The sequence below is a fragment of the Nomascus leucogenys genome, unplaced genomic scaffold (assembly GCF_006542625.1).
Source record: "Nomascus leucogenys isolate Asia unplaced genomic scaffold, Asia_NLE_v1 Super-Scaffold_361, whole genome shotgun sequence".
NCBI lineage: Eukaryota > Metazoa > Chordata > Mammalia > Primates > Hylobatidae > Nomascus > Nomascus leucogenys.
Window position 1 is genome coordinate 953,752 of NW_022095772.1, and position 120,470 is coordinate 1,074,221.

At 39.4% G+C, this 120,470-nt stretch overlaps 1 protein-coding gene across 1 annotated transcript; it reads left to right on the top strand.

Annotated features, from left to right (window-relative positions):
- The first annotated feature begins 31,322 nt into the window (after positions 1 to 31,322).
- On the top strand, positions 31,323 to 79,092 carry LOC100598665 (coiled-coil domain-containing protein 144A-like). The gene is made up of 9 exons (XM_030808354.1): positions 31,323 to 31,446; positions 40,741 to 40,774; positions 41,061 to 41,202; positions 47,310 to 47,525; positions 52,231 to 52,412; positions 52,973 to 53,101; positions 54,840 to 55,799; positions 77,977 to 78,270; positions 78,868 to 79,092. The coding sequence occupies exons 1-9, from the start codon at positions 31,340 to 31,342 to the stop codon at positions 79,090 to 79,092; spliced, it is 2,289 nt and encodes a 762-aa protein (XP_030664214.1). The 5' UTR covers positions 31,323 to 31,339.
- Positions 79,093 to 120,470: the final 41,378 nt, after the last annotated feature.

A 120,470-nucleotide genomic window follows, 5' to 3' on the forward strand; every position in this document is an offset into this window, starting at 1 on the left:
TCTGTCTTGCACCGGAGCAAGGGTGCCTGGTGAAACGGGCAACCTGATGCTCTCTGGGCCCTGCCCACGTTCCCCTTCCATCCACCCTCCTTTGCATCTTTCTGTGCCTGGGGCCCCCATAGGAAGCGGTCACATCCAGACTCACCAGGCCTGAGATGCTGGAGGATGGAGAAGCGCTTGCCACGGGAAAAATCCTCCAGGAACACATGAACAAAACTTCGCCTGCACCTGGGACATCCTTCTCTACGGCTGGTCTACGAGGCGAGTGTTCTGCACAGGATCCTTGGCTAGCTCCAATGCAGAGGAGCACATGAGCCCAACCTCCACGGCAGGTGCAGATCTTTGCCTCCCTTTTATAATGTCCGTATTCAAATGACGTATCCTGGAAGCCTCTTTCTGATAGGATGAGAGCAGACTCTGTACTACAACACAGATTGGATAAGTCTCCAACTCTCATTAGTTAAGATTATCCAGTCAGAGCAGGAGACTATTATCCAATAAGAGTTGTCGAAAAAAGTTCCTTCTCACCCAATCAGAACCAAGCTTCCAAGATGCAGCGGTTGAGTACAGCCATGATAAAAGGGGGGCGAAGGCCCATTCCGCCATTTTCTCTTCGTGGAGGCTGGGTTCGCGTGCTGCTCTGTGGTGTGGTCGTCATGGACCGGAAGCGTGTGCTGCGTGCCTGCCTTGAGGCCAGCATCAGGGAAGGGTGTCCCAGGTGCAGGCGAAGCTTCCTTCACGTGTCCCTGGAGGACTTTCGGCTCGCAAGCGCTTCTCCATTCTCCCGACGTCTCGGGCCTGGTGAGTCTGGATGTGAGCGCATCCCACGGGGCCCAAGGCAGAGAGAGAGAGAGAGAGAGAGAGAGAGAGAGAGAGAGAGAAACGGGGTGGAGGGAGGGAAACGTGTGCAGGGGCCAGGAGCGCCAGGCTGCTCGGGCTTCCCGGCCCCCGCAGCCCGCCCGGAGCTGTGGCCCTGTTCGGGCCAAGGCAGAGGCCCCCCCTCCTGCTGCTGGCGCTGTCACCTCCCTGTGGTCCTGCCTCATGAGTCCCTGAGGGCCTCCTGTCATCTGGAACTGGAAATAAGTTAGTGAAGTGAGGTTTTGTGAATATTTATTGGCCTTTGCGTCTTTGTCTTCATTTTCAGTGCTGGCTTTTCTGTTGGGTCATTTGTGTTCTTAGGTTGATTTGAAGAATTTAAAAAAGTATTCTATAAATTAATCCTTTATGGGGTCATTTCTAGTGTAGATAGTTGTTTCTTAGTCTGGTCATTGTACCTTAATTTTATTTCACATTTCTTTCTTGCTGGTAAATAAGAAACTAATTGATTTTATAGATTGATTTTGTATCGTGTTACCTGGCTTAATTCACACAGTCATAGTCGTCATTTTTGGATTGTGGTGGGTTTTTCATGTATTTATGTACATGTAGTTATGTACTTACGTACTTAAATATTTATGTACTTAGTGTCAGCCACGTATAATAACAGCTATATTGCTTAAATGTTGGTTCTTACACCTTTATTTTCTTCTTTTGTTGTCCCGATCACACCTCATGAACACAGCGTGTCTGGTTCTGATTCCAGGGAAAAGGTTTCAGTGATCCTGTATTCCTTATGTAGTTTGCTATAATTTCATTTTAGACAAACTTAGTCCGATTAAGGAAGCTGCCTTCTTTTACATATGCTAAGAGTTAGTTATGACTAATTGTTGAATGTGAATAAATGCTTTTTTTACATATACTGTAAATAATCATATGTTTTTCTCCTATTTTTCTGAAAATAGGATATTTTACATGAACTATTTTTGGATGTTAAGCAATCCTGCATTTTTTAGTATATCCTGCTTGGTATCCATGTGTTACATTTCCATATGTGGTTTAATTCATATGATATGATTGTTTTAGAATATTTGTATTTCTGTTAATGAAAGAGAGGGCCTATAATTTTTTTTTTCTAATGTCCTGTTCAGATTATGGTGTCAACATAATGCTGGTTCACAAAAAAACAACAACAAACAAAAAAAACCACTGAAAAATATTTCCTATATTTCTTCTCTTCTGAAGAGTCTGAGAAATTTAGGTGTTTCTTCCTTAAATATTTGGAATATTTCTTTAGGTATGGAATTTTCCACGTGGAACAGTATTTTTGTTGGCTGGTTTGACTTCTAATAATTCAAATCCTTTGGTATATGTAGGAATTTTCTTGTTTTATGTTATTTCTTTGTCCATTTTAGTACGTTTATTTTTATTTTTATTTTTTGGGGGACAGGGTCTTGCTCTGTCTCCCAGGCTAGAGTGCAGTGGTGCGATCTTGGCTCACTGCAACTTCTGCCTCCTGGATTCAAGCAATTCTCCAGCCTCAGCCTCCTGAGTAGCTGGAATTACAGGTGTGTGCCACCATGCCCGGCTAATTTTTGTATTTCTAGTAGACACAGGGTTTCACTATGTTGGCCAGGCTGGTCTCGAACTCCTGACCTCGTGATCCACCTGCCTCAGCCTCCCAAAGTGCTGGGATTACAGGTGTGAGCCACAGTGCCCGGCTGTATTTTTTAGTAGAGACGAGTTTTCGGCATGTTGGCTAGGCTGGTCTCAAACTCCTGGCCTCAGGCGATCCACCCGCCTCAACCTCCCAAAGTGCTGGGATTACAGGCGTGAGCCACCATGTCCGGCCTAGTAAGTTTATTTTTCAGTGTGATGTTATTTGAATCTCTGTTGTCAAACTTATAGTCCTAAAAGTATTTCACAGAACCCTCTTAGTGTCTTAATACACTACTCTACAGAGCAGGCTTCTGTTTTGATTCCTGATATTGTTTTTTTGTGTCTTTTCTCTTTGCCCTAGTTAGTTTCACTAGCGGTTTATTAAGTGTATTAATATTTATAAACCAACTTTTTTTTTTTTTTGAGACGGAGTCTCACTCTGTTGCCCATGCTGGAGTGCAGTGGTGCGATCTCGGCTCACTGCAAGTTCCGCCTCCCAGGTTCAGGCCATTCTCCTGCCTCACCCTCCTGAGTAGCTGGGACTACAGGCACCCGCCACCCCGCCCAGCTAATTGTTTGTATTTTTTAGTAGATTCGGGGTTTCACTGTGTTAGCCAGGATGGTCTTGATCTCCTGACCTCGTGATCCACCCGCCTCGGCCTCTCAAAGTGCTTGGATTACAGGCGTGAGCCACCAGGCCCGACCCTATAAACCAACTTTTATCCTTGATTTGTTACTGTTGCATTTTTTTTCCTGTTTCATTGATGTCTGCTCTTTATTACTTTAATTCTGCATTCTTTCATTTTGATCGTTTTTGATTCTTGAGAAGGGAGTTTATATGATTGATTGTCAATCTTTTTTTCTATTCTAACACATTCCTTTAAGGCTGTAAATTTCTCTCTAAGCAGGGATTTATCTGACAGCCCACATTTTCCATCAGGTGTTTCCATACCCTGTGTCTGCAGCCACGTTGACCTCCCAGTGTCTCCACTCTGTATTGCCTACAGCCATGCCAGGCCTTGTGTGTCTCCATCCTTGTGCCTGAAGCCTGTATCTTCTCGCCAATATCACCATCCCATAATGACTGAAGCCCACGTCTGCCCTTGTGTATTGTCACCTGCTCTGTCCTCTGCCTGCACTTTATACCCCCTGTCAGAAGTCTCCATTTCTTGCTCCTGCAGCCCGTGCCAGCCATGTGAGTCTCCGTCCTGTGTGCTTGCAGGACATTGCTTGCCTTGAATGTTGCCATCTCCTTAGCCTTCAGGCAGTAGCAGTCCTCCTGTGCCTCAATCCCCGTGTTTGCAGCCTGTTCTGATGTTTTTGTCCGTCTGTCCCCTGAGCTTCTGCCCATGACAGCTTATGTTTGCTACATTCTCTGTCCCCCTAATCCATGTCCACAGTCAGTGTTTTCATCCATGCTTTTTGGGCCATGTCTGCACTCGTGTGTCTCCTTCCCCTGTGCCTTCAGCCCATTTCTGTCCTTTTTCTGGATCATTTCTCCCAGGAGACTGTGCCCAAAACTCCTATCCCCAGTGTTTGTACCTGCAGCCAGTCTCTTTCGTTGAGTGTCTCCGTCTGTTGTTACTGCAACAGAGGCCTGTCACTGAGTGTGCCAGCTTCCCATGCTTGTCTTCCTGTGTCTCCAGCCCTTGTCCATGCAGCCCATGTTAGGACTCTTGTGACTCCACCCTTCAGCCTACAGCCACATCTACCTTCGGGTGTCTTTATCTCCGTGCCCCCTGCCCAAACCAACCTTCACCTACTCCTCTGTCCTGTACCTGTACCCATGTCTGTCCCTGGTGTGCCTCTCTGCCATGCAGCTGTAGCCAGCGAGCTCCCTTTTTGTCTGGATCCCCTGTGACTGTAGCCCAGGTCTTCTCTCCTGTGCCTGCAGCCCATGTCTGCCCTTGAATGTCCCCATCCTCTGTGATTGTCACCCATCGGCCAGGCCTAGCATGTTGCCACTCTTTGCCTGCACCTATGTCTGCCTCCAGGGTCTCCACTCATGGTGCCACAGTTTGGTTCCCGGTCCCTATCCTCCTGGGGTGGATTCTGGCATTGTGTTGGGAGGGAGAAGGTGACCCATGAAAGGGAAGCCTGGAATGATGTAATGGGCAAGGAGGCTGCCATTCAGCAGGCTGCACAGTGGCAAAGAAGACATGGCCAGTCAGAATCCTCCGTGCATCGGGGCACTCACATGGGGCTGTGCCTGGTGTGGGGAGTAAGGGGAAGCTGGAGCAGGAGGTCTGGAGCCACCTGGCCCTCTTGGGCCTGAGACCCTCCCCACTGCAGGGGCTCCATCACTTCCCCGGTGGTCCTGCCTCCTGGGATCCTGCCCTGCAGTGTTTCTGCAGGGATCCTCTCACCTGGAACTTGCAGTGGCGGGTTTGACGTGAGGTAGAGTTTAGCAAATGTTTATTGGCTTCTGTGCCTTACTTGTCTTCATATGCTTTGCTCATTTTGTGTTTGTTTTTGTAGGGTCCTTTTTTTTATATTGATTTGAAGGATTTATCTTAAATCTGTAAATTGATCCTTTATTGGCTCGTTTTGTCATAGATACTTGTTCTCTAGTTTGATCATTATTTTCTATTGGTTTCATACTAGTATATAGTAATAGGATTATAACAATAATGTATTCAGTAAGTTATTAATTGTAACAGTTTTGGGGTTTTCAGGGATTGTCTAGGCATGTAATAGTGTCATATACACATAATGACAATTTTTTTGGTTTAAAAATTAATCCTAATGCCTTTTTATTTCTTACTGTATTGTTTCTTCACTACAGTGCTGATTAAAGAGTGATAGCAGGCATCCTCATCTGGTCCTGCCCTGGGAGAAAAAGCTTCCCATAATTCTCTGTTAATTATGTTATTTGTTATTGGCTAGTATTAGACGTTATCAGATTTCATCAAATTAAGGAAGTTGCTTTTTTTTTTTTTTTTTGAGATGGAGTCTCGCTCTTGTCGCCCAGGCTGGAGTGCAATGGCTCGATCTCAGCTCACTGTAACATCTGCCTCCCGGGTTCAAGTGATTCTCCTGCCTCAGCCTCCCGAGTAGCTGGGATTACAGGCATGTGCCACAACGCTCAGCTAGTTTTGTATTTTTAGTAGAGACGGGGTTTCTCCATGTTGGTCAGGCTGGTCTCAAACTCCCGACCTCAGGTGATCCGCCCGCCTCGGCTTCCCAAGGTGCTGGGCTTACAGGTGTGAGCCACCACGCCTGGCCTGTCCTCTTTTTATATTTTACTCAAGTTTTTTTTGTGTGTGTTTGTGGTTCAATTTTAAATTTTATTAAATGCTTTAAAAAACTTTTCAGCTAAATGATCTTACTATTTTCACCTGTATTTTTCTGCTAATGGGATGACTTACATGATTTATTTTGAATGTTAAGGACCTTGCATTTTGGTGTATATTCCATTTAGTATTGATCTACTGTGTTTTCATAGGTGGCTTCATTCATACAATATTTTGCTTAGAATATTTGTAGCTCTGTTTATTTATTTATTTATTTATTTTTATTTATTTTTTTTGAGATGGACTCTCGCTCTGTTGCCCAGGCTGGAGTGCAGCGGTGTGATCTTGGCTCACTGCAAGCTCTGCCTCCCAGGTTCATGCCATTCTCCTGCCTCAGCCTCCCAAGTAGCTGGGACTATAGGCGCCCGCCACCATTCCCGGGTAATTTTTTTTTTTTTTTTGTATTTTTAGTAGAGACGAGGTTTCACGTGTTAGCCAGGATGGTCTTGATTTCCTGACCGCGTGATCCGCCCACCTCGGCCTCCCAAAATGTTGGGATTACAGGCGTGAGCCACTGCGCCCAGCCCCAGCTCTGTTTATTAAAAAGGAGATACATACTGTTTATGAAAGAGGTGACATAATTGTATTCATTTGTGTTCCATAATGCGTCCTGGTCCAATTGTGTCCTCAATGTAATGCCAGCTACACAAAAAATTTTAAAAATATTATTTTTATTTTCATTTCAGTGTTTTTCTTTGTATGGAGTATTCCATAATTACGAGCTGGGAGTTTTACTTGTGGAACCTTTTTGTTTCTTGGTTTGATTTTTTTTTTTCCAAGAATGTATTCAATTTGTTTAGTAGACTAGGAGTTTTTCTATTTCATGTTATGTTTGGGTCAGTTTGGGTAAGTTGGTTTTTAAATGTGGTGCATTTTGTTCTCTGTTGAATTTTTAGACCCACTTATTTCACAAAGTCCTCTTAAGTTCTTGTTAAGGTCCACAGGCCCAGTGAAGAATGTGTCTGTGTTGATTTCTGATATTGATGGTTTGTGTTAACTTCTCTTTTTCTTAATCACATTGACCAATGGTTTATTGATGTTATTTGTTGATTTGTTTTTGTTGTGCTTTATTTTTTACGTATTTATTGAGGTCTGCTGTTATGTTTTTTATTGCCTTTATTCGGTATACTTCCAGTTTGATTGTTCCTTAGCTTTGATCCCTGAGAAGGAGCTGAGATGATTGATTTTCAGTCTCTCTCTGTTCTGACATCCTCACTTAGGGTGTACGTTTCCACTAAGCTCTCATCTAAGCATCTCCTGTATGCACTCAGCTGTTTCCAACCCCTGTGCCTGCAGCACTGTCTGTCTCCCAATGTCTTCACCCCTGTGTCCCTGCAAACATGCCATGCTTTGTGCATCTCCATCCCAGTGCCTGAATTCTGCAGGTTCTCTCAATGTCTGCCTTTGTGTGTTGTCAGGTTTTGCCGTCCTCTCAGCCTGCAGTACAGATCTTGCCTAGATTGTCTCCTTCCCCCGCGCCTACCTCCCATGCCAGTCTTCATTTGTCTTTGGTCCCTCTGCACGTAGCCCATGTCTTCCCTCATGTGTATCCATTCCTTGTCCATATGGCCCATGTCAGGATACCTGGGTCTTCGCTCCTCACCTAGAGGTCCATATCCATCCTCACGTGTCTTCATTCCCCAGCTGCCCTGTGCCTGCAGACATATCTGTCCTCAAGTGCTGGCATACCATGTGCCTGTGGTCAGTGTCTTCCTTTTGTATCTGAAATCCTCGTGGCTGCACTGCTGCCTTCTCATGTGTCTGTCCCCATTTCCTCTGCTGCACCCTAAAGGTCTCATGTGTCTCCATCACCTGTTCCTGCCTGAGGTTACAAGCGACACAGTTTGGTTATGTGTTCACTGAAGGACGATTTGATTCCTTCCAGGTTTTCGTCATTGTGAATAAAGTTGCTGTGTGTATTTTCTTGTTGGTTTGTATGTGGATGTGTTTTCACACCAGTTGGGTAGATGTGTAGGGGCACGGTTGCTGCATACTATGTGATGCTGCAGTTTCCTTTGCAATAACATGCCATGCTATCTTGTGAAGTGGCTATGCCATTACGCCGTCTCCCGAGTAATGAAGGAGAGTTCCTGTTCTGTATCCTCACCAAGGATTGGTAGTGCTGGCTTTTGCTTGTTTGTTGTTTAGGTAACTGTCCTAATCGATGTATAGGCTATCTATCTCATTGCTGTTTTAATTTGCTTTCCTTAGTGTACAGTGCATTACTTTTTTCTCCTAATTCCCTAGTGTTCACCATGTCTTTATATGCTTATTTTCCATCAGAATATCTACTATTGAGAGATATTGCTACATATATTTGTCCATTTGTTAAATGTAGTTTATTTTCTTAGTTTTGAATTTCACAAGTTCTTGGTATATTTTGCATGCAAGTTCTTTTTCAGATACGTGTTTTGTAAATACTTTCTTTAAAGATAAGTCAGGCAAGGATGCCCTCTCTCACTACTCCTATTCAACATAGTATTGGAAGTTCTGGCCAGGGCAATCAGGCAAAAGAAAGAAAGAAAGGATATTCAAACAGGAAGAGAGGAAGTCAGATTGTCTCTGTTTGCAGATGACATGATTCTGTATTTAGAAAACCCCATCATCTCAGCCCCAAAACTCCTTAAGCTGATAAGCAACTTCAGCAAAGTCTCAGGATACAACATCAATGTGCAGCAATCACAGGCATTCCTATACACCAACAATAGACAAGCGGAGAGCCAAATCATGAATGAACTCCCATTCACAATTGCTACAAAGAGAATAAAATACCCAGGAATACAATTTACAAGGGACTTGAAGGACCTCCTCAATGAGAACTACAAACCACTGCTCGAGGAAATAAGAGAAGACACAAACAAATGGAAAAACATTCCATCCTCATAGATAGGAAGAATCAATATCGTAAAACTGGTCATACATTGGACATAAGTCCCAAGAAAAAAAACTACTTTAATTTTCATATGGAACCAAAAAAGAGCCTGTATAGCCAAGACAATCCTAAGCAAAAAGAACAAAGCTGGAGGCATCATGCTACCTGACTTCAAACTATACTACAAGGTTACAGTAGCCAAAACAGCATGATACTGGTACCAAAACAGAGATATAGACCAATGGAACAGAACAGAGACCTCAAAAATAACAAGACACATCTATAAAAATCTGATCTTCAACAAACCTGGCAAAAACAAGCAATGGGGAAAGGATTCCCTCTTTAATACATGGTGCTAGGAAAACTGGCTAGCCATATGCAGAAAACTGAAACTGCACTGCTTCCTTACACCTCATAAAAAAATTAACTCAAGATGGATTAAAGACTTAAACGTAAAACCCCAAACCACAAAAACCCTAGAAGAAAACCTAGGCAATACCATTCAGGACATAGGCATGGGCAAAGACTTCATGACTAAAACACCAAAAGCAATTTCCACAGAAGCCAAAATTGACAAATGGGATCCAATTAAACTAAAGAGCTTCTGCACAGCATAAGAAACTACCGTCAGAGTGAACAGGCAACCTACAGAACGGGAGAAAATTTTTGCAATCCATTCATCTGACAAAGGTCTAATTTCCAGACTCTACAAGAAACTTAAATTTACAAGACAAAAAAACCCCATCAAAAAGTGGGCAAAGGATATGAACAGACACTTCTCAAAAGAAGACATTTATGTGTCCAAAAAACATGAGAAAAAGCTCAACATCACTGATCATTAGAGAAATGCACATCAAAACCACAGTGAGATAACATCCCACACCAGTGAGAATGACAGTTATTAAAAAGTCAAGAAACAATAGATGCTGATGAGGCTGTGGAGAAATAGGAATGCTTTTACACTGTTGGTGGGAATGTAAATTAGTTCAACCATTGTGGAAGACAGTGTGGCGATTCCTCAAGGATCTAGAACCAGAAACACCATTTGACGCAGCAATCTCATTGCTGGGTATATACCCAAAGGAATATAAATCATTCTACTATAGAGACACATGTACACGTATGTTTATTACAGCACTATTTACAATAGGAAAGACATAGAACCAACCCAAATGCCTATCAATGATAGACTCACTGCAGCCTTGATTTCCCAGGCTCAAGTGATCCTACTGCCTCAGCCTCCTAAGTAGATGGGACTACAGGTGCATGCCATCACACAGGCTACTTTTTAGTTTTTGTAGAGGTAGGGTCTCGCCATGTTGCCCAGGCTGATCTTGAACTCCTGGGCTCTCATGATCCTCCCACCTTGGCCTCCCAAAGTGTTGGGATTGCAGGTGTGAGCCACCACGCCTGGCTGAGAAAAGTATTTTTAAGAAGAGGGAGTGATCGGCCAGGTCAAATTCTGCTGAAACACTGAATAAAATTAAGAACTGAACATTGACCATTGGATGTGGCAGTTCAGAGGTCATTTCATGGAGTGACTGGGGTGAGAGTCTGTGGGAAGGACTCAGCAGAGAACGGGAGAAGATAAATGGAGTCAGCACATAGACACAACGCTTTGAGAAGTTTTGCAGAGAATGGAAAGAAACAAATAGGATAGTAGCTAGGGGAGGAGTGAGGCTAAGTGACTTTACCACATGGGAGAAACGTCACTAAATTTATGTATTGTTGGGAGTGACCCAGTGAGGGGAGGGACTGATGGTGCAAGGGAGCAGGGGAGCTGCTGGGGCCCTGCCTGAGAAGCTGCGGGTGGTGGATCCAGAGTTCCAGGGAAGGCCTGGCTTTGGCTCAGAGCTTGGACCATCCATCCATGGTGAGAGGAGAGGACACAGAATTGGGACACAAACATAGGGAGGTGGGTGGTTTTGCCCATGTGGGGAGGCGGAGGTTCACTCTTAAATGCTTCTCCTGGTTTCTCAATGATGAGAAGTGAGGTCAGAAGCTGAGGCTAAGTATGGAGGAAGAAGTGTTGGAGGTTTGAGGAAAGAGGAGAAAGTCTGAATAGCTTTTCTGGAGAGAAAGCAAGAGAGAGAAAGAGGGAGAATGGTCAACAGCAACATAGTAGGATTTTTAGGAAGCATAAAGGGCTGCGTGATCATGAATTTTGAAGCAAGATTGTTTTTTCTGCAGACACACTAAGCTGAATGGGTGCAGGCTCCAGCTTGTAAACGTTTGCTCTTTTTATTGACCTTTTGCACAGAACCAATATTTTGCTTTAGGCCAGGTGCGATGGCGCCTGCCTGTAATCCCAGCACTTTGGGAGGCCGAGGTGGGTGGATCACCTGAGATTAGGAGTTTGAGACCAGCCTAACCAATATGATGAAACCCCGTCTCTAATAAAAATACAAAAATTAGCTGGGCCAGGTGGCGCGCACCTGTAGTACCTGCTACTCAGGAGGCTGAGGCAGGAGAATTGCTTGAACCCGGGAGGCAGAGGTTGCAGTGAGCTGAGATCGCATCACACTGCACTCCAGCCTGGGAGACAGAGCAAGACTCCATCTAAAAAAAAAAACCAACAAAAAAAATTGCCTTATTGACCAGGTCAAACATCCTCCCTTTAACTTCTGCCTTTATTAATTATTTCTTTAAAGTCTCCCAGCTTTGAGAGTTGAACATTTGGTTTCTTTATTATCAGGGGTTTCTTTTCTTTTTTTTTTTCTTTTTTTTTGAGACGGAGTCTTGCTCTGTTGCCCAGGCTGGAGTGCAGTGGTGCGATCTCGGCTCACTGCAAGCTCTGCTGCCTGGGTTCAAGCGATTCTCCTGCGTAAGCCTCCCGAGTAGCTGGGACAACAGGCGCAGGCCACCACACTCAGCTAATTTTTTGTATTTTTTTTTTTTTTTTTTGAGTTGGAGTCTCACTGTGTCACCCAGGCTGTTGCCCAGGCTGGAGTGCAGTGGTGCGATCTCGGCTCACTGCAACCTCCGCCTTGCAGGTTCAAGTGATTCTCCTGCCTCAGCCTCTGAGTAGCTGGGATTACAGGCGCCCACCACCACGCCCAGCTAATTTTTGTATTTGTAGAAGAGACGAGGTTTCACCATGTAGGCCAGGCTGGTCTTGAACCCCTGACCTCAGGTGATCCATCCGCCTGGGCCTCCCAAAGTGCTGGGATTACATGCATGAGCCACTGTGCCTAGCCAATTTTTTGTATTTTTAGTAGAGACAGGGTTTCACCATGTTAGCCAGGATGGTCTCCATCTCCTGACCTCGTGATCCACTTGCTTCGGACTCCCAAAGTGTCGGGATTACAGGTGTTAGCCACCACACCCGGCCTCTTTCTTATTTTCAAGTAAATTCACATACAGTAATACATTTTTCTTTGAGTCACTTTTTGCCAACATCTCGAAGGGTTTGAGAGATACTTTTCATGTTGAAATTTCTTTCTTTTTTTTTTTTTTAAATAGAGACAGGGTCTGTCTCTGTCACCCATGCTGGTCCCGAACTCCTGGGCCCAAGTGATCCTCCCACGCCTCAGCCTCCTGAAGTGCTGAGATTATAGGCGTGAGCCATTGTGCCCGGCCTCATGTTGAAATTTCTATCTAGGTGGGGTGCGGTGGCTCACGCCTGTAATCTGAGCACTTTGGGAGGCTGAGGCAGGTGGATCACCTGAGGTCAGGAGTTTGAGACCAGCCTGGCCAACATGGTGAAACATCATCTCTACTAAAAATATAAAAACTAGCTGGGTCTGGTGGTGGGCGCCTGTAATCCTAGCTACTTGGGAGGCTGAGGCAGGAGAATTTCTTGAATCCAGGAGACGGAGGTTGCAGTGAGCCGACACAGTCCCACTGCACTCAAGCCTTGGCGACAGAGTGAGACTCCATCTCAAAAAAAAACCACGAACTTTCTATCTAAAGAGTTTGTAATTTTTTTTTTTTTTGAAATGGAGTCTCACTTTGTCACCCAGGCTGAAGTGCAGTGGCACGATTTTGGCTCACTGCAATCTTCGTCTCCCTGGGTTCAGCGATTCTCCTGCCTCAGCCTCCCAAGTGGCTGGATTACAGGCACATGTCACCATGCCTGGCTAATTTTTGTATTTTTAGTGGAAACGGGGTTTCACCATATTGGCCAGGCTGGTCTCGAACTCCTGACCTTGTGATCCACCCGCCTTGGCCTCCCAAAGTGCTGGGATTACAGGCGTGAGCCACCACCTAGACTTTGTAATTTCGATGTTTATTTCCTCTTTGCTCTCTGACTTGAGTACTTTATTTTGTTAAGTTGTGGTTAATTTCTAATTTTATTTTATTGGGGGTCAGTGAGTATGGTCTGTGAGATTGTTGCTTTTTGGTATTTTTTGAGATTTTTTGGATTTTCTTTCTAATTTTTTGGAGATTTTTTGGTCTAATATTTGGGAATGCATATTGCACTGTAAACTTATCCTCTAAACATATAGCAACGAAATATAAAAAGAGCAAAATTGGCTGGGCACAGTGGCTCATGCCTGTAATCTCAGCACTTTGGGAGGCCGAGGCGGGCAGATCATGAGGTCAGGAGTTCGAGACCAGCCTGGCCAACATGGTGAAACCCTGTCTCTACTAAAAGATAGAAAAAATTAGCTGGGTGTGGTGGTGCCTGTCTGTAATCCCAGCTACTTGGGAGGCTGACGCAGATGAATCACTTGAACCCAGGAGGCAGAGGTTGCAGTGAGCCGAGAAAGCATCATTGCACTACAGCCTGGGTGACAGGGCAAGACTCCATCTCAAAAAAAAATAAAAAATAAAAAAAATTTAAAAAGAGCAAAATTTACTTTGTAGGTAGATTCAAAGACGTGAAATATATCTCCATGGACTGAGATACAGGGACAGAAACGCAAAGTGGGGAGTTGGCCTGAAGAGGTTAAAGCTCTGGACTCCAAGTCTGGAATCAGGTAGGAAATGCTGGGAGTTTGACTCTGGGTAATAGGAACTAAAACAGCCCACAGAAGACGGCAGTAGACCTGAGGCAGGATTCCTGGTTAGGCTTTTGGGGAGTGGGAGGGTGGGGAACTGAGCTAAGTATAGTGACTGAAGGGGTCCCAGAGACCTGGTGGAGAGAACGGTAGCATTGCTGGGCAGGGTGGATCAAGGCTGCCCAGTTGAAATAAGCCTGCAAATAGAAACTCCAAATTCAACAATCCAAAGATAAGCACACTATAAGTAGGGTGACCATATCTCCTGCTTTCCCAGAAATAATCTCAGTGCACAATGCTAGTCCCAGCATCATACTACTGTCAGCCTCTTTCATTCTTACAGTATCCTGGTTTGGATGATCAATTACATGGTCACCTAACATATGAAATTAAAATAGTAGAACAAGGCTGGGCATGGTGGCTCATGCTTATAATCCTAGTACTTTGGGAGGCTGAGGTGGGAGGATTACTTGAGGCCAGGAGTAGGAGGCCAGCCTGGGCAACATGTGGAGACCCTGTCTCTGCAAAAAAATTAAAATTAACTGGGCGTGGTGGCATGTGCCTGTAGTCCCAGCTACTCAGGAGGCTGAGGCAGGAGGATCACTTGAGCCCAGGAGTTGGAGGCTATAGTCAGCCATGATTGCACCACTGTACTCCAGCCTGGTCAACAAAGCAAGACTCTGTCTCTAAAAAAATTAAAAAGTGGCAGGTGCCTGTAATCCCAGCTACTCGGGAGGCTGAGGCAGGAGAATTGCTTGAACTCAGGAGATGGAGGTTGCAGTGACCTGAGATCACGCCACTGCACTCCAGCCTCCAGAAGTGACACAGCGAGACTCCATCTCAAACATAAAAATAAAATAAAATAAAATAAAATAAACAGCCTGAAGAAAAGAATTGAAAATGGACTTCTTGTGTAGATGTGGGGATCTTACAAATTACCCAAGAGTACCAAGAAATACAAGAAACATAAACATAAGCACTATCTTTATTAAAACTACAGATTAAAACTCCAAACCATGCCAGGCGCGGTAGCTCACGCCTGTAATCCCAGCACTTTGGGAGGCTGAGGCAGGTGGATTACCTGAGGTCAAGAGTTCGAGACCACCCTGGCCAACATGGTGAAACCTCATCTCTACTAAAAATACAAAAATTAGCCAGGTGTGGTGGCACGCGCCTGTAATCCCAGCTACTCAGTAGCTCAGTAGGTTGAGGCAGTAGGCTGAGGCAGGAGAATTGCTTGAACCTGGGAGACAGAGGTTGCAGTGAGCCGAGATCATGCCACTGCACTCCAGCCTGGGTGACAGAGCAAGACTCTGTCAAAAACAAAAAACAAAAAAACTCCAAATCATAAACCAGGTGGAGGCTGACAGAGGCACTTGAGATTAAGCAGGAGAAAACCAGAGATCTTGTGAAGAGCCAGCTGAGCTCACTAGCAAGGTGGGGGCCAACCTGGGAATAGGGTGCTTTATGCATCTTAGAAGAACACTGAAATAACATATTAGGACAAATGTTTTTAACTGAAGAAAAATTACCAGATAGAAAGAGGAATTGAGGCTGGGCATGGTGGCTCACGCCTGTAATCCCAGCACTTTGGGAGGCTGAGGCAGGTGGATCCCTTGAGGTTAGGTGTTCAACACCAGCCTGGCCAACATGGTGAAAACCCGTCTCTACTAAAAATACAAAAATTAGCCAGGCATGGTGCCACGTGCCTGTAGTCCCAGCTACTTGGGAGGCTGAGGCAGGAGAATTGCTTGAACCCAGGAGGCAGAGATTGCAGTAAGCTGAGATTGCAGTGAGACTCTCTCAAAAAAAAAAAAATGAATTAAATCTATAGAGTGAATCTATTGTGTGCCAGGAAATATTGGCCCAGAATAATAATTCCAAAATGTATAACAGCGAGATTTCTGGATTTCATAGACAAAGATAATTCTTGGAGCATCATGGCAATTACTTCACTTCTTTTTTTGTTTTGTTTTTTTTTGAGATGGAGTCTCGCTCTGTCGCCCAGGCTGGAGTGCAGTGGCGTGATTTCGGCTCACTGCTAGCTCTGCTAGCTCCTCCTCCCGGCTTCACGCCATTCTCCTGCCTCAGCCTCCCGGGTAGCTGGGACTACAGTCGTCTGCCACCAGCCCGGCTAATTTTTTGTACTTTTAGTAGAGCCGGGGTTTCACCATGTTAGCCAGGATGATCTCGATCTCCTAACCTCGTGATCCACCCGTCTCGGCCTCCCAAAGTGTTGGGATTACAGGCATGAGCCACGGTGCCCAGCTGGCAATTACTTCACTTCTAAGGAAAAATAAACCAGGCTGACTTCTGGTTTCATTACAGCAACACTCAATTCTAGAAGACAATACTTACACATTCTTCAATAAATAAAGTATAACCCAAGAGTTTATACTCAAACTTCTACAGGATAAAGGCAACAATTATTTTTAAACATGAAAAACTCAGGGAATATAATTTTCATAAGTTATTATTGTTATTTTAAAGAGATAGGGTCTCACTTTCTTGCCCAGACTGGAGTGCAGTGGCACAATCAGAGCTCACTGCAGCCTCAAACTTCTGGGCTCTAGCAATCTTCCTGCCTCAGCCTCCTGAGTAGCTGGGACTGTAGGCACACGCCACTACGTCTGGCTAAATTTTAAAATTTTTTAGAGACAAGGTCTCACTATGTTGCTCTGGGTGGTCTTGAACTGCTGACTTCAAGCGATCCTTCTACCGCTTGTCTCCCAAAGTGCTGGGATTACAAGCGTGAGCCACCACACTCTGCTCTATAAATTATTCTTAAAGAAACTAAAGCAGGATCATAACTTACCACAAAATGGGTTGGGGAAAAAACTATGGCAAAATAACTGTTAATAATACTTCTGAATCCGTTTAACTGTAGGAGTGGAACTAAAACAAATGTGGGATTATGGTTACACAGCAGAATGTATGATTTTATAAACCTACTAACGTGGAAATGGTATAATTAACATCTTTTATATCAAGGAATCCAAATATCTCATCCAAAGCTGATTTAAAAATCAAGTGATAAAGATATTTATAAATGTAGTTAATTAAAAAAGGAAATACTAAAGAAGTATAAAATCATTTACATTAGGTGAGAAGAAAAGGGGTAAAGAAAAAAGAGGGAAATTACGATGTCATTTTTATTCAGAATAGGGAGTTAACAGACAGTCTGAAGAAACTGAGGACGATGTGTATTGCAGATTATGATTATAAGGCAACTCCTTGAATAAAAATACAAACCTTCCAAATTATCAGAAGAAACACAAAACACAATAAACACAAAATATGCAATGCAAGAGTGAAAAAAGAACCAAAAGGGCTATGAAACAGCATAATATAGCAGTCACATGAATAGGGCTGAACTCATCTATGGCAAGATAAAGATTTTCAGATTTAATCACAAAGCAAAACTTAGTGCTCTAATTCAAGGGATTACCTAAAATAAAGGGTTCAGAAAAGATGAAAACAGCAAAGGTTGTTTGGGGTAACAAACAAAATTCAGCAGGGTTGTTATAATATCAGACAAAGTTAAATTCAGGGCAAAGCTTGAATACATTAAATGAGACAAGGAAGGTCATTTTATGATGAAATGGGAAAATTCCCAAGAATATAAGACAAATGAATATTTATGCACAAGTAACATGCTATTTATAAAGCAGGACTTCAGAGAAATAAGGAGAAACAAAAACACAATAGTAACAAAAGATTGTAATTTACCTTCTTCAGATTATGTTAGATCAAAATACGTCTAAGGTCACAGAAGACATAAATAATATAATTGACAAATTATATCTCATTGATACATATCAAAATCTATATGTTGAAAACAAAGAGTACATATTACTCTTGAGTGCCCATCAAACATTCACAAAAATTGACCCCATTTTATGTCGCAAAGAAAACTCAAGTATTTCAAAAGTAAAAAGTGTTACAGGCTGGGCACAGTGGCTCATGCCTGTAATGCCAGTGCTTTTGGAGGCCAAGTTGGGAGGATCACTTGAGATCAGAAGTTGAAGACCAGCCTGGGTGACATAGTGAGACTCTGTCTGTACAAAAAATGTACAAAAATAAAAAAAATTAGCCAGACATGGTGATTGACACCTGTAGTCCCAGCTGCTTGGAAGGCTGAGGCAGGAGAATCACTTGGGCCCAGGAGGTCGAGGCTGCAATGAGGTATAATTGTGCCACTGCACCTCAGCCTGGGTAACAGAGCAAGACCCTATCTCTTGGGGGGAAAAAAAAAGTGGTACAGAAAACACTGATCTCTGATCACAGTGAAATAAAACTAAAAATTAATAACCAGAAACAAAAGCCTCTACCACCTGGATATTTTAAAACTCTGGGCCGGGTGTGGTGTCTCATGCCTGTAATCCCAGCACCTTTGGAGGCCAAGATGGGCAGATAATGAGGTCAGGAGTTCGAGACAAGCCTGGCCAACATGGTGAAACCCCATTTCTACTAAGTACAAACATTAGCCGGGTGTGGTGGTGCGTGCCTGTAATCCCAGCTACTCAGGAGGCTGAGGCAGGAGTATTGCTTGAACCTGGGAGGCAGAGGTTGCAGTGAGCTGAGATTGAGCCACCACTGCACTCCAGCCTGGGTGACAAAGCAAGACTCCATCTCGGGGGAAAAAATAAAATAAATAAATAAATACGTAAAACTGTCATACTTGCACTTCAAATTTTAAAACTACATTAAGACAAATCAAAACCAAAATTTTAGAATATCTATAAAATAAAAATAGTGAACATGCTTTACGTCAGAAATTATGAGCTATATCTAAAGCAGTACATACCTAATCTACATCTAAATGCTAAGTCAGCCCGCACCTCTTGCTTTTTTTTTGAGACAGGGCCTCCCTCTGTCATCCTGGCATGATCTCGGTTCACTGCAGCCTCGATCTTCTGTACTCAAGCAATCTCACGCCTCAGTCCTGAGTGGCTGGGATTACAGGTGTGCACTGCCATGCCCAGTTAATTTTTTTATTTAGAAGTCAGCCTTAAATACTTATATTTACCAAAAAACTCAAGAAGTTAGAAAAAAAAAAAAAACCAACAAAAATACCCTGAAAGAAAGGAATACCCTGAAATACCCTGAAAAAAGGAATAAACATAAAAGCAGAAATTAATAATTAGAAATGTTAAATTAAGTTTAGCCTAAAGCTGCCTTCATAGTTATTTTAAGTTCAGCCTCTAGGTTCCTCCATACATAGTGAACTGTAACCTAACAATGTGCAAACAGACCTCATGTAACCTACTCTTCTGCCAATCACAGAGTTTCAGCCAATCACAGGCATCAACTGTTTAAAGCCTGTTCAAATAAGGCAAAAGCTGAGCTGTAACCCATCTGGCTGTTTCTGCACCTCACTTCCATTTTCTGTACGTACTTTCTATTTTCTGTCCATAAATCCTCTCTGACCACGTGACAGTGCTGGAGTCATTCTTAATCTATTCCGCCTAGGGCAGCTACCAGATTTAGGAATCAAATCATTCTATGCTCAAACTGTGTCTTAAGTTTTTCTTTTAACAGGGAACAACAACAACAAAAATAGTAGATGAGCTTCAAGTTAGGCTAAAAAGAGGAAAAAAAGAAAAAATAAAGGAGAAAAAATATTTTAAAAAGAAGAAGAAAAAAGCTCCAGTATAACCAAAAACATAAACCTAAGAGCTGGTTCTTTTAAAAAAATATATAATTTTAAAAGTTAACAAAATAAAGAAGCAAAAATACACAAAATAAGATATTTGGGAGAAGTTAAAAGATTAACAAAAGACTACTTTCCTCAACTTTATGGAAATACACTTGAAAATCTGGAAAAAAAGGATAATTTGTTTTAAGAAATACATGCGTTATCAAAATTAACTCTAGAATAATTTTTAAAATGTTATAAAATTGCCACAGAAGAAACGTTTCTAGCCTTAAAAGATTTACCCTCCCCAAAGAAAGCATCAGGCTGGGAGGGACATTTTTAACTGGGAAATGATCAAACCTCAAAGAATAGATAATTTTAATGCTCCTTAAATTGTTCAGAGTAAAAGGAAAAAGCAAACATGCCCAATTTTTTCTTTTTTTTTTTTTCTATTTTTTTTGTAGAGATGGGGGTCTCACTATGTTTCCTAGACTGGTCTCGAACTTCTGGCCTCAAGCACTCCTCCTGCCTCAGTTCCAAATTCTTTATGATGTGAGCATAACATTGATTCTGAAACCAAACAACATTAGACATTCAAAAAGAAAATTATTGCCCATCTCATTTTTGCATATCAATGCAAAGCTTATAAATAAAATATTAGCAAACAGAATCAAGCAGTATATTTTTAAAGATATGACAAGTTTATTGCACGGACAAACTGGGTTTTTATTAGGAATTTATTATAACTAGGACTCACTACTTCAATATGAGGAAATCCGCTGTCACCCGGTTTGCTCGTCCTTATGGACATCTCCCTCCTCTTCCTCTCTTCCTTTCCAGTGAAAATGTCTTCAAGTTACCTCTACCAAACCAAAACTTCACCCCTCTTTTATTCTTTCCTCCTCTCTTCTCAGAACAAAGGGGTTGTTGCTGACCAGCCCAGGGCTTCTTATTTGGGGCCAGATCATTCTTCCTTGTGGGGCAGTCCTGTCCTTCAAGTACGATGTTGAGGAGCACCCTCGTGTCTACCCACTTAGGTAACAGTAGCATCTCCCGCATCATGACAACCAAAAATGTCTCCAGACCTCCCCAAATGTCCTCAGGGCGGCGAGGAGGGGCAACACCGGCCCTGGTCGAGAGCCACTAGTCTAGGCTCGCCCCTCTACTTGGGCACCACCACTTGCCAGAGTTGGTTATTCTCCCTGGATCCTTTCCTTCCTCCTCATTTGATCTTCACGCCCTCAAATATGACCAAAGGTCCTGTCATTCCACTCCTGCAGCTTTCACTAAGGTCTTAGGCCGCTTCCATGTCAAGAAACACAGTGGCTCTTTCTGACCCCTGGCCATGAGGCACCCTGGAGGAGGAGCGGTGAGGGTAGGGAAGATGCTGAGTGGGATGTTGACCTTGCCGACTTCCAGGGGCCTCCACGGCATCCCGGAGGAGGCATTGGGCGGTGAGGGTGCAGCGGGGGTGGGGGTGGGGGTGGGGGGCGGGCCCCGCAGGATGAGGTGTCCGTGTGCGGCTAGCGCCACAGGCAAGACTGGGCCCCTTGCGGGGCGGAGGTGAGGCCGTGAGCATAGCTCTCAAACTGGCGGGCGCCTCAGAATCACTTGACGGGCTTGCAAGAATGTGGACTGCTGGGCCCCACCTTCATGGTTTTAGTGCAGGAAAAACCCAGTAGCCTCGGTGGGACGGAGAATCTGCATTTTCTCGAGTTCCCAGATGAGGCTGAAGCTGCTGGTCCGGGCACCACCCTTAGAAAACCGCCAGTCTAGAGTGCGGAAATGGGGCCCATATCTGGCTTGGGGCGCCCAAACATCGATTATCTGCGACCAGAGGATGAGCAGATAGGGAGATGAGACACTGAGAGCCGGGAGAGAGGGGGCCCCTGGCCGCCGGCTGAAGGAGGACGGCGCAGGCGGCGGTCTGGGGACTACATCTCGCAGCGAGCCCCGCGCGGCTCGCGCTCGCTCCCCTGGCGGCGCTGGCGGGAGGCGCCGGCGGAGCGCGCGTCCCTTTCCTGAGCGTCAGTGAGCGCCGGAAGCCGCGGCCGCTGCGGGCTGCGGCGGCGCTGAGCCAGCGGGGCAGGTGAGTAGGAGCCGCGCCGCCAGCGCGCCCGCCGGCCGTCTCTCTGCGCCTCAGCCGCGTGGTCTGAAGGGATGGATGGGCGAGCGCGGGGGTCCGGCAGTCCGTCGCGGGGGCGCGGGACTGCCTTTCTGGGAAGGCGTGCTGCGTCTTCGCCGCGGGGGCCCCGGTCCCCTCGGCGCGTGTCCTGTCCCCAGCTCAGGAGGGACGTCCTGCCCTGTCCTGCCCGGCCCGGAGCGGCGGGACCGGTGCCGCAGGTGGCAGCGGTAGGTGGCTGCCTCCTCCCCTCCGGGCGCGAGGGTTGTCGCAGGGACCCGGCACTGAGAGCCAGGTGGCTCCCGACAGCTGCGGTCCTGGAGGCGACCCCAGCCCTCGCCGCGGTGGGACAGGTGCGCGGGCACGCCTGGCCCCGGCTCCTGGGTCTCGGGAGCCTCCCGCACCTTCCCTGTTGTGCCTTGGGGGTGCTGCGTGGTGCAGAGGACCGAGAAGCCCTTGGCCCTCGGCGTCCGCCGCGCTCCTGCCCCTTCCTGGCCGGGGTGACAGGGGAAGGGTTAGGGCTGCGCATCCCGGGTCAGCTGGGGCGCCGCGGCGCAGTGCACCTGGAAGGCTCGGGGGAAGCGCGCGGTGCCCGTGGGTGTCCCAGTAATGCGGACCTGCGGGCGTGCGGCAGTAACGACCTCCTTCCCCAGTGCCCGTGCGAGGAAATTAGTGTTATGTGCTTGCTTTTTTTTTTTTTTTTTCTAAGAAAGTTTGACTCTGAATATCTTATTTTACTGGAGTTCCATTTGCCAGCACGTAAGTTTATGTAATAAGCGGCATACAGTTCGGAAAAAAATCTTCCTGTGAAGGTGCTTTTCCTTGCCCTCTGCAGGAAGAATTACGCCGAGCTGGTTGACAGGCTTATCCACCAGCAACTGTAGGAGCTGCAGGCAGCAGATAAAGTGTTTTTTGGGTAGGGGCACAAATCAGCCCTTCAGGACAATTTTTGTTTTTGGAAGATTCTGTTATCCAGTTCCAAACACCGTGCTATTTCAGTGTTGAAGATGGGGGAGGAGGGAGGAGCAAAGGCTTGTCAATCCTAATACCTCAACAGAAATTAGCTTTGCAGGATTAACTCTCCAAGCAAGCGAGTTGAATTTGGTAGCCCAAACTACAGCTGAAGCTGAGCCTCCATACTAAAGCCTGTCTCAGTTTTAATAGTTTTTCGGTTGATTCGTTTGCCTCTTCCAAGTAGGTGATCTTAGTGGCTGTTAAACAACAGGTGTCTCTCATGTTTGTACTTTTTTTCTTGTCTTCCATAGATTACTCTCGCTGCAGTGTTGACTATTAAGGTTAAATAGGAATCTTTGTCTTGGGCTTGGTTTTAGGGAGCATTCCCTCTGTATCTTCACCGAGTGTATTCTATCACATTAAGTACATTTCTATTTATGCCTAATTACTAAGAGTTTAAAAAGTCAAGGGTGGGTGTTGGGTTTTTTGCCCAAATGATTTTGTGTAGCATGCATTGATATGATCATGTAGATTTTCGTCTTAAAATTGTTAACATAAGTGGTCACATTGCTAGATTTTCTTTCTCTAAAACCCTGGGCTAATTTAAAATGTACTTTTGGATTGTTCACATCAATAAGCTAGCATCTTATTTAGGGTTTGGTATCTGAGATTGGCATATAGTTTACCCGATTTTTATCTGTGTTCATAATAAGGATCAGGCTGTCCTCTCTGATTAAATTGGGAAACTTTCCATCATTTTCTATGCTCTGGAATAGAAGAATTATCTGTTCCCTCAAGTTTGGCAGAACTTGACTGCAGACTGCCTAGGCTGCTGCTGGTGATTTTTTAGGAAGTTAATATCAGTATTTAATTACTTTTTCTTTTTTTTTCACGATCATTTATTTTTCTGTTTTTCTGTTTCTTCAAAGTAAATTTAGTATTTTCTATTTTCCTAGAAAATCATTAACATTATTGAAATTAATATATGCTAGCATAATGTTGTATTTAGTATTCTGTTGTAAGAAAACAGACTTTTACGTATCTGTATATATCTGTATGTTCTCTTTCTGATACAGTACTTTTTTGGGTACCTTTTCTCTTTTTTATTGATCAGACTTGCTTAATGATTATTTTATTAATCCTTTCAAAGAACCAGCTTTTATTAACCAGGATTTATTGATTAATTCTATTGATTTTTTTATTTTTCTATGACATTAATTTCTGTTTTTTATCTTTCTACTTGAGTTTATTTTGTTCAAGTTTTAACTGTTTGAATGGAAAACTTGGCTCATTTATTTAATCAATTAGTCCTGTGAACAAGGCAAGGACTTCTAATTCTTTCATTCCACTTACCTCACATTTGGCCTTAGTTGTATTTTTACTTTAACCCTTCCAACGAGACATTATTGCTATTGTTTTTGTGACTTTCTAGGTCAACATTTATTAGCTTTATCTACCTGTTTACCATTTCTTCACTTTCCATTCCTTCTTGTATCACAGATACTTTTCTTTGGAACATTTTCCTTCTCCCTCAAGTACGTTCTTTAGAAATTACTTCAGTGATGATCAATTCTCTGTTTTTGTAATATCTGAAAATGCTTTTATTCTCCCTGTATTCTAGAATTTTGGTTTCACCGTGTGTCTTCTATTGATTTCAGGGTTATTTTTATATTTTTTATATTTTTAAGAAGATGTTTTGTAGCTGGAAGGTTTTTGGGATCTCATTCTGCCACAGTGCTGAAAGAAAAACAAAGATTAAAAACAGATTAATTTGCAGTCCACAGTCAGTCACGACTGTTCCCTGAGCTCTTAGTATATTGGGTATACAGTTCTATATTAATCTCAAGTTTATTGATTATAATTCAGGTTTTCTGCATCCTTAACTTATTTTTTTTCTCTGTTTGACCTGTTGATTTGGAGAGTTGTATTGATTCTTGTAGGGGTTTTTGTCTGCAGCTTCACTCCTGAAGCCAGCGAGACCACGAACCCACCGGGAGGAACGAACAACTCCGGACGCGCCGCCTTAAGAGCCGTAACACTCACCGCGAAGGTCTGCAGCTTCACTCCTGAGCCAGCGAGACCGCAAACCCACCAGAAGGAAGAAACTCTGAACACATCCAGACATCGGAAGGAACAAACTCCGGACACACCGCCTTTAAGAACTGTAACGCTTACCGCGAGGGTCCACGGCTTCATTCTTGAAGTCAGTGAGACCAAGAACCCACCAATTCCAGACACAAAAGGTGTCCCCACCATTCCTATCCTCTTACTTCTCTCGCCTTACAAGCAGGTAACCATTGTTATTAGTTTCTTATGTACCTTCCAAAGTTTTCTTCATGCGAATACGAGCAAATATGAATCAGATTCTCCATTTCTCTTTTTTTTCACAAATAGTAGCATTATTCTCTATCTGGCCTTCACCCTGTGTTTTTATTTCACGATATATCATAAACATTGTCACATACCAACTGCTTGCTCTTCATAGATATAATGTTCCCTCAGATCTTCCCAAGAATATCTAATAATTTCTTTTACGTGCTCTAGTAATTATCTTTGCTTGGGTGTGTGTTCTCCTGTTGATTCAGTGTCCCTGTTTCATGATATTGAATAAAAACTTCGTGATTCTTTATGTGTTCACCTTCGAAGTTTGAGAATTTCTTTTTTTCCTGTCTTACTAGGCGTAGCCTGCCTCCTGTGATTGTCAAAGAGCTGTGGTGTGCTGCTGAGTGGCGTGTGTATTCCATGTGAGGGGAAGGGTCCAACAGTCTTGGCCATTCCGACTGCAGTTCCCTAGTTCATCACCTTGTCAGATTCTACCTGTGCTCCTCTGTCTGCTGTTAGAAGCCTGTTCCTGGAAAGCTGTTACCATTTCCCACTGCATAACAGCCTCCTCCCAAGCTTGTATCGGGCTATGGTTTGCTCAGGTAATCTGGTTCTGAGTACTTTTTACTTTTCAGAAATTTCCTAGACATTTTAGTTGGCCATCGGCACTCTTTCTTGTTTTCCAGGTTTCTTTTGATTTAGTGTTTTAAAAATATTTCTACCATTCCATTGAATTTTAAGACACTTGGAAGGCAGAAGTATGTGTTTTAATTTTAAGACACTTGGAAGGCAGAAGTATGTGTTTAGTTTATTATTTTGGAGACAGGGTCTTGCTGTGTCTCCCAGGTTGGAGTGCATTGGTGCAATCATAGGTAACTGTGACTTTGAACTTTTGGGCTTAACTGGTCCTCCTGCCTCGGCCTCCCAAAGCACTGAGATTCCCGGCATGGGCCACCATGCCCAGTCCTTTCTTTTATAATTTATTTCTGTGTTGGGGGCCCCCAGGACCATGCTCAGATCTGGTGGTTCACTTGGAAGACTCAGCATGTGGTATACTCATGGCTGTAATTTATTACAGTGAAAGGATACAAAGCACAATCAGCAAAGAGAAAGGTGCATGGGGCCAAGTCCAAAGAAAGCCAGGCACAAGCTTCCAAGCATCCCCTCCCAGTGCAGTCACACAGGATATGCCTAACTCCCCCAGGAAGGAGCTGTGGCAACGCATGTGAAATGCTGTCTACCAGGGAAACTCACTAGAGACCCAACACCCAGGGTTTTTATCGGGGGCTGGTCATGCAGGCCCCCTCTGCCCAGCACACACCACATTCCATGCTACCTGAAGAAAAGCAGGAGTTCAGCATAAACCACACAATAATTTAGGCACAGTGAGTCCCTCTTTCCAGCTTGGATGGTGGGAACCCTTGTGAAATCTAAGTTCCCGGGTGCCAGCCAAGGGTTAACCATGCTTTTTATGAGACTTTTTAAGAATAACAGTCTTGGGCCAGGCACAATGGCTCATGTCGATAATCCCAACACTGTGGGAGGCCAAGGTGGGAGGATCTCTTGAAGCCAGGAATTTAAGACCAGCCTGGCCAACACAGCAAGACCCTATCTTTATCTATCTATTTATTTATTTATTTATTTTAAATAAATAGTGGGTTACCTTGTTTTCAAATGTTGAACCAGCCTTGCATTTCTGGAATAAGTCCCACGTGATCATGGTGTATAATTATTTTTATATATTGCTTCCACTTGCTAATATTTTGTTAAGGAGTTTAAGGAGTTTTGTGTCTATATTCATGAAGGATATTGGTCTGCAGTTGATTTTTGTTTTTTTCTTTTCATCTTCTCCACCACCCTGCCTGGCTAATTTTTGTATTTTTAGTAGAGACAGGGTTTCACCATGTTGGCCAGGGTAGTCTCGAACTCCTGACCTCAGGTGATCCACTAACCTCAGCCTCCCAAAGTGCTGAGATTACAGGTGTGAGCCACTGCACCCGGCACAGTTTTCTTTTTTTATACTGCCCTTGTCCAGTTCTTCTTTATTTTTTCTGACTGCTCCTGCAGAGCAGAGCTACCCATAAGCAGTGTGTTGAGAGTAGCTGTCCTTATACGGTTCTAGTATCAGAGTAACACCAACTTCATAAAATGAACTGGGAGATGTTCCCTTCTCTTCAGTTTTCTCAAAGATGCTATGTAGTTAGAGTTGGTGGTAATTCTTCATTGAACATTTGGTAGAATTCTCCAGTGAATCCATCTGGGCCCAGATATTTGCTTCTTGAGAGTTAAAAACATTTTTAAAATCGTTATTCTTCAAACAAAGTTCTGTTTTTCTGAAGATATTTTTCACAGTGCATACATCTCTTTAGCTGCAAAATAATTTGTCATTGTTTTTATTTGTCAGGGAAGGGTATAATTTACCTTATCTAATATTTATAACATTTTAAGTTTAGTGTTTCTGTTTTAAGAGTTTTAAAATTACAAATTCAGTTTTCTCAGTAGTTATCAGGGTATCCCAATTATCTATTTCATATTGGGTGAGTTGTGGTAATTTGTGTTTTTTCAGTAATTAGTCCATTTCATCTACATTGTCAAATTTATAATGTGTAGAGTTGTTTGTAATTATGCTTTCATTCTAATAACTGGTAATCTGTGTCTTCTCTCTTTTTTCTTTGTTAGCCTTGCTAGAGGTTTGTCAATTTTATTAATCTTTCGAAGAATCAGTACTTTGTTTCACTGATTTTCTTTATTGTGTTTCTGTTTTCAGTTTTACTGATTTATTTTTATATTTTCTTTCTTTTGCTTGCTTTGGGTTTATTTTGCTCTTCGTCTTCTGTGTTCTTGAGTTGGGAGTGGAGACTATTGATTTGAAACTTTTTCTCTTTTCTAATGTAAACATTTAGTGTTATAAATTTCCCTCTCAGCATTGCTTTAACTATGTCCCACAAATTTTGATATTCTTTTTTTTTTTGAAGCAGTCTCTGTCTGTCGCCCAGGCTGGAGTGCAGTGGCGCAATCTCGGCCCACTGCAACCTCTGTCGCCTGTGTTCAAGCAATTCTCCTGCCTCAGCCTCCCGAGTAGCTGGGACCACAGGCTCCCACCACTGCGCCTGGCTAATTTTTGTAGTTTTTTAGTTGAGACGGGGTTTCACCATCTTGGCAAGGCTGGTCTCGAACTCCTGACCTCGTGATCCACCCGCCTCAGCCTCCCAAAGTGCTGGGATCACAGGCGTGAGCCACCACATCCGGCCATATTCATTTTTATTCAGTTTATTTCCCTAAAGAAATTTTAAAAAGTACATTAAACTGAATAAAAATGAATATCAGAAATGAGTATCTTTGACCCATGGATGATTTTAGAAATGTGTTGTCCAGTTTTCAAGTATTTGGAGACTTTTCTCGTTATCCTCCAGTTACTTCTTTCTAGTCTAATTCCAGTAGAGCACACTCTGTATGACTTCTATTCTTTCAAATGTGTTAAGTTTTTAAAGAGTGTTATTGAGATATAATCCACATACCATATGTTTCACCCACTTAAAACGTACAATTCAATGGCCTTTTATATTTGTAGAGTTGCGCAAACATCACCACAATCAATTTTGGAACATTTTCATTATCCCAAAAAGAAATCCTACACTCTTTAGCTGTCACCTTCTCCCTCCCCATTCAGCTCTTCCACTGTCCATCCAAGCCTTCGGCAATCACTGATGAGCTTTGTTTTATGGCCCAGGGAAGGGTCTAAGGATATGTTCAGTGAATACTTGAATGTTTATTTTGCTATTGTTGGGTAGAGTGTTCCGTAAATGTCTATTAGATCCTGTTGTTCAGTGGTGTTAAGTTCTTCTCAACTCCATGTTGATTTTTTTTGTCTAGTAGTTCTATCAGTTGTGAAGAGAGGGTGTTGAATCTCCAGGTAGAATGATTGATTTGCCTGTTTTTCTTTCAGGATCTTTTCTTGATCCTTTTAATTCCTCTCTCTTGAAATTTTCTTTTCTCTGAAGTCTATTTTATGTTGTTAATATAGCCACTCCTTTCTTTGATTAATGTTTTCATGATATATTTTATTCTTTTAATTTCAGCCAACATATATTGGTATATTTAAAGCAGGTTTCTTTTTTGTTTTTCAACTGAGATGGAGTCTCACTCTGTGGTTCAGGCTGGAGCGGTGCAATCTTGGCCCACTGCAACCTCTGCTGCCTGGGTTTGAGCAATTCTCGTGCCTCAGCCTCCTGGGACTACAGGCGTGTGCCACCATGCCTGGCTAATTTTTTTGTATTTTTAGTAGAGATGGGGTTTTACCATGTTGCCCAGGCTGGTCTGGAACTCCTGACCTCAGGTGATCCACCTGCCTCGGCCTCCCAAAGTGCTGGGATTACAGGCGTGAGTCACTGCGCCCGGTCTAAAGTAGGTTTCTTATAGCTATGTTTTTAAATTAACTGCTATCTCTGTCTTTTAATTGATATAATTAGAACATTTACATTTATGTAATTATTGATAGGTTAGGGCTTAAGTCTACCATTTTATTTATGTTTTTAAAAAATTTAGTTTGTCCTCCCTCTTTTTTTCTTTTCTTCTTGTCTTCCTATAGATTATTGGAATACTTTTTAGAATTCCATTTTGATTTATCTAATGGAATCTCTTTGTATAGTGTTGTTATTCTCTTTGTATAGTGTTTTGGTTATTCTCTTTGTATAGTGTTGTTAGTGGTTGCTGTATTACATTATATGTATATATATGTATACACACATACACACACATATGTTTATATATATACACATACACATACATATATTTATATATATACACATATACACACATATATTTATATATACTTATATGTGTGTATGTGTGTGTGTGTATATGTAACTTTTCACAGTGTTGTCATTTTACCACTTCAATGAAGTGTAAAAACCTATACTTTCCCCATTTATAATTCTCTACATACATTTAGAAGCACTTCAGACAGAGTTATAATTTTTGCTTCAACCATCAATATAATTTAGAAGTCTTAAGAGGAGATAGAAATTTTATTGTAATTACATGTATTTTTGCTTACTCTTATTTCTTTCTTCTTGATGTTTCTGGATTCCTTCTTTCATCATTTTTCGGTCTGTTGCATGATCTTCCTTTTGCCATTCCTTTAGGGTAGATCTGCTGGCAACACATTATCTTATTTTCCTTTATCTGAGAATGTCTTGATTTCCCATTGATTCTTGAAGGATATTTTTACTGAATCTAGAATTTTGTGTTGACACTTCTTTCAGCACTTGAAAACTGTTGTGTCATTTCCTTCTGGCTTCCTTAATTTCTGATAAGAAATCTGTTATTTGAATTGTTTTTCCCTTATACATGAAGTGTTGTTTCACTTACTGCTTTCAAGACTTTTTGTCTTTTCGTCTTTTCAGAAGTTTGACTATGATGTATTTTGGTGTGGATTTTATTGGGCTTTTTATTTGGGGTTCAGCATTTCGAATCCGTAGGTTTATGTCTCTTGCCAAATTTGGGAAGTTTTCAGCTATTATTTTTTGAATACTTTTCCAGCTGTGCCCTCTTTCTCTCTTTCCTGGACCCTGATGACAAGAGTGTTAGATCTTTTATTTTAGTCTCAGAGGTCTTTGAGACTTTCTCCCTCACTCCTTCCCTCCCTCCTTCCCTTCCTTCCTTCCTTTCTCTTTTTCCATCATTCCTCCTGCTGCTCCTCTTTTTTCTTGTTTATTTTTTGGCCAGTCTATTTTCTTTCCATTCTTCATATTGGGTAATTTCTATTGTTTTCTGTTGAAGTTCACTGATTATTTTGTCTGCTCCCTCCATTCTGTGTTAAGTCTATCCATCCAATTTGGTTACTGTATTTTTCAATTCTAAAATTTCCATTAAAATATGTGTCTTTTTTTTGAGAAGGAGTTTCGCTTTTGTTGCCCAGGCTGGAGTGCAATGTGCAGTAGCGGGATCTTGGCTCACTGCAACCTCTGCCTCTTGGGTTCAAGTGATTCTCCTGCCTCAGCCTCCCGAGTAACTGGGATTACAGGCATGTGCCACCATGCCTGGCTAATTTTGTATTTTTAGTAGAGACGGGGGTTTCTCCACATTGGTCAGGCTGGTCTCGAACTCTTGACCTCAGGTGATCTGCCTGCCTCAGCCTCCCAAAGTGCTGGGATTACAGGCCGTGAGCCACTGAACCCGGCCGAAATATATATCTTTTATTTCTTTGCCAAGATTTCTTTTTTCATTTGCTTGAAGCACATTTGTAGTTGTTTGTTGAGGCTGTTTTTTTTTTGGAGACGAAGTCTTGCTTTGTCGCCCAGGCTGGAGTGCAGTGGCGCCATCTCGGCTCACTGCAAGCTCCGCCTCCTGGGTTCACACCATTCTCCTGCCTCAGCCTCTCGAGTAGCTGGGACTACAGGCACCCACCACCACGCCTGGCTAATTTTTTTGTATTTTTAGTAGAGATGGGGTTTCACCATGTTAGCCAGGATGGTCTCCATCTCCTAACCTCATGATCCGCCCACCTCGGCCTCCCAAAGTGCTGGGATTACAGGCATGAGCCACTGCGCCCAGCCTGTTGAGGCTTATGATATGTGCTTTAAAATCCTTTCAGGTAATTCTAATATCTGTGCTCTCTTAGTGCTAGTGTCTGTCAATTGTCTTTTCTCTTTCAGTTTGGGATCTTCCTGGCTCTTGGTATAAGTGATCCTCAATGGAAACTTCAACGATTTGGATATTATGTTATCAGACTCTAGACCTTATTTAAACCTTCTGTTTTGGCAGGCTGTTTTGGACACCATTGTAGTAGAAGAAGGGGGACATCAGCTTGTTACTTCTAGATGGGGGTAAATATCCAGGCTTTCCGCTCTGCTTCCATTGACACCCAATGGAGTGGGGGACCTCTGTTGCTGCTGGGTGGTTGTGGGTATTCTGGTTCCCTACTTGGCCTCCCTGATACCTCCCTGGCTGGGAGGGGTAGGAGTGCCTTGTGACTGCTTGCCACAGTGATTTTCACTGTCACCATGGGGGAAGAGGGAGGAAAGGTGGCCTCGTTATCTCTGGGAAAAGGTTAAGTCACTGAATCTCCACTAGGTCTCCTCTGACATGACCCCAGCAGGGAGGGGAAGGAGGGCCTCATCACTCCTGGGTGGGAGTGGAAGTCCAGGTTCCCCTGACACTGCTGGGGGGGTGAGGGATGGGCTCCTTATTACTGCCATGCAGGGATAAAAGTCGCAGTCCTTACTCAGCCTTGGTGGGGGGTGTTGGGTACCTTGGTATGTCCTCACAAGACTGGAAGTCTAGGCTCCCCGCTCAGTTATTGCTGGTAAATGGGCAGTTACTGTCTAAATGTGTTCCATCTCATCAGACTGTCTCCTTCCTGGTCCTTTGGCTAGAGAGGGCAGGCTTTTCTTGGGGCTTTTCAGTCTGTGCCCCTTGGTGTTTTGAAGTTGCCTGCTTCTTCAGCTCCAAGTCTGAGATAATGAAGCAAAAAGAAGACCCAGTGAACCCATCACTGGGTTGTTCTGTGGGCCTCAAGGCACCTGGGTAGTCTGCCTCCTCTTCCCCTTCCAAAACCTTCTTATATTTGTTTTATATCTAGTGTTGAGGGTTTTTATTACCACTTAGTGGGAAGAACAGGGAAAAGTATGTCTGCTCTGTCCCTGGAGCTCAGGTCCACATCTTGCTTTTCGTTTGTTGTTTTTAAATAATTAGTTTTGTTTTTAAATGAAACTGAGTTTTCTTTGGAGAGGCCAAGCAAGTTGTCTGGTGGAGAGTCTCATGGTCAGAAGCTGTCCAGTTCTTCCCTTGTGATTAGCATCAAACAGTTTTGGCAAGAAGCTGTGTGGGTGATGCTGTGTAGCTCCCACATCACAAGGAGGCACATAGTGTCGGGGGCCCCAGCTGGGGGTCACAGGAAGCGTGATCACATCTTCCTTCCTATATCTAATAAATTATCTGTGGTGTGAAACTCTGAGATCATGTGAGCATCCTCTTCCCAAGCAGCCTTTTACTCAGTGGTTTTAGCATGTCTAGTTGAACATATTAAGGTTTACAAAATAATTTTTCTAATTCTGTCATTTCCTTTACATTTATTAGCTGGTATTCTTCCATGAAGAAGAGCTTTATCCAAAGCCACATCCTTTTATTCTCTTTTTAGTACCAATATGTATTTTAATTCATGTTTTATAATCATTACTGTCATATTTTTCTTGAAATTGTTCCACACAGGGCAAAGTGAGCTCCTTCTGGTTCACTCTTAGGTCCATTTAACATGACTCTGTTAATATTTGGGCAGTTCCTTGATTTCTGGGCAACATGAGATGTCCTAGACTCACCATGTTCATTTCATAGTCCACACCTAGAATCAGCTATTTCCCCAAGGAGCCCTGCTTCCTTTTAGTAAGGAATGGTATTTAGAAATGTAGATAAATTTCCAAGGGAGAAGAGTTTTCTAAGGGAAGATAAAGTATTGAATTATAGTAGTTACTCATAGTCACAACTGCTACTGTATTCTTGGTGACTTAGGCCCTCGTTTGAAGTTAGGGAGGTAGAGCTTCATGTGACAGTGATTTTTGTGCCTGTGTCTCTTCTACCTGGCTTTCTTGGGAGCCAGGAGAGTATCTTTTCCATTTTTATATTCGCAGTATTTAACACTGTTTCTGGAACAGAGGAGGATTTAATAACTATTTGGACTTAAATTGTGCTAAACAGACTCCTAAGCTGTGCATCATAGAATCCAAGAATTTTTCTAATGTTCTGCCTGTGTGGAGAAGAGTAAGGATCTGGAAAGAAGTCACAGTGGAAATGTTCATAGGCCGTGGGCAAATTATTCAGTGTTTCAGAACTTGTTTCTCTTGCTGAATGGGAAGCATTTTATTGGCTTCAGCATGCTAAAAAAAAAAAAAGGCTATAACAAGATCTGAGGCTGTTCTTACGAGGTAGTGGTAAAGTATGGGTACGGGATTCAGTTTGAACATTTAGGGAAGGTGACTTTCTAAGCTGTATATAGCTCACCCTAGAGGTGAACGGTACTGGATTTCAGCCTCTACTTGGGAGACGTGTGTTTCTTCTTTTGCTGACTCTGCTACTATGTAGTTCTATGACCTTTAAGTCAGTCAGTTGCTCAATTTCTTTTCCTTATTTTCATCTGGAAAAGAGTGTGATGATGTTTTGAATTAAGACATAATAAGAAAAACATATAAAACCCTTTGATATGTAGCAATAAAATGAAAGAAGATGTATTATAAGCACAGAACTTGGCCATTATAAGTAGCAACAAAGGAAGCCTGGCGTCAGGTCCTAGGGTTTGTTTTTATTTGAAGGAGCTGTATGTCACATTTTAATAAGAGTTCCAAATGAAAGGGTAGTTCCAGGCTGAGTCTAGCTTTGAGACTATAATGATAATGGGACTGTAAAGTTATATTAAAATGGGTTTAGGCAGAAGGCACATGAAGAGTACATTTATTTGTAACTGCATTTTGAGTGAAGGGATAGAACCTGAAAGGAAAGACTAAAATATTCAACATGGTATTTATCAAGTAAAGGGTGTGCTCACGCACGTGTGTGCATGTGTGCTGTGTGTGTTTATGATGAATAAGAACTCTTTTATTCCATCACCATTTGTTTAAACATGAAGTTTAAAGAAATGCTTTATTTCCTGAATTTTCTTTTTTCAAAAAGTAATTCTTGCTTGGGGTAAAAATTGCAAATAATATAGATACAGAATTCCATATTTTGACTATTACTTTGTATATTTGATGTGTATAAAATATTCTAGAGTTAGATGATTTTTATCAAGCAAGAAATACTTTTTCTGAAACTTATAGTCTTCCTTGGTCTTTATGTATAAGCAGGAGCAAAATGATAATCAGCTTATATAATCTAGAAATGTTCAAGAGGCCTTTTGGTTTTATAAGTTAATGAATTTTTTATTTAATACCTTCATCTGGCATTTCAAAAATGCCATATAGATATCATTTTAAAAACTTTTAAAGGGTAAAAGTATAGTATGTAGTTATATAAGAATTGAAAAATACAGCTAAACAAGAAGAAAATTAATCATCTACAGTCATGCCCCTAGGTATGTTGGCCTTGAAAGAATGGTTTATACTCACGGATTCAGATTTCCTGTCCATTCACTCTTGAGCTGACACCAGTAATTTTCACTCCCACCACTCTTCCAAGATTGTTGTTCTGAAGTTTACCACTGATTTGTAAGTCTAGACATTGTTTCTTAGACCTCATTTTATTTAACCTGTCAGCAATATTGGACCCAATGGAAAACTCTCTCTTCCATAACAGTGTCGTCACTTGGCTTTCAGGATCTCACTCACTCACCTGGCTTTTCTTCCTGCCTTTCTAGTCCATCCGTCATGGTCTGTTTTGCTTTCTTCCCATATCCCACCTTTTACACATTGATATGTCCCAGGACTCATATGTCCCAGGACTCAGTCCTCAATCTTCTTTCTCATGACTTTTACTACCTTGTGTGTGCTATTGATTTCCAAATGCATGTCTCCAGCCTAGATCTCTTTCCTTAATTCTAGACTTCTATACCAGTCTGCCTACTTGACATCTCTGTTTGATTGGTTACAAACTGTTGGGTATCACAAACTTACCAGGTCCAAGACTGGGGTACCGATATTCTTTCTCATACCTACCCCTCGCATAGTCTTTGCTACTTGCATTAATGGCAACTCTTGCAGTTGCTCTGCTAGAAACCAAGGTGTCGTCCTTGACTCACCTCTCTCTGACATCTCACATCTAGTCTGTCAGCAGATCTTGTCAGGAGTACCTGATGAATATATCCAGAAGCCAGTCATATCTTTCATGTCCAAGCCACCATCATCTGCTGTCTAGATGCATGTAATAGACTGTTAATTGGTTATTTCTGTTTTTTAAAAAGAATCTTCTTTTTGTCAATCCTTAACTCAGTGGCCGTATTTAAAACATAAGTCAGATGATGTCATTCCTCTGCTCAGACCCATCTGATTGCTTCCCATTTCACTCTAGTGTCAGGGTTCCTCCTCATACCTAGGAGGCAACACACAATATGCCCTGTTCTCTCTCTCACTTAAACTTCTGTTTCTTATTCCCTTTGCTCTGCTTCAGCCACGCTGAACTTCCTGCTCTTCGTTATCTATCACAGTTGCTTAAACACCCCAGGCACGCCTCTGTACTGGGCAGTTCCCTGTGTCTGGGATGCCTTTTCCTCAGATAGCTCCTGGTTTTCTCTTTCCATTCCTTCAGTTCTTTACTGAAAAGCCCCTTTCTCAGTAAGGACTTTTCTGGCCATCCTAAAATTCCCACCACCCCTCCTCTCAAACCTGTAAACATTTCATTTTCCTGCTTTAGTTTTTCTCCCCTAACACTGTATATTTTGCCTAATCTATCTACTGTTATATTTATTGTGTTTATTTCACTCCCACAAGTAGGAGTAGGGCCTAGCATGCAATAAGTAGCTACTGAATAAATATTTATTAAATGAGCAAGTGGAGTTTACCCTTCGATGTATTGTTTTAAACATTAGACTGATTCTCACGTAAAAAAAAAAGAAAAAAAAAAGGCTTGACATGGGCTCATTCTAACACTTTTGCCTAGTGATTATATGCATTTTTGGATTTTTTGGCTCTTTGTAGTAAGCTACATTCTTTATGTTAACAGTTTTCCATTTAGAGAGAAAAGCTCAGTATTGTGGTTACTCACTATTTATTCTTTTACTAATGATCATGATAGTTTTACTTCTGATAAAATGGATCAAAGGAGTTACAAACTTCACTGGTAATTTATAAAGAAAATTAAAATATAAGGGTGGTAAATTTAATGGACTTAAAAATTGTTTCCAAGTGATTATGAACCTTCAGTATTTGAAGTTAAAAGACCACGTTGGAATGTGTTGCTTTCTATAAGAGAGCTAGCTCATCAGGCAATCTGTATTCTGACAGAGCAGCTGTTGATCTTACATAGGGTTGTGGGAGCAGCAGACTTGAAGTATTGGCAGACTCTCAGCAGCATAAGAGGGTTGACATCATCTGGAGAAACATGGCTCTCTGAGTGAGGCTGCTGTGGGTTAGTTAACACTCCCAGGCTTGTGGATTGGAGTGAGTTTGTGTTCGATTGGCTGTCTTTCAGAAGCAAGTGGCCCACATTGATACTGGTTGGTGAGAGAGGCCAATGGTCACTGATTGATTGACTGTATTTAGAACTGGCTGTGGGTGGTTGCTTGTTACTACCATGGCTACAGGTCAGTTCTTTCCTAAGTTTGAGGCAACTTTAAACTGCAGTTTTCTGTTTAAAAGTTGCCTTCCATCAACTATGTTTAAAATGAAAATGGTTTCATATTCCAGAACTATTAGACTTAATTTGGAAGTGTGGGTCAAGAGGAATTGTTTAATAATTGCTCTCAGGAAGATCTCATTTTTTTGATGCTTAGTCTTAACCAGAAGAATTCTCTACATAGTTAAAAACAAACAAAAAGCAATTATTAGTTTTGTTTCAGTTTTTGTTATTTTCAGAGACTTCTGCTAAACTCCTAATATAATCTCCAGTGGGAAATGTTTGTCTCTTTGTTAATGTATGTATTTATATGATAGTGATACTCTTTTTTTATTCCTTAATCTTTTTTTTTTTGTTCACTTTCTGTTCCATGCAATGATAGTGATATAATGTGTGTTTACTTCATAAAAAAAATTTTCAATTTTCTGCTGGCAAATCCAGCTTTTTATATTAAGACTAAATACTAGACTAAACATGTAGGAAATTTACCAAATTATTTTATTTTCAAACAAACTTATATAACTAATCAGAATATTGCTATTTTTGAACTATATATAATGACTATAATGACATTTAGGAATTTTAACAGTAAGATTTTTTTCTTCCCAAGACATTTTCCTGATTTCTTTCACGTAATATGTGCCTATTTTTAAAACTTTGTTTAAACTGTTTAAACATTACTATATTTAAAAATAAACCCAAAACATAGCACAGATCTAAATATGAGTTTCGTGTGTAAGAGTCATTGCCTGTATGCAGTGGACTCCAGCTTTTTTTTTTTTTTCTTTGTGATGGAGTCTCACTCTTTCGCAGGGCTGGAGTGCAGTGAGAATCTCAGCTCACTGCAACCTCTGGCTCCTGGGTTCAAGCGATTCTCCTGCTTCAGCCTCCGGAGTAGCTGGGACTACAGGCATGCCACCAAGCCCAGCTAATTTTTGTATATTTAGTAGAGACGGGATTTCTCCATGTTGGCCAGGATGGTCTTGATCTACTGACCTCGTGATCCTCCCGTCTCAGCCTCCCAAAGTGCTGGGATTACAGGCATGAGCCACTGCGCCCTGCTGACTCTAACTTTTTAGTGTAGCATTCATCTTCCATTCTTAGTTTCCTTGTGTTTTACACTTTTCCTTTCAAGTTCCTAGGAAACACTTAGACTCCATGGGACTAATCTTTGTGCTCTCATTCCATTCTCCAAGTAGAGTAGTTTTCTCTGTTTTTCCCTGGTGAGCTCCTCTTATATTTTGCCTCTTCTGTAATGCCTTCCTTGTGCTAAAATATAACTTTTCGTATATCAACTTTTAAACTACACATTGTATCATAATTGCATATTACCTGGTTTTTGAGGCAGGAAATACATATTTCTTTTTATGTTGTTGGTAATTCATAACTGTGTTTTTTAAATTAATGAATTGAGATGGGGAAGAGTTGGAATTTTACAAAATTTTTTAAGTTCATTATCAGTAGAATTATTATAAAACATTGGCTTTTTATAGATTTTTTTAACTTCTGGTATTGCGTTACATATCAAGGAAGGAAAGAAATATGAAAATAAAAATTTGACCACAAAATAGTCTGTGATTACACCAGTGTTTGAGAAGGCTAATTTAGTAACTCATGGTCTGCTACAAGGAGATGATGACAGCAGCTTAAGTGAAATAGATGAGGATGAAAGAAGTTAAAATGTGTAAGTTCTTTATTTCTCTGAGAAAGAACATTTGCAGTGGTTACTTTTCCTGGAAATAGAATAATGTAGTCTACCAAAGCTGGAGAATACTCAACTATATCGACGCTGAAAGACTGATTACAGTGAGGGCTGGTGACTTTGACAAGGAGCAGTTTCAGTAAATAATTGCCGTGGAATCCTGACTATAGTGGATAAGCATAGACACCCCTTGAGGGAACCGTTATTGGGAAAGGCAATAGAGAAATGAGTGATAAATGAAGAAGAATGTGGGATTCAAGGGAATTTTCTTTCTTTTTTATTTTAAAATAGAAGCTTTTAGAATGTATTAGTATGCTGCTGGGAACGATACGGACAAGAAGAACATGTTTATGAGATTTAATTTTGTTCGTATGTCTAAGTGTTTGAAAGCTCGATTCATTATCTTTTATAGATTTTTAGCAAACTAATTGTCCTTAAAGTGCTTATTCATGTAGAGTTTTATGGTAAGAGTTTGTTCCTTCAGCATTGGTTCAGAAATGTAACATATTAGTGTAACTGAACATATAAATGGTGACTTGAAATTTAAACTATCATATGCAGAGTATTTAAAATTGTGAAATAATAAACATGCAAACACTTAGGCCATACTGAATATAATTTAAACATCCCTTGATGAACAGGTATGATCTGCTAAGGTACTCTAAAATGTCAGGTGTATCAACTTTATAGTTGTTTAGATTCTGGGGAGAAGGGGAGGGTTTTGTTCAAGTACTTTAGAAAAGCTAACTGTTGACAGTCTATCACAGACTATTACTTCTGGATTATAAAGTTGTTTTTGGGTTTTTTTGTTTGTTTGTTTTTTTGAGACAGAGTCTTGCTCTGTCACCCAGGCTAGAGTGCAGTGGTGCGATCTCGGCTCACTGCAACCTCCACCTTCCAGGTTCAAGCGATTCTCCTGCCTCAGTCTCCTGAGTAGCCAGGATTACAGACGCCCACCACCGCGCCCAGCTAATTTTTGTATTTTTAGTAGAGATGGAGTTTCACCGTCTTAGCCAGGCTGGTCTTGAACTCCCAACCTTGTGATCCACCCGCCTCAGCCTCCCAAGGTGCTGGGATTACAGGCTTGAGCCACTGCGCCCGGCCTATAAAGTTTTTTTTTTAAATATTTAATCAGGTTGACCCACAATGGATCATAATGTTCTAAAGTATCAAAACCATGTTTCCCTGGACCAACATTGCCATCAGCATGTATTGTGTGCTCAATGAGTATTTATTTGTTGAATGCTTGAATAAATAGGTGAATACGTGAATGAACACCTGTTGATGGATTTCATTAAAAATGATTTTTAGTTTTTTGAAAATAGGTTTCCAAACTTGCCTCTGTATAAAGTTTTTTTATTAGAAAAAAATTGCAAGATTCTGAAATTGTTATTTATAGTTGTAGTCAGAAATGGAATGACAATGTGGTTTCATCCGCTATCATCTCACTTGAAAACAAATGTTACCTTCACAGCATATCATGAAACACATGTTTCTGAGGCAGAATTCTTGGGTTTGAGTGCTGGGTCTGCTACTGGCCAACTGGGCTGAGGAAAGTCATGTGGCCCTTCTGTGCCTATGTTCTTTCTTTATAAAATACTTAATATGTTATTGACCTCACAGAATTGTTATGAGGATTACATGAGTTTGACACATGGACAGTGCTCAGAATGATGCATAATACCTGCATAGCAAGTCCAGAAAAAGCTAACTAATATCATCATTAAAAAGGGGTTTCTCTTATATAAGAATGTGAGTAATATTTTCCAAATAGGTTTTAGTGCCTGTAAAAGCTTGTTTTTATTGAAAAGGACAACAATGAGAAAACCTTGGTATATTTGTTTTTATCACATAATGCAGGTAACACATTTGTTTTCTTTTGGTTTTACTATCAGAAATCTTGACCTAAATTTAATTCTTTGTAATGATATTAGTAGTAGCAAGTTTCTTTATCCCTTAATGTTGCTGTTTCTGTTTATACTTTAATGTCCATTGTAGAAAATTACTGTATTTTACATTACCTATAAAAAAATTACCTGTACACTTGATGACTAGAAGTAATACAAATGCAGATATTTTATATGATAAAACAATAGTATTAGATATTCTTTGTATTTTACATCTTTGCTATTTTTCTAAAAGGAATTGTTTCTTTTTTCAGGCCTGCAGATAAAACATCTAATGAAAAGAACAAGGTATTGTAAAAAAGTAAATGATCTAAAATATTATTTTTAAAAAAATTCTAAAAGGTAAAATGAAAAAAACAGGATGTTTTGTTGTAAAACTGTTTGCTTAGAAAAAGTGATTAGGAAACAGTAGCCATTGATAACAGTACAGTTGAAGAACAATCTGTTGCTTTAAAGAAGTACCTGTGTTTTTGCTCATCAAAAAAAAAAAAAAGGAGAAATACCACTTCTGTACATTTAGCATATGCTATAAATCTTTCGAGGACATTTTGAAACAGTATTATTTATCTTACAGGTCAAAAACCAAATACATCCTGGGTCTGACTTTGCTGACTCAATGGGGCCATCTGAAACAGCCTCAGAGGTTTGTGAGTTGTCTCACTCTATTCATGAGAATTTTATATTGCTGATTGAACAACTTGGAATGGAGTGTAAAGGTAGGACCATTGCATAAATGCAAGGCCTTTTGATGTATCCTGCAGTAGTGTGTGTATACATTGCTGAGAACTGACATGTGATAGTGAAGCGCATCTCAGAAATATGCTCAGTGTTAAAATAGAGAACTAACTTATACTCTACACCAAAGAGCTATGATAACTCCACTGTACTTTTCTTAGTGTGAGTGGCACTCCCAGTCTTGTTGACTCTGTTTCTCTCCTATTCCTTCCCCCAATGTCAGGTTACCATTTTTTCTCCAGCTGGAATGCTGCAGAAATCTTAGGAATCTTAGAACTGTTTTCCTGAATACCCCACCTCCTAAAACCATGGTCTACTCTGCATTCATAATGATATATTTTTAAAAATTCGGATCTGATCATGTTACTCCTTTGCTTATAACTCAGCTACTACTTCTCATTGCTATAAGGTTAGAGATCTGAATCCTCTAGCTTTATCCTACATCGTTTTTACGCTTCTCTTTCTGTGTCCCACCCAGTATCTTAGATGTTTGTTTGAGCAGTTGATAGCTTCAGTGAGGTATAACTGATATATGATAGACTGCAAGTATATAAAATATACAGTCATATGCACATGTGAAACCATCACCATAATCAAGAGGGTTAACATGTTCATCATCCATAAAAGTCTCTTCCTGTCCCTTTGTATTTCTTTATTAAGAAACTGCTAAATTGTTTTCCAAAGTATTTGTATTGATTTTCCATTCCAACCAGTAGTATACGACATTTCTTGTTGTTCTGTATCATCACAAGCTCTTATTATTGCTGTTTTTTAATTTTGAAATTTTAGCCATTCTGATGGGTGTGTATTATGCATATCATTATGGTTTTAATGTGCATTACCCTAAAGATTAATAATATTGAGCATCCTGTATGTGCTTATTTGCCACCTGTGTATCTTCTTTGGTGAACTGTCTTTTCCAATCTCTGTAGCTTATGAACATTTAAAATTGAGATTCGATTCAGTAAGCTTTTTTACATACACCAAAGGTAGTCAAACCTTTTTCATTTTCAAAGTGTTATCTTACTAAACATAGTAAATATTTTAAACTTGCGACAAAATGGTCTCTGTCACAGCCATTCAACTCTGCCATTGTAGTATGAGACCAGCCATAGACAATACATATGTTAAAAAACACAGCTGCGTTCCAATAAAACTTTATCTGCAAAAATAAGAAGCTGCTCCACAGGTTGGATTTTACCTATCCCTATTATGTGATCATGATTGTGAATAAAGACAGTTTTACTTCTTCCTTTCAACTCAGGTAGCTTTTATTTTCTTTTCTTTCCTAACTGCACTGGCTTCAGTACAGTGCTGACTAAAATAGTGAAAGGAGACATTCCTGTATTGTTCCTGATCTTAGAGGGAAAGCATTCGGTTTTTCATCATGACACATGTTAGCTGAGGTTTATCAGAGATGCTCTTTATCATGCTGATGGCATTCCCTTGTATTCTTTGGTTACTGAGAAGGATTTTTCTTTTTAAATCAGGAATGAATGTTGTATTTTATCAAATGCCTCTATATACTAAGATGATCATATGGTTCTTCTCTTTTAGTTTTTTAATGTGGTGAATAACTGATATTTTAATGTCAAACCATCCCTGTATTTGGGGATAAACCCCATTTGTTTTTGATGTATTATCCTTATAATATATCATTGGATTTGATTTGCCAAGGTTTTATTTAGAAAGTTTTAAAAGGTGATTTTTTAGAGTAGTTTTAGCTTCACAGCAAAACTAAAAGTAAGGCACAGAGATTATCCCTGTACTCCCTGCCCCCACACGTGCATAGCCTCCACAATTATCAATATCCTCACCAGAGTGGTACACTTGATCTCATTGATGATCCTGAATTGATAATCATAATCACCCAAAGTCCATAGTTTATATTAGGGCTCAGTCTCGGTGTCTTACATTCTGTGAATTTGGACAAAGGTATAAGGACATGTATTTATCGTTGAAGTATTATCCAAAGCAGTTTCAGAGCTTTAAAACTCCTTTGTGCTTCATCTGTTCATCTTTCCCGCCTTCCCTCCCCAAATCCTGGCAACCGCTGACTTTTTTTTTACTGTATCTATAGTCTTGGCCTTTTCCAAAATGTCATGTAGTTGGTATCAGACAGTGTGTAGCCTTTAGACTGGCATTTTTCACTTGGTAATATGCCTTTGTGGTTCCTTCATGTCTTCTCATGACACGTTAGCTCATTATTGCATGGCTGTACCAGAGGTTGTTCACTCACCTAAAGAAGGATATCTTGGTTTCTTGAGAAATTGGTTAAATTTTTACATCCATGTTCATGAGGGAGTTTCCTGTTTTTGTAATATCATTGTCAGATTTTGGTTCAGGGTAATGCTAGAGTGACAGAATGAGTTATATTTCTCCTCTATTTTTTTGAGGGTGGGGGAAAGGTCATGTAAAATTGTTAAATTACTTCTTAAATATTTGGTAGAATTCACCAGCATAGCTATGTGGGCCTGGAGTTTTCTTTCTAGGAAGGCTTTACTTATGCTTTATTTTCTTTTATAGATATAAGACAGTTCAGGTTATTCCTTCTTGATTGAACCTTGGTAATTTTTGTTTTTCAAGGAAAGTATCCATTTTATCAAAGTTGTCATGTTTAGTCACATAAATCTCACCTTATTATATTGCTATTCTTTTAGTATCTGTAGGATCTATAAAAATGTCATATTACTATGTTTCTGAAATTGTAATTTTCATCTTCTTTTTTATGATCAACCTGGCTAGAGTTTTATCACTTTTATTGACCTCATCAAAGTGTGTGGTTTTACTGATTTTTTTTCCTATTGTTTTTCTGTTTTATTGGTTTCATCTTTGATGTTGTGGTCTGTTCGGCCTGCTATAACAAAATACTATAGACCGGGTAGCTTATAAACAACAGAAATGGATTTCTCACAAAAGTCCAAGATCTAGGTGCTGGCAGATTTGGTGTCTGGTGAGGGACCAATTCCTGGTTCATAGATCCCTTTTTCCCCCTGTGTCCTCACATGGCCAAACAGGTGAATGAGCCCTCTGGGGTCTATTATATAAGGGCACTAATCCCATTTATGAGGGCTTGGCTCCCATGAGCTAATTACTTCCACAAAGCCCCACCTTCTGATAACATCACCTCTGTGATTAAGTTTCAGCATACGAGTTCTGGGAGGATGCAAATGTCAGACTATAGCAGATGTTTATTATATCATTTCCTCTGCTTGCTTTGGGTTTAATTTGTTCTTCTTTTTTAGTTTCTTCTCTTTTTTTAGTTTCTTAAGATAGAAGTCAAGACCATTGACTTGAGAGTCTTCTAATATAGACATTAAGTGCTAAAAAATTTTAAGTACTGTTAGCTGTGTTCCACAAATCCTGATATTTTTTTTTTTTTTTTTTTTTTTTTTTTACAGTTCCTTGTCATGATAGTCATCTGTTCATTGTTCAATTCTCTCAGCTTCATACTATAGCTCATTTTTTTTTTTTTTTTTTTTTTTTTTTTTTTTTTTTTTTTTTTTTTTTCATTAAATACTCTCTAACTTCTCTTTGCATCACGTCTTTGACCTAGGGTTATTTAGATGTGTGTTACTTTGTTTTAAAATATTTGAGTATTTTGATGAGATATTTTGTTACTAATTTGTGATTCGATTGCCTTGTGGTCAGGGAACATACTTTGTATGACTTAAATCCTTCTGACTTAATTCTTTCATTAAGATTGATTGCAGAACCTAGAATGTGGTCTGTTTGGTAAGTGCTCCCTGGGTACTTGAGAAGCATGGTGTTGTTCAAGTCTACTCCATTCTTGCTGATTTGCTGTTCCATACTTGTGAATTTGTCTATTTCTTCTATTGATTTTTACCTCATGTGTTTTGAAGCTGTTATTAGGTGCACAAACATTTAAGATTATATGTTCTTGATTAACTGAACTTTTTAAAGTCATTAGGAAATGACTGTTTATAGCTGGTGATTTTTTTGTTGTTGTTGTTGTTAACTTTTAGCCTGGTATATCTTTTTCCATCCTTTTGAACAATTTATGTTTTTACATTTAAAGTACTTTTTTTATAGGAAGCATGGAATAGCTTCTTGCATTTTTATCCAGTCTGACAATCTGCCTTTTAATTGAGATTTTTAGGCCAGTTCCATTTATGATGTGCTTATTGATACAGTGAGGTTTGTCTGTCATCAAGCTGTTTGATTTCCATTGGTCCCTGCAGTTCTTTGTTCTCTTTTCTTCTTTTTCTGCTTTCTTCTCAATTAGTCCAGTAATTTTTATGATTTATTTTTTATCTCCCTTTTATGGCTTATTAGCAATAACTATTTTTTTCTATCTTAGTGGTTGCATCACAATTTATAGTATATGATTTTAACTTATCACTGTCCATCTTCAAAAAATATTATGGCATATCATATTTGGCATAAGAAAATTATGAATTAAAACCCAAACATTGTCTGTTCTCACTTGTAAGTGGGAGCTATGCTGTGAGGATGCAGGGGCATAAGAATGATACAATCTCCATTCTGGTTGAGGACTTGGGGAGAAAGAGGGAGAGGGGGAGGGATAAAAGACTATGGACTGGGTACAGTGTATGCTGCTTGGGTGATGGGTACACCAAAATCTCAGAAACCACCACTAAAGAACTTATTCGTGTAACCAAAGACCACCTGTTCCCCAAAAACCTACTGAAATTTTTTAAAAAAGAAAATTAGAATAGTATACTTTCATTTCCTCTCTCCCAGCCAGATACTTCTGGATTTGTAGGATTATAGTTTTCTTTAAATTTAGAAAGTTTTGGCCATTCTTTTTTTATTTTTCTGTCTCTGTTTTTCCCTCTTTGGGGACTTATTCCTGCTTGAAGTTTTCTCATAGTTCACTGATGTCTCAAATTTATGAATCTTCTCTTTGGTGGTGTCTAATCTGTGTTCACTTTCCATCCATCGTAGCTTTCATTCTTGACATTGTAATTTAAGTCTCTACAAGTGTAGTTTGCTTAAAAAAAAATCTTCCATGCCTCTGCCTATCTGCTTGAGCTTAATTTTAATATACAGTTGAGTTCCATATGAACAGCTTGATCTTTCTGATCTTGCTTTTATGATTTGGTCTAATTTCCTGCTCCTGAGGCAAGAGCTTTGTGATGACTCTATTCATTGCCATGCAAATTCTGAGTTTTCCCAGTGTCACTCATGGAAATGAACACTATTTGGCACATTGTGAGCACCAGACATGTTTCTTTCCAATTTTTTTGAGGTTTTTTTTTTCCCCTTGGTCTGGGGCAGTTTTCTGGCACACATGTGCTGTTTGTTACTCTGCTAGATACCCAGGAGGTATTTTTGCAGATCTTCAGTGTTCTTTCCCTGTACTCTGTCTCCTTCCTGGTGTTCTGTTTTGTGATCTCTGTCTGCCTTGGCTTTACCAGACTCTCGGCTTCATCATCTCATCTCAGGGAATCTGGTGGACTCTCTCAGTTTGTTCTCTGTGCGGTAGCCTGGAAACTCCGTGAAGGCAGGGAGCTGGAATGTTGGATGAATTTCATTTGTTTCCTGTCTTACGGGGATAATTGTCTTCATTACCTGAAGTCCACTGCCTGGTAAATCATTGCACAATATATTTTGTCTGTTTTATTTTTGGTTGTTTCAGGCAAGAAGGTAAATCAGTACTTGCTGTCCATCATGGCCAGAAGCAGATTGCAGCAGAGCTTCAGCACCTGCTGTCGACTGCCTAGGATGCTTTCCCACCCCTTTGCTTAACTGCTTCCTTCTCACTCTTCATTTCTCAGTGTAGTCATCTCTTCCTCAGGGAAATCTTCCCTGGGCCCAGTGTAGATAAAATTCTCCCATGTGATCATAGAACTGTTTTCTTACACCATCTATCTGAATTTATAATTGTCACATTTGTTGTCTTTGCTCCTCACTACTCTTAAGGCTAAATGAGAGCAGAGGTCTTGTCTGTTTTATCTGCAGAGCTTGGTAGAATGTCTGCCACATTGTAGGCACTCAGTGCATATTTGTTCAATGTGTGAAGGAGACAATGTTAAAACGCAGTCCTTTATACCTAAAAAGTACTCATATACTTTATTTCCACCTTGTTTTCTCCCTGACACAGATTCTCTTAGCCTATCAAGAATCCAAGACACATTTTGTTTATATGAACACTTACTGGAACTTAAGAATAATGACTATGAACGACTTACAGAAAAAATTAAACAAATGGAAAATATGGTCAGTGTACTACAAAAGGAGCTATCTGAAACGAAAAATACAAAATTACAGTTAGAGCTTCAAAAAATTGAATGGGAGAAAGAGGTGTACAGTTTGAGGTATGATATTCTAGTTCTAAATAAATATTTATACTAAAGATAATATATCAGAATTTTTGTAATTGCTGACTTACCTTCTGGGGATTAATGGGGGAGAAATCTTGGTCTTGTGGAATATGAAATTCTTGGAAATAATAAAACATGATTAACTGTGATGAACTCTTCTAATAAATAAATGCATATTCTTTGCAATCTTAATGGCCATGTGGAAGTCCATCATATGAAATCTTGTTATTCATTTAACAAATTGTAATTTGGGTTTTAAAATTATTTTGTATTTATAATTAATGATGTAAGGAACATCTTTTATCATTATTATTATTTGTAGACACAGGGTCTCACTCTGTGCCTGAGGCTGGAGTTCACTGGTGTGATCATACCTCCCTGCAGCCTTGAACTCCATCCTCCTGCCTCAGCGTCCTAAGTAGTTGGGACTCCAGGTGCACGTTCCCATGCTTTGCTAGCTTCGTAAGCGTTTTGTAGAGACAGGGTCTCACTGTGTTGCTCACGATCATCTCCAACTCCCGACCTCAAGCATTCCTTCTGCCTTGGCCTCCCAAATCGTTAGTATTACAGGAGTGAGCCATCATGCCCAGCCCAGAGCATTTTTTTATATAAATCTTTTTCTACATTCCTAAACTGTTTACTTTGAATAAATTCTCCAATATAGAACTATTTGGTTGAAATGTAGGAACTTTTTAAAAAGACCTTCGATCAATATTTCTTAATTTTTCACAAGAATGTTTGTGTTAATTTACAGTTCAACCAACAGAGCATGAACTGGTCACTTTTCTACACCCAAAGTAATTTTTAAAATATTTATACAGTCTTATTCTTTTTGAAAACTTTTTTTTAATTTCATAGATTTAGGCTCCCAAGTGGTTTTCGGTTAAATAGATGAATTGTATGGTGGTGAAGTCTGGGATTTTAGTGCGCCCATCACCCGAGTAGTACGCGTTGTACCTCAGTAGGTAGTTTCTCATCCCTCACCCTCCTCCCACACTCCCCGACTTCTGATTCTCCGATGTCCATTATAGCACTCTGTCGGCATTTGTGCACCCATAGCTTAACTCCCTATTATGAGTGAGAATGTGGTTTTATTTGGCTTTCCATTCCTGAGTTAGTTCACTTAGAATAATGGCCTCCAGTCCTTTCCAAGTTGCTGCAAAAGACATTATTTCATTCTTCTTATGGCTGAGTAGTACTCCATGGCATATATATACCACATATTATTTATTCCATTCATCAGTTGATGGACACTTAGGTTGATTCCATATCTCTGCAATTGTGAAATGTGCTGCAATAGACATATGTTTGCAGATGTCTTTTTGATATAATGATTTCTTTTCCTTTGGGTAGATACCCAGTAGGGGATTGTTGGATTGAATGGTAGCTCTATTTTAGTTCTTTGAGAAATCTGTCTACTGTTTTTCATAGAGGTGGTACTAATTTACATTCCCACCAGCAGTGTATAAGCATTCCCTTTTCACCACATCTGCACCAACATCTATTGTTTTTTGACTTTTTAATAATGAGCATTCTGGAGTAAGGTGATATCTCCTTGTTGTTTTAGTTTGCATTTCCCTGAATATTAGTGATGTTGAGCATTTTAAAATAATGTTTGTTGGCCATTTGTGCATCTTCTTTTGAGAAATATCTGTTCATGTCATTTGTGCACTTTTTGATGGGGTTGTTTTTATTTTTCTTGCTGATTTGTTTGTCCTTTGTCAGATGCATAGTTTGCAAATATTTTCTCCTATTTTGTACGTTGTCTGTTTACTCTGATTATTTCTTTTATTGTGCAGAAGCCTTTTCTTTTCTTTTTTTGAGACAGACTTTCACTCTTGTTGCCTAGGCTGGAGTGCAATGGTGTGATCTCAGCTCACCACAACCTCCGCCTCCTGGGTTAAAGCGATTCTCCTGCCTCAGCCTCCCAAGTAGCTGGGATTAAAGGCATGTGCCACCATGCCTGGCTAATTTTGTATTTTTAGTAGAGACAAGATTTCTCCGTGTTGGTCAGGCTGGTCTCAAACCCCCAACCTCAGATGATTCGCCCACCTCGGCCTCCCAAAGTGCTGGGATTATAGGCCTGAGCCACTGTGCCAGGCTAGCCTTTTCATTTAATTAGGTCCCATTTATTTATTTTCTTTTTTGTTGCGTTTAGTTCTGGGGTCTTCATCATAAATTCTTTGCATAGGCCAGTGCCCAGAAGAGTTTTTTTCTAGGCTTTCTTTCAGATTTTTTTGTAGTTTCAGATTATAGATTTAAGTTTTTAATCCATCTCTTTTTTAATTAAAAAAATATTTTTTGGGGCTGGGCGCAGTGGCTCACACCTGTAATCCCAGCAGTTTGGGAGGCCAAGGCAGGCAGATCACGAGGTTAGGAGTTCAAGACCAGCCTGACCAACATGACGAAACCCCATCTCTACTTAAAAATACAAAAATTAGCTGGGTGTGGTGGCGCATGCCTGTATTCCCAGCTACTCAGGAGGCTGAGGCAGGAGAATCGCTTGAACCCAGGAGGCAGAGGTTGCAGTGAGCTGAGATCATGTCACTGCACTCCAGCCTGGGCAACAGAGCGAGACTCTGTCTCAAAAAAAAAAAAAAAAATATGTGTATATAAAATGTTATATATATTATATATAATATGTTTATATATAACATTAAAATATATATAATGTTATATATAAGTATATATAACATATAAAATATATATGTTATATATAAGTATATATAATATAAAATATGTATTTATATTATATATGTTATATATATTTATAATATGTTATATATAATATAATATATATGTTTATATATAATATATAATAATATATGTTATATATATGTGTGTGTATATATATATATATTTTTTGGGGGGTAGAGATGAGGTCCCACTATGTTGCCCAGGCTGGTCTCAAACTCCTGGGCTCAAGCCATTCTCCTGCCTTGGCCTCCCAAAGCACCAGGATTACAGATGTGAACCACCATGTTAGGCCTAATCCATCTTGAGTTAATTTTTATATATGGTGAGAGATAGGGATCCAGTTTCATTCTTCTACATGCGGCTATTCAATTTCCCCAACACCATTTATTGAATAGGGTGTTTTTTGCCCAGTTTATGTCTTTGTACGCTTTGTGAAAGGTCAGTTGGTTATACATATTTGGCTTTATTTCTAGGTTCGCTGTTCTGTTCCATTGGTCTATGAATGTACTTTTATACAAGTACCATGCTGTTTTGATTACTTTAGACTTGTCGTATGGTTTGAAATCTGGTAATGTGATGCCTCTGGCTTCGTTCTTTTTGCTTGGGATTGCTTTGGCTGTTCAGGCTCTTTTTGATTCCCTGTGAGTTTTAGGAGTACTTTCTCTAATTCTGTGAAGAATGACAGTGGTATGTGGATAGGAATTGCATTGAATCTGTAGATTGCTTTGGTTAATATGGTCATTTTCACTATATTGATTCTTCTAATCTAGGAACATAGGGCATATTTCCATTTGTTTGTGTCATCTATGATTTCCTTCAGCAGTGCTTTCTAGTTCTCCTTGCAGAGATCTTTCACCTCCTTGGTTAAGTATATTCCTAGGTTTTTGTTGTTGTTGTTGTTATTGCAGCTATTGTAAAAGGGATTAGGTTCTTGATATGATTCTCACCTTGGTCATTCTTGATGTTTACTAGTGCTGCTGATTTGTGTACATTAATTTTGTAACCTGAGACTTTTACTGATTTCATTGATCAAATCTAGGAGTCTTTAGGGTTTTCTAAGCTTAAAGATTATGTCATAGGCAAACAGAGATAGTTTGACTTTCTCTTTTCCAGTTTGGATGCCCTTTATTTCTTTCTCTTACCTGATTGCTCTGGCTGGGACTTCCCAGTTTTATTCTAAATATGCATGAAATGAGAAGTAAAATGGAAAGTAATTGATGATTAGTTTATTCCATATCTCTCATACGCAGATAAAATTAATTCCAAATTTAATGTTGAAACACATATTATCCTTTACTTTTATAACGAATATTAGATCCTGTCTTGTTCCAAAAAGAGATTTTAAAATTGCTTATAAAATACATAAGAATCAAGAAGATAAGTTGAAAGTGTCATCAAAAAGACAAACATAAAAAGGATGGGGGTAACAGTTATTAGACAGCTTAGCCTAGTCTTGGATTATAGTAATTTTGGATTATAGTAATCTGCAGATACATGTTGTGTGAATGACATCTGAAGGTGTTATCTTCCACTGTAAATCATTTTTATGGCTACACATACAATATTTCATGAAGATGAAAATGCATTTCTAGTGAATTTCTAAACTGATTTGTAAACAGTAACTTCTTTTAAATTAGCTAACTCTAAATGATCTGTTCTAATTAACTAATTTTCAACTTGCATAACATGTGAAAAAGAAGTAATTTTCAACTTGTTACTTTACTGAAAAATTTCAAATATGCTTTCCCATAATATTTACCAGGGCTATTAGTAACAGAAACTTACTAGTTAATGGACTGTTTCTTTCCTCACTACCTCTCAAATATATATACCCCTTGGAAGAGATGGAAGTGAGAAATTAAAAACATGAGAACTAGAAGGGAACAAGAGCATAGGAGTTTCTATGAGGATAATAAACCCACATAGGAAGAGCCAGATCACAAAATAAACTTTTTTATTTTCTAACAAAACACATTTTAATATAATCCATATTTAACTGCACACTTGCCTTAAAACAAGAAAAAGAGGAGAAAGGAAATGCCGATACGTTGTATAATAAAGATAGTGAACGGTTAAGAATAAAAGAAGAGGAATGTGAGAAAGAGGTTGAAACAAAGCAGCGACTTAAATGGAATCTGAGAAGACTTGTTAAGGAATTGAAGACAGTAAGAAAGAACTTGGATCTGGTAAATTAATCTTTGGTGAAAAGTTCATATTTCTAACTTTATGTTTTCATCAGTATTACTTATAAATTTTTTGGCTTCATGTATATCATTTAGGTTTAAAACAAACCAAAACTGTTATCTCCTCTTAAAAATGAACTATGACATTTATAGATAAAATTATTTACTGTAAACCTTGGTATCTAATAGATGCTTAGTCTATGTTTTCAGAATGGAGGATAAATTGAGTTTAATCACTAGCATAAATGTTCATTTGCACATTGTTTATGTTAACATACAGGCTAAATAGCTTTGAAACTATAATGACACTAGTTAAATGTTTTGAAAGAAATTTTATTTCACAATGCTGTATCTTCCCGTATTTAAGAACTGTTTTTCCTCTTTGACATATTTAGCTGTCATGTATGCAATTAAGATTTGAGTGATTCTTGAGGGATAAAAGTTCTTGTGTTTTAACAAGCTACTTCCTTTTAACCGTTTGATAAGACAGGCTCTGCCCTTAATTAACCTTTTAGACTTTCTTTTTCAGTGCTGTTAGACCAAAACCTCCATGTTATCTCTAGGTTGTGCAGGAGCGAAACGATGCCCAGAAGCAACTTTCTGAAGAACAGAATGCCAGAATATCACAAGACCAGATTCTGACCAGTAAACAAAAGGAGCTAGAAATGGCTCAAAAGAAAATTAATTCTGAGGTATTTTCTTTAGTCATTTTCAAATATGTTTTTGTATGTGAATATATTTTTAAAAAGCAACTCTGTGCAACTTGGAAAGTATAGTGGATTTTTGAACCACACCCCTAAACACACACACATTTAAGGGTGGTGATAGTGGTTCTAGTATTTTTGGCCCATTGGATAAAGTCATGTTCTGAATTCAACTCCATTTGTCTGCAAGAGTCAAGTAGTGACATTCAAAGTGGCCTTATCCAAAGGAGAGACATTTGTTATTTTTCATGGGAATTATCTTCCCACAGTCTCAAAACCCTTGCTACTTAACAATAGATGTTCTAGTTTTCAGACATAATTTCATCTTCCTAACATATTAATGGAGAGGTTACATTATTATTTCCATTGGTAGTAAAGATGAAATGTAAAGCCAGTTCAGAGGCCATACTTCAGATGCCATTCTCCTTACTTTTGAGGAGAGTAACAGTTTGCTCCAAGTAGCATCTCATTTCAGTGCAAAGAGCTTTGAAAACAATGGTATGCCATAATATAAACTTAGTGATAATTTATTGATAAGTATTTTGTTCTTAGAAAAATAGTTGAGTGTATTTTCCTGTTTCATGCTTATTTCTGTTTCAAACATTATAAAGAGGAAACAGAAGTTATTGCAATGCAGATAATCTCATGATTTTCTAAGAAAAGCTCTGTAACTTCTTTTTTACCACTGGTGTTTTGAAATAAAAAGCTCTTTTATATTTATATATTTACAACACAGAAATAATTGTGATTTGGTGGAGGAGCACTAGAAGTAAAGTAAGAGGACCTAGGGAAAATCTTGCAGCTTGCATATTTTTTGACCTCTCCTTTCAGAATTGTGATATAAATGAGTTCAGTGATGTATGTACAAGTGCTTGGTACAAGACCAGGTGCAGTGGCTCATGCATGTAATCCCAGCACTTTGGGAGGCTGAGGTGGGTGGATCACTTGAGCCCAGGAGTTCCAGACCAGCCTGGGCAGCATGGCAAAACCCCATCTCTACAAAAAGTACAAATAAATTTAGCTGGGTGTGGGGGCGTGCACCTCTAGTTCAGCTACCCAGGAGGCTGAAGTGGGAGGATCACCTGAGCCAGGGAGGCCAAATCTGCAGTGAGTCTTGATTGTGCCACTGCCCTCTAACCTGACTGGAGTGGAGACCCTGTCTCGAAAAAAAAAAAAAAAAGCCTAATATAATGCTTAGATTTAGCATTTATGAATAAATGTAATTCTTATATAACTGACAATAAAAATGTTAGAAAAACAAAATGGCTATAAAATATTCTCAGGAAAAAAAAAGAACTTAAAGAAAGTTGGGAAACTTCCTCTGTCCAGATACATGCAAAGCTACAGCTTTTACTATAGGGTGGTGTATAGGTTAGATGTCAGAGTGTAAAGCCAATTTTTTAATGTAGTCAAATTTATTAATCTTTTATTTTATGCCTTTGAGTTTGTTGTAATTCAGGGAAAGTCTTTTCCAATTCTGAGATGCTTAAAAATTCTCTAGTCATTTATTTTTTACTTTCATGGATTCATTGTCTTTAAATAAATTTATGAAGTTTTGGGAATTTATGTTCTGTGAGGTTTGAAGTTTCGATCCAATATTTTTTTTCAGTTGGATATCCACTTACGGCAATCTTTTCATTGTATACATGTTCAGGTTATTCTTTAATTTCAGAGGAAATCATGCTATGTCATTTTATTGAGTGCTACTAAATGTTTCCTTTCTTATATTTCTCATAGGCATAAGAAAGAAAAGGATCTCTTGCATGAAAATTGCATGTTGCAGGAAGAAATTGCCTTGCTGAGACTGGAAATAGATACAATAAAAAATCAGAACCAGCAAAAAGAAAAGAAATATTTTGAAGACATTAAGGTTGTAAAAGAAAAGAATGGTAACTTTCAAAAAATTATAAAACTAAATGAGGAAGAGTTAACAAAAACAATGCTCCTGTACAGTGGACAGCTGAATGATCTGACAGCTGAGAACAAAATACTCAATTCTGAACTGGAGAACAAGAAACAGAACCAAGAAAGACTGGAAATAGAAATGGAATCATACCGTTGTAGACTGGCTGCTGCCCTACATGATTGTGATCTAAGTCAGACATCAAGAGACCTAAAACTACAACTTGATTTCCAGAGAACAAGACAAGAGTGGATTTGTTTACAGGACAAAATAAAGGTTGATATGTCTGACCTACAAGCTAAGAATGAGATTCTTTCTGAAAGACTTTCTAATGCTGAAAGTAAAATCAACAGCCTACAAATTCAGCTCCATAACAAAAGAGATGCTGTTGAAAGAAAGAGTTTGATTTTGGAATGTTTGCAAAGAGACCTCAGTCAAACACAGTGTGAGAAGAAAGAAATTGAACAAATGAACCAAATTGAACAAAGCAAACTGAAGAAATACATTGCAAAGCAGGAATCTGTAGAGGAGAGATTATCTCAACTACAAAGTGAAAATACGTTGCTTCAGCAGCAACTTTATGATGCTCACAAGAAAGCTAACAGTCAAGAAAAGACAGTCAGTACTATCCAAGACCAATTTCATACTTTTGCCCCAAATCTTCAAGCTGAGAGTGAAAAGCAGATTCTTTCACTACAAGAGAAGAACAAGGGGCTGATGGATGAATATAATCATTTAAAAGAAAGAATGGATCAATGTGAGAAAGAGAAAGCAGAAAGAAAAGTTAAGTATTAAGAAAGATAAAATATTTTTCAACCTTCCTGAAAGAAAATGTAAAGTAATATTTGGTTATGGCTAAATGTTGTATCTAGTTGAATATAAAAATATATAGAACATAAATGTATTTGCTATATCAGCCTAGAAATGTACGAGTGAAAAAGAAGTTAAACCTGAAACATGCTTTAATTTGCGTAAAGAAATTGTGTCACCTATGAAATTTTAAAATCAGTTACAGTGTTAATAGGTACAGACTAATATTCATAATGTAGCCTTATGCTGCTGAAATGATCTTGCAATGCCTTTATGTGGCCAGGTTTTAAGACCATGATGAAGCAGATAAACAGAAATGCTCATACCTGACATGAGTATTTTGAAATTAAGATTCAGTGAGGAGGGTTACTTTGACCATTAATTCCAGATTTCCCAGGTGAACTGAAGTAATACTGCTGTATCTCATAGTACTTTTTCTAAAGTAGTTTTGTAATATATTTAAGTTGGTATAATCTTATTTTTATTCATATCAATTTGACTTAAATCTGAGATGATTTCAGTCTCAAATTACTTTTTATGACCTCTCAATTCTTTAAAGGCATTTAGTTTTTTTTTTTTGAGATGGAGTCTTGCTCGGTAATTTTTGTATTTTTAGTAGAGACGGGGTTAGCCATGTTGGTCAGGCTGGTCTCGAACTCCTGACCTCAGGTGATCTGCCCGCCTCAGCCTCCCAAAGTGCTGGGATTACAGGCTTGAGCCCCCACACCCCGCCTAAAGGCATTTACTTTTTATTAAATCATAATTTGGGACAGATGTGAATTTCAGAAAAGCCATGTTAGATTTAATCTTACCACTGGTATTTATAATTTACTTTGAATGTTTTTACAAAGAATTTGCTCATAATTTTCATTTCAGTGCTCACTGCCTATCATTCGGATATAACTTTGACCAGTAGAAAGGTAATTGTGGCTATTTGTGATTTATTTGTTTGGCATTGAGTCCCATTTTCAAACTAATTCAGATGTGGCAGAATTCCACATATAGCAGGAATGGACTGAATAGGTGAGACAGTTGTAGGAGCTGAGGTCAGGAGGGAGGTAGAGGCCAGGTTATCCAGGGCCTCAAAGGCCATTGGAATTTTACTTGTATTCTGAGATAGGAATCTTTAGAAAAGATCTGAGCAGGCAATTGAATATCCAAGGAACTCTGAGGTTGATTTGAGCTTCTAACAGAAGAGAGGGAAAACATTTCACAGTGTGAGATTTACCACCAACAGCCCCACCCACATACCGATTTCTTTTTGAGACTTCAGTAGCTTGTTAAGCATTGCGAATGTTTCAGGGAAGAGTGAATAGTGGGCTGAATCTATTGCCTAAGTTAACAGAAAATGATTTGGCAGGAAGATAACACCTTCTGTGTCCTTAACTGAATTCAGTAATAAACATGAATGTGCACACATGAGGAAAAGAAGGTGAATCATATACGTGTTGATATTTTTCAAAGTATATATGTTAGAGTTAAATCTTAGTACCATAATTTAATAATAAGGTGATTTATAAATCAGTAACAAAAATACCTTCACAGGTAGTTATGAGACAACTCCAACAAGAATGGACCGATCCCCTAAAACAACCTATGTCAGAGGTTACGTCACGTTGCCACATTAATTTAGATGATACACTGGATTCAAAGAAGAAATCGGGTCAAATCAGAAGTGAAGTATGTATGAAACATAACATGTCAACAGTTAATCTATGGGTGGTGAAATAATGTCAGATGTTTTAGGATACTAATTGCAGTGGATAGTTTTCTTTTTTCTTTTTTTTTTTTTGAGATGGAGTCTTGCTCTGTCGCTCAGGCTGGAGTGCAGTGGGGCAATCTCAGCTCACTGCAAGCTCCACCTCCCGGATTCACGCCATTCTCCTGCCTCAGCCTTTCCGAGTAGCTGGGACTACAGGCGCCCGCCACCACGCCCGGCTAATTTTTTGTATTTTTTTTCGTAGAGACGGGGTTTCACCGTGGTCTCAATCTCCTGACCTCGTGATCCGCCCGCCTCGGCCTCCCAAAGTGCTGGAATTACAAGCGTCAGCCACCGCGCCCGGCCGCAGTGGATAGTTTTCTTTTGTATTTTTATTATAATTCATTTTATTACAGTTTTATTATCTTTATAATGCACTTGTTTCTTAACCTCTGGCTTTCATTCTGTCCTTCTCATAAGTACATACATTTTAAAAATAATCATTTCCAAAGATCCTTAGGAAAGTTGGTAATTATTCAGTATTCCTCACAGAAGCTGAGAGACTTTTTTTTTTCTGTGAAGTGGTATTTTTTAGTGATTTCTCTATTGCCATGGTGAGGCAAGCCAGATTAAATTGTAGGATAATGTTTGGTAGAACGTTCCAGAAAATTGTCTTATTTCTTATCTTTACTTTTGTGAATGGGTACAGAATCTGTGTATATTTATTTCATGAATATCAGGATAACTTGTACAGAAAGGTCATAGTACTGTTCTCCAAAATGCAAATGTTTTAATTTACAAACTACTTGAAATGTTAGGCACTTCCTTCATTTTCCTTTCATTTTAAATATATTGTGCTTTTTTACAAATCATGTATAGTATGTACATCCAAAGTAGAGAATTAAGAGATGTATCTAGATTCTACCACTGAATTTTTAAAAACAATTGTACTGAGATGTACTTCTCATATCATACAGTGTACCCATTGAACGTGTACAGTTCATGGTCTCAGTATATTCACAGAGTGCGTAACCATCACCATTATCAATTGTAGGATATTTTCATGACCCTGAAAAGAACCAGCAATCTATTTTGTTTCCATAGATTAGCCCACTCTGGACACCACATATCAATTGGATCACACAATATGTGGTGGTCTTTTGTGACAGGCTTCTTTTACTTAGCATAACATTTTTTTTTTATTATTGTCCTTTAAGTTTTAGGGTACATGTGCACAATGTGCAGGTTTGTTACATATGTAACCATGTGCCATGTTGGTGTGCTGCACCCATTAACTCGTCATTTAGCATTAGGTGTATCTCCTAATGCTATCCCTCCCCCCACCCCACAACAGGCCCCGGAGTGTGATGTTCACCTTCCTGTGTCCTTGTGTTCTCATTGTTCAATTCCCACCTATGAGTGAGAACATGTGGTGTTTGGTTTTTTGTCCTTGCAATAGTTTACTGAGAATGATGATTTCCAGTTTCATCCATGTCCCTATAAAGGACATGAACTCATCATTTTTTATGGCTGCATAGTATTCCATGGGGTATATGTGCTACATTTTCTTAATCCAGTCTATCGTTGTTGGACATTTGGGTTGGTTCCAAGTCTTTGCTATTGTGAATAGTGCCGCAATAAACATACGTGTGCATGTGTCTTTATAGCAGCATGATTTATAGTCCTTTGGGTATATACCCAGTAATGGGATGGCTGGGTCAAATGGTATTTCTAGTTCTAGATCCCTGAGGAATCGCCACACTGACTTCCACAATGGTTGAACTAGTTTACAGTCCCACCAACAGTGTAAAAGTGTTCCTATTTCTCCACATCCTCTCCAGCACCTGTTGTTTCCTGATTTTTTAATGATGGCCATTCTAACTGGTGTGAGACGGTACCTCATTATGGTTTTGATTTGCATTTCTCTGATGGCCAGTGATGATGAGCATTTTTTCATGTGTTTTTTGGCTGCATAAACGTCTTCTTTTGAGAAGTGCCTGTTCATGTCCTTCACCCACTTTTTGATGGGTTTGTTTGTTTTTTTCTTGTAAATTTCTTTGAGTTCATTGTAGATTCTGGATATTAGCCCTTTGTCAGATGAGTAGGTTGCAAAAATTTTCTCCCATTTTGTAGGCTGCCTGTTCACTCTGATGGTAGTTTCTTTTGCTGTGCAGAAGCTCTTTAGTTTAATTAGATCCCATTTGTCAATTCTGGCTTTTGTTGCCATTGCTTTTGGTGTTTTAGACATGAAGTCCTTGCCCATGCCTGTGTCCTGAATGGTAATGCCTAGGTTTTCTTCTAGGGTTTTTATGGTTTTAGGTCTAACATTTAAGTCTTTAATCCATCTTGAATTAATTTTTGTCTGAGGTGTAGGGAAGGGATCCAGTTTCAGCTTTCTACATATGGCTAGCCAGTTTTCCCAGCACCATTTATTAAAGAGGGAATCCTTTCCCCATTGCTTGTTTTTGTCAGGTTTGTCAAAGATCAGATAGTTGTAGATACGTGGCATTACTTCTGAGGGCTCTGTTATGTTCCATTGATCTATATCTCTGTTTTGGTACCAGTACCATGCTGTTTTGGTTACTGTAGCCTTGTAGTATAGTTTGAAGTCTGGTAGCATGATGCCTCCAGCTTTGTTCTTTTGGCTTAGGATTGACTTGGTGATGCGGGCTCTTTTTTGGTTCCATATGAACTTTAAATAGTTTTTTCCAATTTTGTGAAGAAAGTCATTGGTAGCTTGATGGGGATGGCATTGAATCTATAAATTACCTTGGGCAGTATGGCCATTTTCACGATATTGATTCTTCCAACCCATGAGCATGGAATGTTCTTCCATTTGTTTGTATCCTATTTTATTTCACTGAGCAGTGGTTTGTAGTTCTCCTTGAAGAGGTCCTTCACGTCCCTTGTAAGTTTGATTCCTAGGTATTTTATTCTCTTTGAAGCAATTGTGAATGGTAGTTCACTCATGATTTGGCTCTCTGTCCGTTATTGGTGTATAAGAATGCTTGTGATTTTTGTACATTGATTTTGTATCCTGAGATTTTGCTGAAGTTGCTTATCAGCTTAAGAAGATTTTGGGCTGAGACAATGGGGTTTTCTAGATATACAATCATGTCATCTGCAAACAGGGACAATTTGACTTCCTCTTTTCCTAATTGAATACCCTTTATTTCCTTCTCCTGCCTGATTGCCCTGGCCAGAACTTCCAACACTATGTTGAATAGGAGTGGTGAGAGAGGGCATCCCTGTCTTGTGCCAGTTTTCAAAGAGAATGCTTCCAGTTTTTGCCCATTCAGTATAATATTGGCTGTGGGTTTGTCATAGCTAGCTCTTATTATTTTGAGATACGTTCCATCAATACCTAATTTATTGAGAGTTTTTAGCATGAAGCGTTGTTGAATTTTGTCAAAGGCCTTTTCTGCATCTGTTGAGATAATCGTGGTTTTTATCTTTGGTTCTGTTTATATGCTGGATTACATTTATTGATTTGCATATGTTGAACCAGCCTTGCATCCCAGGGATGAAGCCCACTTGATCATGGTGGATAAGCTTTTTGATGTGCTGCTGGATTTGGTTTGGCAGTATTTTACTGAGGATTTTTGCATCAATGTTCATGAAGGATATTGGTCTAAAATTCTCTTTTTTGATTGTGTCTTTGCCCGGCTTTGGTATCAGGGTGATGCTGGCCTCATACAATGAGTTAGGGAGGATTCCATCTTTTTCTATCGATTGGAATAGTTTCAGAAGGAATGGTACCAGTTCCTCCTTGTACCTCTGGTAGAATTCAGCTGTGAATCCATCTGGTCCTGGACTCCTTTTGGTTGGTAAGCTATTGATAATTGCCACAATTTCAGAGCCTGTTATTGATCTATTCAGAGATTCAACTTCTTCCTGGTTTAGTCTTGGGAGGGTGTATGTGTCGAGGAATTTATCCATTTCTTCTAGATTTTCTAGTTTATTGCGTAGAGGTGTTTGTAGTATTCTCTGATGGTAGTTTGTATTTCTGTGGGATCAGTGGCGATATCCCCTTTATCATTTTTTATTCCATCTATTTGATTCTTCTCTCTTTTCTTCTTTATTAGTCTTGCTAGCAGTCTATCAATTTTGTTGATCTTTTCCAAAAACCAGCTCCTGGATTCATTCATTTTTTGAAGAGTTTTTTTGTGTCTCTATTTCTTTCAGTTCTGCTCTGATTTTGGTTATTTCTAGCCTTCTGCTAGCTTTTGAATGTGTTTGCTCTTGCTTTTCTAGTTCTTTTAATTGTGATGTTAGGGTGTCACTTTTGGATCTTTTCTGCTTTCTCTTGTGGGCATTTAGTGCTACAAATTTCCCTCTACACACTGCTTTGAATGTGTCCCAGAGATTCTGGTATGTTGTGTCTTTGTTCTCATTGATTTCAAAGAACATCTTTATTTCCACCTTCATTTTGTTATGTACCCAGTAGTCATTGAGGAGCAGGTTGTTCAGTTTCCATGTAGTTGAGCGGTTTTGAGTGAGTTTCTTAATCCTGAGTTCTAGTTTGATTGCACTGTGGTCTGAGAGACAGTTTGTTATAATTTATTTTCTTTTACATTTGGCGAGGAGAGCTTTACTTCCAACTATGTGGTCAATTTTGGAATAGGTGTGGTGTGGTGCTGAAAAAAATGTATATTCTGTTGATTTGGGGTGGAGAGTTCTGTAGATGTCTGTTAGGTCCACTTGGTGCAGAGCTCAATTCAATTCCTGGGTATCCTTGTTAACTTTCTGTCTTGTTGATCTGTCTAATGTTGACAGTGGGGTGTTAAAGCCTCCCATTATTATTGTGTGGGAGTCTAAGTCTCTTTGTAGGTCACTGAGGACTTGCTTTATGAATCTGGGTGCTCCTGTGTTGGGTGCATATATATTTAGGATAGTTAGCTCTTGTTGTTGAATTGATCCCTTTACCATTATGTAATGGCCTTCTTTGTCTCTTTTGATGTTTGTTGGTTTAAAGTCTGTTTTTTCAGAGACTAGGATTGTAACCCCTGCCTTTTTTGTTTTCCATTTGCTTGGTGGATCTTCCTCCATCCTTTTATTTTGAGCCTATGTGTGTCTCTGCACGTGAGATGGGTTTCCTGAATACAGCACACTGATGGGTCTTGACTCTTTATCCAGTTTGCCAGTCTGTGTCTTTTAATTGGAGCATTTAATCCATTTACATTTAAACTTAATATTTTTATGTGTGAATTTGATCCTGTCATTATGATGTTAGCTGGTTATTTTGCTCGTTAGTTGATGCAGTTTCTTCCTAGCCTTGATGGTCTTTACAATTTGGCATGATTTTGCAGTGGCTGGTACTGGTTGTTCCTTTCCATGTTTAGTGCTTCCTTCAGGAGCTCTTGTAAGGCAGGCCTGGTGGTGACAAAATCTCTCAGCATTTGCTTGCCTGTAAAGTATTTTATTTCTCCTTCACTGATGAAGCTTAGTTTGGCTGGATATGAAATTCTGGGTTGAAAATTCTTTTCTTTAAGATGTTGAATATTGGCCCCCACTCTCTTCTGGTTGTAGAGTTTCTGCCGAGAGATCCGCCGTTAGTCTGATGGGCTTCCCTTTGTGGGTAACCCGACCTTTCTCTCTGGCTGCCCTTAACATTTTTTCCTTCATTTCAACTTTGGTGAATCTGACAGTTATGTGTCTTGGAGTTGCTCTTCTCGAGGAGTATCTTTGTGGTGGTCTCTGTATTTCCTGAATCTGAATGTTGGCCTGCCTTACTAGATTGGGGAAGTTCTCCTGGATAATATCCTGCAGAGTGTTTTCCAACTTGGTTCCATTCTCCCCGTCACTTTCAGGTACACCAATCAGATGTAGATTTGGTCTTTTCACATAGTCCCATATTTCTTGGAGGCTTTGTTCATTTCTTTTTATTCTTTTTTGTCTAGACCTCCCTTCTCGCTTCATTTCGTTTCATCTTCCATCGCTGATACCCTTTCTTCTAGTTGATCACATCGGCTCCTGATGCTTCTGCATTCTTCACGTAGTTCTTGAGCCTTGGCTTTCAGCTCCATCAGCTCCTTTAAGCACTTCTCTGTACTGGTTTTTATAGTTATACATTCCTCTAATTCTTTTTCAAAGTTTTTAACTTCTTTGCCTTTGGCTTAATTTCCTCCTGTAGCTCGGAGTAGTTTGATCGTCTGAAGCCTTCTTCTCTCAACTCGTCAAGGTCATTCTCCGTCCAGCTTTGTTCCATTGCTGGTGAGGAACTGCGTTCCTTTGAAGGAGGAGAGGCGCGCTCTGCTTTTTAGAGTTTCCAGTTTTTCTGCTCTGTTTTTTCCCTATCTTTGTGGTTTTATCTACTTTTGGTCTTTGATGATGGTGATGTACAGATGGGTTTTGGGTGTGGATGTCCTTTCTGTTTGTTAGTTTTCCTTCTAACAGACAGGACCCTCAGCTGCAGGTCTGTTGGAGTTTGCTAGAGGTCCACTCCAGACCCTGTTTGCCTGGGTGTCAGCAGCAGTGGCTGCAGAACAGCGGATTTTTGTGAACCGTGAATGCTGCTGCCTGATCGTTCCTCTGGAAGTTTTGTCTCAGAGGAGTACCCGGCCATGTGAGGTGTCAGTCTGCCCCTACTGGGCAGTGCCTCCCAGTTAGGCTGCTTGGGGGTCAGGGTCCCACTTGAGGAGGCAGTCTGCCTGTTCTCAGATCTCCAGCTGTGTGCTGGGAGAACCACTACTCTCTTCAAAGCTGTCAGACAGGGACATTTAAGTCTGCAGTGGTTACTGCTGTCTTTTTGTTTGTCTGTGCCTTGCCTCCAGAGGTGGAGCCTGCAGAAGCAGACAGGCCTCCTTGAGCTGTGGTGGGCTCCACCCAGTTCGAGCTTCCCAGCTGCTTTGTTTACCTAATCAAGCCTGGGCAATGGTGGGCGCCCCTCCCCCAGCCTCGCTGCCACCTTGCAGTGTAATCTCAGACTGCTGTGCTAGCAATCAGCGAGACTCCGTGGGCGTAGGACCTTCCGAGCCAGATGTGGGATATAATCTCCTGGTGTGCTGTTTTTTAAGCTCATCAGAAAAGCACAGTATTAGGGTGGGAGTGACCCGATTTTCCAGGTGCCATCTGTCACCCCTTTCTTTGACTAGGAAAGGGAACTCCCTGACCCCTTGTGCTTTCCGAGTGAGGCAATGCCTCGCCCTGCTTCGGCTCGAGCATGGTGCGCTGCACCCTCTGTCCTGCGCCCACTGTCTGGCACTCCCTAGTGAGATGAATGCAGTACCTCAGATGGAAATGCAGAAATCACCCGTCTTCTGCATCGCTCACGCTGGGAGCTGTAGACTGGCGCTGTTCCTATTCGGCCATCTTCGCTCCACCCCCCCAACATTTTTAAGGTTCATTGTGTTGTAACATGTATCAGTATTTAATTTCATCTTATTGCTGAATAATTTTCCACTTTATGGACGTACCTCTCATTTATTTAGCCATTCATCAGATGATGGACTTTTGGATTGTTTCCATGTTTTGTCTATTATTAATCATGCTGCTGTGAACTTTTATGTACAAGTTTTTGTGTTTGCATATGTGTTCCTTTCTCTTGGGTATATACATATGAGTTGAATTTCTGGGTCATACGGTAACTTTATGCTTAACCTTTTGAGGAGCTGCCAGTCTGCTTTCCAAAGTGGTTGCACCATTTTACATTCCCATCAGCATTGTATAAGGGTCTAATTTCTCCATATCCCTGCCAACATTTTTCATATTTTTTATTGAAAAATGATTCCAACCTAGAGGTATGAAGTGGTACCTCATTCTGGTTTTGATTCACATTTCCCTAGTGATGAATGACTTTAAGTCTCTTTTTATGTGCTTATGAGCCATTTGTATATCTTCTTTGGAGAAATGTCTATTCAAATCCTTTGCCTACATTAAAACTGGGTTATCCTAATTTTCTGAATTTTAAGAGTTCTTTAAACACCCTAGGTGTAAGTCCCTTATCAGATATGTTTCCAAATATTTTCAATGGCTTTCCTTTTTATTTTTTTTATGATTTATTATGTTTTTTCTTTTTTTGAGACAGAGTCTTGCTCTGTCCCCCAGGCTGGAGTGCAGTGGTGCGATCTCGGCTCACTGCAAGCTCCGCCTCCCAGGTTCACGCAATTCTCCTGCCTCAGCCTTCCAAGTAGCTGGGACTACAGGCGCCCGCCAACACGCCCGGCTAATTTTTTGTATTTTTAGTAGAGACGGGATTTCACTGTTTTAGCCAGGATGGTCTCGATCTCCTGACCTCGTGATCCGCCCGCCTCGGCCTCCCAAAGTGCTGGGATTACAGGCTGGAGCCACCACGCCCGGCCCAATTTATTATGTTTTTAAAGCTTATATAATTTTAAATTGTAGAGAGAAGGTCTCACTATGTTGTCCAGGCTGGTTTTGAACTCCTGAGCTCAAGCAATCCTCCAACCTCGGCCACCCAAAGTGTTGGGATTACAGGTGTAAACCACCGTGCCCAGCCTCCTTTTCACTTTCTTGATGGTCTCTGTTCAAGCACAGAAGTTCCACATTTTGATAAAGTCCAGTTAATTTTTTTTTTTTTGCAGTCATAAAGATTTATGGCTATGTTTTCTTCTAGCAATTTTATAGTTTTGGTTCTTACATTTCATGCTTCTATTTTGTTACTTTTACATATGACATTTGGTGGAAGTCCACCTTTATTCTTTTGCATGTGGATATACAGTTGTCCCAGCACCATTTGTTGAAAAATCTATTCATTTCTCATTTAATTCTTTTTACACCCGTGTTGAAAATCAGTTGACCATAAAAGTGTGGGTTTGTTTTTGGATTCTCAATTCTAATATATTGAGCTATGTCTATCCTTATGCCAGTAGCAAATCACATTTTAGGAAAACTCGTATTCAGTCCTGTTGCTTATTACCAGTTGTCTTATGTAAGAATAGAAATTCAAGTAGTAGAATGTCTTTAATTTCACTTTTTGCTTCTTGAAGGAGTGTATGGCCAGCTTATGCCTTGTTGACTCCATGACATGATGAGAGTCAGGCTTACAAAGATAGATCCCATTATTTTTTTTCTCCAGTCATACCTTTTGTCTCTCACCTAGTGCCTCTGTCTTCACTCCCATTTCCATCAAATCTTGGTCACAGGATATGCTGACTCTGTCTATTTATTGCATTATGTTTTATTAACTCATTATAAGTCATAGAATCACGTGTAGATTTTAACTAACTGTGAAGGGCAAGATGAAGTCTAGGCTGTCATCTTTCCTCATTGGAAATTGAGCTAATTCGTCATTTGCAGTTCACAGTTAGATCCTCTTTTTACACAGCACCTGGTTCTCTTGTACACCCCTGGAGCTGAATCCTCTTCTTGGCACAGATCCTACATTCTCAGAAACCAGAGTTCCCTGCATTTACCTCCTTTTGCTTAAATAACGATGCATAGCTATGCTTTTATAACTCAGTACATCATTCATTGAATAAATACTTCAACCCATTCAAAGAACAACTTCCAGGAGTGCAGCAGCTGAAATCAGGTCATGTCCAGGCATTTATCAGAAACAAGTAGTCGAATTGGTTGTATGAATTTCAAAATTTCAGAGTCAATTTGTATGATATGGAGAAGCATTTTGGTACAACATAAAGATAAGATGCTCTTCACTTCTCCATACAAATGAGCTTGAAGTAAGGTAAAGGGGAAATTGCATTTAATAGCTTGACACTCAAAGGACACTACATTTGTTTTACTTCAGAGATTGTTAACATTGATTCCATAATATTTTTTTATTTCCTCATTGAGGAAATGGAAATGAAAATTGAATCCTAGATTGATTAATAAATATCCAAAGCTGCTTATCACTTGTAGAATTTCAGTTCATTGAAATCAGATACAATGTCTGATTTTTGGTTATTAATTAAATATTTCTAGTTTTTTCAACTTCTTTATACTTCAAATTATATATCTCCTTCCTTCCTCATCTTCCTTATTTCATAACTTGGGGGACAAATTCTAAAAGCCTCACTGGCTTAGTCATCAGAATTTGTAATAGAAAGGAACTTTTTCTTTTTTTTTTCTTTTATATATATATTTTTATTATACTTTAAGTTCTAGAGTACATGTGCACAATGTGCAGGTTTGTTACATATGTATACATGTACCATGTTGGTGTGCTGCACCCATTAACTCGTCATTTACATTAGGTATATCTCCTAATGCTATCCCTCCCCCTTCCCCCCACCCGACAACAGGCCCTGGTGTGTGATGGAAAGGAACTTTTTCTAAAGTTCCTCTGCAGTACTTACATCTTTCTCCTGGTTGTCTGCTGCTTCCCGTTAGAGTTGTCATTAATAAATTAACCTCAACATTTGTTAGATCTTACTTTAAAGGAGACTAATTTCTACCGGGGATGTTCTATTTCTTATTGTCTCCTTGTTTAAATTTATTTTTCTGGTTATTTTTTCCTAACAAATTATCCAAAGTTGAGTGACTTAGAACAACATTCATTTAGTTCACCAATCTGTGGTTTGGGAAAACTTTGGCCAGACAGCTTGCCTCTGCTCCCTTAAGCTTCACTTGGGATAAATCAAAGGCTGAGGGACTGGAATCATCTGAAGGTTTGTTCACTAAGATGTCTGTTGCTGATGGTGGCTGTTGGTTGGAACTTTAGTTGGGGCAGGATGCCCAAATATCTACACTGGAAATCCTAGGCTCTCTTTGTGGCCCAAGCTTCCTCACAACACGGGGACTGGGTTCCAAGGATGAGCAGTCTGTGGTAGAGAGCCTCTTCTAACGTAATGTTGGAAGCCACGTGGTTATCATTTTTAACACATTCTGTTCATTAGAAACAAGTCACTAAGTTTCACCCATAGTCTATGTATAGGATGAATGATTTTGCTTTTATTTTTATTTATGTATTTATATTTTTAGACATGGTGTCTTGCTATGTTGCCCAGGCTGGCCTTGACTTCCATGGCTGAAGAATTCTTCCTGCCTCTGCCTCCCAAGTAGCTGAGAACACAGGCACATGACTTCACACCTGGCTTCCTTTTATTTTTTTGTGGACCTGTATAATTGTACATATTTATGGTATATACAGTGATATTTTTGATATGTGTAAACAATGTATAATGGTCAAATCAGGCTAATTAATATATCCATCACCTCAAACATTTAGCATTTCTTTGTGTTGTGAACTTTCAAAATCCTCTCCTCTAGCTTTTTAAAAATATTAGTTAACCAAGCCAGGCATAGTGGCACACACCTGTAATCCCAGCTGTTTGGGAGGCTGAGGCAGGAGAATGGCTTGAACCCTGGAGGTGGAGATTGCAGTAAGCTAAGATTGCACCACTGCATGCCAGCCTGGGTGACAGAGTAGACTCCGACTAAAAAACAAAAAAAATTAGTTAACCATATTCACCCTACAATGCAGCAGAACACTAGAATTCATTCTTCCTATGTAGCTATAATTTTGTATCCATTAACCAACCTATCCCCATCTTCCACTCCCCTTTACTTTTCTCAGCCTCTAATACCAACAATTCTACTCTCTACTTCCATGAATGAAAGTGGAAATGAAAATTGAATCCTTTTTTAACTTTTTAAAAAAAAGTTTAGCTCCCACATGTGTGAGAACATACAGTAGTTATTTTTCTGCGCCTGAATTATTTCATTTAATGTCACTTAATGTCCTCATCTATGTTACTGTAAATGACATAATTTTATTCTTTTTTATGGCTGAATAGTATTCCATTGTGTACATATACCATATTTTTTTAACTCACTAACCTCATTCATCTGTTGATGAACATTTAGGTTGTTTCTATATCTTGGTTGTTGTGAATAATGCTGCAACAGACGTGGGGATACTGATGATATACTGATTTTCTTTCTTTTGGATAAATACTCAGTAGTGGGATTGGTGGATCATATGACACTTCTATTTTTAGTTTTTTAACAAACTTCCATGGCTATACTAGTTTACATTCCCTCCACGAGTGCGTAAGAGTTTTGTTTTCCTCCCCAACCTCACCAGGATTTTTTACTTTTTGGGTTTTTTGTTCGTTTTGTTGTCATTGTTTGTTTCTTTGTTTTTGATAGTAGCCATTCTGTGGTGAGACGATATCTCATTTGGGATTTTATTTCCATTTTCCTGTTAGTGATGTTCAGCACTTTTCCATATATTTGTGGCCATTTGTACATCTTCTTTTTAGAAATGTCTATTTAAATTCTTTGTCCACATTTTAGGGGGATTACTAAGTATTTTTTACTGTTGAGTTGTTTGAATTCCCAGTATAGTCTAGATATTGGACCTTTCTCAGATGAATCGATTTGTAAATATTGTCTCCCAGTCTACAGATTGTTGGTAGTTTTTTTCACTCTGTTGGTCGTTTCCTTTGCTGTGAAGAAACTTAATTTTAATATAGCCTCACTTACCTGTTTTTGTTTTTATGCCTGTGCTTTTTTTTGGCATATGCCTGTGATAACTTAGCTATAAAATCTTTGCATTGACGGATGTCCTGAAGCATTTTCCCTATATTTTCTTGTAGTAGTTTTATAATTTTGGATCTCATGTTTAAGTCTTTAATCCATTTTGAGTTTATTTTCGTATATGGTGAAAGATAGGGACCTGGTTTCATTCTTCTTTTTACAGATATCCAGTTTTCCCAGCCCCATTTGTTGAAGAGAGGGTTCCTTCCCCAGTGTATATTCTTGACACTTTTGTTGAAATTCAGATGTCATTTAGTAAATATGTGGATTTATTTCTGGGTTCTCTATTCTGTTCCATTGGTTTAATTTTCTATTTTTATACCGAGACCATGCTCTTTTGGTTACTGTAACCTTGTAATATATTTTGAAGTCAGGTAGAGTGATGCCTCCAGCTTTGTTCTTTTCCCTCAGGCTTGGCTTGTATAGTCTAGCTTTTTTGTGGTTCCATATGAATTTTAGGATTGTTTTTTCCATTTCTGTGAAGAATGTTATTGGTGTTTTTTTGTTGCAAGCTATAAAGGGCATTTTATTTTTATCTTATTTATTCTCTTAACTTTTATTTTAGATTCAGGGGGTACATGTGCAGGTTTGTTACAAAGGTATATTGCATAATGCTTAGGTTTAGGGTGCAATTGAACCTATCACCCAGGTAGTGAGCATAGTACCTGGCATGTCATTTTTCAACCATTGTCCCAACCCAATTCCCCTTATAGTCAGTCCCCAGTGTCTATTGCTTCCGTCTTTATGTCCATGTGTACCCAATGTTTAGCTCCCACTTAAAAGTGAGAACATGTAGTATTTAGTTATCTGTTTCTGCATCAGTTTGCTTAGGCTAATGCCCACCAGCTGCATCCATGTTGCTGCAAAGGACAGTATTTTGTTCTTTTTATAGCTGCATAGTCTTCCATATTGTATATGTGCTACATTTTCTTAATCCAATGCATGATTGATGAGCTTCTGGCTTGATTCTATATCTTTGCTACTGTGAATAGTGCTGCAGTGAATATATGGGTGCATGTGTCTTTTTGGTAGAATGATTTTTGGGGGCGGGGGGGGAATAGGTATTTAACCCACTAATGGGATTGCTGGGTTGAATGGCAGTTCTATTTTTAGTTCCATGAGAGAAATCTCCAAACTGCTTTCCACAGTGGCTGAATGAATTTACCATTTTCTCCAACAGTGTATTAGAATTCCCTTTATGCTGTAGCAGCTCTGCCCAAATCTGGGTTGTTGTTGCTTATTTTTTGACTTTTTAGTAATAGCCATTATGTCTGGTGTGAGATGGTATCTCACTGTGGCTTTGATTTGCTTTTCTCTGATGATTAGTGATGATGAGCATTTTTTCATATGTTTGCTCTCCACTTGTATGTCTTTTTTTTTTTTTTGAGAAGTGTCTGTTCATGTATTTTGCCTGCTTTTATATATATTTTTAAAATTCATGTTTGTTGATTTAAGTTTCTTATAGGTTCTGGATGTTAGAACTTTGTTCAATGCATAGCTTGTAAATACATTCTTTCATTATTTAGGTTGCCTATTTAGTCTCTTGAATGGTTCCTTCTCCTATGCGGAAGCTCCTTTGTTTAACTAGGTCCCAATTTTTCATTTTGACTTTTGTTGCATTTGCTTTTGAGGACTTACTCATAAATTATTTTCAGAGGCTGATTTCAAATAGTGTATTTCTTAGGTTTTCTTGTAGGATTTTTATAGTTAGAGGTCTTACTTTTAAGAATGTAATTCAGCTTTCATTAATTTTTGTATGTGGTGATAGCTAGGGGTCAAGTTTCATTCTTCTGTGTATGGATAGCCAGTCATCCCAGCACCATTTATTGAATAGGGAGTCCTTTCACTGCTGCATATTTGTGTCGGCTTTGTCAAAGACCAAATGGTTGTAGGTGTGTAGCTTTATTTCTGATTCTGTTCCATTGGTCTATATGTCTGTTTCTGTGCCAGTACTGTGCTGATTTGTTTTACTGTAGCCTTTGTTTACTGTAGTATAGTTTGAAGTTGGGTAATGTGATGCGTCAGGCTTTGTTCTCTTTGCTTAGGATGGCTCTGGGTGTTTGGGCTCTTTTCTGGTTCCATATGAAATTTTAGAATAGTTTTTTCTAATGCTGTGAAAAATGACATTGGTAGTTTGATAGGAATAGTACTGAATCTGTAGATTGCTTTGGGCTGTATGGCCATTTTAATGCTTTTGATTTTTCCAATCTATGAGCATGGAATGTTTTCCATTTTTTTTTGGTGTTATCTATTTGGTGTCATGATTTTTTTCAGCAGTGTTTTGTAGTTCTCCTTGTAGCCACATTTCATCTCCGTGGTTAGATGCATTCCTAAGTAATTTGCTTTTTTGTGTGTGGCTATTGTAAATGGGATTACATTCTTGATTTGTCTCTCAGCTTGAACTTTATTGGTGTATAGAAATGCTACTGGTATTTTTACATTGATTTTTGTGTCCTGACTGAAGTCACTTATCAGTTCCAGGATAAATTGGAAGACTCTTTAGAATTTTCTAGGTATAGAATCATATCATCTGCAAAGAGAGATTGTTTGGCATCTTTTCTTTTTGGATGCCCTTTCTTTCTTTCTTTTGCCTGATTGCTCTGACTGGGAGTTCCAGTACTATATTGAATACATGTGGTGAGACTGGGCATCCTTGTCTTGTTCCAGTTGTCAAGGGGAATGCTTCCAACTTTTTTTGTTCTTTTTTCTTTTCTTTATTATTTTATGGAGACAAGTCTCACTGCGTTGCTTAGGCTGGTCTCAGACTCCTGGCCTCAAGTGATTCTCCTGTCTTCGCCTCCCAACATGCTGGGGTTACAAGCATGAGCCCCTGCACTCAGCCCCCACTTCCAGCTTTTGCCCATTCTGTATGGTTTTACCTGTGGGTTTGTTATAGAGTGGCCCTTATTATTTTTAGGTCCATTTCTTTGATGCCTAATTTGTTGAGTATTTTTTTTCATGGAGGAATTATGGACACTATTGAAAGCTTTTGTGCATCTTTTGAGATGATCACATGGTTTTTCTTTTTCACCCTGTTTATGTGGTGAAACACATTCATTGATTTGTATACTTTGAACCAACTTGCATCACAAATATAAAGCTGACTTGATTGTGGTGAAGTAAGTATTTGATGTGTTGCTGGATTTTGTTTGCTGATATTTTGTTGAGGACGTTTGTGTCTACATTCATCAGGGATCTTGGGCTGTAGTTTTCTTTATTCGTTGTGTCTTTGCTGGCTTTTAGTATCAAGATGATGCTGGCATCATACGATGAATTAGGGAGAAGTATCTCAATATTTTGGAATAGTTTCAGTAGGTTTGTTAACAGCTCTTCTTTGTATGTCTGGTAGAAATTGGCTATGAGTCAGTCTGATCTGGATCTGTTTTTGGCTGGTAGGTTTTTTATTACTGATTCAGAACTTGTTATTTGTCTGTTCATGATTTCAATTTCCTCCTGGTTCAATCTTTGTTAAGTTGTGTTTCCAGGGATTTATCCATTTCTTCTAGATATTCTAGTTTGTGTGCATACAGTGGTGCTCACTGTAGTCTCTGAGGATCTTTTGTATTTCTGTGGGATCAGTTGTAATGTCATCTTTGTCATTTCTGATTGTGCTTATTTAGATGTTCTCTGTTTTTTTGTTTTGTTTTGTTTTTTAATTTATTTAGCTAGTGGCCTTCAGTATTGTTTATCCCTTCAAAAAGCCAACTTTTGGTTTCATTGATCCTTTGTATGGATTTTTGGGCCTCAATTTTCTCAGTTATGTTTTGATTTTAGTTATTTCTTTTCTGCTGCCAACTTTGGGGTTATTTTGTTCTTGATTTTTAGTTCCTCTCGGCACAGTGTCAGATTGTTAATTACTGATCTAACTTTTCGACATATTTGTTTTGCGCTATAAGCTTTCCTCTTAATGCTGCTTTTGCATCCCAGAAGTTTTGGTATGATGTTTCTTTTTGCTTATTACAATTTTTATTTAAATTGTTTCTTTTCCTAAAGTCATTTAGGAGCCAGTTGTTTGATTTCCATGTAATTGTGTGGTTTTCAGAGATCTTTTTGGTATTCATTTCTCTTTTTATTACACTGTGGTCCTAGAGCATGGTGTTGTGTGATTTCATTTTTAAAAAACTTTTTACGACTTGCTTCGCTAGTAGTGGTGAAAGCAGGCTGCATGGGCATTTCTCTAGCCCTCTATGAGGAACATTTGGGTGGGTACCTATGGCAGCGTGTGGAGCAGGGTTATCCACAGGTTCACTGGAGGCACGTGCAGGAGCCTTTGTCAGTGGCTGATGAGGCAGCCCTGTCTTTATGCACCTGGATGCCATGTGCGGGTGCCAGTGGGGCAGTAGGACTGCCCTTGGTGTTAGTGGTAGATGGTGCCTGGGTAAATGCACACAGACCTGGTTGGGGTGGGCTGCTCCTCAGGGCCCTGGACAGTGTATGTGAGCACTGACAACAGCAGCAGCAAGCAAAGTGGCCTTGTCTTCAGGCTCTCATATGGCTCACATGGGTGCCGCCTCTCATGAGTTTGGCAGACTTGCTCCTTCATGGTACACAAAATTGAGTGGGCCGGTTATCTGGCCTCCTGAAGGTATGCACAGGTATGCACAGCACTGCCACTGAAGGGGACAGGACTGCTGTTGGTGGCAGTGGTGTCAGTCAGGTGGCTTCCAGGCTCTGGAGAGCACACACTTAGGATCCCTTTGACCTAGAGTAGTTTCCCTGTTGGGCTATTAGGTGACCACCTATTTCCACAGGTATAGGGTGCTGTGGAGCTAGGGATTTGGGAGAATCTGTCCTGGCTTTGAGATGATCCTGGCTGGGCTGGCTACCTCAGTTCCCTTTCCTTCTGTCCTCAGAGGATCCCTGTCAATTTCCTGCTGAATTCCAGTATGGTCTCTTTGATGTTTTCCTCAAGGTCTGGTTACCTACTTGCTGTTTTGGTTTTTCTTTTTGAAAGAGGTGAGTGCTGGGTATTCCCAGTCAGCCATCTTGATGATGTCTCTGTCTATGCTGTGCATATTAAGGAATGTATAGACATGTTTTAAAACCTGCACAATTGGCCCTATAACTACAATTTTAAAAATTTCTACCACTTGAAAAACACACTCATTTCTAATTATTACCTCCCACCTCACACACAGGTTTCATTTAATATGGCAGCAGGCTCAGGCTTAAAGTGCAAGATCCTAATCTCCCACCACACACACAAGTTTCATTTAATATGGCAGCATGCTCAGGTTTGAAGTGCAAGATCCTACCATCTTTATCACGTTCAGTAGGGATTCACCGTGGGTTGTGGTTTCTGGAGTATAATCCCTTGAGTGCATTTCTTGTCAACACAAAGACTTAAGAACTAACTAAAGGGACAAGTTATCTACCACTCACCCACCCAGCATTCTCCGAAACTGCCAGAGACCCTCCTATTGAACAGAGAGAAAATGGGAGTCACAAAGGAAATACTAGACCATAGCAATTCTGAAATACAGACTGATGTGTGCTTCCACTTCTTTGATTTGGACTTTATGGGAACCATCCTCTGTGGCTCTTTGTTGTACTTTCTTGGCTCTTTGTTGTATCCTTTTCATAAGCAATGACCTGTGTTTTCAGCTAAGTAGTTTCCTCAGCCAGCTTCCTCCCTGTAGAACTTCTTAGGTCCTAAGGCCTTTTTTCATTTTTACTGTCTTGGTGTCTTTTAATCCAAGCTAGCAAGCAGTACTATCATTACTACAATTCTCTTAAATACTTAGAGTCTCTTGTGAGTTTTACTTGGGTTCTTGTCGTTGGAAAAACCTCTTGTCCAGATCTCTTTGAGATAAGCACTTCACCTGGTGCTTCCTGTGAAGGAAGCACACTGTTCTGTGTAGTAGGACAGTGCCTTAAGATGCGTATACCCTTAAGATCTTTAAGGGAATTTGAGGCACCACCTTAAATCTTTCTGAGGTCTTAAGAAAGGGTCTTACACTGACAGTCTTGGCTTCACTTTCAAACTGTATTCTCCTGGCAGCAACCTGGATTTGATCTTATCCCAGAGGCCATTTATCTCAGCAATACAGGTGCCCCTCAAGTTAGGATGGGGTTATGTCTGGATGACATTTGCATTTGTTATGTCTGATATTTGCATTTTATGGGTCATCATAAATTGCAAATATCAGAAGTTGTGGGTGGGTTTTCCATTTATGATAATTTCCATTTACAGTGACTTTATCCTGATGTAGCCACCCCTGTTGTAAGCCAAGAGGCTTTTACACATATCATTTCATTACTCAACACATATCATTTTCACACTATTATAAAAAGTCAGAAAATGGTGAGTCAAACCATGCTAAGTCAAGGACTGTGTGTTTGGGAATCTGACATGTGGAGAGGCTGTAAAAAGGAAACAGATACTTGAACCCAGAAAGTCCTGGTTCCTTCATATGTAGTAGTCTTTCTTTAGCTTATCTCTTGCATTGGTTTTACTTTCAGTGGCTGTGTAATAACAGTGCCCTTTCCTTCAGGTTCCAGTATCATTTTCTTCACTATCCTTGAAACCTTTCCTACCAGCTTCTTCCAGAACCATCAGGCTTCCACTGACAGTCTCTTTAAAACTCTTCTTGTTTTCATGCTTATTCTTCTGTAGGTCCTTTCATCTTCCACTTAGCTCCTGGTCCAATGGTAATCCTACATGTTTTAGTAGTTTTTGTTGTGTTGTTGTTGTGCAATCCATATGTAGTGTCAACATCTGTATCAGTTATTTCTTGGTATGTAACAAAATGCAGTGTCTCAAAACAACATCTATTTTGGTCACAATCTGCAGTTTTAGGCAAGGCTCAGTGGGGCCAGCTCACTTTTTCCTTACTTGGCATCAGCTGAGGTAACTTAAAGCTGGGGACTAGAATCGTCTAATTCATTCGCTTGTGTGGCATTTGAAGCTGGCTTTTGGCTGGGACATTAGGTAGGGAAGTCAGCTCAAACACCTACCTACATGAGGATTCACAGTGTGGTTTGGGCTTTCTCACAGCATGTTGGCTGCATTTTAAGGACAAGTGTTCCTAGAGAGAGAGTCAGGTAGAAGCTGTGTGACTTTTTGTAACCAACCTTAGAAGTCACACAGCAGTTCTGCCACATTATGTTCATGAGGAACCGGTTGTCAATGCCAGCTTGTATGCAGGAGAGGGAATGTCATGGGAGAAGTGGCAAGCAATTTGTAGATGTTTTAAAACCACCACTTCATTTACCTTTATAAAATAAAAAAAACATAATTATTTCCTCTAAAGGAAAGCAGTTCTTTCCAACTCAGCACCACTGAAATTTCAGTGCAATTTTTTGTTGTCATTGTTTAATGTGCTCCTTTATTTTATGTAAAGTAACAATGAATTACAAGATTGTGCTACTGAATTAAGGCATTTTTCTTCAGAAAAATGGTATGGATCATGCCATTGAGCTTTTATACTGGGAAATGTGATTGCTTCTTAACTCCAAGTATCATTACTCTTTGAAGTGTAGCTCAAATTAGCGTAAGACATTTTCAGTTCAGCAAAAGGCTTACGGTATTGGAATCCATTTTTTTTCAAGATTTATTAACTAGAGTCTTATTTTCAGAGTCTTATTATGGGAGCCATTTATTGACTCAGGCCCAAATAATTCAATATGCTCCTAAAACTTCTTTGCAAGTTATGGAGAATGATAGTGGGTTAAAGGAATAAGAGACTTTGTGCTAAGGTGGTGACTTAGGGCCATTTTAAAGAGGAAAGCCATGAAACAATCATAGAAAAACAAAAAGTCTAAGATCAAGTCCAAATGTTGTGTGGCAAAGATGATGAAAGTAAAGGATATATTTCTGAGAATTCTGGTGGTTTTAACTTTATTTTTAATTTTCTGAATAATCCAAGGGTCTGTATTTTATGAATCTACAACAGTACAGGTAACATTTTACTGCAACTGAATTTATTTGAAAAATTATTAGTTTTATGTTAGACCATTCTCAGTCTACCTTCTTCATTACCAAACTATATTGTTTTACTCATGCAGGTTGACCTTATAGAAGCACAGGAAACTGCACCTTCACGATGTCTACATCTGGATGCAGAGAATGAAATTCTTCAACTTCAACAGACATTATTCTCTATGAAAGCAATACAAAAGCAATGTGAAACACTACAGAAGAATAAGAAGCAGCTGAAACAAGAAGTAGTAAACCTCAAAAGTTATATGGAGAGAAATATGTTAGAACGTGGTGAAGGTGAACAGTATAAACTGTTGATTGAAGAAAAAGCAAGGAGGGAAATAGCAGAAAAATTAAACGAAGCCGTTCTCACCTTGCAGGTTCGTTTATCTATCTGTGATGTGCTCTCATTCATTTCACTGCACATGTTATTTTGGATATATACATTGTACATGTTTTCTCTACTTTCCTTACAGCAATTTGTTTGATAGACTTCTAGAAGGAAGGTGGTATTTGTTTCTTCATTTAAATATTTTCATTTCCATCATTCTTATAACTAAATGACCTTCCATAATAGTAATTCTCACTACAGAATCATTTGATTACTAAAGCCAGTTGGCATAAAACAAGACTAATAGAAAAAGTAAAAAAAAAAAAAAATGTGATTTAAAAATTATACCATACTCTTGAACTGCTTTTAAGTTACATTGTTCCACTTTTAAAATTTTAACTTGGTTCTGTTATTCTTTGGAGAATTGTGCTACAGTTCAGATTCAATTGTTAATTCAGTTGGTACTGATAATAAATATGTTAAGCTTGAGCTTCTTTCTTTCTTCACATTGTTCTTAAAATTGTTCTCTGAATCACATACTTAAAATTGTTCTCTGAATCACTGACTCCAAACGAAAGGAAACAAATACAGAGTAATTATTCAGGTTATAATTACTTTTAAAATGTTCCCTTTTAATTTATTTTAGAAACAAGCAGCAGTATCTCAAGAACAGTTAGCACAGTTAAAGGAGGATAATACTACTTCAATAAAAACTCAGATGGAACTCACAATTAAAGATATGGAATCTGAAATCTCCAGAATAAAAACTTTGCAAGCCAACTTTAATAAAACCGAATTGGAAAGATATAAGGAACTCTACCTAGAAGAAGTAAAAGTTAGAGAATCCTTGTCAAAGGAACTGAATAGGTAAGTCAATATGCAGAATCATAGAACATAAGTTAAGCTCATTAATTTGCCTTCAAAAGCATGACTTTTAGTGAGACAGGTTCATGAGATTTGTGGGAAGTGAAAGCTCACTAGATTATGCAATTTTGGAAAATCGTAAATTATAAATAGTAAATAAACTGAACCTTTAAGTAAAATTGAAAATAGTAAATGAATGTAACCTTTAAAATCTTAATCCAGGACAGTTCATGTCCCTTCTGTTTTTTGGTTTTATGTGGCTTCCTCCCACCCCTTAATATTCTTATATAGCTAACCTGATCTATTAGGGTTTCAGCTAAGTATTTGTGAAGCTTCATAGTTTAGACAGTGATACCGTTATAAAAATTGTTTGTCAGTATTCCCTTAATTTGAAATATTAATGAGTTTAATTAATTTTTGGAAGATGACACGCATCTTAAGGCACTGTCCTACTACACAGAACAGTGTGCTCTCCATGTCAACAAGCCTGCAGTTTATAGGTATCTCTTTAAGTGATTCCAGGTTTCTAATTTGGATAATTATTCCAGATTTGTTTGGTTCATATATATTTCAAATTTCGAGAACTTTGATTGTCCATCTTTACTAGCAATTTCTTAGCTTTGTCTGTTTGCCTGGGTAGCTCATCTTTGGAGAATCACGTTCTATGAAGTCACATAAGGGATATTATTTTAATTTTAAATTGATCCTATGACCTTAGATTTAGAGGGATTTATTTGCTAAATCAGTGTCCAAATAACTCTTAAATAATATTTGTCTCAGGACACATCTCTGCTGAATTCTGTTAATATAACGTCTAAGACTAGTGTGTCCCAAAAATCTCTAATATGGTCTTCTAGACAGTAAGATGGCCTTCAGTCAAAAGGAAAGTTTAAGATCTCAGTTAAGCATATGAGACAAGTCAAGATCCTTACAAAAATTTAATTAACAGGAAAAACAGCCTTTATCCTACATATTAAGGGCTGGCAAGGAAGAAAAAAAAACAGTGGTTGGATTAATCCAAAACTAACTTCTGATTGCTTTTGAAGTGTTTTCTGCTTTTATAGTTGATGAGAGGGCTCCCTCTATGTCATTCACATCGTTTCTTTTTCTTTTTCTTTTTTTGTGTTTTTTGTTTTTTTTGAGATGGAGTTTCGCTCTGTTGCCAGGTTAGAGTACGGTGGGGCAATATCAGCTCACTGCAACCTCTGCCTCCCAGGTTCAAGCGATTCTCCTGCCTTAGCTTCCCAAGTAGCTGGGACTACAGGTGGGCACCACCACGCCCAGCTAATTTTTTGTATTTTTAGTAGAGACAGGGTTTCACCATGTTGGCCAGGATGGTCTCGATCTCTTGACCTCGTGATCCGCCTGCCTCGGCCTCTCAAAATGCTGGGATTACAGGAGGGAGCCACCGCGCCTGGCCCGTTCACATCATTTCAAAGTTATATAGCCATCCGTGAAAATCCCCACAGAAATATCCTCTGTACCTCCCAGTCTGTTTACTGATGAGTACAGTTGTCTCTCAGGCTAAAAGAAGAAATCATTCTGTTTTTAAATTTGCCATTTAGGACCTTGCTAACAGCTGAGTCCAAGCATGGAAAGAAAACGTAAATTCTTTTACAGTTTCTAGCTAGATGAAAAACTTGAGTACTCAGTAAAAGTAAACAAAGATTTACATAGTTACTATAAAATAATGGAACTAATCTTCAGGTTGTACCATAACATTTAACCTCCACCCGTTAGCTGATGATGTATGAAAAATGTCACAAGAATGATGTAATTGATTACAATGTTTTCTTACTGTTTTAGGCGCTAATATAGGATTACTGTTGTTGTTTTTAAAAAGGCAATAGTTTCAATTTAATAAACACTTATTCCCCACCCAACTTTCTGCTGGGCATTGAGAAGATAAAGAATCAAAGGAACTATGTGCAATAGTCTCTATCCTTAGACTCTTGAGGATCTAGGGGCAAGTGTCTTATGTGCTCAAAAGAACTGGAACAAAGATCCTGTCCCTCTCTCATGTTCTGGGATTGTGGGCCTCCACTGGTAAGAGGATTGCTAATGTAACATACTTCTGACCGTCACAGAGAATTGAGTGCTGAAACCATGAGATCCTTCTCAACACTCCGAAGGATTGTCTTTAGTCAACTTCATTTGGCCTTTAAAACCTTGACTACAGGAAACTGCTAAAATGCCTACTCGCTATAGAGATAATTTTGTAAAAATAGTTTTCGCTATATTTTTGAGTCTGTTAAATATTAAGTTCCTGTATGAAACATTTTGCTTCCTAAATAAAAAAGGGAAAAACTAAGTATGCATTTTATCTTGTGAGAGTGAGAACTATATTACTGAGAAGTGTATAACATTGGCCACCAACAAGCTCAGAACTCTACAGCTGTAAGAGCAATTCCCACATCTGTTATAATAACTAAAATATCGCTGTGATACTCAATGGGCTACATGCGTGTTGTGTTTTATCCTGTTTATCCTGGTATTCTATTCCACTTTTATCTTTCCTATCTCTGTTTGTTTTTTTTCCTTGTCTTACCATTTTGTTGCAGGTATTTCTGGCCTCAAAATCTTAAAGAATGATGGTAGTCTGTAAATATTTTATTTATTTATTTATTTGTTTATTTTTGAGGCAGAGTCTCACTCTGTCACCCAGGCTGGAGGGCAGCGGCCCAATCTCAGCTCACTGCAGCCTCTGTCTCCCAGGTTCAAGTGATTCTCCTGCCTCAGCCTCCCAAGTAGTTGGGTTTACAGGCATGCACCACCATACCCGGCTAATTTTTGCATTTTTAGGACAGACAGGGTTTCACCATGTTGGCCAGGCTGGTCTCGAACTCTGAACCTCAGGTGATCCACCCACCTCGGCCTCCCAAAGTGCTGGGATTACAGGCATGAGCCACCACACCCAGCTGGTAGCGTGTAAATAAATAAGCAAAAATAAAATATAAGGAACTAACCATAGAGGTGCCATTTGTTTCACTGTCTGTATGAAAATAAAGTGGAAAAAGAACCTCATTCTTTTTTGTTTAAGGAAATAGAAAACCACCTTGATAAGGACACAGAAGGCTATGATGTGGTGCTTGATGCTATAGACACAATGCAGCGAGTCGCCTGGCACATCAATGACAGAGCGGAAACATGAGCACGCAGTCTGGTTACAGGTGAGCCCGCGGGGTGTCGGTGCCCGGCAGGGTTGCAGGTGTACTACTGTTTTCCCGATAAAATATTAAGGCTGCTCAAGTACTGCACCACACTCATGGTCTTCAGCGTAGTTCTCCCTGAAAAAAGTTCAGGACATCAGTAATCCCGATCATTGTCTAGTATGGCTATTTAAGAGAAAGTAACGTTATAACTTTTTTTTTTTTTTTGAGATGGAGTTTCACTCTTGTTGCCCAGGCTGGAGTGCAGTGGCACAATCTCAGCTCACCACAACCTCCGCCTCCAGGGTTCAAACAATTACTCTGCCTCAGCCTCCTGAGTAGCTGGGATTATAGGCATGTGCCACCACGTCTGGCTAATTTTGTATTTTTAGTAGAGACAGGGTTTCTCCATGTTGGTCAGGCTGGTCTTGAACTCCTGACCTCAGGCGATCCGCTGGCCTCGGCCTCTCAAAGTGCTGGGATTACAGGTTTGCACCACCGTGCCCCGCCGACATTATGACTTAAGCTAATTGTTTGCTTATAGCCCCTTTGATGGTTTAAGTTAAAATTTTGAGTCTCCTACTTCTATTAATTGCGAATTTAGTAATTCTTGTTGAAAGCAACTTTCCTTAAACTATGTAAAGACTTTTTAAGCCTTTATTCCTCTGCCACCAGTTCCTGCAAAATCATGAGGTGGTGTGTGGGTGGTCATAGGCAGGGGACGCAGAGTAAGAGTAAGGGGAGCCAAGGCTGAACCAGCTCCTTTACAGTCACTTGGGACGTGACCCTCCAGCATGTCATTTCAGTTTCCTTTTTTTTTTTTTTTTTTTGGAGATGGAGTTTCACTCTTGTTGCCCAGGCTAGAATGCAGTGGCACAATCTCAGCTCACTGCAACCTTCGGCTCCTGGGTTCAAGTGAACCTCCTGCCTCAGCCTCCTTAGTAGTTGGGATTACAGGGGCATACCACCACGCCCAGCTAATTTCGTATTTTTAGTAGAGACGGGATTTCACTAGGTTGGCCAGGCTTGTCTTGAACTCCTAACCTCTGGTGATCCACCTGCTTCAGCCTCCCAAAGTGCTGGGATTACAGGTGTGAGCCACCGCACCTGACAGTTTCCTCATTTTTAAAATAAGACAGAGAAGTTTTCTAAAGGCCTATCCAGCAAACATTTTGAGCCCTAAATCTTAAGGAACTTTTGACAGATGTTGAGCCAGTGATCATGCCCTGGGCACCTCAATAGATGCGCTATTAAAAATAAAACGAGGCTGCATGGGCCCAGAGGCTAGTTCCAGGCTCCTGGCTGTCCCTAGAGTGAGACAGAAAAGCCCAAAGTGACTCCATTCTATACAGAGTGGCCTTGCCTAACTCGGGAAAAAAAGATACCTTATTTGGCTCGTAAGTCAGAACAAACTCTGTAGGTTTCAGGTATAGGCAGCCAGAGTGTGGTGTGATGCCGCTGACTATCAAAAATCAGAGGAAGATGACATTCTAATCTTCCAGTCTGCTTTTTTTTTTTTTTTTTGCAACAGCAACACAAGTTTAATGCTTTATCGTACAAGTGTTTTGCAGACATAATGTCGGAATCTATTGAATACAGTCATCCCCCCTATCTGCAGTTTCACTTTCTGCAGTTTCATTTGTCTATGGTCAACCATGGTTAGAAAATTTTTAAATGAGGGCTGGGAGTGATGGCTCATGCCTGTAATCCCTGTACTTTGGGAGGCCGAGGCAGGCGGATCACTTGCCCACTAAGAGTCAAGGCCGAGTCGGGTTGAAGGAGAGCATGGTACTGTGAGTTCTGAGACAGGGAGAGGAACCCGTGAGATGGGAGTGAGAGAGAGGATCCCTCTGCTCTCACTGGCACCTGTGCTGCTGGGCAGGGTCAGCCACAGGTGGAAATTCAGGTCTTGGAAGCTAAGGATTAGGAGACTCTTACTACAGGCAGTAATTGAAGCCCTAAGGTTTAACAAGATGACCCACAAAAATGTGCAAAGGAAAGACAAACCCTTAGGAATCCCAACATCTAAGTGATCAGAAAGCAGATGGGGGGATTTGGAGAACAGCCAAAGAAAGATTGAAAGAGTAGCAGAGGAGGCAGGGAGGACGTCTGAGGAGGAGGGCGCTGCACTAACAAGGAAAAAGCACATCTCAGAGACGGGGGAAACACAGTCTCAAAGGCTGCCAAGGTCAAGGAGATTTAAACAGAAAAGCAGATTTCATATTTGGCAACTCAGAGAAAAGGGAGAGATCACAGTGGGTTGAAGAAAAAGGGGGATTAAGAAAGAACAGAATGGGTATAGACTTTTTTATATACAAAGCTCACAAAAGGAAGAAAATATGATAGTTTGGAGAGAGAGGCAAGAGCAAAGCAAGACTTCTTGTCTGGGTCGAATGCCGAGTCCATGAGCAGATGGCAGAGCGGGAGAAGGAAGGTGGGAGAGGAGACAGTGGCTCACTTCCTGTTGGAACGGGGCCTGGGGAGGTGGGAAGGAAGAGGATGGGACACAGGAATAGGGGCTCATCTTGGAAAGGGCTGGAAGCATCTCTCTGAGCCAAGGGAGAAAAAGATGAAAGACAGAGGAACTTTGAGGTGGACTTGGGAAGACAAAGGGTTTGATTTCACTCATGCAGGTGATAAAGTCATCTGCTGAATGAGTGAAGCAGAGATCGAAGGTGTCTGAGGGAAAGTGGAAAGGATCAGAAGAACACTTGCTAAGGAAAATGGACCAGGCCAGGCGCAGTGGCTCACACCTGTAATCCCAGCACTTTGGGAGGCCGAGGCGGGCGGATCACTAGGTCAGGAGCTGGAGACCATCCTGGCTAACATGGTGAAACCCCGTCTCTACTAAAAATACAAAAAATTAGCTGGGCGTGGTGGCAGGCACCTGTAGTCCCACCTACTGGGGAGGCTGAGGCAGGAGAATGGCGTGAACCCGGAAGGCGGAGCTTGCATTGAGCCGAGGTCACACCACTACACTCCAGCCTGGGCGACAGAGTGAGACTCTGTCTCCAAAAAAAAAAAATGGACCAGTCACTGGAGATGGCTAGAATAACCTGTGAAAGACAGCAAAGACCCAACTGAAGCTGGCCCCCATGAATCAGTGTGATGACGTCATTTCAAAATCTGCTCAGCAACTTGGAAACTACTGGTGAAAACCGTGGTGTGTGTGGGTTCCTCCCGGTTGGGAACCGGCAGAGCTGGTAGGGGAAGGTTCCCAGGGCGGGGGTGGGGAGGGTGCCAGTGAGCACGGAGTTGCAATAATTGGGCATGACATCAGGTTGAGTGAAGATGAAAACCAGCTGGCAACACAGGCGTGGCGTGAGGGACTGCAGTATTGTCATAAAGCCTGGTTCAGCAGGACTTAATGTTGGAGAGAAGGAAATGCACCAATCTGTAGTTGAAGAAGGGACTTCTGGAGTCCTGCCTTAGAGGTGGGATGGTTTTGAGTGTTACCAGGTTCTGGAGGTGGCTCCGATTCTGTGTTGCTGCTCTGGAGTGGAGGAAAAGGTCATTAGAGATAAAGTAGTCAAGGAACTAGGGTGGTGGGTGGATTATTCGCATGGATGGTGAAATGGTCCAAGTTGGGGCTGGGAGGAGTGAGGTGGAGCAGACAATGGGATGATGATCATGAAAATTGAACTGGGTGGAAAATAACGAGGGCTGAGATGTCTGAGAAAGGGTACAGTCTGTTTTGTTCTCTGTATGTTTTGACAAGCATTTGAAGCTTGTTCTCAGGACTGCCAGCAATGATTTGGTCCTCAGGAAATGAATGTACGTAGGTGTGGACTTGGACTTAAGCATGAGTTTTCGTTTCATCAGGGTGTTATGAGATGAAAGGGAGCTCATGCAGAGAGGGGACTGCATTTTCTTTATGATTAGTCATTTTGTTGCTGGCCTGGTGCCTTAGAATGCCCTTCTGAGCAATGGCAGAGCATCTTTGATGGGCCCCATCTATTGTTTACCTGTCTACTGGGAAAATCAAAATTGCTAACAAGATTCTGAAAGGCAGTTACAAAACGAGACCACCTTACATACCTGTCTTTCTCCCATGCTAGGCGTGTGTGCCCCAGGAAGTTCCCTTTAAGTATTCAAATGGTTAATACAGTCAGTATAACATCGTACTTTCTCCCCAAGTTGTCGATCCCTTCTATCTAAAAACATCTTTTCAGTTATAACTTATTGAGCATACACACTGTGCTGAGTACTTTATATTCTTATTTCACCCTCACCAAAATATGTTATGAGGTAGTTCTTATTCTTCCCATTCTAGAAAAATAAAAACAGAGGCTGAGAGACATTAAATAAACTGCCCAAGTTTATATAACTAGTACATGACCAAGCCTGGTTTCAAACCCAGGTCTCTCTGGCTCCAAAGAGCATCCTAACCACATTATTCCCACTGGCAATAAAAACACTTTTGTTTTGTTTTGAGACAGGGTCTCTCTCTGTCACCCAGGCTGGAGTGCAGTGGCGCAATCTCCATACAAGAAAACGCACACTGCAACCTCTGCCTTCTGGGTTCAAGTATTCTTGTGCCTCGGCCACCCGAGTAGCTGGGACTACAGGCGCGCATCACCACACCTGGCTAATTTTTGTATTTTTAGTAGAGATGAGGTTTCACCATGTTGGCCAGGCTGGTCTCGAACTCCCGGCCTCAAGTGATCCACCCACCTCAGCCTCCCAAAGTGCTAGGATTACAGGCACAAGCCACCACACCCAGCCTCAAACATGGTTGTTTAATATACTTTATTCACTATAATCATAATTTTCTATTTAAGCAGGATTATTATTAAAGTGAACTTTCCATGTCTTTCCTTGAGATTCTTATTTTCCTAAAGTTTTCAAAATGTATTTCTATTATTTCTATGAAATAAATGCATAGTGGGAAATTTTAAACATCAAGAAATGTATCACCAGTCTAATAATATCAACACAGCTGTGGGAAACTCATTAGTTACAGCCTCCCAGCTGCCTTCCTGTCTTTTAATTCAGTGGTGGTCCTTAGCTGACACCTAGTGGAAAACCTGGAAACAGTACTTTAAAAATTAAATGTCAAGACTTAAAAAAAAATTTTTGAAGTCAGCTTTACACGTACCAGGGAACTTCTTGGAAATAGCGATATTGCCCATTAGTATATGTGGTAAATAAATTTAACTCTTCTCCAAATTAATTGAGAATAAAGGTTGAAGGTATTTGCATTTTATGTATTAGTATGTTTCTGTAATTGCACTTCTCAGAGACTGAGCTAACATTTGTGTTTGTAATTAATTTCATCTCATAATATCAAACTCTGAATGTACAAGAGAGATAGCTATCAGTGTTACAAAAATTGAAGCATTTGTTTTCTCTAAGGTGACTGTGTTGAGGCTCCCCCAGCCCCACACTTTTTCACTAAATATGATTGCCACTTAGCCGAAGTATTTGTACTGGGATAGCACAGATGATAGCAAAATAGAGTAAAATTATTTTAAAAGTTATTTTTAGCATAGTGTTTTGTAGGTTAAATTATACTACCCTTAAAAAATGAAAATGACTTAAAAGAGGCAAGAAAGGCTACAATTCCCTAGGACAGTCGTCTTCAACCTTTTGGGCACCAGGGATTGGTTTTGTGGAAGACAGTTTTTCCACGGATGGAGGCAGGGGGAGGCTTTTGGGATGATGAAAGCACATTACATTTATTACACACTTTATTTCTATTACTACATGGTAATATATAATGAAATAGTTCTACAGCTCACCATAATGTAGAATCAGTGGGAACCTGTGGAGATTTGAAGTTGCCTCAAACATACTTTTTTTTTTTTTTTTTTTTGAGATGGAGTCTCATTCTGTCACCTAGGCTGGAGTGCAGTGGTGCTGCAACCTCTGCCTTCCCAGGTTCAAGCAATTCTCCTGCCTCAGTCTCCTGAGTAGCTGGGGTTACAGGCGTGCACCACCACACCCAGCTAGTTTTTGTATTTTTAGTAGAGACGGGGCTTCACGATGTTGATCAGGCTGGTCTTGAACTCCTGACCTTGTGATCTGCCCGCCTCAGCCTCCCAAAGTGCTGAGATCACAGGCATGAGATACCATGCCTGGCCTCAAACATACTTTTAAGGCCACCGGATGCAGCTGTACAATTGAACTACATCAACTCACTTGCCGTGATAAGGCCTGCCACCAAATGCAGCTTAATAACCGCTTGTCATTCACTGACAGGGTTTTGATATGCATCTGCAAGCAATTGATTTATTATGGTCTCTGTGCAGTCAAACCTCTCTGCTAACGTTAATCTGCTCCTCAGTGCTAGCATCACTGCCTCAGCTCCACTTCAGATCATCAAGCATTAGATTCTCATAAGGAGCGCTGCAACCTAGATCCCTCGCATGCATAATTTACAGTAGGGTTCACACTCCTCTGAGTATTTAATGCTGCCACTGATCTGATAGGAGGCGGAGCTCAGGCTGTAATGCGAGCCATGAAGAGCCACTGTAAATCCAGGTGAAGCTTCTCTCGCTTGCCCACCACTCACCTCCTGCTGTGCGGCCCGGTTCCTAACAGGCCATGAACTAGTACCAGTCTGTGGCTCGGGGGTTGGGGACCTCTGCCCTAGGAGGGTGGGTGGAGCTCACCGGTTGAGCTGATCATTGAATCCTAATGACCATTCTGAAAGACAGGCTCCATGATCCCACTGTCCAGTTGAGGAAGCACATTCTGGGATGGGAGAGCACCCACCTAGTGAAGTGCCTGAGCTGGGATCACAGACATTGTCCTTCAGGGCCGTCGCACTCTGGGAGATTCTGGGGCACACAGAAGAGATGGGAGGTGCAGGGAGTTGGGGAAACAGACTTAGCTCATGATAATCACATAGCATTCTGCAGGAGGAAAGACAGCAATGAGAGGAAACTTCCAGCAGCCATTTTGCAGTTAACTCAAAATAGTTACAAGGCTCTAGTGTGGTGGTGAGGGCTGGGGATAAAGATACCAGGCTCCGTTTCTTGAGCTTTTGAGTCAGTAGATCAGGGCTGGGTGGCAAGAATCTGCATTTTTTTTTTTTTTTTTTTTTTTTTGAGACGTAGTCTTGCTCTGTCGCCCAGGCTAGAGTGCAGTGGTGCAATCTTGGCTCACTGCAACCTCTGCTTCCTGGGTTCAAACGATTCTCCTGCCTCAGCCTCTCGGTTAGCTGGGACTACAGGCGCCCACCACCGTGCCTGGCTAATCTTTGTATTTTTAGTAGAGACGGGGTTTAACCATATTGGCCAGGCTGGTCTTGAACTCCTGACCTTGTGATTGTGATCTGCCCGCCTCGGCCTCCCAAAGTGCTGGGCGTGAGCTACCGCATCCAGCCGAGAATCTGCATTTTTAATAAGCTGGCCAGTGAGTGCTAATGGCTTAGGAACCAGCCTCCCTCCCTCCTCTTTCACAGGATTGGGGGTGCAGTCTTAGCTCTGGTGCCTTGATGGTGTAGCAGCTATTACCCACTTGAGGGTGGTCATCTGCTTGAATTCCCTGAATGGTGTATAAAATGCTTAAAATAAGTAGCGAATTTTTAAACGTTTTTAAAAATCTGTTTATTCAGGTGGGATAAGATCTGTGTTGAGATTTGGAGTTTAAAGAAAAAAAAAAAGCAATTGGAATGACCGCTCTGCTTTCTCTCTTTCCGGCTGAGCCAGCAATCCTTGAAATGGATGCCATTCATGAGTTTTATTTCCTTAACACTATTGGAAATTTCATTGTCTGTTTGTATCTATCACGTTTTCTATCTTAAAGTTCGTGAAAATGTCAATTGTTAGAAAATAGTATCTCTCTATTCACTATTTTCACAAATTGGGTAGACAGTATAATCCCTTCTGAGCACATTGGCTTGTTTCTACGTTGGTTCTCCCAGATTTATCTGAGTCCCTTGATGGCTGGCCACTGTTTGGGTTTCTGCATCAACTAACAATGTCAGTTATGTCTCCAGGGTCAACTCTACCCTCACCCTTGCCCCAACCTCTACCACCACCAAAAACCAGAGCTTCACAATGCATTTCTCACGTCATCCCTATGCAATCGCTTCGTAGTATTAGTTTTCCTGATGCAGCAGAAAATCCTAAAATCACAACCACCCCACATATGTGAGTATTTCTAGGCTTACAAAAGCAGAAGAAAATAAATATTACAGGTCCTTCCTATTAAATAAGACCTTATTCAACAGCATTTATCACATCTTTGTTATTTTTCAGATTAAATAGAATAAAAAGAGAAAACAATGGCTTTAAATGCAGTCAGGTCTGCTGGAAACTGGTACTGAAAACACTTCTACTTTTACTTAACCCTTTCATAAGACCTTACTTTGAGGAATCAAGCGCAAACGTTGATTTGCTTCCCTCCACCCTGGCACTTGTTAACTCCCCGGGGGAAAAGCAGCAGCAGCAAAGTGGAAACAGGTGCATTCCCACCATTGCTGCAGCTGGGGCTCCCGTCTTGCATCCAACAAACCCGAGAAATGATGCCCAGAGCTCCCCAGCAGAGTGCTAGGCTATATTCCCTAACCTCAACATTTCAGCCCACAGAAATTGCCTTCAGATTTTTTTTTTTTTTTTTTGGCCGGATGTGGTGGCTCACACCTGTCATCCCAGCTAACAGACTCCTACAAGTCCCAGTGTAAACAAAAAGCCCTGAGATACATATACAGCAGCAATTATGGGAGGAGGATCATATCTATGTCAGATGAAAAAGAATAAATCCATATAGGCCAGGCGTGGGGGCTCACACCTGTAATCCCAGCACTTTGGGAGGCCGAGGCGGGTGGATAACCTGAGGTCAGGAGTTCAAGACCAGCCTGGCCAACATGGTGAAACCCCATCTCTACTAAAAATACAAAAATTAGGCATGGTGGCACGCGCCTGTAGTCTCAGCTTCTTGGGAGGCTGAGGCAGGAGAATCGCTTGAACCTGGGAGGTGGAGGTCGGCAGTGAGCCGAGATCATGCCACCACACTTCAGCATGGTTGACAGAGCAAGACTCCATCTCAAAAATAATAATAATAATAAATCCATATAAATCTACACTAGCCATAACCATTTTCTGAGAATTTCCTGACACCGCAGTCCCACTGATGCACGTGGTTATCTTTACAGATCATCCAGGCTTCTGTCACAGTCCTGAGGGAGAGACGAAAGCACTGTATGGCTCTAAAGAAGGGTCTCCTCCATATCGGCTGAGAAGAAAATCTGGTAAATAGGATGTTGTCATAAAAATTTAATACTAATGGGGGACTGGCAATGAAAAAGTCCCTTTGAGTCTGACAAAAGGGCATGTTCTGTCTGGTTTCTCAGCTCACTGCCAGTCTGAATACATTTGCGGCTGCCTTAAGATGGGAATCACGAGCTTTTGATCTATAACTCTTTTCTCTGTGATCCCAGCACTTTGGGAGGCTGAGGCAGGTGGGTCACCTGAGGTCAGGAGTTCGCATCCAGCCTGACCAACATGGAGAAACCACATCTCTAGTAAAAATGTAAAAATTAGCCAGGTGTGGTGGTGGGCATCTGTAATCCTAGCTACTTGGGAGGCTGAGGCAGGAGAATCGCTTGAATCCAGGAGACGCAGGTTGCAGTGAGCCAAGACAGTGCCACCGCGCTCCAGCATGAGCGACAGAGTGAGAAAAAAGAAAAACTTCTTTTCTACTTAATATTTCCCAGTGACTATCAAGCATGCCAGTCAACTAGTTTTGCTTTGTACATCTTACCATTAACATGCAGATACTTAAACTGTATTTTCTGTTGCTAATGAAAAATCACATCCTATGAGTGACACACACAAAAGATTATCCAAAGCTAAAATTTTAATTCATGTTTGCTGCACCATACTCCATGAAGTATTGTCTTATTTCAGACAGGTTTGGGGTTTTATTTGAAGCAATCTTTATCCATTACCTATGTTATGCTTTGCTAAGGACTAGGAATGCAAGGATAAATAATCCACATGACTCCTGAGGCTTGCAAGGAGCTCATGGTGCGAGAGAGAAAAAATGCAAACAAGGCTGGGTGCAGTGGCTCACGCCTGTAATCCCAGCATTTCGGGAGGCTGAGGTGGGAGAATCACCTGAGGTCAGGAGTTTGAGACCTGCCTGGCCAACATGGTGAAACCCCATCTCTACTAAAAATACAAAAATTAACCCAGCATGTTGGCAGACACCTGTAATCCCAGCTACTCGGGAGGCTGAGGCAGGAGAATTACTTGAACCCAGGAAGCAGAGGTTGCAGGGAGCTGAGATCGCACCATTGCACTCCAGCCTGGGAGACAAGAATGAATCTCAGTCTCAAAAAAGAAAAAAAAAGAATGTACAATTGAACTTCATCAGCTTGTAGGTTAGTGAAAGCTGAGGAAGCTGCTCTGCCACTGACAGGATTGAAAAAGTCAGATTTTGCTTTTCTATTGGGTGACTCCTGATCACACAGCATAACATTTATTCTAGCATTTTAGCAGAGTGAGTGTCTTGCTCCTGTGTATCTCTGAACAATGGGGATTTTGTGAAATTTGATACAAAAGTTATAGAGCTCTGTTAATCTGACAGTAGGCTCATAATCCTTTTATAAAGAATAAAGAAAAGGGTTTGATTTGGTTTTTCCAATGATGCTGGCTTTGTTTTGTCTCCCAGAACCTTCCTCACGATCACATAAACTTTTGAAGACCAGTGGTAAGTCGTAAAATATATTTTCTTGTTTCATTCTTGTTGATATTCACGAAATCAAACCACACAAAAATAAATAAATACCAGATAAATTACAGATTGACAGATTTGATTTGATTACGAAAAAATTAACTTCTGTAAATAAAAGTGTCCCATTATAAAATATATAGTCAAAGCCAGGCACATTAGCTCACGCCTGTAATCGCAGCACTTTGGGAGGCCAAGACAGGCGGCTCTGTTGAGGCCAGGACTTCAAGACTAGCCTGGCCAACATGGTGAAACCCCGTCTCTACTAAACTTAGAAAAATTAGCCAGGCCTAGTGGCTCATTCCTGTAATCCCAGCTACTTGGGAGGCTGAGGCAGGAGAATCGCTTGAACCTGGGAAGCAGACGTTGCAGTGAGCCGAGATCACGCCATTGTACTCCAGCCTGGGCAACACAGTGAGACTGTGTCACAAAAAATAATAATAATAAAATTTAAAATAAAATATACAGTCAAATGACATAAAATACTTGTAATATATTTGACAGGCATAAAAAGATTAATATTCCTATTATATAAAGAAACTCCATACATCAACAGGAAAAGACAGAGGACTCCTTTATTTATTTATTTTTGAGACAGAGTTTGCTCTTGTTGCCCAGGCTAGAGTGCAATAGCACGATCTCAGCTCACCTCAACCTCTGCCTCCCGGATTCAAGTGATTCTCCTGCCTCAGCCTCCCGAGTAGCTGAGATTACAGGCATATGCTACCATGCCTGGCTAATTTTGTATTTTTAGTAGAGATGGGGTTTCTCCATGCTGGTCAGGCTGGTCTCGAACTCCCAACCTCAGGTGATCCACCCGCTTTGGCCTGGGATTACAGGCGTGAGCCACCACGCCCAGCCCAAAGGACTCAAAAAATAAAATAAAATAAAGAATTGGGCAGTTTCACAAAAACTGGCAATAAAATTTTTAAATGGCCATCCACATTCATCATCAGAAAATCCATACGTTTAAATGAAATAAATAGAAGGGAAAAAACTATGAACTTGGCCAAAACTATTGGTGGGAGCATAAGTTTTTGCAATGCTTCAGGGGCAAAATTTGGTAATACTTGTTTGAATTTAAAATGTACATTTGCCCTTAACCCAACAGTTTCACCTGCACAGATGTACTTACCCACATGTAGACGGATTTATGTGCGAGTTTGTTCTTTGCCGTATTTGTAACAGGACACTCTATAAAAATGCCCATGCAGTTGGAAATATACTTAAGGAAATTGTGACCAGGCACGGTGGCTCCAGCCTGTAATCCCAGCACTTTGGGAGGCCGAGGCGGGCGGATTACAAGGTCAGGAGATCGAGACCATCCTGGCTAACATGGTGAAACCCCGTCTCTACTAAAAATACCAAAAAATTAGCCGGGCATGGTGGCGGGCGCCTGTAGTCCCAGCTACTCGGGAGGCTGAGGCAGGAGAATGGCATGGATCCAGGAGCAGGAGCTTGCAGTGAGCTGAGATTGCGCCACTGCACTCCAGCCTGGACCACAGAGCAAGACTCCGTCTCAAAAAAAAAAATTGTAATACATCCATACACACAATGGAATATTCTACAGCTGTCAAAAATAAAGCAGATCTCTACCTCTTCACAAGAGTGTCCACATATATTTAGCAGAACATACAAAGTTGCATATTGAATCCTTATTTTAAAAGTGAAACAGGCTGGGCGTGGTGGCTCACACCTGTAATGCCAACACTTTGGGAGGCTGAGGAGGGTGGATCACATGAGGTCAGGATGTGATCTGGCCAACATGGCAAGATCCCGTCTCTACTAAAAATACAAAAATTAGCCAGGCGTGGTGGCTTATGCCTGTAATCCCAGCTACTGCGGAGGCTGAGACACAAGAATCGCTTGAAGCCAGGAGGCAGAGGCTGCAGTGAGCCGAGATTGTGCCACTGCACTCCAGCCTGGACAACAAAGTGAGACTCCGTCTCAAAAAAAATTAAAAATAAATAAAAGCAGAACAGTTATTGTGGTGGGGTGGGAGTAGTGCAGGAGCTGGAAAGGTAAACGTTGAGCAATTAACTGTTGTTTCCTCGGAGGACGGGATCTGTGGAGAGGGAAGGACTTCATATGCTTCTGTAACCATCTTTAAAGAGGAGACACCTATAATTAGGCTAGCTCTAAGGGTGTCTTCTGTAAGGATGTGGCTATGTAATTCTCTCCCCACAATTCCACTGGCAACACCCCTTCTTTGCAAGAAGGCTGCATCTTTCAGTTAAAACCAATAAAATGTCGAAAAACCAACAGAAACAGTATCATCTTTACATAATTGTCATGGCACAGGGCATGTGCACTTCTTTTTTCAGGAAACAAAACATGTTTGGAAGCTTTTGAAATACCTTGAACATGAATTAGTTAATGGCTGTCAGGGATTGAGGAAGACACCTAGCGCTCAGATGCATGTAAGGTTGTTTGATGTAGTGTGGGGGTACGCAGCTGGGAGAGCTGACAGGGATTTTCTGAAAATCAGATCTATAGGGCCCAGAAGTCACTTGGGCTTCAATTGCTAGTAATAAGTTTCTAAGTTCTATAAAATATTAGTGCTTACTTATATAGGAGGTACATTTTGATTCTCAAACTTGAAAAAAATCTTTTATTTTTCAGAAACAGCACAAGACATCCAAAAGGTAAGCTCTATCTCATTTCTTACTTGCAAATGTTCACTTTAGGCACCCTTCATAGGTGTCACTTCCCCATCTCTGTCATCCCCACCCATATTCCAAGTGTCAGCAGTTATTTTACATTTGGTATTTGGTATTTTACATTTTGAATTATTTACATTTGATTTAAGCAAAGACTCATCCTTATCAACTTCTTCCCTTCCCCCAGCCCAATCTGAGAACCGTGGTGATTATTTATTCATCCTCTGCCCCATATCACACCTCAGAGGCTGTAACCTTACCTTAGGGTGTAATACTTGCCCGGTGCTCACGTGAGCCACTTCACATTGTCCTTTGCCTCCACCGGTGTAAGACCAACGCCCCTGTCTCCTGGATATAACTCCCTCCTCCAAGCACGAGCCTTCATTCACAAGGCTGAGGGGCCCCCTTATAAGAATATGGTCCTGCTGCTGACATAAGAGGTGATGACGTATGATCGAATGAGACTTTGTCAAGTTTTTATTTTTCTTCCCCTGACAAAAGCTTAGGAGAGGGAGAATTAGAATGGTATACTGTATTGGAAGATATTATATATCCAACTGTATTACCTATGAAGAATAGGTATTTTCTCCTGACCTGAGCGGTTTGTCCAGTGTGGCTACTGGTCATTTGGCTTAATAATTCTTAGAGAACTGATGATGGCTCCTTGTTTAATGTTCTGTATCTAGAAGAATATGGCTATGAAAACCTCTCCCTACAATCTCATTTCCACTATGGCTTAGCACAGAACCAAAGTGACCTTGTTAATAAACATTGTATCTTTCAATTAAAACCAAGAAAATGTCTAAAAATCAATGTTGTCTTTTTTTTTTTCTTTTGAGACTGGGTTTCACCCTGTTGCCCAGGCTGGAGTGCGGTGGTGCAATCTCGGCTCACTGCGACCTCTACCTCCTGGGTTCAAGCAATTCTTCTGCCTCAGCCTCCCAAGTAGCCTAGTAGCTTGGACTACAGGCATCTGCCACCATGCCCAGCTGATTTTTGTATTTTTAGTAGAGACGGGGGTTTCACCATGTTGGCATCGCCAGTCTGGAACTCCAGACCACAGGTGATCCACCTGTCTCGGCCTCCCAAAGTGCTGGGATTACAGGCATGAGCCACCGCACCCAGCTGAACACAGTCTTACCTTTAAGTGATGTCATGGCTGAGGCGTGCGCATTTTTTTTCAGGTAGTACATGTTTTTGTTTGGAAACGTGAAACAATATTAATTGGTTCATTGTCCTGAAATATGGCATAAGGTTTTGATTTCATAAGTGGGGTCACTGCAGAAGGCTCCCTGCTCTTCCAAGCAGCCACAGTAGCATTGTGGAGCCATGCCCCTCTCAGTGCTAAAAGAAGGAATCTCCCCATCAAAGAGTTCTAGAGATTCAATCTCAGGAGCTGCTTGAAAACTTTCTACAGCAGTGCTCAAGCCGGGTCCATATGGGCATAACCAAACCTTATAAAATCAAAAGGCAAGAAAAAAAAAATCCATTCTTTTTTTGTGATAAAATTGCATCTCCTAATAGTAATGTGCTGAAGGTATATTAAATTCAAGGAGAGCAGATTTACTGATGATTAAAGAGCTTATAACAGCCAGGCATGGTGGCTCACACCTGTAATCCTAGCACTTTGGGAGGCCAAGGTTGGCAGATCACTCTGAGCTGAGGAATTCAAGATCAGCCTGGGCAACATGGCAAAACCCCCTCTTTACAAAAAAAAGTACAAAAATGAGCTGGGTGTGGTGGCTTGTGCCTGTGGGTCCAGCTACTTGGGAAGCTAAGGCTGGAGAATCACTTCAGCCAGGAAGCAGATGTTGCAGTGAGCTGAGACAGTGCCACTGCACTCCATCCTGGGCAACAGAGTGAGATTGTTGCATAAATAAATTAATAAGTAGTTTATAACAGGAACTATTCCTTAATAATAGCTTTATATTTCTCCCAGAATATATATTCCGAGGCTGCGTACATGTGTGTATGAGGTGGTTAAGCTCATGGGTAAGCTGTGGATTAAGACATGGATTCAAATCCATTTCTGCCATTTATAAACTGTGTGACCACAGGCAAGTTGCTTAACCTTACCAGGACTTAGTTTCCTAATTTACAGAACTGTTCTAAGATTAAATGCAACATGTTCTTAAAAGTGCTTATTAATGGAATATTTGGCAAAGTAAGTGTTCTATAAATGATAGCTAATACTGGCCGGGCATGGTGGCTCATGCCTGTAATCCCAGAACTTTGAGAGGCTGAGGTGGTTGGATCACCTGAGGTCAGGAGTTCGAGACCAGCCTGGCCAACATGGTGAAACTCCATCTCTACTAAAAATACAAAAAAATCAGCCAGGCGTGGTGGTGGGTGCCTGTAATCCCCAGCCACTCGGGAGGCTGAGGCAGGAGAATTGCTTGAACCCAGGAGGTGGAAGTTACAGTGAGCTGAAATCGTGCCATTGCACTCCAGCCTGGGCGACAAGAGCAAAAAAGTCTGGGCGCAGTGGCTCACACCTGTAATCTTGGCACTTTGGGAGGTCGCGGTGGGCAGATTGCCTAAGCTTGGGAGTTCACGATCAGCCTGGCCAACACAGTGAAACCCCGTCTCTACTAAAATACAAAAAATTAGCCGGGCATGGTGGCATGCAGCTGTAGTCCCAGCTACTTGGGAGGCTGAGGCAGGAGAATCACTTCAACCCAGGAGGCGGAGGTTGCAGTAAGTCAAGATGGTGCCAGTGCACTTTAGCCTGGGTGACAGGGTGAGACTCTGTCTCAAAAAATAAAAACATGATAGCTAATACCATTGTTAAATAGCTCTAATGCTGACAATGTGGAAGGACAGGAAAAAAGCTCATTCAGGCTGTGGCAAAATTGACATATCGAAACTATTAGGTTGGTGCAAAAGTATCAGTATTGTGACCAACCATATGCTGATTCTCTACTTTTTTAAAAAAAAAACATTTATTTATTTATTTTGAGACAGGGTCTTGCTCTGTCACCCAGGCTGGAATGCAGTGGCGTGATCTCAGCTCACTGCAGCCTCAACCTCCCAGGCTCAGGAATCCTCCCACCTCAGCCTCCCAAGTAACTGGACTACAGGCGTGCACCACCATGCCCGGCTCTTTCATTTTTTATAGAGGCAAGGTCTGACTATGTTGCCCAGGCTTGTGTCAAACTCCTTAACTCGTGATCCTCCCACCTTCAACTCCCAAAGTTCTGGGATTACAGGTGTGCATCACCGTGTCCAGCCTGATTCTTTTTTCTTTCTTTCTTCTTTTGTTAAATTTTTTTTTAGAGATGGGATGTTGCCCAGGCTGGTCTCTAGCTCCTAGGCTCAAGTGATCTGCCTGCCTTGGCCTCCCAAAATGCTGGGATTACAGGCATGAGCCACCATGCCCGGATGATTACTTCTTAATTTAAGAGCGTCTTCAGTTTTCTTAATGATTAGTTTGATGTAAATTTACAGCTTCCAAAAAAGTGTTGTTGATTTTTTTTGTTGTTGTTTTTTGTTTTTGGAGATAGAGTTTTGTTCTTGTTGCCCAGGCTGGAGTGCAGTGGCACAACCTCGGCTCACTGCAACCTCTGCCTCCCAGGTTCAAGTGATTCTCCTGTCTCAGCCTCCCAAGTAGCTGGGATTACAGGCATGCCTCACCATGCCCGGCTAATTCTGTATTTCTAGTAGAGACAGGTAGCTCCATGTTGGTCAGGCTGGTCTCGAACTCCCGACCTCAGGTGATTCGCCTGCCTCAGCCTCCCAAAGTGCTGGGATTACAGGTGTGAGCCACCGTGCCCGGCCAAAACTGCTATTTTCATTTCAAGTGTAATTGCCTTAAAAAGATACTTCAATATTAACAATTCAGGTTTCCTAATTTTCTAAAACCTATGGGAATTTTCTGGGATGGATGATCTTAGGAAGGATCACTTTTGGCTGTTGTGAGAAACAAAATAATTTTGTTACACTTTAAAAGTGTTTTGTCATAATTTAAGTAGTTAATATTAACCTTGTTTTACTTTATAAAAGGTAGTTACTGGGTGCCTATATTTTTATAACATTATACCAGTGCAGTGTGAATAAGGTGAAGAGGAAGATATATTAAAGAATGTGAAAAACATATATGAACAAATATTAGTTATAAATATTGTGTATGTATGTATGTGTGAAAATAAATAAATGACTTATTTAAAATGCTCTCCTCAATATAAGATAGTAATCACATAAATAGACAAGATATTGGCATATTATAATAAATGCTATGAAGAAAAATCAGACTGAGGACTTTTAAAAGAGGTTGAAGATGAAGTGAGATAAGGTGGGATCAAGAAAGGCCACTTTGAGGAAATTAAGCTCAGGCCTGAAAGAGGAGAAGATGACAAGAGAATTCCAGGCAACCAAAAGAACACATGACAAGGCCTTCAAACAGGAGAATGTTCAGCGTGTATGAGTAATAGAAGTCCACGGTGGCTGCAGCATAGTAAGTGAGGGATGCATGAGATGAGATTATACATACATTTAGAGTTAGGGGGTCAGAATATGGGGTGTGAGCTTTCTTGCACAAGTGTTGGGAAGCTTCATCTAGGGCAGTGACCTGATGTAATTCCTTTCCTGTTTTCGTTTTCTTTTTCTTTTTTTGGTGATTACTCTCTTTGCTTTCTAGAGAACAGATGGTAGAAGGAGGGAAGTGGAAATACGCAGACACGTTAGGGACCCATCAAAATATTGAACTGAACTGATGGGTTTGGCCATGGTTTGACCTAGAGTGGTTATTATAGAGAATGAGCAGAATGGATGCATTAGAGAGATTTCTCAAGTTTGAAATGGTTGAGCTACAGATTGGATACAGGTAGGAAGATGGTAAAGGAAGGGATGACATCAGGTATACTTCGAGTTTGGTGTTGACAAACAGGGTGCATGGTAGAGCCATTTAGGAGAAGGCTTCAGGAGAACAAGGAGACTTGGAAATTATTCGGAAAGGTCAGCGACTGTTCTGAATCTTACGGTAGAAACAGGAAGGATTCTATTGTATTTATGCTAAACTTACATAATGTGTTGAAAAGTCCTTTTGTATATATGTAGAGATTACATGGTATGTTAAATTCATCAATTTGCCTAAATATCAAGTTATGCTTAAGTAGTGTCCATACACAATTTTTTTTGCTTGACTGAACTCCAATATGTATATTGGGAGTACTTCTTAACATTCATAGGTTAAATGGCCTGTTTTGGAAAATGATATTAAAAATGTAATTCAGATGAATGCTTAGAATAAAGATTAAAGATGAATGAGCTTTCATATTAATCATCAATATGACAATCCTAAAGGGAAGCATGATTTTCAAATGTACCTCCTTGTAAGCAGGATAATTCAGAAATGCACAATGCCTATTAGATATGGGATTTGAGTCGTAGTATATTTCTCTAAGAATGTAATTTATTGTACTTTCACATCCACCCCACTGAATATGCAGAGCTTAAGATGCAATGGCCAGAAGACATGAACGTGTCACTAGAAGGATGTGGACGTGGGCTCCGGGACTGTTGGTGATGACTGTGATCTTTTGGGGTCATCAGGGGAATGGACAAGGCCAAGGTAAGTGCAAGGATGTTCTAATTCTTTGAGAGTTGGATGCAAATTTCACTTTATGATGAAATTATGTGAGTCTTTGGTTTGACGTTTAAGCAATTTGTTGTAATCTTCCGCCAGGTTTTTGTTACAGGGTATTGTAATGCCCCTGCACCAGTTAAATTGAAATAGAATTAAGTGTGAGTAAATGCATCAAAATTGAAGCCACCTTTCTGAAATTGGCTTTTCTGTGTTGTAATTGATGATATATATATGTATACATAGATATATGTGAGGTATGAGATTATACGTGTGTGTGTGTTTTGGGTGGGTGGGTATGTGTGTGAGTTTGTGTGTGTGGTATTTTAGAAGAACACGTAGCATATGAAGTTGTGATTTTGAAGAAAAGTTTTTGGATGTTTGTTTCTTTAGGGTTTTTATGTTTTACATTTTAAAATTTCAAGAACCTATTCTTAAAGGATGTGATCTTCTTTAGAAATTAAATGAAAAATGTGACGTTTCTCATTCTTCTGCCAAGTGTATTTAGGGGAAATTAATGATAGAGTGGAGCTGCAAGGTTGTGGCATCCTGAAATGTCTGCTGGAGAGTAGAAAAGGGCCATAGATTTTGTAATAAGGCTTTCGATACTGATTTGATGAATAGCTGTATGGAGTGGTTTGTGCCAGATCTAGTATCTGTGAATGTATTTTGTGATAAGTATTATATTATTTTTGGAGATGTGTTGCCTGCTCAGAAAGAAATTGCAATTATGTATTTTATGTGATTAAACATCCTGACACCCCTGAAATTTTCTTTTCCTTTTGGGGCAAGTATATTTGGCATTGATTTTCTGCATTTTCAAGGCTTGAAATGAAATCTGTGAGCAGGAAGTTCACCGAGTTTATTTCAAGGGATAGGTATATTTGTCTGGATAAAATTGAAAGTGTGCAGTGTTATTATATAATTATGATGAAGTTGAGCTTTGCTACTTTGAAGTATCTAATAAGGTTTAACACTTTTTAAAAGATCCTTCAAAAAGAGCAGTTTTCTTGCCATACGTAATATTGTTCAATGAATTTTTGAAATGAAATAGATATTTTTCAAAACTACAAATGCATGTGTGCCTTTGTATATGAATAGTTGTGTATACATACAAGCAGATAATACATTTTGTTAATTAATATCAGCTTTGATTTTAATTTTTCTTTCATGCCATTCAGAATTTATATTTGCATCTAATAGAATTCTCATTTTATCATAATATAATGAAAAGAAAAATGCTGAAGACACAAAATGATGTACATGTTAATATTGAGTAGGAAGCATCAAGGGACATGAGAAGAGAGGGAAAAGAGAAATATATAGTATAACAAAAACTAGTAAAAAGGATTAGCATATGCATGTAGTCAATAAGTCCATAAATGGCTATTTATAGAAAGCCTACCAGGCACTAGGGGATATAGCAGTGAAGAAGGCAAAGACACAATTGGCTGTACTATAGTGAGGAGGGAAAGAGGAAGAAGACATACAAATACCTAAACAAAGCAATGGTGTGAAGGGCTATAAGGTACACTACTATGAAGAAGATTACATGTGATAACATGGTTGAGTAAAACTGGCAAGTAGGAAGGCACTGATCTGCCTATAGGTATTTCAGAGAATTTTTCTCTCTCAGGAGGTAATATTTCATTTGAGAGTTGAGTGAACACAAATAGGAAGGTACTTTGAAGATCTGGGGTACTCTGAGCAGAAAGAAGGGCAGATATAAAGATTCTGTAATTTGAAAAGAGAGCTTGATAGTTTCTTACAAAGAAAAGAAGGCCGGTTTGACTGGATGGAATGTCTGTGAAGGAAGAGCATGGAGAGATATTACATGAGTGCTCTCAGGGACCAAATTTAGATCTTATATCAAAGTGTGAATATAAATTAACTACATTGAAAAGTGTATGATGGATATGTGATATGATGAGATTAGCTCTTAGGAGGGTGTACTGTTACGGAAGGGTACAGTAGTGAAGGAAGGGCGTTCATTTAGCTGACTATTGTACCTGTCCAGTTAAAGGATGCTGGTGGTTGGGATTATGATTGTAGCAATAAAGTTGGAGAAAATCAGTTGAGATTGAAAGCTGATTTGAAGATGATTGCATTTACTGAGCAAGAATTATATCAAGGTATTTGGATTTAGGGACATGGGGGATTATGGTCACTTTTAGTGATATAGCAACGTCTTGATGACATGAGGCAGTTTGCAAGTGACAGAGGTGTGGGTAGGTGCATATGTGTGATTGATTTTACATTTTTTAAATCTTAAATTAAGATGCTAGTTAGAATCCAAGTGGAGACATCAAGTAGGCACTGACAAGTTGATTTGGCTAGAGATGTGAGTTAGATAATCGTAGCCTATAGATGATGCCTAAAGTCATGAATCTAGGTGAGGGGTTGGCAAACTATTATAGCCCATGAGCCAGCTCTGGTCTGCTGCCTGTTTTTGTATGGCTCATGAGGTATAAATACATGTGTCATTTATAAGTCTAAAATGTAAAATACAGGGAAATTTTTTCAGCAGGGAAAGTTCCACAAATTTGCCTCTTGGCAACACAAAGCCTGCAATATTTACTGTCTGGCTCTTTGTCAAAAATGTTGCTGACTCCTGATCTAGATGAAACCCTGTGGGGAGAGAGTGTTGATAGAAAAGAGAGAAGCATCATAGTGGAAATTAAAATTATTATGTCAACTGAGGTGTGTAGGGTAGAGAATTTAAGCCTGAGTATAACAGTAAGTGATTAAAATAACAAATTCATTATCAGCATGATCAATAAAACCTTTGGGGGCAAAAAGGAGCTATCTTCATCAGACTTTTCATTCACTCATACAAAGATCTTAGGCAGGAAATATAACTTGTTTGAAGATCTGAGATAAGGCATCACACTCCGGGGACTGTTGTGGGGTGGGGGGAGGGACAGCATTAGGAGATACACCTAATGCTAAATGACGAGTTAATGGGTGCAGCACACCAACATGGCACATGGATACATACGTAACAAACCCGCACATTGTGCACATGTACCCTAAAACTAAAGTATAATAATAATAATAATAAAAAGCCAATGGGAGGATGACATTATGTCTGGCCAATGATTTAGGGAAGAGCCAAATACTTCAGGCTTTTTAAAGTGATCTTTAGATAAAGAGGAAGTCATCAAGGCATTCTGAAGTTGGAAGATCAAATCACATCTGATGGGAAAAAATCTGGCTGTATGTGCATCTAGGATGTAAGGAAGCCAACATGGATGTGAAGTTAAAATTGTCCATTGCAAATAATAAAATGAAGGCCCCAGGTAGCCTTGGCAAGGGCAGATTTGGTACAAAATCCTTATTGGAATGGGCTTAAGCATTAACGGGAATAAGGATCTAGCTGTTGTGTTTAGTGGAATTTTATCAGTCTTTTTGTTGTCTGTGATATACAGATGGTCAAAATAAAGAACTTCTACATTTTTGGTTTTTGTTTTATTTTAATTGAGATTTGAATTAAAAATAAGAAACTTTTATTTTCAAAATTGGAGACTGTGTTTAAAAAGTATAGAGTAGGGCTAGAAAAAAACGTAAAACTCTCCTGATGAGGAGAGTGCTAATCATGACTCTAATAATAATAAAATATTTCTCTGATAATTTTTTTACTGCTTCATTATTTACGTATGTATGGGAAGTTGTACCCTAGCCACATGCCAATTCACCTGGTGAACTTGTTCTTCAACGTGGCCCAAATATTTCCATCTATCTTTAGCCTTCTGTGGTTTCTCACATGGACTATTGGCTCTTCCTATTTGAGCCTTCTGGTAGTACCCTGTAAGAGACATGCTATTCCATGACAACAGGCACCACGCTGTAGGGGAATTGCCATACCTGACAGTCACTATCTCTAGAATGTGACCTTTCATGACCCCTGAGATTTCATACTGTTTCTCTGAGCTGTAACAATATTTATATTGAAAAAATAAACATGCTCTTCTATCTTTAATATTTTATATCTTATAATTTGAATACCCCTTTTTCATTATTCTACTTAGCTGCTAAGTTATGATATAAAAACAAGTTATAATTTTCTGCAAACACCTTCAAATCTAATCCTTAACCAGTGAAGACTAATGTCTGGTTAACATCTGTTAGAACATTTATTTCCATACAGTATTTATAGTGCATTTTTGTTATTGAAATGATTACCGTTTAGTTTGAAATAAGGCACCCTGAGGATTGAAATGATAACTGTGCAACTCTTACACAAAGATAATATTTTTAGATTTTTGTATTTAAAATACTGGTTATCAAAAGAAAAAGTCAGATGTTATTTGTTTATGTTTCTGCTTGAGGTACTGAATCTATTTCAAGTCATATTTCTCAGTATTGATATACTTAATTTTGCTGAAATAATAACACACTATCTTTATCTACTTTTTTTCTCAGTATGTCTCCTTGTCGCTCACCATTTCCGCCTCATCTCACTTCTCATCTTTATTTCTTTTTCTTTGGTCTACTTTTACTTTAAGGATTCTTTCAATTTAGAAGTGTTCTTGTTTTCTGATAATTACTATTATTCTTGGATATATACAGATATCATTTTCCATTTCATTTGTGAATTTATCTCAGAGGCATTTTGTGTGTGCCTTTTACTCATAGCTTCTCAGAAGTCCCTTTTGAGGTTACCGATTTAACATGTCACATACTATAAGGTTTGCATGGCATAGTGGCAGCTGACTTTCGCCTTTACATGGATTGAAATGTTCACTCAACATGGACTGGTAGGATTTTTTTTTTCCTTAAACATTACATCGCCTTGTAAACAAACAAAAGCAAACCAAAAACTCAAAACTAACATTAGTATTGGTGCCCCTGGAAATAGCTGCCTTCTCACTAAAGTAGATTTTGTCATCCAACTTTGTGTGTTGTTGAACACACATGGTGCTGTATGAGCACTCACTCACTAGTCTAGAAAACATTACTGTGACCAGTTACCAGAAAAATAAATTCAGATTGCTCTTTACATTCCACAGATGACCCTTCTGAAAGCTATGTGAATTCATTATAAATTATAGTTATATTAGTATGACTTTAATTCATTTGTAATCTGAACTTTATGTGCAATGCATTTTTTCTCGTGTTTAATCATTTTTGAACGCTAAATCATTTGCAAACGAATGTCTTGTCCTTGAGAAAGAATTTAAGACTGAAAGTACATTAAGTGCCATCTGGGTATCTGTATCAATGGTTTTATCACTACATATGCGTGTGTGTGTGAGTGTGCATATCACCTACTTTCGTCACATTTATTTGATAAAATTGATATGCAATCTCTAAGTCATTGTGTCTCCAACTTGTGTTATCCCACAAATACAAATTTTTATCCTAAAATTGGTGGTACCCTTGGTAAAACTAGAAGCTCTCATTTGTGCAAAGGAAGGAAAAATAAAACAAACAAATTCAATAAAAAAATTAAAGGTCAGATTTCTTTTATAGCTGCTGAGTTCCTTTCTTTCCTTTCCGTCCTCCTCACATTCCCAAATCTCAACAAAGTTAAGAAATTAAAACACGCATCATGAGATCATATGTTCACCTTGTTAAGGAACTGAAGGATTACATATACAAGATTATACCTTAATAAGTAGAGGGAGAAATAGGAAGATATAAATAGAATATGAAAATTTATTATAATGCAGTTGTATTCTAAAGTGTTTTCTAGGCAGGCTAAGAGTATGTTGCCAGGAAATTTTAAGAGACCCACTCCGTTATATAGAGGAGGATGTGTGTAGATCTCTTAATTCTGAAATGTTTAGAACTGAGTACAGCAGGTCTTCGAATAACAACGTTTCATTCAATGTCATTTCATTATAATGTTGATGAGAAAAAACAAATTGATTCCAGTTGGGGTTCACTGTCTCTGTAGAGCTTATGTATTCTCCCCATGTCTGCATGGATATTCTCTGGATGCTCCAGTTTCCTCTCACTTCCCAAGGCTGTGCACGTGAGGTTGATTGACATGTCTGTGTGGTCCCAGTCTGAGTAACTGTGGGTATGTGTGAGTGCACCTGCAATGCGATGGCGTCCTGTCCAGGGCTGGTTCCCACATTGCGTCCTGAGCTGACAGGATAGGCTGTGGCCAACTGCAACCCTAAACTGAAATAAGTAGGTAAATAATGATTTTACTAGTTTTTATTAATCTTAAATGTATGAATAGCTCAAATTTATTTCAGCATTTAATATTAGAAGTGTTTTGATCTTTATTTACAAGTCTGTTGATGTTTTTGTTACCAAAAGCCACAGAAGCTTAACTCTTTTTTATGTCAACCTATGGTAAAATGGGTTTCGCTTACTGTATTTTTGCACCAATTAACCATCCCCAATTTATCCCCCCTGTATGCGTGTATCAAAACATCACACGTGACCATAAATATATAGACCTATTACCAGTTTTCAAGAACCTATCAATGATGTTAAGACTTATTGTAGTCCTTTTTTGGCATAACAAAAATGTGTGTGTTTTGTTCGAGATTGGAAAACTTCTTTCTGTGAAGAACTAGACAGTAAATATTATAGGCTTTGCTGGCCATATGTAGTCTCTGTCTCTCCTTTATCTACTGATTCTTCTTCTCCCCTTCCTTCTCCTTCTTTAAACACTTCAAAAATGCCAAAACAATTTTTAGCTCTCAGCCTTGTGAAACAAGCCATTGATTGAATTTGGCTTGTAGGCCCATAATATGTGAACTCCTTTAACATCATCAGAATGACATATATATATATATATATATGAAATGTTATTTATGAGAAATTAATGGTGCTGCCAGCAGAGAGAAATTAGCCTAAGTCAAATTTGGGCTTTGGAATTCAGGGCAATGCCATGGACGAAAATGCTCTGCTTTTAAAACTAGTTACTAACAATCCATTTCTGATATCAGAAATATATGAAAACTACTCATTGAAGGGGCATTGTTCACTACTTTAGTGCTGCTACTCGTGTGGTGGGAAAAAAATCCAGAAAATTTTCCTTTCCATTTGAACATTCATGCAATAAAAACTTCCAAATCTTTTTTTGAACAAATTTTTATCTGATAGCTGTCTTGTGTACTTTATAAGTACATTTTGCTGCTTATTCTCAGCAACTGTATTGAAACAATCTCTGTTTTCTTCCTTTATCAATCAAAATAAAATAAGAAATTTAGCTTAATACTAATATTAAGCTGAAGTGCAAGATATATGAAAAAGAGAAAAAAAGAAGCAGGATAAATTGACCTTTTGATAACTGCAGAGGACGGCAGATCAAACAAAGACTGGACTTTAATGTCTTACGTTTTCAGAATGTATCACAGTAAGTCCACTGGGTCCAGAAATAGGTTTTAATCCTAGATTGAAATGACTCACAATGCTTTCATGACATTGAGTTTGGTGGAAAAAGTGAAGTTAATATTTTTCTCAATTTTTTTTAAATCAAACAATGATTGATTTAACTAAAAATGGACTGATTCTAAAGAGCTCATTCTGACTTTGGAGGTGAAAATGCTTTTACTCTAACCATTAACATCAATTTCTCTAGATATCTGACTTTATTCTGCTTTATAACATAATGAAACTATATTCATCAATGAAATGTAATCTAGCTAAGTGGCATAAGCATAATTATCAGTCACTTACTACAATTGTGTTGTTTTCCATTGCATGAAAACCCTGTCTTGTTTTAATTTTTATTAATTGACTTTTTAAAAGCAATTTTAGGTTTGCAGAAAGAAGTGAATAAGCATTCACATGTCATCCTCAGCCTCTACCCCAATTTCCCCGATTTTTAACATCTTGCAATAGTGTGGTACATTTGTTATAGTTGATGAGTCAATATTGGTACATTATTATTGACTAAAGTCTGTAGTTTATATTAGAGTTTACTTCTTGTCTTATGAATTCTATAGGTTTTGTCAAATGTGTAATGACAAATAATCCTCACTACAGTGTCATACAGAATAATGGATTCACTTTCCTAAAATTCTTCCTTGCTCCATCCATTCATTGCTTCCTCTACTAATTTATCTAGAAGATAAATTAGTAGATTGAGATGATGTTTATAGGGGTTTAAATCACAGATAGACAACTAGATTGTCCTACCAACCCAGACTGTGCTTCTCCCTCTCACTGTGCCCTTTCTTAACCTTTGGAAATGCTTTTATTTGTATATAAAATAAGCTATAACTTCATATAGTTGTATTACAAAAAGTTAATGCACAGAAACAGACTTGTGCTAGGTATATGGTTTCTTCTCAATTAAATGGAAGCCATTGCCTGTATTTGTCAATAGAATTCATCATACTTTATCTCACATATTCAGTGCTTTACATCATTGTTGGCACATGATATGTTTAGACTGCGCAAATCTCATCCAAATCCGTAATAGCCACTGATCTCTTTACTGTCTCCATAGTTTTGCTTTCTCCAGAAGGTCATGTAGTTGAATCACATGGTATGTAGACTTTCAGACTGGCTTCTTTCACTTGGCAATATGCATTTAAAGGTTCCCGTGTGTCTTCTGTGGCTTGATAGAATAATATTCCATTGCCTGGATATACCACAGTTTATTTTTCCATTCACTTCCTGAAGGACATTTTGATTTTAGTGATCATGAATAAGGCTCCTGTAACATTCATGGGAAGAAGGTTTTTGTGTGCATGTAAGTTTTCAAATCCTGTAAGTAAATACCAGGGAATGTAACTGCTGGGTTGTGTGGTAAGAGTATGTTTACTTTTATAAGAAACTGCCAAACTGACTCCCAAAGTAGCTGTACTATTCTGCATTCTCACCGGCAGTGAATAAAAGTTCCTGTTTCTGCTCACACTTGCCAACGTTTGGTATTATCAGACTTTTGCGGATATTGGCCATTTTAATAGTCATGTAATAATATCTCACTGTTGCTGTGACTTGCAGTTCCCTAATGATATATGACTAGTAACCCTTCAATATCCATATTTGACAGCTGTATTTAGATCTTTGGCCTATTTTTTAAATGAGTTGTTTTCTTTCTTATTTTTGAGTTCTTTGTGTACTTTAAATACCACTAATTTATCTGATACGTGTTTTGAAAAGATTTTCTCCCAATCTGTGGCTTTTCTTTTCATTCTAAACACAGTTTGAATAACAAAAGTCTTTAATGATGGTCAATTTCTCAATTTTTTCTTTGTCTAACCCAATAAACCAGAAAGCTTTTTATCATTTCACATGACTTAATATTCAGGCAAGGTGTATATAGGCCCCTTTCAAACGGTCATAAAGTTTAGAAGCTCTCACTTCACAAACAATAACAACAACAACATAGAAACAAAAATGACAGGTTTTGATGTTGTCTCAATAATTTCTCAATTCAAGAACAGATTACTGAGTTTTATAAGCAATACATATAGATACCAATTTCACAATAAAATACCTTATGATATTTATCCAATCACCTTAGTTTTGGTCTACTTATTGCTATTAGACTATTAGTTTTCAATGGCAAGCTTGGAAAATGACTATGACACAGATTAGGATCTCTGGTTAAACCAGTAATTAGCATTTGATAAAAAGAACTGAAAGCATTTGAATACTCGGTACTATGAGATAAGCATAAATATTTAAAATAAATTTGTAGCATAAATTTAAATTTTTATACTATAGTCATTAACTGGAATGAACACAAATAGCCCAATAGGATAATAACAATAAAAATTAAAAATAGCCAGTATTTTTCTGCATGCTATGTTTTCTGCATGCTATGTATATGCATACATCTAGAGGTACATGTATTCGCATACTTAATTCTTGACAGAAATTCATGAGGAATGGAGAAGTTAACGCTAGTGGTTAATCACACTAATGGTAAGTGATAGAAGACCTGAAAATCCAATCCAGAAAATCTGGCTTAGGGGTCTATTTCTGATCATTACATAATTCTGCCTTTCTTAGATAATTAGAATTTGGTTTCAATTTAATAGTAGCATATTTTGTATAATGTATTGGTTTATTTTACAAGCATGATATACACTTGGAACATAAGGGTAATACTCTTATTTAAATGGACATCAATTCTACCAAAACTTTCTAATCCCTATTAGTATCTGCATGTTTCCTTGGAGATCTGTATTCTAATCATATAAAATATACACACATGTCATTTTTATTTAGATTTATCTAAATAGAATAATATCGCATATACTCTTCTAAAAATTGTTATTCTTCATGTAATAATGAATGCCCATTCTTATGCATCATATCTTGACAGTAAATTCTGTCAAACTCTCACTGCTCCACCTAACAAACCTCTTCTCATTTTATTATCATGGTTTTCACCTGCTTCAGACTTTGGCCAATATCCGTAAGTGAAGACAGAGATGGTAACTTTGCAAAATAAAATAATGTGAAATTTATTATCTTAATTATTTTAAAGTAGACCACGCATCACTTAAAAGACAGTGATACATTCTGTCCATAGGTTACAAACCTGTAAACTATGTTACTGTACTGAATATTATAGACAATTGTAAGAGAATGTTAAATATTTGTATATCTAAACATAGAAAAGGCAATGCATTGATGCATTGTACTATGACATGTTAGCTTCAATTTCACTAGGCAATAGGAATTTTTCAGCTGCATAACAATCTTATGGCAACAATGACCTGTAAGTGGTCTGTTGTTGACAGAAACATCATTATGTGGTGTATGGCTATATATAGGTCAGTGACACTAAGTACATTTATATTGTGCAATAATCATCACCATCTATCTCCAGAGCTCTTTAGTCTTGTGAAACTGAAGCTTTTGACCCATTAATCAATATATATCTCTAGAAACTACCATTCTTTTTGTCTGTGATTTTGACTATTCTAAGAACCTAAGATTTCATATAAATGAAATCATACAGCATTTGTTTTTTGTTATTGGCTTATTTAATTTAGCATAATGACCTCAATTTCATCCTATTGTAGAATATGTCAGAATTGTATTCATTTTTAAGGCTGAATAATATTCTTTTGTTTGTATACACCACATTTTGCTTATCCATTAATCCACTGACAGACACTTGGATTGCTTCCATTTTAGCTATTGTGAATAATATTGCTATGAACATGTGTGTACAAGTATCTCTTCAAGACCTTGCTTTATATTCTCTTGGGTATATACCTGGATTGGGGTTGCTGGATTATATGTACTTATATTTTTAATCTTTTAAAGAACTGACATACTGTTTTCTACAGTGTCTGTATCATTTTACATCCTCACCAACAGTGCACAAGTGTTATAGTTTCCCACATTCTTGCCAACAGTTGTTATTTTCTGTTTTTTTTTCTAATAGTAACTATCATAATGGGTGTGAGGTGTTCTTGTAGCTTTGATTTGCATTTCCCTAATGATTAATTATGTTGGGGCTCCTTTGATGTGTTTATTGGCCATTTCTATTAATTCTTTGGAGAAATGTCTATGGAGAAAAATTCTTTGCCCATTTTTGAATCAGGCTATTTGTTTTATTTTGTTGATGAGTTTTAAAAATTCCCTATCTACTCTGAATCTCAGTCCCTTGTCAAATATCATTTGCAAATTTTTTTTTCATTCTCTGGGTTGCCATTTTATTCTGATAGTATTTTTTGAATGCAGTTTTTTAAAAAGAGTTTATCAAGTACCATTTTTAATTTTTTTTCTTTTGTTGCCTGTGCCTTTGATGTCACATCTCAGAAATCATTGCCAACTCTAATGTTGTGAAGCTTTTGTTCTATTATTTCTTCTCAGAGTTTTATAGTGTTTTTTGTATTACATTTAGATCTTTGAATAATTTTGAGTCAGTGTTTCTGCATAGTGTTGTACAAGGTTCCAACTTCATTATTTTATATGTGATTTTTCAGTTGTTCCACCACCATCCCACCATCTTTTTTTTTTTTTTTAAGATTGTTTTTTCCCACATTGAATGGTCTTGGACCCATGGTCAAAAATCATTTCACCATATATGTGAAGATTTATTTCTGGGATCTCGATTTTACTTCATTGGCCTTATTATAAGTCTGTCTTTATGCCGGTGACACCCTGTTTTGATTACTGAAGCTTTGTAATAAATTTTGAAACTAGGAAGTGTGAGTTCTCCAGCTTTGTTCTTTTTCAAGATTGTTTTGGCTATTTGGTGTCCCTTGGTTTTTCCATATGTATTTTAGAATAGATGATTTCTTTCTATAAAAATTGCTGAAGATTTGAAAGGCATAGTATTTAATGTTAAGATTGCTTTGGGTAAGAACATGCGGTGTTTGTTTTTTTGTCCTTGGGATAGTTTACTGAGAATGATGTTTTCCAGTTTCATCCATGTCCCTACAAAGGACATGAACTCATCATTTTTTATGGCTGCATAGTATTCCATGGTGTATATGTGCCACATTTTCTTAATCCAGCCTATCGTTGTTGGACATTTGGGTTGGTTCCAACTCTTTGTGATTGTGAATAGTGCCGCAGTAAACATACGTGTGCATGTGTCTTTATAGCAGCATGATTTATAGTCCTTTGGGTATATACCCAGTAATGGGATGGCTGGGTCAAATGGTATTTCTAGTTCTAGATCCCTGAGGAATCACCACACTGACTTCCACAATGGTTGAACCTAGTTTACAGTCCCACCAGCAAAACAGTGTGGCACATGGATACATATGTAACAAACCTGCACATTGTGCACATGTACCCTAAAACCTAAAGTATAATAAAAAAAAATAAAAAATAAAAAATAAAAAAAAGGATTGCTTTGGGTAGTATTAACATCTTAAAAATATTAAGTCTTCCAACACATGGACATGGAATTATCTTTCCATGTATTTATGTCTTCCATAGTTTTCATTTTACAAGTCTTTCATATCCCTGGCTAAGTTAATTACTAAGTATTTCATTCTTTTTGATGCTATAATCAGTGGAATTATTTTGTTAATTTTCTTTTCTAATTGTTTATTGTTAGTAAGTAAAAATGAAACTAATGTTTATGTGTTGCTTTTGTATCCTACTGCTTTCCTAAATTTGTTTGTTAGTTTTAACTATGTGTGTGTGCTATCTTTAGAGTTTTCTACATAAAATATTATGCTGTGTACAAACAGAGATAATTGTACTTCTTCCTGTCCAATTTGGATGCCTTTTATGTCTTTTCCTTGCCTGATTTCACTGGTTAGGACTTTCAGTATTTTGTTGAATACAAGTCGCAATGTATGCCTCATTGTCTTGTTCCTGATCTTAGAGGTAAAACTTTCCATCTTTTAACAGTGAGTGTGATGTTGGCTATTGAACATTTATATATGGATTTTATTATGTTAAGGTAGTTTTCTTCAGTTCCTAATTTGTTGAGTGTTTTTGATATGAAAAATGTTGAATTTTACTAAATGTATAATTGAGACAGTTATGCTTATTTTTTCCTTATGTTAATATGAGGTATTACATTGATCAATTTTCATGCATTGAACCATGCTTAGATTCCAGGAATAAATCCCACTTGGTCATTCTAATATGCTGCTGAATTTGGTTTGCTAGTATTTTGTGGAGGATTTTTGCGTTGATTTTCATAATAGATATTAGTCTATTGTGTTTTCTTGTTTTTTGTTTTTTGCAATGTCTTTGTCTGGTTTTGGTAGTAGGGTAATGCTAGACTCATATGAAGTAATCCTCGTCTTTAAGTTTTTGGAAATGTTTATGAAGGACTGGTGTTATTATAGTTCTTCTTTAAATGTTTAGTATAATTCAGCAGTGAAGCTGTCAGGTCCAGGAATTTTCTTTATTGCTAGATTTTTTTATTACAGATCCATAATCCTGACTAATTATAGATCTATTCAGATTTTCTATTTTTTCATGATTTAGTCTTGGTATGTTGCATATTTCTAGGAATTTGTCGATTTCATCTGGTTCATTGAATTTTTGACATATAATTGTTCATAGTACTCTTATAATACTTTTTATTTATGTAGAGCAAGTAATAATGTTCTCACTTTCATTTGTGATTTTGGTGATTTGAGCCTTCTTTTTTTTTAACTCAATCTAGCTAAAGGTTTTTCACATTGATTTTTGTTTAAGAATCAACTTTTGATTTCATTGATTTTTCTCTACATTTTAAATTCTCTACATCTGCTGCCTTTGGGTTTTTTTGTTCTTCTTTTTCTAGTTGTACAAATGAGTTCCTGATTTAAGATCTGCATTCTGTTTAAATGGAAGCTTTTTAACTATAACTTTTCCCCTTAGAACTTATTTTACTGCACTGGAGTGCAGTGGTGCGATCTGGCTCACTGCAACCTCCACCTCCAAGGTTCAAGCAATTCTCCTGCCTCAGCCTCCCGAGTAGCTGGGACTACAGGAGCGCGCCACCATGCCTGGCTAATTTTTGTACATTTACTAGAGACGAGGTTTCACCATGTTGGCCAGACTGGTCTCAAACTCTTAACCTCATGATCCACCTGCCTCAGCCTCCCAAAGTGCTGGGATTACAGGCAAGAGCCACTGCGCGCGGCCAAATATTCTTAAAGGTGCTGTATGTTTTAGGAGCATTTAAAATTGGTTAACCCAACAAAGTGATCTTGCTTCTCAAACACAGCTCAAAAATGACTGTTTTGCAATAATACCTGTTGGATATTAAGTTACTTTATAATTTACAACAAGAAAAAAATAGAAGTAAATAACTTCTTAGGAGTTGCAGGTTTTAAAAGAACACGTTAAAGAAAAGTATGAAGATTACCAAAAAAAGATTGTTTCTCACGTTTGTCTGTTCTCACTTCAGCTTTGCTGGAACCGTGTTAATATAAGAATGATGTCAATGCAAAATAAAATTTGAAGCTGGCCTACAAAATTCATAGAGATATCAGAGGGGCTGCGAACAGAGAAACAGATGAACTGATGAGAAGTTGTAGAAGTATGTGCTAAGGATGTGTAACACACATTCTGTGATTGGTGGCGGTTTTGCATGTCAGCAATTGCAGGCCCATTTTTGGCAATGTTTCTACCACACTGTTACTGATCACAACTAGGAATTTCCTTTTAATTGGCGTGTGTGTTTTTTTTCTTCAAATTAATAATTGATTTCTCAAGGTATAAAAAATCTCTCAATTGTATTCATTACAGAATTTCTAAACTGTAACTTTTCTAAAAACCATTGTTAAAATCCTTTTAAAAATTAAATAAGCTTATCAATTATGTTTCCAGAAACATACTTAACATTCTCAATGCAGAAAGTATATCTCAACTGTATTTATTATAGAATTACTAAACTTTAACTTTTCTAAAAGCTATAATTAAAATCCTTTTAAAAATTAAACAAGCGTATAAGATATGTTTTTAATACTTTGGTTTATCTCTCGATCACATGATTTTCTGGAAACTTCACTTAAGGGATAACAATTATAGAGGTTAGACTTCATAGGGGAAAGAATTTGTTTTGGGTCACCTGTCTTTGAGTTTTGTGCACACATTTGTTGGGGACTGGCTCTGGAACAATTAAGGGGAAACTTAGGGATGACTAGGCTTTTGTGAAACACATTTATAGAGTTGGCCTCTAAAAGTGGCTTATTTTTTACTCCAGGATAGATTGAGGTGGAGTGCATTAATGCTCAATTTAATTTTGCCAAGGGTTCAATAACAAAATCGTGATTTTTTTTCTAATAAATTACTGAAAGATATACTAATCTTTTGTAGTGTATTGCTAAAATGGAAATAAGTAATTTAATTGTGAGCTTAAAAAACAACACTCAGCTAGAATTTCCACCATGGGAAGGTAAGGTAAGAGTTGTATTTATAACTAAAAATAGCTGGGTGCAGTGGCTCATGCTTGTAATCCCAGCACTTTGGGAGGCTGAGGCGGGCAGATCACCTGAGGTTGGGAGTTCGAGATCACCCTGACCAATGTGGAGAAACCCCGTCTCTACTAAAAATACAAAATTAGCTGGGTGTGGTGGCCTGTAATCTCAGCTGCTTGGGAGGCTGAGGCAGGAGAATCGCTTGAACCCAGGAGGCGGAGGTTGCAGTGAGCCAGAGATCACGCCATTGCACTCTAGCCTGGGCAACAAGAGCAAAATCTATCTCAAAACAAAACAAAAAAACTAAAAAAAACTGAAAATAAAATATACATTCATCTTTTTGTTCTTTGTCTAGTCCTTGTCTTTTTCATGAAATATTTAATTTTTTGTGTTAACTTTATTGACCTAAGGAATACCCAGGTAGCTGGTAAGGCATTATTTATGAGTGTGTCTGTGAGGGTCTTTCCATAAGAGATTAGTACTTGAATCAGTAAACTGACTGAAGATGATCTGCCCTCATAAATGTGAACAGGCATCTTCTAATCCACTGAGGTCCTAAATAGAACAAAAAGGTAGACTACGTGTGAATTTGCTCTAACTGGGACATTCATCCATGATGACTTTAAACATTGGCACTCCTGGTTCTTTGACCTTTAAACTGAGCCTGAATTATATATAGTACCTGCTTTCCTGTTTTCTAGCTTTCAGACATCAGATGGTGGGACTGGTGGGTCTCCCTAGCCTTGTGAGCCAAGTCCCATAATAAATCTCTTCATCTATGTGTGTATGTATGTATCTATCTATTATTGGTCAATTTCTCTAAAGAACCCTGACTAGTACAGTGATTATAATAAGGAAAAGATGCAAGATGACAGTTGATATGGTTTGGCTGTGTCCCCACCCAAATCTCATCTTGAATTGTAACTCCTACAATTTACATGTGTCATGGGAGGAATCCAGTGAGAGGTAAATGTATGGAAACACCAGAATGTCTAGGCAGAAGTCTGCTGCAGGGGTGGAGCTCTCATGGAGAACTTGTGCTAGGGAAGTGCAGAAGGGAAATGTGGGGTTGGAGCCCCCACAGACAGTCCCTACTGGTGCACTGCCTAGTGGAGCTGTGAGAAGAAGTCTACAATCCTCCAGACCCCAGAATGGTAGATCCACTGATAGCTTGCACTGTGCCCCAGGAAAAGCTGCAGATACTGAAAGCCAGCCCACGAAAGCAGTTGGGAGAGGGGTTGTACCCTGAAAAGCCTCATGGGCAGAGTTGCCAAGGCTTTGGAGGCCCACTTCTTGCATCAGTGTGTCCTGGATGTGAGAAATGGAGTTTAAGGAGCTTATTCTGGAGCTTTAAGATTTAATTGTTACCTCACTGGATTTTGGACTTGCATGGGCCTGTATCCCTTTTGTTTTGGCCAATTTCTCCCTTTTGGAATGGGTGCATTGACCCAATGCTTATACCCACTTTGTATCATGGGAGCAACTAACTTGATTTGATGTTACAAGCTCCTAGGTGGAAGGGAACTGCCTTGTCTCAGGTAAGACTTCGGACTTGGACTTGTAGGTTAATTCTGGAAGGAGTTAAGACTTCGGGGGACTGTTGGGAAGGCATGGTTTGTTTTGAAATGTGAGGACATCAGATTTTGGAGAAGACAGGGGCAGAATGATACGGTTTGTCTGCCCACCTAAATCACATCTTGAATTTTAATTCCTATAATCTCTACATGTCATGGGAGGGATCTAGTGGGAGGTAATCGAATAGTGTGGGTGGTTTCCCTCATGCTGTTCTCATGACAGTGAGTGAGTTCTGATGAGCTCTCACGGTTTCATAATAGTCTGGCATTTCCCCTCCTTGCACTCATTCTCTCTCCTGCTGCCCAGTGAAGAGGTGACTTCCTCCATGATTGTAAGATTCCTGAGGCCTCCTCAGCCATGTGGAACTGTGAGTCAATTAAACCTCTTTCATTTATAAATTACCCAGGCTCAGTTCTTTATAGCAATGTGAGAATTAACTAATAATAGGCCTCAGTGATTAAGACATCCTCATAAATCCATTAACTTAGGACTTTCCGTATCTACATTATAAGATGCCTAAGATTTAAAAGTATTTGTAATTATTTATGTTTATTCTCTAATAGTGTACACTTTACAAATACTTCTTAATAATTTACCTTTCCCTCCTAAAGTAATGAATATCTATTCTGATATATGTAAATCATCAATTCTGATATATTTAAATCATCTATTCTGATATATGTAAATCATCACTACTCACTATGCTGCATGATCCTTGACAAATTTTCTGATTTCCTTGTATTAAGTAAAAGCTGCATTCTTTTAGGATACCATTTCATGATCAGCACTCTTCCTTCAGGCTGTACTTAAAAATTATATAAGACTACTAAATCAATTTATGATCTAATTATGTCATTTATTTGTCTGTTATTTGCCACTGTAACTCAATTGTTCAAAGATTCAATGTAGGAATCATATAATTCAGCCTGATTAATACAAGCGTTTGCTCTAAATGACATTGGAAATGTATATATCCATTATAGCTCATTTTAGCACATATGTTAATATTTCTGTTGCAGGATTCACTCAATTATATCCTCATTAAATATTGGTACAGTTCGAAGATATCAAATGATATCAAATCAGCAATACTGAGCAGCTAGCTACATTTATGAATTTCTTATTTGCTAATTGAAGTTACTTATATTTGTTACAATCTGGGAAGCTCTTAAAAATATAATTATGCCTTTAAATATATCTCTGCAAAAAAAATAATTTCTTTGTTGTCTCTGAGAACTGTGAAGTCTTAAGTCTGAGTGGAATTAAAGGCATTTGTGTTGTTCGTCTATTCTTTTTTTTTTTTTTGAGACGGAGTGTCTCTCTGTTGCCCAGGCTGGAGTGCAGTGGTGTGATCTCAGCTCACTGCAAGCTCCGCCTCCCGGGTTCATGCCATTCTCTACAGGCACCCGCCACCACACCTGGCTGAATTTTTTTTTTTTTTTTTTTTTTTTTTTTTTTTAGTAGAGACGGGGTTTCACAATGTTAGCCAGGATGGTCTCGATCTCCTGACCTTGTGATCTGCCTGCCTCGGCTTCCCAAAGTTAATTTTTTAATATATTTCAGATTTTACTCTAGTATATTTAATGAAATATTAATATCACTATACAATCTAAATTTTGGCATGATACATCATTTTATATCCCTCAGCATTTAAAGATCCTTTGTCATAGCTTGTACTCTCTATCTTTTAATAGTGAACTTAATCTATTCATAGTAAATATGATTTTGAAACATAATGGATCTATTTCTACATCTTTAAGAAAATTTCACTGAATTTTTACTTTTTTACTTTTTTCATTTCCTGCTTTTCATTGACTTGACTGCATATTTTGGGGGGGGTATGTTGTTTGTTTGTATATTTGTTTTTCCATTTAATCTGTCTCTTCATTGCTCTTTATTCTTAAATGTTGAACAAAGTACATTAGCACTAACGAAGCACAACATTGCATTAATAAAGTAGAACTTGAATCAACCATCTC

Coding starts and splice junctions, on each gene's coding strand:
- LOC100598665 (XM_030808354.1), top strand. CDS start 31,340: ATGTTATCAGACTCTAGACCTTATTTAAACCTTCTGTTTTGGCAGGCT. Junction 47,526..52,230: donor AGAGGTGTACAGTTTGAGGT/ATGATATTCTAG, acceptor TTAACTGCACAC/TTGCCTTAAAACAAGAAAAA. Junction 53,102..54,839: donor AAAAGAAAATTAATTCTGAG/GTATTTTCTTTA, acceptor TTCCTTTCTTAT/ATTTCTCATAGGCATAAGAA.